The 138,740-nt window shown below is 45.4% G+C and overlaps 8 protein-coding genes, 1 long non-coding RNA gene and 1 pseudogene across 17 annotated transcripts in view; 4 read left to right on the plus strand and 6 right to left on the minus strand.

Annotated features, from left to right (window-relative positions):
- Positions 1 to 18,574: 18,574 nt before the first annotated feature.
- Positions 18,575 to 23,068, minus strand: LOC134362934 (uncharacterized). Its single transcript, XR_010021667.1, has 4 exons — positions 22,739 to 23,068; positions 21,660 to 21,929; positions 20,211 to 20,285; positions 18,575 to 18,884 (listed from the first exon to the last, which is right to left on the minus strand). It is a non-coding gene; the product is annotated as an uncharacterized LOC134362934 (long non-coding RNA).
- MAT2A (methionine adenosyltransferase 2A) lies at positions 22,983 to 29,721 on the plus strand. 2 transcript variants are annotated; one of them, XM_063078363.1, is made up of 9 exons: positions 22,983 to 23,185; positions 25,264 to 25,341; positions 25,430 to 25,552; positions 26,025 to 26,137; positions 26,224 to 26,367; positions 26,554 to 26,772; positions 26,974 to 27,156; positions 27,309 to 27,442; positions 28,106 to 29,721. In XM_063078363.1, exons 1-9 carry the CDS (start codon positions 23,095 to 23,097, stop codon positions 28,206 to 28,208), a joined length of 1,188 nt encoding a protein of 395 aa, XP_062934433.1. In that variant the 5' UTR covers positions 22,983 to 23,094; the 3' UTR covers positions 28,209 to 29,721. The 2 variants fall into 2 exon arrangements, with proteins under 2 accessions (XP_062934433.1, XP_062934434.1); XM_063078364.1 differs by having other exon boundaries at positions 27,991 to 28,197.
- Positions 29,722 to 31,674: 1,953 nt separating this feature from the next.
- GGCX (gamma-glutamyl carboxylase) lies at positions 31,675 to 44,675 on the minus strand. Its single transcript, XM_063077986.1, has 15 exons — positions 44,561 to 44,675; positions 44,018 to 44,188; positions 42,638 to 42,796; positions 41,732 to 41,897; positions 39,931 to 40,009; positions 38,521 to 38,627; positions 37,457 to 37,620; positions 36,854 to 37,119; positions 36,591 to 36,722; positions 36,101 to 36,252; positions 35,245 to 35,414; positions 34,888 to 35,018; positions 34,466 to 34,613; positions 34,102 to 34,297; positions 31,675 to 33,675 (listed from the first exon to the last, which is right to left on the minus strand). Exons 1-15 carry the CDS (start codon positions 44,601 to 44,603, stop codon positions 33,483 to 33,485), a joined length of 2,277 nt encoding a protein of 758 aa, XP_062934056.1. The 5' UTR covers positions 44,604 to 44,675; the 3' UTR covers positions 31,675 to 33,482.
- A 10,357-nt stretch (positions 44,676 to 55,032) lies between these two features.
- On the plus strand, positions 55,033 to 67,574 carry LOC134363024 (vesicle-associated membrane protein 8). 3 transcript variants are annotated; one of them, XM_063078537.1, is made up of 4 exons: positions 55,033 to 55,210; positions 56,540 to 56,698; positions 66,536 to 66,673; positions 67,128 to 67,574. In XM_063078537.1, exons 1-4 carry the CDS (start codon positions 55,208 to 55,210, stop codon positions 67,335 to 67,337), a joined length of 510 nt encoding a protein of 169 aa, XP_062934607.1. In that variant the 5' UTR covers positions 55,033 to 55,207; the 3' UTR covers positions 67,338 to 67,574. The 3 variants fall into 3 exon arrangements, with proteins under 3 accessions (XP_062934607.1, XP_062934609.1, XP_062934608.1); XM_063078539.1 differs by lacking the exons at positions 66,536 to 66,673; positions 67,128 to 67,574 and adding an exon at positions 58,491 to 58,928 and having other exon boundaries at positions 55,051 to 55,210; XM_063078538.1 differs by lacking the exons at positions 55,033 to 55,210; positions 56,540 to 56,698 and adding an exon at positions 60,860 to 60,953.
- Positions 67,575 to 69,887: 2,313 nt separating this feature from the next.
- Positions 69,888 to 71,786, plus strand: RNF181 (ring finger protein 181). Of its 2 annotated transcripts, XM_063078779.1 has the most exons (6): positions 69,890 to 70,021; positions 70,344 to 70,395; positions 70,714 to 70,844; positions 71,025 to 71,134; positions 71,316 to 71,390; positions 71,647 to 71,786. In XM_063078779.1, exons 1-6 carry the CDS (start codon positions 69,952 to 69,954, stop codon positions 71,704 to 71,706), a joined length of 498 nt encoding a protein of 165 aa, XP_062934849.1. In that variant the 5' UTR covers positions 69,890 to 69,951; the 3' UTR covers positions 71,707 to 71,786. The 2 variants fall into 2 exon arrangements, with proteins under 2 accessions (XP_062934850.1, XP_062934849.1); XM_063078780.1 differs by lacking the exon at positions 70,344 to 70,395 and having other exon boundaries at positions 69,888 to 70,021.
- A 697-nt stretch (positions 71,787 to 72,483) lies between these two features.
- Positions 72,484 to 76,601, minus strand: TMEM150A (transmembrane protein 150A). 4 transcript variants are annotated; one of them, XM_063078775.1, is made up of 8 exons: positions 76,520 to 76,601; positions 75,805 to 75,986; positions 75,357 to 75,404; positions 74,941 to 75,027; positions 74,290 to 74,357; positions 73,832 to 73,959; positions 73,490 to 73,667; positions 72,484 to 73,255 (listed from the first exon to the last, which is right to left on the minus strand). In XM_063078775.1, exons 2-8 carry the CDS (start codon positions 75,867 to 75,869, stop codon positions 73,014 to 73,016), a joined length of 816 nt encoding a protein of 271 aa, XP_062934845.1. In that variant the 5' UTR covers positions 75,870 to 75,986; positions 76,520 to 76,601; the 3' UTR covers positions 72,484 to 73,013. The 4 variants fall into 4 exon arrangements, with proteins under 4 accessions (XP_062934845.1, XP_062934846.1, XP_062934847.1 ...); XM_063078776.1 differs by lacking the exon at positions 75,357 to 75,404; XM_063078777.1 differs by lacking the exon at positions 76,520 to 76,601 and having other exon boundaries at positions 73,832 to 73,927; positions 75,805 to 75,887.
- Positions 76,602 to 78,604: 2,003 nt separating this feature from the next.
- On the minus strand, positions 78,605 to 84,220 carry C14H2orf68 (chromosome 14 C2orf68 homolog). Its single transcript, XM_063078713.1, has 4 exons — positions 84,041 to 84,220; positions 83,845 to 83,963; positions 82,896 to 83,047; positions 78,605 to 82,530 (listed from the first exon to the last, which is right to left on the minus strand). Exons 1-4 carry the CDS (start codon positions 84,145 to 84,147, stop codon positions 82,408 to 82,410), a joined length of 501 nt encoding a protein of 166 aa, XP_062934783.1. The 5' UTR covers positions 84,148 to 84,220; the 3' UTR covers positions 78,605 to 82,407.
- Positions 84,221 to 84,771: 551 nt separating this feature from the next.
- USP39 (ubiquitin specific peptidase 39) lies at positions 84,772 to 129,867 on the plus strand. 2 transcript variants are annotated; one of them, XM_063077904.1, is made up of 13 exons: positions 84,772 to 84,871; positions 87,331 to 87,400; positions 88,793 to 88,887; positions 93,088 to 93,224; positions 94,434 to 94,586; positions 99,236 to 99,461; positions 102,145 to 102,222; positions 109,523 to 109,590; positions 110,105 to 110,293; positions 113,593 to 113,735; positions 119,438 to 119,573; positions 121,342 to 121,428; positions 122,469 to 129,867. In XM_063077904.1, exons 1-13 carry the CDS (start codon positions 84,856 to 84,858, stop codon positions 122,514 to 122,516), a joined length of 1,446 nt encoding a protein of 481 aa, XP_062933974.1. In that variant the 5' UTR covers positions 84,772 to 84,855; the 3' UTR covers positions 122,517 to 129,867. The 2 variants fall into 2 exon arrangements, with proteins under 2 accessions (XP_062933974.1, XP_062933973.1); XM_063077903.1 differs by lacking the exon at positions 84,772 to 84,871 and adding an exon at positions 85,709 to 86,028.
- Positions 114,858 to 115,256, minus strand: LOC134363212 (small ribosomal subunit protein eS24-like; annotated as a pseudogene).
- A 4,192-nt stretch (positions 129,868 to 134,059) lies between the features above and the next one.
- Positions 134,060 to 138,740, minus strand: part of SFTPB (surfactant protein B) — a 7,175-nt gene continuing 2,494 nt past the window's right edge. Inside the window, exons 6-10 of the mRNA XM_063078753.1 lie at positions 138,628 to 138,717; positions 135,918 to 136,101; positions 135,609 to 135,769; positions 134,640 to 134,720; positions 134,060 to 134,116 (exon numbers count right to left, since the gene is read on the minus strand). Coding sequence (XP_062934823.1) covers positions 134,060 to 134,116; positions 134,640 to 134,720; positions 135,609 to 135,769; positions 135,918 to 136,101; positions 138,628 to 138,717 — 573 coding nt within the window. The remainder of the gene's footprint in view (positions 134,117 to 134,639; positions 134,721 to 135,608; positions 135,770 to 135,917; positions 136,102 to 138,627; positions 138,718 to 138,740) is intronic.

The raw sequence follows: 138,740 nt of genomic DNA on the forward strand, positions 1-138,740 counted from the left end.
CAAATACAGATGGAGAAAAATGATCTAAGAGCCAGGAGTTTCTCTTCTGTGTAGCATTTGCCTTTTAGCATTTCTTCTTTTTTACATTTCATTTACGATGGCAGTCACAAACATTTGCTGAGTATCTCATAAGCTGGGCAGGTCTAGGTTATGAGAGTTGGACAGTGGAAAACAAGACAGACATGGTTCCTGCCCTTGTGGAGAAGGCATATAATTAAAGAATAAAGATAAATGAGGACAGGTGCTACATAGAAAAAGTACAGGAGGCAAAGGGAGCACAAGGTAGCAACAGGCAACCAAGCCTTGGGAGATATACTTTAGAGTATAATAAAAGCAGAGGCTTATTATGTGCCAGGCCATGTTGTAAACATTTTACATATTCTATATAACATATATTAACTCAGTTGATACTCACCTCACAAGATCCCTAATGTGGTAGGTACTATTATTAGCCCCATTTTACAAAAGAGGAAACTGATAGGCACCGAGAGGTTAAGTGACTAGCCCAACGTCACAAAGTTTGTAAGTGCTGAGCCAGATTTCAAACCCTGGCACACTGCCATTCTTAAGCACCACACTCAGCCTACCCTCTTCCTTCCCCAAGAAAGTGACATTCTGGCTGAGACCAGGGAGATGAACAGCAGTCAGGCAGGAATAGAGGAGGGGGCTGAGAGTTCAGGCAGAGGGCCCATGTATTTATCACCTGAAGGTCATACAAGGAACTAAAATTAATAGCCACAAAAAGTGTGAAAGGTCCTTCCAGCTGAGAGCAGTCCTCCTTCCTTTGTTTTCTTTTAGACCTTGGCTGAGAAGAGGCAGCACAGGGATGAAGCAAGGTCTCAGGGAGGTGGTTGAACTCTGTGGTCATTTTCTCTAGGCAAGCCTCAGACCTTGGTGCCAGGCATCTGAGGGTTTCTAAAGGCCCATAGCAACAACTGCCAGGGCTCCTGGGAAAGTCCCCAGGCATCCAGGACCCGGCATCCTTGCCAGCCCCTTCATCCCCTCTTGGCCTTGTTTCCCAAATGGACCCAACATCAATCAAGGACAAGAACCTTAAGCACGACCTTGCAAACAGCTGGCAAACTATTTTTGAAATCCAGTTTAAAGTTGTATATGTGTAAGCCCCAGTGGATTTCTCTGGGGATTCTATCTTTCAGTGGAAAATTTTTTTTTAAGTCAAATAAGGTAATCTCTATTTCGATTCTCATCAAACCCAAGTGCAGGGCCCTGCCGCCAATGGTAAGTGCTAACCCCCTTTAAGCACAAGCAAGTCAGAGCTTGGGAGTCAGGAAGACTTCAGGACCCAGACAGAAAGGTCAGGACTGCTGATATTTACTGTGGCGATACTGTTAGTGTGTTTGATTCTGTCCAGTACAGAAGAAGAAATATAAGACACGAATTATGCCTTCTGGAGTGGAAGAGTGCGAGGCTTCTGGAATCTTCTAATAAGCTGTCCCGCTTCCTAAACCTTGCGTTTCCTCTAGCTCCCTTCCAAAAAAAAGAGGGCTCAGAAGAAACAAGAGTGAGGAAAGCAGGGTTCTGGGGAAGGGAGTGGAGTGACTGGGAGGTTGAGAGGGGTGGGGAGGCGGCGGCAGTCCCAGCACTCCACAGGCAGCTTGTCTAGCTGATCACGTGCCTTTTTTGTCATTCTGCAACAACCAGGCTTAGTCCTCAGGCGCCAATGGAAAGATAAAGCATCTTGTCCCAGGGCCAGCAGCACAATGTACCCTGCAAGGATGACAATATTTGCTTCTCATAACAAACACCTTTTTTGCATTCAGCAATGCAGGTTTGTTGGGGTTTTTCTTCTTTCCAAGGCCTAAAGTTACAAATTTGACAGATAGATCTACAGAAGGATTTCTCCTGAATTCCCCCCCCCCTGCCCCCACAGGGCACTTTGCAAACTGCCATTTTCCTGACTCACACTTTTTGTCTAAAAACAAACACTTTAGGATGACCCAAAAGGACCCTTAGCTCTAGGGTTCAGATCTCCTTATTGGCCAGCTGCCAAAAACAAAGACAAAAGGACCTTTGGCTACCTGAAGGGTCATACCTGCTGTGGGTCCCGCCAGCCCCCGTCCTGTGTCATCTTCCAAACAGATGAAGGTTTGGAGACATTGGAAGAAGAGAGCAATGCTGGACAGACATCCTGGGGTGGAGAGGAGAGGGTCCCCGAGTGGAGGGAGAGGACTGGAAGGAAACTCCTGAAAGAAATTTGCCTGCTGTGATGTGGCCCACAGAAACACTGCAGGAGACTGCTTTCAGGAAAGAAGGCAGTTCATTAGGAGGGAAGTAGAGCTGGGAGCAAGTTTGGGAGGGCTTTTGTCTGCAACCATGAAGTGATCACGATCTCAACAGGCAGCTCATGTTTAAGTCTCATCATTTAAAAAGTCATTCTTAGGGGGCTGGCTGGTTAGCTCACTTGATTAGAGCACGGTATTGGTAACACCACGGTCAGGGTTTAGATCCCCGTACTGGTCAGCTACCAAAAAAAAAAGTCATTCTTGAACCAATGGATGGCCACCCCCAAGGACAGGCCAGGGCCTGGTGTATGGTAAGTGCTCTATAAATATTATCCAGTGTCATTATTAAGCAGAAAGCTGCCTCTCCCAAATATTTAGCCATTGGCCCAATGTTGTGTTCAAAAGCAAACTGGTCCATGTCTGATCCCTTTTGTTGTCATTTCCATCGTAAATTTCTTCTATGCCTTCTACCATGCCTGATAGTGCATGACTTCCAGACATACCACCATGGTTGCTCTCTATAGACAATTCAAGTTATCTGGGTTTTTTGGCAGCTGGCTTGTGTGGGGATCCAAATCCAAGCTATCAATGTCCCTTTTTAAATGTTTTAAACATGGTACCCAGGAATGAATCTAATACTTCAGGTATTATCTCACTCTCCAAGAACACAGTGGAAAAGTACTCCTTAACCTCTCATCTGTTTACACACAAACCATTATGCTAGGTATGTGTGAAATGCTGGAGATACAAAGATGAATAAAACATAGTGCTTTTGAAAGTAACCTGGTCTATCTCTGATCCCCTTTGTTCTCATTTCCACAATAAACATCTTCATTGCCTCCTACCATATCTGATATTGCAACATCCCCAAATGGGGCTAACTGGTCATTACTCCATAAATGGATCAATCCATTTACCTGGGTACAGTCCTTACAATCTAATCACCTCTTAAAGGCCCACCTTTTCATTACCATAATAGGATTTCTCACCCTCTTAATACTGTTACTGTTACATTGGAAATTAAGTGTCTGATACATGCACTTTGGCTGGCCAGGGCTAAATATATTCAATATAAAACCTTTCCTCTCTTCTGATCCCCATATTGGCCAGCCACCAAAAAGAAAGAAAACAAAAAAAAGAAAAAGAAATTAAGCAAGAAAAAACCATCATGTATAGTATCAAGCTTATTAGAGGAGACAGACAGTGAGATAATTTCAGTTCATCATGGCAAATGCCATGATAGGGAAATATATTATCTGTGTTACGGCAATATAGACAGAAGAAGGAACAAGTGACACAGGCTCAGGATGGAACAAGGTCAGGGAGGTGAGGCCTCCTGGAGCAACACTAGAGGTAACCAGGTTTTAGACACATTGAGGGCTGAGATGTTCAAAGCACTCTCCTCTGAGGGCCTTGTTTGTTCCCTGAAGTAGGAAGTTGAGACTGGCCACAAAGATGAGAGTGGAAGTAACAGATGAGAAATGAAGCATGTTGATCATTTAGAACAATGGGAATGAGAGCCAGAGCCCACCAAGGATAAGTTTAAAAAATTGATGGTGGCATGGAGGTGTAAAACATGAATTTGGAGTGGGGTCATGCTGCTATGGGATGGCAGCTGCAGGTTCTCGATCAAGCCGTGAAGAAAAATCTTTCACGGGACCAAAGAAAGGAAAGGAAAAAGGGCCGAACGAACATAATGGGGCTTTATTACAAAGCCAAAGTGTGGTGCAGAAGTGTGCGTGGGCATCTCTCACAATGAGGAGCGCCCCGGCGGATTCCTAAGGGGAGGGTTTGTATGTTGCTCTGGCAGGGCAGTGTTTCCCTATCCTAACTAAAGGGAGGAATATTCGGCCGTGGGGGAGGATCGGCTTCCTGACCTGTGTCCCTGAGTTTCTGAAGTTTCCGGTCATGTGCAGTGGAGTCGCTTCCCTTTAACTTTGTCCTTTCTGGTCTAATGTCACAGGTGGGAGGTTGCATGGCGGTCATCCGTACTTTTGTTCTTCCTAGTGCGCAGGTGCGGAGGTTTTCAGACTCTGCAAAGTTCTAGGGGTAGCATGCTGATCGGTAGGGTGGTTGAGCTGGGCGATTAACTGCTGGTGCCATCCAGTCTGAATAGTTATGAGTAGCCTCCCTGGGGCGTGTCCCTATTCTATCCTGCCTCAATTCTGATTGGTTGTGTCCTTTTTCAGGAGCATAAACAGAAAATTCAGGATTGGAATTTTATTGGGCAGTTGTGGCAAGGGCAGGAGAATTGGCACTGGTGGGGGAGTGGCTTAATAAAATCAGCCACAGTGTCCAGCCAGGAGGAGAGAACAGTCGTCTGTGACCCCACCGCTCCTGGTTTTCCTCTGAAGGCTCTGATCACTCTTTCCCAGCCTCACTGCCGGGTTCTTCTTCCTTTACCCAACCCTTAAGGGTAGGTGATCTCTAGAGTCTCATCTTGAACCAGGCCTCTTTTTGGTCTGCACAATTTCAACTACCACCTTACTTAATATTTCCATCCTAAAAAGCAACCTGGTCCGTGTCCGATCCCCTTTGTTCCATCTCCAGCCCAGAATTCTCTGAGCTACAGATCCATATACCTACGCAACATGTTCAAACTGAACGTGCTCCTCAACTCATCATGTTCAGAATTGAATTCATTATCTTCTTCCCCACCCTCTTCTGGTCTCTAACCCTCTCCCTCCTTCTGAGTGTTGCCCTGGGCAGCATCAGCATCCATTTGGATGCCCAAGGCAGATGCCTAGACCACCTCTTAATTCCTCCCCCTTTCTCATCTGATCAGGCACCAAGACTCTCAGTTTCCTTTTTTAATAATTCTCCTTTCTGGGGCCACCCCTCCACCCCCACCATCACCTCTTAAATTTGAGCCCTGCCCTGTTACAAAAACCTTCTAACTGGTCCCCTGGACTCTGTCATATCTCTCCTCCATCCTCCAGGCTGCTGCTCTGGTGGTCTTCAGAAAACCCAAACAATCTGATCACAATGCTTTTATTAATGAAGCTAAAATAAGGTTGTCCCATGTCAGGACAAACCATAATTTCCCATCTAAGGGATCCCTCTTCTCCCTCTTTATCTCTCCATGTTCCTTGTCTGCTTTCAAACTACTTATTATTTTTAAATTATCTTATATTCACTTGGTATAAGAAATTCAAGTATTATAGAAAACTGTTAAACAAAAAGCAAAAGTTATCTTCTCCTCTCTCCAGTCCCAAGTGCCACTCTCTGAAAGTTACCATTTGTTTTGAAGCCTTCTTGAAATGAATATACCTGTATACCTATTTATTAATTTAACAAAATGAACTCATATTGCTGTGCACATTGGTTTTATTCCAACATAACATTTAAAAAATATTTTTATATCAGCACATACAGTTCTACCTCATGTTTTAATGCATGCATACTTTTCCATTGCATGGATGTATTTAACCTATCCCCTGCTAATGGATATCCAAGTTCTTTCCAGTTTTTTGTTATTACAATGTTGCAGTAAACATCCTTCTACATGATTTTGGCATAATTTTGCCAGTAAATCCCTAGGGCAAATTCCTAGGGGTAGAATTGTTGAGTCAATGAGCACAAGCAGTCGAAATGTTGACAGACGTTGCTAAATTACCCTCTAGAAGAGTTTAATCTGTTTACACTCCCAGCAGTGATGTATGAGGGTGCCTATTTCTCCATAATCTTGTTAACACTGGGCATTACCGAACTTTTGTTTTCCAATTTGACAGATTAAAAATGGAATCTCATTTTGCTTTGCATTTCTTTATGAGTAAGGTTGAATATCTTTTGTTAATTGGCTATTCAAATTTCTTGGAAACTCTCCATATTCTCTGCTTGTGTGGTGGCTACTTTTCTGGGTGTTAGAACCATTGTCTAGTTTCCTACATTAGTTAATAGATTAATAGAACTCCATGAATTTCACCTTTGCCAAAGCAGGAGCCTCACGCAAAGAGGATTGAGCAGCCCCAGAAAGTTCAAGTAAGGTACCACTCCTGGTGCTTTCTGACCACTGGTGCTTGGCCTACTGGATTACTGCTTCTTATTCCTTTAGCATCCAGAGCTTTCAAGTTGGAGTAGTCACCACTTTCTCCCTTCTCCCATTCTATGCATAAACTCAAGAACAGGTGGCAGACTCAAAGCCACTTGACTTTGGTAAACAACTGCAGCAACACAAATCAATAAGCTTTGACCTAGTTCTTCTTTGACCCATTATTCTACTTTGCGGAATCTTTCTTAAAGGAAGAATTTCAAATATAAAAAAAGGTTATATGCACAAGAAGTTCATTTACAATGTAGTTTAAATAATGGAAAACTGGTCCATATGTCTAAAAATAGGGGAATTGACCAGTAAATCCTCTGTATTTATTATTATGGAGCACTTTATGATTACGAATACAAAGACTGGGTGATGAAATAGAAAATGCTAATGACAAAATGATTTAATATTTGATAAAACTAATATATTTACACTATTTACATATACATATGTTTTAAACTATACTTTTTAAAAAGTGGAAAGGAATACTAACAGTAGTTTTACTAAAGAGCTGGTAGTATAGGTGCGTTTTTCCTTCTTTAATTTTACTTAGCTATTTGTTACGAAAAGTTTTTCTCTTATTTTTCCAAACTTTAAAAAAATGTTTTTATTGAGATACAATTCACATACTGTAAAATTCATCTTTTTAGTGTGTATCAATGATTTTTAGTATATTCACAGAGTTGTGCAACCATCACCACTATCTAATTCCAGAACATTTTCATCACCCCAAAAAGAAATTCCATACCCGTTACAGTCAGTCTCCATTCCCTTTTTCCCTCAGCCCACTAATCCCACTTTCCGTCTCTATGGATTTGTCTATCTTGGACATTTTATATAAAGGGAACTATACAATGTATGGTCTTTCATTGCTGGTTTCTTTCACTTAGCTTAATGTATTCAAGATTCATCCATGTTGGAGCATGTATCAATATATCATTCATTTTTATGGCCAAATAATGTTCCATTGTATGGATACACCACTTTTCTTATTATTATTTTGGGGGGATATACCAGATTTTATTTACCCATTGATCAGTTAATAGACATTTGGTTGTCTCCACCTTCTGACTACTACAAAAACGTTGCTATGAACATTTGTATACAAGTTTGTATAAATATATGTTGCAGCACTCTTGGGTTATATACCTAAAAGTGGAATTGCTGGGTCATATAGTAACTATGTTTAACTTTTTTGAGAAACTACCAAACTGTTTTCCAAAAAGGCTGCACAATTTTACATTCCTACCAGCAGTGTATGAAGGTTCCAATTTCTCCACATCCTTGTCAACACTTGTTATTGTCCATCTTTTTTATTATAGCCATCCTATTTGGTATGAAGTGGTATCTCATTGTGGCTTTGATTTGCATTTCTCTAACAACTAATGATGTTGAGCATCTTTTCATGTACTTATTGGACATTTGTACATCTTCTTTAGATAAATGTCTATTCAAATCTTTTGCCCATTTTTAAGTTGGATTCTTTTCTTTTATTGTTGAGTTTAAGGAGTTCTTTTAAATACTCTGAATACTAGACCCTTGTTGGATACAGGATTTGTATATATTTTCTCCCATTCTGTGGGTTGTCCTTTTACTTTGCTGACAGTGCCATTTAACACAGAAGAGTTTTTAATTTTGATGAAGTCCAAATTATTTTTTCTTTGCTTGCTTGTGCTTTTGGTGTCATATCTAAGAAATCATTGTCTAGTCCAAGATCATGAAGATTTACTCCTATGTTCTAGGAGTTTTGTAGTTTAACTTCTACATTTAGATCTTTCATCCATCTTGAGTTAATTTTTGTATATGGTGTAAGATAAGAGATGAATTTCATTCTTTTGCACTATATGTACCCTTGTCCCAGTGCCGTTTGTTGGAAAGACTCTTCTTTCCTACCATTGAATGGTCTTGGTACCCTTGTCAAAAATCAGTCAACTATAATGTCTAGGGGTTTATTTCTGGACTCTCAATTCTATTCCTCCAAACTTTCTTTAATGTGCTTTAACTTCGTATTAAAAATAAATACACTTAAATAACTAACTATAAAGAGGAAGGGACAGCTGTATTCATCGTTCAGTTCCAAAGAAGAAAACTTACATGAGAATCTACTTATTATTAAAAGTCGTGTTAGGTGATTTAGTTATTTGGAATAAGAGCAAAAACTAGGTGATATACAAGAATCTCCAGCTCCCCTAGCTTCGTGTGCTCCCAAGTGTGTCTAAGGGAACTTCAGGATAGAAGCACGGCAGGAGGCCAAAGGGAGAGGGTCAGAGCCTGGCAGTGTTCTTGGTGGGAGCAATAGGCCTGGCATGTGCAAGAGTCCAAGGAGAGTGCAGAGTCTGTACATACCAAGCCATGCCTGCAGAGGCTACCCACCAGGTAGTTTGGTAGTTTGAGAGATGGTATTCAAGGCCCAGCCCAAGTCTAGACACCATGAAAGTAGTCCAATCTCCAAGTAAGATTCTCAAACTAAAGGAATGCTAGGACAGTATTGCCTCTAGGATAAAGTATCTCAGAACACTGTAGCTTAAGCTGGGATTGTGCCAGTATCCAGGGTGTGTGTGTGTGTGTGTGTGTGTGTGTGTGTGTGTGTGCGCGTGCGTGTGCGCGTGCACAAGAAGGGGAGGGGAGGGAGGGAGAGAGGGAGGGGGGAGAGAGGGAGAGAGAGAGAGAGAGAGAGAGAGAGAGAGTGAGTCAATTTTGTATATTTAAAAAATAAAAAATTCAGTCGTCCCCCCAGGGAACAAAATGACTTTGGAAGAATCAATACAATGGAGCATGGGATGGCTGTCCTTTTTACAGAGGGCTCTGAAGTGTACAGATACCTCAGGAGCAGGTCACCTGGTACTTGGGAGCTTCCCCATGGGAGATGTGCCATAGAAAATGCCTGCTCTTCCAGCACTGGGGGACCTAAATAGGCTGAACTGCTGCCCAGCACTCTCGAGCCTGCTCATTCACCATGCTCCACACTCTAGAGATAACTCATATTTGTTGTTGCTGTTAATCTCTTTCATTTTTTAACTTACAGAAATAATTATTGCAAATTTTTACAATTTCAAATAACAGGACAATACTTTATATTAAATTAACAACATGCTTTTAAAAATATTTTTTAAATTTATTTTTAAGTGACGTAATAATTTTGCATATTTATGGGGTACAATGTGACACTTTGATCAACATGGCAACATGATTTTTTTATACAGCAGAATATCACAGACCTATTTTTAATCTGTACATAGAGTTCTACCTCATTTTCTTTAACAGCTACATGGTATTACATTACTTATGTACCATAAGTTTTAGAGTTCCTTATTAATATCCATTTAAGCTGTTTTCATATTTTTGCTATTGTAAACAACGCTGACAAACACGCAAAGCATACTTACACACTGAATGCTAATATTTCCTTAGAATAGATTGCTAGAGGTAGGACTGCAGGATACTAGAGAATGTGAATAAATTTATGAGAGATACTGGCAAGGATTCTTAACTTGTATATGTTTGAGCTTCAGAAATTACATATAAAATTGTGAGTATGTGACGCACATTTCTAGGGAGAGTTCCATTGCTTTCTTCAGACCTAAAAAACGGTTATGAGTACTGCAGCTCTGGACCACAGGTAATGAATTTGCAGGTCTTGAGCAATGTTATCAACCAGGTATTTGCCCATCAAGGGCCACTTTCTTTCCAGGTCCAAGACCACCTGCAAGAAGGGCAGATGACAGCATTCACCAGTATGTCTTGCCCCTAGAGTAAAAGTGAAGGGCCACACAGACACACAGTCATGGCCACGCACACACTTCCTGTGGTCTTGCATGGTGGTCTCAATTAGACCAGATATGTGTGATGTAATGGTCAGCTGGTGTTCTTGGTTCTCAGGTTGGGAGGCCATCTCCACAATGCCAACCGCTTTGCCTCCAGGCAGTGAGGGCAGTGGCCAGGCTCAAACCTGCTTCATCACCCACTCCTCACTTATATCATTCCCAAGCCAGCCGAATAGGACTACTCCCTGTGAGAGCCAGAGTGTAGGAGTGCACAGACAGGGTCCTTACACTCTCTCTGCAGGGCCATAGGCTTCATCATGTAAAACTTTTAGGGGCCTAAAACTTCATTCCAAAAAGGGGCTGGCCGATTTACTCAGTTGGTGAGAGCGCTGCCTTGTAACACCAGTCCTCAGAGGGAATGAAAGCAAGGCTGCCTTCAGACAGGATACAGGCACTTTGGACCCTGATTAAAGAAGTCTAGCATTAACAACAACCCTGCAAAGTTCCAGTATCTCAGTTGTTCTCAACTGGGGCACATTTTCATTTGTCATAAGTTGTGGGGGAGTGTGCATGGTGCTACTGGCATCTACTGGGTAGAAGCCAGGGATACTACTACACATCCTATTATGCACAGGACACCCCTCCACAACAAAAATTATCCAGCACAAAATGTCAATTGTGCCAAAGGTGGAGAAACCCTGCAAAACATCTACATGATGTTTTAGAACAGAGAGTGATCATATTTTTGATAATACTGCCACATGCTACCTGGACCCGGCTTCATATGGGACACTCTGGGTTGTCTCTCTCTCTTCTTCTTTTTAAAGATGACTGGTAAGGGGATCTTAACCCTTGACTTGGTGTTGTCAGCACCACGCTCTCCCAAGTGAGCTAACCGGCCATCCCTATATAGGGATCCAAACCCTTGGCCTTGGTGTTATCAGCACCACACTCTCCTAAGTGAGCCACGGTACGGCCCTCTGGGTTGTCTCTTTTATAATCACTCTCACACAAACTCAGATAAATCCACTTCTAAACAAATTTAAGGTTGAATTCTTGGAGCACCCTCTCCTCTCAATGGAGGCCTTCAAATTTTTGTGGCTTTTAACTCCAAAATAATCTTTAAAAATTATGTGCTACTACCACATTTTTAACTAGACATCTATGTTTTTCATCATAAATATAGTTGAAAAGGTTGTAATTTTCAGCATATTGTAAATACTGGCATTTCAAATATTATAAACTATTACTCTTTTAAATATATCCAGTGGAATGTAAATACCATAGAGATTTAATAACCACTATCATTTATTTTTAAAATATATGAACAAATTCTTCTTTAACAGTGGGGAATTTTATATTGTTCCTTTTTCTCTGTGAATCCCAATATACATCCCTGACAGAATTTTGTGTTAATGTAATATATTTTAAATTTTGTCTTAGAAGTCTTTTATTGATCACCATATCATCAACGCTGTGACAAAATACGCATGTAAATTTTAATGTATTAGAAAATGTTCTACAGGCCAATATCCTTGATGAATATAGATGCAAAAATCCTCACTAAAATACTAGCAAACAGAATACAGCAACACATACGTAAAATTATTCACCACGATCAAGTGGGATTCATCCCAGGGATGCAAGGTTGGTTCAACATATGCAAATCAATAAATGTGGTACACCATATTAATAAAGTCAAACACAAGGACCATATGATCATCTCTATAGATGCTGAAAAGCATTTGATAAAGTTCAGCACTCATTCATGATAAAGACCCTCTATAAGTTAGGTATAGAGGGAAAGTATCTCAACATAATTAAAGCCATATATGACAAACCCACTGCCAATATCATCCTGAATGGGGAAAAGCTGAAAGCTTTTCCTTTAAGAACAGGAACTAGACAAGGATGCCCACTCTCACCACTCCTATTCAACATAGTCTTGGAAGTACTAGCCAGAGCAATCAGAGAAGAGAAGGAAATAAAGGGCATCCAGATTGGAAAAGATGAAGGCAAACTGTCCCTGTTTGCAGATGACATGATCCTATATATCGAACAGCCTAAAACCTCTACAAAAAAACTCTTGGAACTGATAAATGATTTCAGCACAGTAGCAAGATACAAAATCAACACACAAAAATCAGTAGCATTTCTTTTCTCCAATAGTGAACATGCAGAACGAGAAATCAAGAAAGCCTGCCCATTTACATTAGCCACCAAAAAAATAAAATACTTAGGAATTGAGTTAACCAAGGAGGTGAAAAATCTCTATAATGAGAACTACAAACCACTGTTGAGAGAAATTAGAGAGGATACAAGAAGATGGAAAGATATCCCATGCTCTTGGATTGGAAGAATCAACATAGTGAAAATGTCCATACTACCCAAAGTGATATACAAATTCAATGCAATCCCCATCAAAATCCCAAAGACATTTTTCTCAGAAATGGAAAGAACTATCCAGACATTTATATGGAATAACAAAAGACCACGCATAGCCAAAGCAATGCTGAACAAAAAAAATAAAGCTGGAGGCATAACACTACCTGACTTTAAGCTATACTACAAATCTATAATAATGAAAACAGTATGGTACTGGCATAAAAACAGACACACTGATCAATGGAATAGAATAGAGAATCCAGAAATCAACCCACACACTTACTGCCATCTGATCTTTGACAAAGGCACCAAGCCTATTCACTAGGGAAGGGACTGCCTCTTCAGCAAATGGTGCTGGGATAACTGGATATCCGTACGCAGGAGAATGAAACTAGATCCATACCTCTCACCATATACTAAAATCAACTCAAAATGGATTAAGGATTTAAATATACACCCTGAAACAATAAAACTTCTTAAAGAAAACATAGGAGAAACACTTCAGGAAATAGGACTGGACACAGACTTCATGAATACGACCCCAAAAGCATGGGCAACCAAAGGAAAAATAAACAAATGGGATTATATCAAACTAAAAAGCTTCTGCACAGCAAAAGAAACAATTAACAGAGTTAAAAGACAACCAACAGAGTGGGAGAAAATATTTGCAAAATATACATCTGACAAAGGATTAATATCCAGAATATATAAGGAACTCAAACAACTTTACAAGAAAAAAACAAGCAACCCAATTAAAAAATGGGCAAAAGAGCTAAGTAGGCATTTCTCTAAGGACGATATACAAATGGCCAACAGACATATGAAAAAATGCTCAACATCACTCAGCATCCGGGAAATGCAAATCAAAACCACATTGAGATACCATCTAACCCCAGTTAGGATGGCTAAAATCCAAAAGACTCTGAACGATAAATGCTGGCGAGGTTGCGGAGAAAAAGGAACTCTCATACATTGTTGGTGGGAGTGCAAAATGGTGCAGCCTCTATGGAAAATGGTATGGAGGTTCCTCAAACAATTGCAGATAGATCTATCATATGACCCATCTATCCCACTGCTGGGAATATACCCAGAGGAATGGAAATCATCAAGTCGAAGGTATACCTGTTCCCCAATGTTCATCGCAGCACTCTTTACAATAGCCAAGAGTTGGAACCAGCCCAAATGTCCATCATCAGATGAGTGAATACGGAAAATGTGGTACATCTACACAATGGAATACTACTCAGCTATAAAAATGAATGAAATACTGCCATTTGCAACAACATGGATGGACTTTGAGAGAATTATATTAAGTGAAACAAGTCAGGCACAAAAAGAGAAATACCATATGTTCTCACTTATTGGTGGGAGCTAAAAATTAATATATAAATTCACACACACACACACAAAACCGGGGGGGGGGGGAGAAGATATAACAACCACAATTACTTGAAGTTGACACGACAAGCAAACAGAGGGGACATCGGTGGGGGGAGGGGGGAGGGAGGAGGGAGGGAGGTTTTGGTGATGGGCAACAATAATCAGCCACAATGTATATCAACAAAATAAAATTAAAAAAAAAAAGAAAAAGAAAATGTTCATGATAACCATAAGTCTCTAAGAGCTAACAAAATTTCCTTTGGTTTAAGTTATCAATATAATAATTAGTTACACAATTGATCAAAATGACAAATATATTTTAATTTTTTATAATTATCAACTAAAAAAAGAAAATTATATAAGTGTGTGTGTTTAAGAGGTCAATTGGGTTTATGTTTTTTTTTTTAAAGATGACCGGTAAGGGGATCTTAACTCTTGACTTGGTGTTGTCAGCACCATGCTCTCCCAGTGAGCTAACCGGCCATCTCTACATAGGATCCAAACCCGTGGCCTTGGTGTTATCAGCACCACACTCTCCCAAGTGAGCCACGGGCCAGCCCTCATTGGGCTTTTTATCCCAATTAGTTTATAAATCCAGAGAAGAATATTACTTATTGCTAGAGACAGGGCTCATTATTGATTCTAATCCTATTTTTCACTTTTGTAGTTGCAAGCACTTAAAAATCTTGTTCTTCACATAAATAAGTAGATGGTAATGGAAGTAGTTTTGTTAGAGCAATAACAGTAATTTTTAAAAAGTCCTTCTTAGTTAAATGCCAACAAACAAACAAAACCCACACAGTGATATATTATCCAAAATTGTGTTTAATGATCTATCAACTAACAATGTCATTAAGTCATCCAATTGGGTAGAAAAGAAAGGATTAGACAAGATTTAACTTGCAGAAAGATTTGTTAATTACCAGAACCATTCATTCTCTCAATACCTACATCAATATTTTAGTGTGTTTCTTTGTTTGAGAGTGAGATTCAGCTGGTTGAGAGGTCTTCCTTTCTTTAACACTTTAAGAAAGGGGCCACTGCGAAAGGGGAAATGGGAGAGGAGAATTCAGGATCGTTCCCAGGCAGATCAGTTTTAGAAAATAGTTCATATGGAAGCTAGTGATTTAGAAATTGATTCCCTTAAAACTATACATGTTTGGACAGAACTAGGAAAGCTTTCATGTAGTTCCAGGGGTACTCTATCCTAATTTGCAGACTACTAGTCTAGGTCCATAGTCCAGCAGGATTAGCACCACCTGGGAGCTTGTTGGAAATGCAGAATCTTGCTAAAATGCGTAGTGTAATGGATTGCCAATGATTCATACACACATTAAAGTTTAAGAACCCACTGCTTCCAGCAGAGGTATCCTGAAGGATAACACTTTCATCGTATACATTAAATGGATATACAGGCCTCTTGAAGATGTAAGGTTATTACCACTGATTCAAGCAATAATTGCTAGCCCAAGAGTGTCAAACCCTGGTTGCCCATTAGAAACACCTGGGTTGCTTTTTCAAAACACCTATGCCCAGTTTCAAACCCAGAGATACTGACTTAATACATCTAGGGTGCGGTCCAGGCATCAATTGATTTAAAGTGCTTCAGTTGATCCTAATGTGCAGTCATGGCTGACACCACAAAACTGTTCCTCTGAATTACCTACTTGAGAAAGGTTGCCTGTTACTCTGAATCCTAGCAGTTGCAGCTGTCAGTTCTAATCTTCACATAACCTAATCCAAGAAAGTTGTGTTGATACCTACAACTCGGCTAGAAGCCCACAAGGAGGGTACCAATATAGGAATCTGTCCAGAGGAAAGAATCCTTCCAGTGGGACATAATGGGTGATCACCCTGCCAGGCGACCTTCCTTGTGGTAGGTACTATGTATCCTCTAAGACTGCACACAAAGGGTGACCTCACTCCAGGCCAAGTTTGGGAAAAAGGTTAGAACTCTGCTCCCCAGCAGCTGAGAGGATCTCAACCTCAGTGGACACTGACCAGGGCCATGTACTCTATTCTTCTGCCAGGCCTTTAATCACAGAGTGCAAAATCTCTTTACATTTCTCCTTCATAGATTGAATGGTATGGTAACAACACAAACTACTTAAGCTTCCTGGAGAACTGGGTAGCCTGAGGACTGAAAAGTTATCAAAGTATGCCAATAACCTTGGCAAGCAGGTAAGGTCTCTGTGACCTGTCAAGTCAACACCATTGAGAACAGGGTTACATTCTCCCAACTGCTCCACCAAATCAGCATTCTTTGTCCTTAAGCATTTTCTATCCTGGGGGGGCAGTTATATCCTCCCATACGTAAGAGTTGGCAAGATAAAGAATACAAGAGTTTCCTACTACTTCTATCCCAACAACCTCAGTTACCCAGGGCATGGGGCAGGATCTTCCTTTGGCTGCCTGTGGAGGTGGAGGCACTTTACAGTGGAAGAATCCTGAAGCCAAATCGGGTATCAGTTAGTGGGAGGTGGATCCAAATGCACGGATCCAAAAGAAAGGAGAAAAGAGAGATGAAAAGGTAGGTCAGGGAGGCCCAGGTGTTCCAAGCAAGGAAAGCTGGAAATGGAAACAAAAGCAAATAGATAATTATATTAGAAGGACAAAGCTGGAAATCATCTAGGGACAGCCCTGAGTTCAGGGCAGGTCTAAACCAAGTCCAGTCTTGAGAGTAGGTACACGATCTCCTGAAGGGTTGGGGTGGGGTCTAAAGAGGTAAGTCTCCAAATGATAGTGATTGTTGGAAATGGCACCAGCCTTCAGATGAAAGCTGAGGATGGCAGGTGGTAGGTCTACATGAGAGCAAAAATGATACCACCCTGTCCCGACAAAGATACTGGTAATGTAAGTGAATAGACCCATGGCTCTAGATAATAGACAAGTAGCAGGACTAAGCAGTAATAGAAATGGTGAGAGTAGATCCTTGTGAGAGTCACTGATTGGTGAGCTTTTGGCCACAGGTAGATTTAGCTCAATCCAGAAAACTACATCCATACTTGGTAAGGAGGGAGATTTGAATCCGAGTACTTTGACCCTGTATACCCCATGAAATGCACCATTAGAAATTCTGGAAAGGAGGCTGACCCCGTGGCTCACTCGGGAGAGTGCGGCGCTGGGAGTGCCGAGGCCACGATTCGGATCCTATATAGGGATGGCCGGTGCGCTCGCTGGCTGAGCTTGGTGTGGGCGACACCACGCCCAGGGTTGCGATCCCCTTACCGGTCACAAAAAAAAAAAAAATTCTGGAAAGGATCATCAGCATTATGAAAGCTCCCCCAGAGGCCTACTAATGGGGGAGCTAGAGACATAGCATTCTATTAGATTCCTCTTTCTACGCCCCCCATGCCCCTAATCTTTCCAAAATTCACTATACAAATGAATTAATTTATTTCCCTACTAATGATGTTGAACATCTATTCTTGTGTATATATGCAATTTGCATTTTCTCCTTGGTGAACTACCTGTATTATTTTTCCCAGTTTTCATTGGATTTTTTCTTATAAATTAGTATTTTATATATTTTTTCTCATCAGTTGGTATCAATTTGTCTGTCATATGTGTTGCAAAAGTTTTCTCCTATGTTTGTCTTTGAATTTTATTTATACAGTAATTTTTCATTTTTATGTTGTTAAATCTATCAGTCATTTCCTTTGTGGCTTCTGGATATTCTATCTTGCTTGCAAAGGTCTGCCAAGGTTATAAAAATATTCTCTTAGCATTTTTCATTTGTCATATTGACAAAAATTAAAAAGAGTAATAACACCCAGCACTGGTGAGAGGACATGATACCCTAGTGAGAATGTGACTTTTGACAGCCAATTGGAAAGTAATTTGACTTAGGGCCGGCCCATGGCTCACTTGGGAGAGTGTGGTACTGGTAACACCAAGGCCACAGGTTCGTATCCCTATATAGGGATGACCAGGTTAGCTCACTTTGGAGAGCGTGGTGCTGACAACACCGAGTCAAGGGTTAAGATCCCCTTACCGGTCGTCTTTTAGAAAAAAAAAAAAGAAAGTAATTTGGCTGTAACTAATAACATGTAAAAATGCACATACCTTTTGTTTCATCAATCCCACTTGGGAAATATTTTCAACAAAAATAAAAATATTGGTTCACGGGCCGGCCCGTGGCTCACTCGGGAGAGTGCGGTGCTGAGAACACCAAGGCCCTGGGTTCGGATCCCATATACGGATGGCCGGTTCGCTCACTGGCTGAGCGTGGTGCTCACAACACCAAGTCAAGGGTTAAGATCCCCTTACCGGTCACCTTTTAAAAAAAAAAAAAAAAATTGGTTCACAAAAATACATGTGCAATGATGTTAGGTTCAGCAATGTGTGTAGGGCAAAAATGAGAAACAACTTGAAGGTCAACCAATAAGGAAACAGTTGAATGCATCATGTGGCAGAGTCATATAGAGTATATTTCACTGTTATTAAAAAGAATGAAGGTCCAGGGTTAGGATCCCTATACTGGCCAAAAAGGAAAGATTTTGCATAACAACGTGAATGTATTTTATGTCGCAGCACTGTACACATAAAAAAGTTAGAATGTATGTGTATTGTATATTTTCCCATAATAAAAAAAACAGGAGAAAAAAAGAAGAATGATCTGTATCTCTACATAGTGTCCTGGAGAGATGGTAATGAAAAGTAATAGAAAAATCCACATTTCTCTGGATAGTAAAATGTGTTTGCGTGTGTGTGTTTGTTCATAGAAGACTATGAAAAGATACAAATCAAGCTGTTGTCATTAATTACCTCAGGAGTGTGATGTATTTATTGTTTGGCTATAACAAGGGGCATGAATTTAGAGGTCAGTCCGAGGCTCAAGTCCCAGTTCCACTACTGATTTGATGTGTGACTTGGACAAATTACATGCTAGTTTCTTCATCTGTAAAACAGGAAGAGAAATAGTAACTGCCTCATTAGAGTTGTTGTGAGGAGTAGATATCACAACATTGCCTGTCACAATAATTGTAGCTATTGTCATCACATTATTATGTCCTTCAGTATCTTCTTCACTGTATCTCACGCATTCTTCCATCTCACACTTCTTTATTGGGCCTGTAAAAAGATTTGATTAAGTATCAAGAGAGAAAAACAGAAAAAAATACAATAAGCCTGAGGGCCGGCCCACGGCTCACTTGGGAGAGTGTGGTGCTGATAAGGCCATGGGTTCAGATCCCTATATAGAGATGGCCAGTTAGCTCACTTGGGAGAGCATGGTGCTGACAACACCAAGTCAAGTGTTAAGATCCCCTTACTGGTCATCTTTGAGAGAAAAAGAAAAAAATACAAAAAGCCTGAAAACAAGGGGATACACATAGTTCTTGTTTCTTTTCTTTTTTCGGTGGCTGGCCAGAACAGGGATCTGAACCCATGACCTTGTGTTATAAAGCTGTGCTCTAATCTACTGAGCTAACCAGCCAGCCCCAGCATAGTACTTGTTTCTCATCCCACTACAGCTAGCTTGCTTTTGAGACCATGTAAGATATCCGAGGCTTTGGCCCTAAAGGACTAGCACAATTTTGGTGACATCTGGCCTAGATTTATTTCTTCTTGGCCTGTCTTTGCAAAGAAGGTACCTGTAAGATTCACAGCATAGGAGCTTCCTTCTCAACATTTCCACACCTTCACTACTGCTCTTTGCTATACCTAGTGGCATCTTCCTCCTTTCTCCTCCTAAGTCAACAGCTGCTTGCACCTCAAATGCTTTTACTTACTGGAACTCTCTCCCTGCCTGGCAAACTGATAAGACCCATAGTTGTTATATTTGCTGTCTCAAATGCCAGTTTATTCAATCCCAACTTTGCCTCTTTCATAGGACTACAGCTACACCAATTTTCTCTGGGTTAAGAAATCGGGAGCCTTTAGGTAGTGATTAGATCGTTCTATGTGCTTTACGACATTTCACATTCAACAAATCTCATTAATGCTAAATATGAAATAAACCAATAACTTCTCTTGGTGTATTTTACCCTTAGGGCATGAATCTATTAAATTAGAACTCTCATTCCTCTCAGAACAGGATGGCCTTGTGCTTCCTTGTTAGTGAAGAGCTCTCAATTTTATTAATTACAATGCTTGTGACCAAAACAAAGCAGGACTTCTTTTCATTGATTTCACATGAGCACCAGGGTCTCTAATTTCCCTACTTCCTTCTGCCATCCCTTACACTCATTCACCTTTCCTTTTGCTTCCTTCCCTTCCTCCCTCTCTTCCTTCTCCCTCATAAGCAAATATTCTTAAGCATCTGTGTGTGCCAGGCATTCAGCAACAAAGCTTGAGCAAAATGGACCACCTTCTCATTATCATGGAGCTTATAAGTCTAATTGGGAATTGAAGACATTATCAAATAATCACCAAATCTGTAATTTCAACTGTACTTACTGCCAGGAAGGAAAGCACAAGATCCTGTGAAAAATCTGTGTAGGTGAAGTCTTCACCCAGGAAGTGGCAGCTGAGCTGCAGAGGGAAGGATAAGGAGAAGTTAGCCAGGCATCTCCCCTCATTTAGAGCTCCAGTGGGCAGAGACCAGGGCTGTCATAGAATCAGTCCTTGTGACTGCCTCACAAATAAATATTTGTGGAAGGGAGGAAGGGACAATACAAATAATGTAAACTCAGTGAAAATTTCTCCTGCTTTGTTCTATACTAATCAATTAATAAATCTGTTACTAACTAGAAGAAATCCAAAGTAGAAGACAGAAAGACGGGAATGTTGCACAAGAGGAGGTTGAAGAAGTAGCAGCCAAATTACACTCAGGACTTTAAGAGTATGTAGGGATTTTTAGGGCCAGTCCATGGCTCACTTGAGAGAGTGTGGTGCTGACAACACCAAGTCAAAGGTTAACATCCCCTTACCGGTCATCTTTAAATAAATAAATAAATAAAGAGTATGTAGGGATTTTAGTCTTTATCTTAATAGCTATTGAAAGCCATTGAAAAGATATTCACAAGAAATACAGCTAATTTTCTACAGCTAACATTTTTAAAAAATACGTTATATGCTAGATACTGTGCTAAAGACTTTACTTGTATGATTTTATTTAATCCTTGAAGCAATCCTATGATGATATTATTATCATCCCAGTTTTACAGACTGAGGACACTGAGGTATAGAGGTTAAGTTGTTTGCTCAACACTGCTATGTGGCAGAGGCGTGACTCCAAAACCCCTACTCTTAACCACTATATTACGTGTACTAAGAGCAAGAAAGAGAGGTAGGTAAGCAAGTATGTACAGCTGATTCTAATCTCTTTGGCAGGAATAGCCCTACTGTGGAGTTAGTAGCATAGGGGTATCAGGGTTTAATGAGCTAATCATTAAATTTAACTAATCCCCTTGTTCTGACTCCCTATTAATAAAATAACCTAATTATATTCTGGCTTCACATACAAATTTTTCTTCTGGGAGATAATGCTGACCGGCCTACACATGCATTTTGTTCCAGTTGATAATTTTACTATTCACTGTGAGTTAATAAATTGGCATTCTGCTTTTTTTAAAAAGGTGAAATAACATTAAAACAAAAAAAAAATTATGAAATAGTCTTATAGTTATTTTTCCATGAAGAGTTACATTGAAAAGTAAAACACCAACAAATAAAAATAACATATCTATTGTCTCTTTTGTGATTTAACCTTTTCTTGCTGCCTGCTTTGAGTGACCATAGCTGTGGTCACGAAGGCTGGAGATGAGCCTTCCTCTACCTTCTTTGTGGAAGCCCCTAGCACAGCCGAGGTGCTTCCTTTGTTTCCAAGTGAGCCTGTGGCAAACTCCCACCTTTCCTCCGCATACGCCAGCTGGCCAGCCGAGAGGATTGTTCTTCACAATTTACCTCATTCTCTGAGCAATGGCAGCTGGAGACTGTTACAGGGGGTCTCGTTCAGTTCCCCAGTGCGAAGTCCGTCTCATGCTAGCAGCAGGCCGCTCCCTAATAAGAGCATTAAGCCCGGCGTCCTTGTCACCAGCGCGCGCTCAGGTCACCACACCAGCCCTCACTGTGGGCTCCCTCCAGACGGCGACTCCACGAAATTGGTTCCTTGTTGGCTCAAGTTTTGTTTTGCTCTTTTTCCTTCGCTCTCTATAATTCCTTTAATGGGCAAAACTGGGATAAACGCAGGTGGACATTTTAAAGCGAAAGCTTCATGAAACAGACCATTTCACCTTGTCAAGAGATCTGCTGAAGCACATTCCAGGGCTCTCTATTAGGGCTTTCCCCTCGCCCCCTCCAAAAGAAATATTCGTTCAGTACTCTCCTGAACAGATGATTAAAATGACATTTTCCCTCAAAGACATGAGAAAGCCAGAGGGTGCCAGGACAGCCTTGTGAGCGGCCTTTCTCCCTGAAGAGAAAAGGCCAGAGCCTGGCCTCCGCTTTAGGGTTTAGGGTGAGGGTCCCTCTCAGAAACTTTAACGCTGGAGACAGGGAGAGGATGGCAAGTGTTTGAATCGATGACAGCACATTCATCAATCTGCTTTTCGGCCGTTTCCACCAGAGCCATTAACCAAGAAATTACTAGCAACTGGGCGGGTGCCCCTCAGAATTTCTAGCCTCCAACAGCAAGCAGGAGGGGATGAATAAGGCCGTGCGAAGAATCGTCCGTTGGCCAGCCAAGATGGCCACTTTCTCATGGCTGAGAGCCACTAGCTCCCTGTCACCCGGCTTCTAAAGGCGGAGGGGATGGGGGGGGCGGGCAGTAAAGACCCTCGGCAAGAGCCAGAGCACAAAACCTCTGCGATACCCGCCGCCACCGCTGGGCGGCGCGACCTCGCGGACAGAACCCCAGCCAACGGTCGGAAGGGAAGTGCCATGTCGCATCACAGGGGAGCTGGTCCACAAACCCTTAGCCGCTTTTCCTCCCACGTCGAACACGACAGTGTACAACGACCCGTTCTACTCACGCTTCCACTTACCTCTTGTTGTAACAGCTTTAGATAGGTAAATATTCGCAGGCGGGGCGGTTGCCTCCGCTGGATCCCCCTGCCTCGCAAAGTGGTTCAGCCCGGCCCGGACTCGGCGCACCGCCCGGGCTCCCCTGAACCCGCGCGCGAGTGGTGCATTGGCGCGCGGCACCGAGGGGCGGGGCCCGAGCCGGGCGCGCGCGCGCGTTGCTCTATAAATACCCGGCCGCTCCGCCACTTGCCTCGTTCCCTCCGCGTCGCCTGCCACCCAGAATAGGGCGCCGTCTTCAGCTTGCTCATTTCGCAGTCGCCGCCTCGCAGCCTCTTTCTTCTCAAGGCCACTTTAACTCACGGCCACCGTCACCAACATGAACGGGCAGCTCAACGGCTTCCACGAGGCGTTCATCGAAGAGGGCACATTCCTTTTCACCTCCGAGTCTGTAGGGGAAGGCCACCCAGGTAAGGTGATCCGTCCTGGAGCGAAGCGAGGGGCGGGGCATAGGGCATCGCCGGCCGGACCCGCTGGTGGTGGGACCAGCGCAGGTCGCCCTCGCCTTACCGGCGGTGGGGAGAACGGCGGTCGCACGTCTTCCCCGTGGCGCCACCGCTCCCCTCCCCCTTCCTCTCCTCTCCCATGCGGCCGCGCGCCTCGTAAAGCGGAAGATTCCAGAAAACAAGAAGGGCGGGGGCCCTGACGTTGAGTGTTCTGGCCGGGGAGGGTACTGTTAACTCCTCTAGGTCCTGCAGTCTGAAAATCCTCGAGTGGGCGACCCTCCCCGCGCGCTCGCATCCGGCCCTCGGGAGCGCGCGCCCCGCATTGCAGCGGCAACCACGTGTTTGCCGCATGTGGCATCTGGGTGAGGGGGAGCCGGCGGCCTCCCCTGCTGGTAGAGTGCTGGCTTGGAGGGGTGTGGGGTCCGAGTCTCGGGACATCTTTTATCTCCATTATCCATCTTAATGGTTTCGATCATTACTTCTGAAGAATATGGACATGCCCTTAGGCGAATATGGCCTTGCTTTCAAGGTGACAACCTCCGACTAAATATAGTGCATGTTGTAGAAGGTAGTCCTTATTTGGAAGTTGTGTAAAAAAGGATGAGGAGCGTGGATTAATTGTAAGCTGCCATTGCGTTGAGTTTCCTTTAAAGTCTTGGTAATTACCGTTAGACAAGGTTTACTTCACATTTCCTTTTCAGTGCTTTGTCCACTGAACCGCCATTATGGGAATCAATTTACACGCGAAGGAGTGAAGCTATGTTCCAGGAACTTTTCAATCTCAGCCTATATACATCACCTTGTAATCATTAGTTTGCTGTTTAAGCTGCTTCTGCCCTAAGTGTGACCACAATAACGGAGCTATTTAGTCTGATGGCTTAAGTATCCATTTCTCTCTAGTTTACTGTGCCTATTATGAAAATCCCACAAGCAGCCTAGTGGTAGGAGAGGACAAACCCGAGATCCTGATAAGTGCTGAGGGTCAGGTGTTCTGTAGTTTGGGGGGGGGGGTTTGTTTGTTTGTTTTAGTAAGATCAGCTCTTAGATTAACCTTTGAGTCTCACACTAGGCTGCGCATACATTTTGCTTGGATTTTGTTTTGGATGGTTTCAGAAAATTCAGGAAAGTGGTGATGTGGAGGGTATTTGTGTCCCCCCCAGTAATAGATGACACATACAGATTCAGAGTATATTTGTTTTATTCCTTTTTGCTCATGAAGAGCCCTTCCTTTCATTGGTTAATTCTAATTAATTCCCTTGTTGCTCTAACTGGTGTTCCTTAAGATTGGGGAGACTAGTCTACATGTGGCCTCAGCTCAGTGCACTTGTGGAATTGAGTATTGTGTGATGTAGAACAACTGTTCTTGAAGAAATTGATAAAAGGTAAACAGTTCACCCTTCTGGTTGGTTAGATTTATAATGGAAACTTTAAATTTTAGGAATAAAATGTAAGAACTATTGTCTTTGAAAATAATACCATAAGGCTAAATGTTTCCTAGCTTATGCTTTTGGATTTAAAAATACCACGTTTTAGTTTCACCTGATAAATCCCAGTTATGTGGCTGTTAACAGTGGAAATTGTTTTGCCTGGAAACTTAATTTTTCAAAATGTCTGAAGTACTTTTAGAAATGGGACTTAAGTCCTTCCAGGTGAGGTGTAAAGTGCATATATCATAATGGGTTAAGATGTATTAAATATACTGGGTGTTCTGCTGGCTTATCTGAATTGGTAAGCTTGTGCATCTATATTAAGACCATGGTGTCAAGTTTTCAAGTAACATGCAGCACTGTATTCAGCATTTATTATTCTGGCAAATGGCTCTGGTAAAGCAGTACTTTAATTAGCAGTTAAGATCTCTGTATTTAATGCCACTGAACCGTTCACTTCAGAACGGTTAAATTGGTAAATTTTATGTTTTACCACAATAAAAAAAAGTTTTTAAAACCTCCAAAGATTTTACAGTTAGAATTATAGGAAGGGGCATGACATACTTAAATGAACAGTAAGTTAAAGAAATTGAGACATGCATTTCTCTCTTCCAGATAAGATTTGTGACCAGATCAGTGATGCTGTCCTTGATGCCCACCTTCAGCAGGATCCTGATGCCAAAGTGGCTTGTGGTAGGTTCAGAGCATATGGTTATCAGCTTATGAAAAGGTAACATCATGATGAAAATTATCTTATAAAAGTGATGTTTTCTTTTGTTAGAAACTGTTGCTAAAACTGGAATGATTCTTCTTGCTGGGGAAATTACATCCAGAGCTGCTGTTGACTACCAGAAAGTGGTTCGTGAAGCCATTAAACACATTGGATATGATGATTCTTCCAAAGGTGTGATTTAATGATTTTGCTTTTCTAAGCTCCTCACTTTTCCATATACAGCTAGTGAGGGGTGAAGAAACTGTCTTCTAGAATGTTCCTGCTAATCCTTAACTTCACTTGTGTAGTTCTGCTATACAATCATGCTCCAAAAAACATTTCAGTTAATGACTGCATATACAACAGTGGCTACACCATACAGCCTAGGTGTGTAGTAGGCTACATACCATTTAGGTTTTGTAAGTACGCTTTATGATGTTGGCACAATGACACATTTCTCAGAATACATCCCCATTGTTCAGTGACACATGACTACTTTACTGTCTCAGCCTTCTGTTCTAGCCTTGTTCCATTTTCTAAAAAAGTGTATGGCGTTTTAGGTTTATCTGATTTCATTAGCAGTATTTAAAATTGCAAATAATTGTTGTAAATAGAAGGTATTGCTATGACTTTTTCTCTAAACAAGATTGTTTTTTGTTTGTAGGGTTTGACTACAAGACTTGTAATGTGCTGGTAGCCTTGGAGCAACAGTCACCAGATATTGCTCAAGGTGTTCATCTTGACCGGAATGAGGAAGACATTGGTGCAGGAGATCAGGTATCTTGGTAGAGCATATTTGCATCTCTTCTAATAAAAGATTCTGAAGCTTGGATTGATCACATTGGTGACTTTTACTTTTTTAGGGCTTGATGTTTGGTTATGCCACTGATGAAACTGAGGAGTGTATGCCTTTAACCATTGTTTTAGCACACAAGCTCAATGCCAAGCTGGCTGAACTACGCCGCAATGGCACTTTGCCTTGGTTACGCCCAGATTCTAAAACCCAAGTAAGTGATCGTAAAGCTAGATTGTCTTACATATTATGTTGCTTAGAAAATCTGTAAGGTTGTTTAGTTATAGGTGACTAACTGAAAAAAGAATAGCATTTGTCTTTTGCTGTATTATAACTTATGGTAAAGAATTAGTATGAAGCTATTGTTTGATATAGACTATTATGATGTATTGCCTTCAAGGTGACTGTGCAGTATATGCAGGATCGAGGTGCTGTGATTCCCATCAGAGTCCACACAATTGTTATATCTGTTCAGCATGATGAAGAAGTTTGTCTTGATGAGATGAGGGATGCCCTAAAGGAGAAAGTCATCAAAGCTGTTGTACCTGCAAAATATCTTGATGAGGATACTATCTACCACCTACAACCAAGTGGCAGATTTGTTATTGGTGGGCCTCAGGTAATGTCAATTCAGTGTACTTTTTTGGCTCTTTGATGGTTACTTGCATAGTTTTGTCTACCACCTTTTTTCTAGGCTTTCTGAAGCTTACATGTGAATCTTCTGAGGGTATTTGCTGAATGATGCAGAGAAGGCAACCTAATCTAGAGACACTTATTGGAAAGGATTAAGCACAAAGTGACTTAAATCCTATAATTTCAGGGTGATGCTGGTTTGACTGGCCGGAAAATCATTGTGGACACTTACGGCGGTTGGGGAGCTCATGGAGGAGGTGCCTTTTCAGGAAAGGATTATACCAAGGTGGACCGTTCAGCTGCTTATGCTGCTCGTTGGGTGGCAAAATCCCTTGTTAAAGGAGGTCTGTGCAGGAGGGTTCTTGTTCAGGTATATACTTTCATATAACTGGAGTGGTTAAAGGTGATGTAAGCGGGAGGGTATTTAGTAGTAGTTACCTACTTACTTGTTTTGTACCAGTGTATTACGTAAGTGTGTGGGTCTTCCAATCACTGACTCTTATGACATTTGAATCCTTTTAGGTCTCTTATGCTATTGGAGTTTCTCATCCATTGTCTATCTCCATTTTCCATTATGGTACCTCTCAGAAGAGTGAGAGAGAGCTGTTAGAGATTGTGAAGAAGAATTTTGATCTCCGCCCTGGGGTCATTGTCAGGTAAAGACGGTAAAGCCTATTGCTAGTGAAAAATATTGAGGGGTGTGTGTGCGTGCGCGTGTGTATATATACACACTACTAAAATCAGAGGAAGTGAAGGTATGAAGGACTCCTCAAGTGGAGGAACACATTTTAATTCCTAGGGCATGCTGATGTCTTAAACTGCCTTCTGTGAAGTCTTAAGTCACTTGAGAAATCTAAAATTATAGTGTTCCATGGCTTAGACTAACCACTCTAGAAAGCCCTCCACATTTGATACTGAGCTTTGTGCTCACCTTACCTAAGGGTGTTTGTATTAAGAAATACAGATAAATGGGATGTTCAAGGCTGTTATAAAAATAACCATGGTAGGGTGGGCAGTGGGACCTTGGTAAGTATTGTGTGATCACAGGTGAGCTTTTTACAATTGGAATTTTTCAGAATAATGACAAGTTTTCATATTTGTTGAGCCAGGGATGGAAAAACAAGAACTATAGTTACTAATAAGGACTCTGCAAGGAGTTTGGACACCAGGGAAGTAACATTTTTGCAACAAACTTTTTTCCTAGCATACCCCAGAGAACTGAACTCATTTGCCAGAGGTCTTGAAAATGAGTCTTGCTGATTGTTTTGCTTTATTTTAATTGAATGCTACGTATTAAGTTACGGACTTGTATATTCCAGGGATCTGGATCTGAAGAAGCCAATTTATCAGAGGACTGCAGCCTATGGCCACTTTGGTAGGGACAGCTTCCCATGGGAAGTGCCCAAAAAGCTTAAATATTGAAAGTGTTAGCCTTTTTTCCCCAGACTTGTTGGCGTAGGCTACAGAGAAGCCTTCAAGCTCTGAGGGAAAGGGCCCTTCTTCCTAAATTTTCCTGTCCTCTTTCAGCTCCTGATCAGTTGCAGTCACTCTAGTCAATGACATGAATTTTAGCTTTTGTGGGGGACTGTAAGTTGGGCTTGCTATTCTGTCCCTAGGTGTTTTGTGCACCATTATAATGAATTTAGTGAGCATAGGTGATCCATGTAACTGCCTAGAAACAAACACTGTAGTAAATAATGCTTTGAAATCGAACCTTTGTGCCCTATCGCCCAACTCTCCAAAGTCCTAATTGCATTGACTTTCCCACCAGATACTGAAAATGTCCTTGTAATGTGCACGTAAAGTACTTGTAGTTCCACTATAGCCTCTGTCTGGCAATGCCACAGCCCTGTCAGCATGCATTTGTAATGTTTTGAGCTCTATTATGAATGTGAAGCCTTCCTCTTATCCTCCCTGTAACTCGATCCATTTCTAATTATGTAGCTCTTTGTCAGGGAGTGTTCCCTATCCAATCAATCTTGCATGTAACGCAAGTTCCCAATAGGAGCTCTAGCCTGACAAAAAAAAAAAAAAGGCAGTTACCATTAAACCATCTCCCTGGTGCTTATGCTCTTAATTGACACCTCTTTTAACAGCACCGAATCAAAATCTCTCCACTTTCAGCTGTCTTTTGGAGGACGTACGTAATAAGGTTTTTATTTAGTAAACCAATCCTATGCATGGTTTCAGCACTAGCCAAACCTCACCAACTCCTAGCTCTAGAAAAACAGGCACTTGGCACCCTTGTGATGTCATACAGAGAAGTCACAGGGCAGTACCTGAGGGTCTGTAGGTTGCACACTTTGGTACCAGATAACTTTTTTTTTCTTTATAAGAAAGACTGAGTACTCCACACTGCACAATAACTCCTCCCAGGGTTTTAACTTTGTTTTATTTTCAAAACCAGGTCCAATGAGCTTTCTGAATAGCTGGTGTAGCTACAGAGAAACCAGCTTCCTTTAGAGAGCAGTGCTTTTGGCGGGGAGGAGGAAATCCCTTCATACTTGAACATTTTCTAATTGCTTATTTATTGTATTCTGGGGTATGGCGTAAGTACAGAGAAGCCATCACCTCAGATGGCAGCTTTTAAAAGATTTTTTTTTTTTCTTTTTTTTTCTCAACACCATGATTCCTTGTTTCCAGCATTCCCAGGTAGGCCAAGGTGTCCTACAGAAAAACCTTGGGTTAGACCTACAGGGGGTCTGGCTGGTGTTAACAGAAGGGAGGGCAGAGCTGGTGCAGCTGGCCATGGAGAAAGCTGACTTGGCTGGTGTGGTACAGAGAAACCAGCTTGTTTACATGCTTATTCCATGACTGCTTGCCCTAAGCAGAAAGTGCCTTTCAGGATCTATTTTTGGAGGTTTATTACGTATGTCTGGTTCTCAATTCCAACAGTTTAATGAAGATCTAAATAAAATGCTAGGTTCTACCTTAACTGTGTCCATCATTCTTTAAAAGTGCTTTGGTATGAATATGACCTGAGAACTTTGTTCTTTTAACCTTGAATAACTAATTAATCTTATACATGATTCAGGAAAATCACCTTAACCTTTGGACCCACTATGTAGGCATTCATAGGTTTATAATCCTATCCCTGGCACTGAGAATAAGACTTGATCTCTTTTGTCCAGCATTGCCTTCTTGACAGTGCGTAGGCCAAAATTCATGGGTGGCCTTTTTGTAGCAGGCACTCAATATCAGTAAGTTTTCAACCAGGGCTTAAAACTACTAATAAAGCATTAAAAGTATTACTTGGAAGGAGCGATAATGTTTGGTCTTCGCAATTTAACTTTTTTGACTATATTAAAAACATTTAGGGCTGGCCCGTGGCTCACATGGGAGAGTGCGGTGCTGAGGACACCAAGGCCACGGGTTCAGATCCTTTAAAAAAAACAGCTATACATTTTATCCATATTCGTATACTAATGTAATTATACTAGTACACCTATGTTATAAACAGGTGTTAAAGGCTGTAAGTTTCATATTCAGTACACATTTGATAAGTATTCTAAAACTGAGTTTCTAATACATTTTAAGAGATAGAATTTACAAAGAAAGGCTTATTCTAAATTATACTTGTGTAGAATGTTCATTAGAATGCTTGCTTATAGCTGTTTGCCTAGAGGCTAAAGCATCTGTAGAGCATAGCCTTGTAACACTAAGGTGCAGGGTCTGGAGCCCCATACCAGTCAGCCACCAAAAATGAATCTACTAGGGAGGATAGTCAAGGTTAAGAACTAACTTGCTCAGAAGTGCTCCAGAGTAAGATCAGCCACTTCCAAAGAGGTTTTAGATGCCAGTCTATTGCAAGTAAACAATGCTGGCCAATTTAGAAATGAGGATGGATGGGTGCCTCAACTGGGAAAAGTGCATCAGAAGTTATCTTTTAAAAGTAACTGCTTTAAGGATAGGTTCAATATTTGCTAAGTAAATCACAGTCCTCTAGGAGCTTGCAGACTAAGGAAGGTGTCCTCTGCTCAGTGTGTACAGGGGTAAAGTGTGTTCTAAATGAAGGCAGATATACATTAACCAGGCCAGGGAGAACAGAAGCAAAGCAATGAAGTGAATACTGGGGGAGGGAAAGTCGATGACAAGTCATGCTTAGGTTAAGAGGAAATTTGTACTTAAAAGCTCCAAAGTGGATGATACCCAATCAGGGACAAAGATCCAAATGCTAGGGGTAGACTAAGAATTAGTACTAAAGCCTCTTGCTAAAAGGACATTGATAGTCCAGCTCTATTCCACTAAACAGCTTTTGTTACTAGTATTTAGATAACCACCATTTCTCTCCACCTTACCCCACCCCGCCATTTTCCTTGGGCAACTGGGTCAGCAAGGTGGTACACAAACTGTTGGGGGCAGGCAGCATCCTTGCCTGTATTAACAAAAGTACTTTTGCAAGAGTGCCTTCCTAAAGTGAAGAACTAACTTTTCTTACCAGTCAAGTTTTGCAGGGGGTTGGAGGAACAGAAGGAAATAACTTACTAGCAAAGTTACTGTGAAAAGATTTGAAAAGGATTGAAAAACTGATGTCCCCACCTCTCATCTTACCCCCTTCTCACAAATTGATCAGGGTACCCTGTACCACAGCCATTTGCTAGCTCATACAATGCCTTATATGAATCAGAAAGGGATTTTCCACCAGACTTCACTTGGCCTCAGTGGGTTGCCCTTATTTGGGCCCAAACTGCACAACTAAACATGTTGGCCCTGCCCTCATCTATTCCTAACTTAATTTCAACATAAGGCTGAAAGAATACAGACAGAGATAATAGAAATCAAAGTAGATTCAAGAGGTAAGAAAGGTATGTAGAATCTTGGCAATTATAAGAAATGTAAGGAAATGGGAAGAGTCAAGGCCAATGACTCAAGACATGGCTTGGTCAAAGTATAGAGTTTGTATTAAGGTTCTCCAGAGAGACAGAATCAATAGGATATGTTATAATTATATGAGAGAGGTTTATTAGGGGAATTAGCTCACGTGGCTATGAAGAAAAGTTTCCACGATAGGCTGTCTATAAACCAGATGCTGGTAGCATGGTTCAGTCCGAGTCCAAAGGCCTCAAAACAAGGGAAGCTGATGGTGTCCTTGGTGTAAGTTCTGGAACCCAAAAGCTGAAGAGTCTCAAACTCTGATGTCCACGGACAGGAGAGAAAAATGTATCCCACCTCCAGAGGATCGAGAGAGAAAGCTTCACCTCTTTCCTCTGTCTTTTGTTCTCTCCGTACTCCCGGCAGATTGGATGGTTCCTACCCACACCTAGGGTCAGTCTTTCAGACCCAGGCCACTCAGAATCTCATATTAATCTCTCCTGCAAACACCCTCATGGACACACCTGAAAAGATTGCTTTACCAGGTTTCTCAGCATTCCTTCATTTAACCAAGTTGACATCTAGAATTAACCTTCACAGAGTTGTCATTCACTAATAAAGGAAGCAGGTCTGAGTTGGGGATGAATGTAAATTCTGTTTAAAAAGGACAGTTTAGGGCCAGCCCATGGCTCACTTGGGAGTGTGTGGAGCTGATAACACCAAGACCACGGGTTTGGATCCTACATAGGGATGGCCGGTTAGCTTACTTGGAGAGGATGGTGCTGACAACACGAAGTCAAGGGTTAAGATCCCCTTACCGGTCATCTCAAAAAAAAAAAAAAAAGACTGAGTTTGATAGGCCTGTGGGATATCCAGGTGGAGCTTAGATCTATAGATCTAGGGCACAAAAAAGAGATCTAAGCAACATCGCTGAAAATCATGCAGTAGGCACAACCATCCCAAGTGTGTATGATAAAAAGGCAGTGACTTAAGAAAGAACCCTGGGACCACTGTCCAAGGGGTGGGATAGGGGATGGGAAGAGAAGCCTGCAAAAAGAGATGGAATCCTTTATAGAAGTTACTGAGGCTGCCAATTTACTGCCAGTCTCTGCTACGAGACCATGTGCTCCCAGAAGCAGGAAGTGCATTCTCACTTCCTAGTTCAGTGACAAGCCTTTGATTTTTCACTGAACTGAGGAGCTTCCTGAGTCACCCTTGAACATCCAAACCTACAAAGTATCTAAACATTCTCTAATCCCTCACCAAATTTGGTTCATATTTTACATCACCACCTGCTCACTAAAGGCTAGAATAATACCAAATACTAAGTTTATTTTAGACAAACACTACTGGCAAATATCTAAATTTCCTTATTAGGTTAACTTTGATGATGCTATTCCAGGACCTTAAGTCAAACAAGTTCAAACCATCAATCCGTCTCTTACTAGATATATGTATTTGGGCAAATTATTTTGCCTCTCAGCCTCAGTTTCTCCAACTGTAAAATTGGGCTAATGACTATTAAGGATTAAATGTGATAATGTAGGTACACTGCTTCACACAGTGCCTAACATATAACAAACACTCGTGAAGTTATTACTTTTATCATAGTACGTTAAATCTCTTTCCCCAAAAAGCCAGTCACTTTAAGCCTGAATCTTACCTTTTTATCTTAGGAGGACATTTTCACATTGCTTCTAACCTCTTCCTGGTCCCTCAATCTTGAATTGACAAATCTTACCCTTGCTTTATTTCCTTGGCTCCTCTAAGCTATCATTTCTGAATTAAAAAAGCTTTGGACAACAAAAAAAGTGTAAAAAAAATCTGAGATCATTTCTTCAAATGGGACTGGCTGCTCCCATATATGCACCCATCTGGCTCCCCTCAGAACTCTGAGTGGACAGGATCAGAATTTGATTCAGGAAGTTCAGAATTTGAAGAATCCGTGTTTGAAGGACTCAATTCTCCAACTGGCTCAAAGGGTCGCAAGTTTGCGTACGTCACTTCTTGGGCCAGCTGCTCCAGGGAGGGGCGGCCTAATACCAGATTTCGAAGTGAAATACAAGTCATCAGGAAGCTGAAAAAGAGGGAAAAGGACACCAGTCCAACCTCCTGTTTCAACACAATTCCAGCCAAAGTCCTTAGAGGGTACCTGGTCCTAGCTTCTTTTACCCAGGCATATATGAGAATCTCCCCAGTGACCCTCTACATCCCAGCTGGTAGGGTAACCCCACTCCTTATGCAGTCTGGTAGAGGATTCCAGAGTAGGAATAACCCAGGGGGAGGCTGGAGATAAGCTGAGACGGAACAAGACAGTAGGCCATCAGACTCAGGCTACTTAGTCTTCTGTGAAATCAGGTAGAGAATAGAGAGGGAAGAGATATCTAGAGCTAGACTGTCCTATCCTGGGAGAGAATCTCTAGGGTTACCCTCACCAGAAAAAAGTCACCAAGCTTGCAAACATCGGACGGCAATGACAAGTATTGCTGTGGGTAAAACTTACCTGCGTCGAAAAACATAGAGCTTTCGCAACAAGAAGCGGAAGAGCCGCTCGTGGAAAGGGGTATTGCGCCTGCGTTCAATCTCCTGAAGCCTTTGCTGGCGTCTAAGAAAGGTCCGAACCAGAGGTGTTGGCTCAGGGCCCCCTTTTACTTCCCCTTCCAACAAAGGCTGAAGCTCTGGAGGTAGAGGTTCTGTTTCTGCCCGGAAGACAACAAGAAGAGGAATCACTGAGAGGGATCACTTTCTCCCTTAGAACTCCCACCAGCTAGAGGCTTCAAGTTCAATCTTTAATGGCTAGATCCTCACTCATAACCCTGACTTCTTGAAACCAGGGGCTATCTCAGCACAAACCTCCAAATACTCACCGCTTCCATTCTCCACCTTCTCCTTTAATTCTTGCAGATATGCCAGGTCTTGCTCTAGTGCGAGCTCTGTAGTGTTGACATAGATGTACATGTAGCAGGAAGGACTAGACGATATTGTATACACCTTATGGTACTCACCAGCAGGTAACTGACAAGGGGGAAGAGATGGATATATTTCACTCTCTAACCTTTCCTAGCCAGCCTATCCGCTCTATTCTACCCTGCCTGGCATCTTCCTTCTCATTGTGTTTTGGAGTGCAAAGTAACTGACCTCTAGAATCCTGGATGAGGCTATTCACAGCCCCAGGGGCCGTTCCTTTTTCAGCACCACTGCATTACTGCCATGGTAAAGCATTTTCAGTCTATAATAAATGAACCCTGCTCATCCAAACTTTCTGCCATTGTTATTTCCAATAAAATACCTGCATTTTTTCTCCCTCCCGAAGAGTATGGTTCTTCTGTTCTGCCACCAGCTCCACAGTCACTTCCCCCTGCAGCAGCTGGATGCTAGTGTTGCCCAGGTCTTCACTTACAAAATTTTCCAAGTGTAGCCCTGCCAGGGGCAACAGAGTTCACCATCCTACCTCATGGTAGAGTGAACTCACTCCCAGTCAGAACACAGACATCACACCATCACCTCAACCACCCCCTCAGGTGTCAAAAATATTCCTCCTAGCAGGAGTGCCCCCCCACCCCACCCTAGTCCACCACATGCAATGTCCCTGGCCAAGGAAACCAGGAAGAAAGACAGCAAAGCCTCCCTTTACTTTCCTCCATACCAGGGAAATCTGCAATGAAGACCACCTCAGTGTGGTTGTCCAGGCTGCTCTTGATTTCCTGTAACTTGGCTCTCCAGGGAGACAGGTCAATCAAGAGTGGCTTTAGCCAGGGTGTGCGCTGGAAGGGGGACCAAGTGGCCTGCACGATGTCCACATGAGGGTCAAAAATCCTTAGGAAAGAAAACCACGTTCTAGCCAGCCACCGCCCTCGCCCCACAAAAAGAAAGAAAGCTATGTTCTAAGGAGGCCACAGCCACCCACCCTCCAGAACTTTGGTTCTGTTCCTTTCACCCTTTCTCAGGGAAAGGAAACAGGGCTTCCAGATAGAAGAAACGGCCTTATGTCACCATGTTATTGCCAGTCCAGGGCAGAGAAAAAAGGAGAAAAGAGGTTCCGGAGCACTGGGAAGAATGCAGGTTAGTGGCTGCCTGAGGAGAAGGCATTGTATTAACAATGTCTAAAATAAGTTAGTTTTGGGGCAGGCCCGTGGCTCACTCGGGAGAGTGTGGTGCTGATGACACCAAGGCCATGAGTTCGTATCCCATATAGGGATGGCCAATTGGCTCATTGGGTGAGCGTGGTGCTGACAACACCAAGTCAAGGGTTAAGCTCCCCTTACCGGTCATCTTTTAATAAATAAGTAAGTAAAATAAAATAAAATAAAATTAGTTTGCTTTTCTCCTGCATTATGGTGCCCTCTGCTGGAAGCAACCAGTTATGCCCACAACCAGATCAAGGAGACATGCACTAGAAGGACAGCCTTTTAAGCAAGACAACACCGGGAAGTATGAGCTGTTCATCTTGGTAAAAAGAGCTGCACTTCATTTTTTACCCCTTCTCTGCTCCCCTTGCCCACCTCTGCTGGAAGCGGTCATTGATGGAGACCCAAATATCAAAGTAGATCTGGGGATCAGAGACATTGTACTTGGGAAGCAGGTGGCTCAGGCAAGTGGCATATTGCTTCAGCATGTCTGCGTGATCCTTCCAACGCCGGCTCTGTGTGAATACCTGTCCCAAACCCCCACATTAGTCTCACCTCATCATTATCAACCTCCTGGACAGGTCATGCACTGCCAATGGCATAATCCATTTTGGCCAGAAAAAAAAACAGAACTTGTCTTTGAGGATGAATTTTTCACTGTTGAGCTAAGTCTAATCTCAATTCAAAGAAGTGATTGACATTGCCCTATCTCAACCCACACAAAAGAAGTTTCAATCTGGCTCTTGAGAAAGGGCAGAGTGAACCCAAATTTATTTTACTTTATGGTGTGTGTAGGACCAAACCAGACCCCAAAGCTCAAGGGGGGTCTGAAAGAAGAGCAAATTATCAGCATCAGACGTCTCACCCCAGGGTTAAGGTAGCCCACTTCGCCAGTGCGTCCATCACGGTAGGTGATCTTCACATGCTGATGGGAGCGGGAGTGCACCATCATGTCCCAGGAATAGCCATACAGCCCATTTGTCCAGTTGTTATAACCCTTGGAAGTCAGGGCAGAGGAAGAATCAGCTCCATGCTTCTCACACTGACCCCATCCTCTACCAAGAAAGGGCTACAAAACAAGCCCCATTCTTTCCCAGCCTCTGCTGCACACCCACAGCCCCTACTAACCTGAGTGAGGAAATGGGAATAGGGCAGGAAGAGCTGCTCCAGGAGGTACAGCAAGGTGAAGGCAGTTCCTAGCTTATGGCGCAGCCCTGGCTTCTGACCACCTTTTGCCCGGCTCCTCTTGTACACGCAAGAAGCACTGGGCTGAGGGGCAGCTTTGAGAGGCAGCAGTTCTTGCAGCCTCTTGGGACAGTGGGATACCAGCTTTCGAGGCCACTCAGGGGAGCAGAAGAGAGGGCTGCTGGCCAGCATGACGTAGGAGAACATACCTAGGGAAGCAGGAAAAAAATAAGCATTTCAGGAGTTTGGTTGAACATCCTCAACTCCTTTCCCTTAGGAAGCCTCTCCCAGGTGTTCCACTCAAAATGAAAGAAGTTTTTAACTACGGTACACTTGTTCTTCCCAGAGTTCCTTACTACACAACATACTAACTGAGTCCAGAAGCCCCAATTCCCCCATCCACATTTTTTCCCACTTCATAGTGACTGCACTGGGCTCACTTTAGCTACTGCTCCCCCACCATCTCCCACTCCCACACGATGCCTCTCACTAGTTTCTTCCTGCAAACCAGCAGTTCCTGTTTCCTACCAGGCTAGAGGAACTGACCAATGCTGAAAAGCTGGGAATTCATGCAGTGGAAGTAGGACACGAAGAGAAGGCCAATGGATCTTGAGGCATCAAAGAAGAGCAGGAAACCAGCTGAGAGGTCAAGCAGTAGCCCGCACCAGTGCACCACCAGCAGGCTAGTCAGCTCTTCGGACAACACTAGTCTGCAGACACAGGGACAAAGGTCAAGCCCCAGCCCCCTGGAGAACCCAGCAGTCAGCACATTTGCAACACAACTGTGCGTCTGCTGCCCTGTCCTTGCCATAGGATCTACCCCAGTGGGTGGGTGGAACGCCTGAGGTACCTAATCCACCCACCCAGACACTCTATAGTAGAGTTTTCCAACCCCTTCACATTTTCACATACCTTAGGTGTCTAGTTTTTCCAACATACCCTAAATAATAAGCAAGGGCAGATCTCCTAGGACAAAATTTGACTGAGAAGTGTGTTATGGGGTAGGTTCTTCATGGAGGTCATAAGTGAGAAGAAACCTTAATAGGTGAATGCTTGGCTAACATAACAATGAAATCAAACTTCAGGAACTGGGAAATAAAAGGAAAGAGGAAAAAGAACAAAGCAAGAAGAAAGAAGAAATGGGAGGACGAGAGAAATCACAGAGGTGAACCTTTGTTTTGCAGAGTGGGAAATAATGGTTTCATCAGAGCAAGAACAGCAGTGACTGCCCATCTTCTCGGAACACTGGCTGAGGAACTCTGATGAGAGGCTGGGATGACAAGGCAAGGACACAGGCACCATTTGAGGCAACTGCTGGGGGCATGGCTCATTCACCAAGCCACCTTGTTCTCACTCTTTCCTTTCCTTTTTTAAAATTTCTTTTCTCTTCTTGCCCACCTATACTATAAGTCTCCCAAGAGCAGATAGGCCTCAGTCTTTTGGTGTCATTAACTCTGCCTTCTGCTGAATAGGGAGATGCGTGGACAGAGGAAGGCCATGTGGCAAATTCCAGCAAAGTAGGAACAGCAACATTACTGCAGCTCGAGGGAGATGCTTCACCTACTCTGTACCCATGCCTCAATGAGGCCTCTGCCCTGACGGCCACTCACTTGAATGGACTGAAGAGCCAGTGCCGGGACAGGTATTCCATGGAATAGCCTTCAACCCAGTCTGCATCCAGCTTTTTCACACCGGCAATGAAGTACACAATGAAGATCTGCGAACACAAAATGTAATACGTATGTTTAAACAAACAAAAGAATGTTGTTTTCTACAGATAGTCAGGAATAAAATAAATTCTGATCTCAGTACAGGGCCCAAGGAAGAACAGATCCATTCCTCTACCCATTTCACATATTCACTCATCCACCTGAGGCATGGAGCCAGGGAAAGCAGGACCCAGCTGCAACTAGGCAAGCTGCAACCACTGTCCCAGGTCCCACCGAGGTCCTGAGGCATGGAGTTGGGGGAAGCCAAACCCAGCCACAACCAGGTAAAGAGCACGCCAAATAACCATTTTCATGCAGGTAGCCTACCACAGCTACCACAATTGCCACGGCTGCTGCAAAAGCAGCTAGACTCCATAGCAGCAGTCACAGCCACCATGCAGATGGCATGCCAGACTCTCAACTGCATTGACACAAGGAAAGGCACTGGCAGGGACAAAAAAAAAAAAAAAAAAAAAAGAGGTCCTCTTTCTCCAAGGCACACTCCAGAGTAATAGAAGAATAGAAGCAGCATCTGATTTAAAATAATAGGGGAGGACTTGATCACACCTGTTTCAGTACTGGACAGATGATCTAGGCAACAAACCAACAAAGGATCAGTTAATCTATCAGATGGAGAGAACAAATTCATGGTTATTAGAGGGGGGAGGGGGGAAAAAGAAGGGGAAGGAGGGAGGGGGAAGGGGAAAGGGAGAGATTGGATAAGTGGCATAAAGAATAAGTATGATTTGTAACAATGAATATGCTGGGCTGGCCCGTGGCTCACTCGGGAGAGTGTGGTGCTGCTAACACCAAGGCCATGGGTTCGGATCCCATATAGAGATGGCTGGTTAGCTCACTGGGTGAGCATGGTGCTGACAACACCAAGTCAAGGGTTAAGATCCCCTTACCGGTCATCTTTAAAAAAACAAACAAACAAGCAAACAAAAAAACAATGAATATGCTAATAAAAAAACCAGATATTCACTCATCCAGCCAGCATTTATTGACATCCTATCAATGCCAGGCACAATATTAGGTCAAGGAAGAAGTCAGGAAACATAGACATGATCCTTTCTCTCATGAGGATTCCAATCTAGCAGGGACAAAGGTCTATTCTTCCCATGACAAAGTGAGAGAACTCAGAGATTAGGGGGTTGGAAAAAGTGAAAAAGCCAGCCTAGTTTTCCAGCGAAGGAAAAAAGAGAAGATCCACGGAGGCCAAAGACAGCACAATCTGGCAGTGGTATCCCATGGACATGCTGACCACAATGGCTGTCAAGGAGCACCTTCCTCTGTCCTAAAATCCCATACCTGGCCACGCAGCACTGCATAGTTCCAAAGGGGCACATGAGCATTCCTCCTACGGGCATTCAATAGGCCGTCCACAGACCTAAACCAAAGGAGGTAAGCATTGAGGAGGGCTGCTTAGTCTGGTCACGTCTCCACCTTTCTTTTAAAACATGGTAATTCTATCTATCCCAGGAATATGTCTCATATCTTCCCTGGTCATCTGGGCTATTCTGAGACCCTTCAGAATTATATGAAGAAATTATAACAGTGAATGTTATAAGTCATAAAAGAAATATTACTAGTATAACATGAGTTGTTACAACAAAAAGTCATAGCTACAAAACTTCAGTATTTACTGTTTGCTCACAATTGAGTTTGTCCTAATGGATCAAATCAGGAAAAAAGACTACAATGCTAGAAAATAACTAAAAAAGAAAATAAATTTGAGGGAGTCTTTGAAAAGCTAAAGGTGTATATAAATATATATACAGCGTACTATCATTGTTAAAAAATTCAAAACACTCAACAACAAATAAACATACAGCATAAACTAACATGTCACAGACCTGGATACTAAGATCCAGTTCCAAGAGGGTACTTGCTAATTGCTTTTATCCTGGGAGAGAACTGATAAAGCCAGGCTACTAACACCAGATGTATTCTGGGGAGACAGAAGCAAAGCAGGTCTTCAAGAAGTAGAAACTGAGAGAGGGGCAGCTTACACTTGTAGTCAAGAGCACTGAACTCTGCAGTCAAGGACACCTGGACTCTCACTTCTGCCTCATACCTGCTACACGACCTTAAAATACCTTACTTCTCTAAGACTTAGTTTCTTCATCTATAAAATGGGAACAGCACTATGGACTTCATAGCAGTTTTTTTTGTTTGTTTTTTGGTTTTTGGTGGCCTTGACCTTGGTGTTATCAACACCAAGCTCTAACAAGCTGAGCTAATTGGCCAGCCCCTCCTAAGGTTTTAATGAAGAAAAATCTTAAATGTTTAGGATAGTGCCTGCCATGTAGAAAGCCCTAAGTAAATAATAGGTAATTTTTTCAAAATGTATAAAAGTCATAAAAATGGAACTTTTCAGGGATAGTCTATCAAAACTGCCTCTTAATTCTCTGTGATCAGAGCTGGCCATTTTGAGTGAGTTTAAAGTTTTACAAAAGGGGCATGTGTGTATTAACAAATGATACTTAATGACTATTACTGAATTCAATGTTAGAGATTTTTTTCCCATATTCATCTTATTGACCTCTCATATTTGCTTTTTGCTTAACAATGGGAAAAATCCTTAAGGTCATTTGCCCTGCTACCCTGTCTCCAAATCCCTTCTCCACCAGAAATGGGGGAGGGTTACCTCCTCCCATGACCGCACTGGTGGGCCCTCTTCTGACATGATTTCTGCCTCATGGCCATTTCTATTCTTGACTCTAATTCTGCCCCTCTGGGCTCACACAGACAATGTCTGCTCCCTCTTCCACATAACCACCTTTGAAGTATCTAAAAACAGCTATGTCTGGCTTTAGTCTTCTCTTCTTCTAAGAGGGTTATAGGAAGTAAATAAATCAAGACACCTGGGGAGATATGGAAAGAGGTGGGATGAAACCATTTTGTTTTTGGTCATCCCAAGTGTCCCGACTGGCTGGCCTTTCCCCCTCCGAAATCCATGCAAATGAAAATGTGACCTTGTAACCACAATTTGCAAAGCATGGTTGAAAATATACTGACTGGAGAAAATTCTAGGACTTTACCGGGCCCCCATCTCTGGTAACCATCCTGACCCAGATGACCCCATCCCTAAGCCCCTCCAGACTCATACCAGTAGTGGTTTGCATCCATCAATGTCAGCTGAAAGGCCAACAAACCATACAGATAGGAGTGGTTGTTCCATGACGTCTTGTCCAGAAGAAACACATACCAGTATGGCAGCAGGAATAACACACAGCTTATCCGGTAGCACAGGCCCAGCATCATGCCCAGTGCCCCTGAGATGTGTGGGGAGAGTATTAAGAAGTCAAAGGGTCACCACAGGCCCAGCTTCTCTGGGACAGGCTGTGGTTGGGATTAAGAAAAGTCATCAGACATTTTACAATCAGGTAAAACTAAATAAAAAATAAATGTTATTTTAACATTTTAAAAAAGAGTTATGGGGTCACAGTTCAGATGACACACAAGTCAGCAGCATGAAACTGAATCACAGCAGAAGTGAAATAAGGCACCCAAGACCTTGGTCATTCACCAGCATTGCTGTGGACTGACTGACTTGTGTCCCCCAAAGTCCACATATTAGAAGCTTAATTCCCACTGTAACTACTGAGCGTTGGAAATCCTCTTACAGTATTTGAAAGTGGGGCCTTGAAGAGGTGATTAGATTGTAGGACCATGCCATAGTGAATGAATTAATGGTGATCAAGGGCCTGGTTCTGAGGCCTTTAAAAGAAGAGCACATGAGAGTCTCTCTCTCTTTGCTCTGCCATTTTTTGCCATGTGAAACCCATGCATTATTGTAAAGCCACCACCAAAGAAGACCCTCATCAGATGTATTCCCTGGACTTTGGACTTCCCAGCCTCAGAAACCATAAGCAATAAATTTTGTTTTCTTATAAATCTCCCAGTTTCGGAGACTTTGTTATAAGCAACAGAATAGGACTAAGACAAGCATGCTTCTTATTTCTGTGTTTTGGCAGGCCAATCAATACTCCCATCTCTCCCATAGTTCCCTCACCCAGAAACATGATGGTGTAGACAAGATACATCCAGTCAAGTGGCAGTGGGTGCAGGGCATCCAGCAAGGGGAAACGGCACACCTCCAGCCCATCCAGGTATCTTCGGTCCAGGGAGCTGAGCCCCCGCTCCTGGGGAATGTCCAATACCATCAAGAACCCTGAAAAGCCAAAAGGGGAGGGGACCGATAAGCCTTAGCTCAGGAAGCAGTAAAATACAGTGAAACATAGTTGAGTGTGCCCAGCTCCAAGGTCAGTCTTCTTTTCTAATCTTAACTATTTATTCACCAATAACTACTGAGTACCTACTCTGTGTTAGGCATATGCCAGCCATGCAATCTCAGACAGCTCAGAAAGCCAATTCCCCATTTGTAAAAAGGGGGCTCATAATACTTCACAGGGTTACAGAGAGAATTAAATGATAGAAATGTATAAAATACTATAAGAATTGTTGTTAGGGTTTTGGGATTTTTGGGGGGGGGGTATGGGCAGCTGGCTGGTACGGGGATCCGAACCCTTGATCTTAGTATTATAACACTGTGCTCGAACCAACTGAGCTAACTGGCCAGCCCTTGTCAGGGTTTTGATAGTTGTATTTATAAAGATCTATCCTGCTGGGCTACAGAAAGTGTTCTAGGGGATGCTTTGTGGCACACCCAGAAAACAGTAGTATTTGCCCAACACATGGGAATAAACAGAAGGGGTTACTCAGATAAGGAAGCCAGCTTGTGTTAAGGTAGCGTATCTCAACCACAGGACTAGTTGCATTTTGGGCTGGGTAATTATTTGTTGGGAGGGGCTCCCCTGTGCATTATAGGACATTTAGGAGAATTCCTGGCCCCCATATAGATGCCAGCAGCCACCTATTCCTCCTTCCCCCAGTTGTGACAACTAAACATTTCTCCAGACATTGCCAAATACCCACACGGGGAAGCAAAATTACCCCCAGTTGAGAACTACTGGGCTAAGGAGATTAACATCTTTGCATGTGTGTAACACATTCCAAGTACACATGCTGTGGCCTATGAGTTAGGAAGCTCTGTATTCTGGAGTCACAGTCAAACTGTCTGGTATCTGTTACCCCTGCTCTGTTTCTCTGAAGTCTTTAGCATAGTTTCTGGGCAGCTTCATGCCACGAGCAAAATGATCCTTGTTCCTCTGCCTCTGTATTTCATACAGCCTCAAAACAAAGCATTTCTGGCCTCCAATCCCTAACTGGAGGAGACAAAAGCGGGTTTCATACTAAACTTCACAAAGACCTATTCCATTATATCAATATCTTCAGCTCTAAGGAAAAGGGAGCTAACCAAATAACCAAGAAATGGACGATGGTCATTCTCTCGCCAGCAACCGAACTGTCCCCTCCCGGAAACTGGACTCACCAAAGAGAAAACGAAAGACAGCCAGGCTTGCAGGATCCGTTGGTCGATTTAGCAGGGTCACCAGCCTCCTCCAGCTGGACAAGTCTGTCCATTCAAAACCCAAGAGTTTCCTCATTCGGCTGCCTTGCCTGGGCCCGGAGGTCTGCTCAGCCTTGTCTTTCAGCACTTTATCTGCAACCAATAAATAGAGAAAATGTGTGTGCGGGGGGGTGGGATGGGGTGGGATGGGCTCCTCTCCAAAACACAGAAATCACAGCGCCAACAGTTCCAGGGCTTCCGCACACCTGGGTTCTCCCACTGATCTCTGACTACCGGAAACATCCCTGCAGTGCAGACCCTCCTCAAAGATACCCCAATGTCCCAAAACCCCTCAGACTACAGCCCCCAAACTGCAAAGTACCCCGAATGTCACCATCATCGCAAAGCTTCAGACCGCAGTATCAACACGCCCATTCCCCAGGTCTCACTGGGCGTCCTGCTGCCTCCGCCCCTCTGAGACCAGCGCCCTTTTCTCTCCACCGCAGGGAGAGGTCCTAAGTCTACCTGATCCGGGATTAGCCCGCGCGGACCGAGCGGACACCGCCATGGCTCGCTTCAGACAGATGTGGCTCGCAGCCACACCAGCTGCGTCTTAGCAGGGGGCCCCGGCGACGGTTGGCTCCCATAGGCTCCGCCTCTTGGACACATCAGGACCTGCGCGGCCGGCCGGAAAGCGCCGGCACTGTCGTGAAGGGCCCCGACCGGCAGCGCCGAGTCTCTGCGGCAGGGGGCGGAACGAGAAGTCTTGGGGCGGGGCGGCGCAGGCGCGAAGGTAGATGGGCGGGCATCGCCGTACACGGCGACTGACGAGGGGCGAGGATTCACATAGAGTCGGTTTTTTCCAGTCTTCAGTGTCACTCATGAGGTATTACGAGGCTCCTTCGCTCTTTCAACCCTAGGAAGACTTGGAGCTCCCCATCTTCCTTGGGTCTTTCCCCGACCCCATTAGGCCTTCTCAGGTTGTAGTGTCCTGCAGTGTGTGAGGGTTCGGGCGCAAAGGGCAGACTTTTCTAGAAAGATTGACCGCCGAGTTAAGGGCGCTCCTGGAAGGGCTGCCCCAAGAGCGAGTGGGCGAGTCGCTTCAGTTTCTCTTCCTGTACCTGCGGAGAACCCGAGGTTTGAAAGCAGCAGGGGAAATAGAACAACATATTGAAGAGGGGATGCGGAGCAGGGGCAGTATCAGTGTGGTCCAGTTAAGGAAGGTTCTTAGCGAGTTGAGTCTTGAAAAAGATTTTAGTACCTGATGTTCTCCACTGGGATTAGCCAGCAGGATAAGAAGGGATCCCAGAGTAGCGGTTCCCAAACTTTTTGGTCCCGGGAGCCTTTTACACTGTTAGCAGTTTAGAGGACCCTAGAGAGCTCTAGTTTTGTGGGTTATATCTCTCGATATTTACCTTATTGGAAGTTTTTTGACTGAGAAAAAATTTAAATATATATCGATTCATTAAAAATACCATAATAAACCCATTATATGTTTACATAAATAACATTTTCCTATTAAAAACGAGCATATTGTCCACAAAATATTAGAAGAGTGGTGGTGTTTTACATACAAATCTCTCTAATGTCTGGCTTAGTTGAAGCAGCTGGATTCTCATATCTGATCCTGTATTCGATCTGTTGCGAAATGTTGTTGACTAAGGTGCATGAAGGAAATCTGGCTTCACAAATGTTGAATTGGGGGCTGGCCCGTGGCTCACTCCGGAGAGTGTGGTGCTGCTAACACCAAGGCCATGGGTTCGGATCCCATATAGGGATGGACGGTTAGCTCACTGGGTGAGCGTGGTGCTGATAACACCAAGTCAAGGGTTAAAGATCCCCTTACCGGTCATCTTTAAAAAAAAAAAAAAAAAAAACAAATATTGAATTGGAAAGGGAAAAGCCGGCTGGCTGGTTAGCTCAGTTGGTTATAGAGTACAGTGTTGTAATACCAAGGTCAGTGGTCTGGATCCCCATACCGGCCAACCGCCAGAAAAAGAAAGAATCCTGTGCTTTAAATCTAAGTTCCTACTAGAATGTAAGTTCTGTAAAAAAGGGGAAAACATTTTATTTATGTTTGTTTTGTCTTTTGTGGCAGCTGGCCAACACAAGGATCTGAACTCTTGACCTTGGTGTTACCACACTGTGCTCTAAACAGCTGAGCTAACTGTCCAGCCTTAGGAAATAATAGCTTTTTCAGAAAATTGTGAATATTCTTCTTTGATACCACATCTAAACTTACAAGTGATAGTTTTTTAAAGGTTAGTTGTGTGGAATCCAAAACCATAGCTATGAAATTTAGGCTCTATCACATTAAAATCATTGGTATACCTTTCATTTTGAGTGGACTCTTTATGCATGCATGATTTTGGAAAATCATACCTATGGTCTTTTGGAAGACATTGGTTTACTGAGTTATGCAGATCTTCCAAATGTTGACACATTTCTTTATTCGGTTTAACCACTGATCTTATCAGCAATGTACCTTAAATGTTAGCAAGCTGTTGAGCTCTGATTTCTCTTGAAAGCTCAAATTTTATAATTGGCAACAAATACTGTCTGTTGTTTTCCTTGAAGCCTGAAGAGACAGGATCACTGTGTTCATTTTTTTCTTTTCTTTTTTTTGGCAGCCGACGAGTCCAGGGATCCAAAACCCCAACCCTGGTGTTATCAGCACCTTGCTCTAACCAGACGAGCTAACTGGCCAGTCCTTACCCTGTTCGTTTTTGAGAAAGCATCTGCCAGCTGTGCCAGTTTAAACAACCATAGTTTGTCTTTCAGATATCCTGTCAACTAAAATTGTGCTTTGTTAAGGAAAAAAAAGAAAAAGACAAAAATAAGATGTTTAACATCTTTTTTTTTTTTTTTTTTTTTAAAGATGACCGGTAAGGAGATCTTAACCCTTGAGTTGGTGTTGTCGCACCATGCTCACCCAATGAGCTAACCGGCCATCCCTATATGGGATCCGAACCCGTGGCCTTGGTGTTATCAGCACCACACTCTCCCAAGTGAGCCACAGGCCGGCCCAGATGTTTAACATCTTATATCTTTAGGGAGCGCAAATTAAAACAAAAATAAGATAGCCTACACCTACACACCTATTAGAATGGCTGAAATCCAAAGCATTGACAACACCAAATGCTGGCAAGGATGTAGAGCAACAGGAACTCTTATTCATTGCTAATGGGAATGCAAAATAATACAGCCATTTTGGAAGATAGTTTGTCAGTTTCTTTAAAAACATACTCTCACCATAGGGTCCAGCAGTTGTGTTCTTTGGTATTTACCCAAAAGAATTGAAAACTCTTGTTTTCCAGCCAGATGCCAGAAAAAAGAAAACTATGTCCATGCAAAAATCTGCACATGGAGGGCCAGCCTGTGGCTAACTTGGGAGAGTGTGGTGCTGATATCACCAAGGCTACGGGTTCGAATCCCTATATAGGGATGGCCAGTTCGCTCACTTGGAAGAGCGTGGTGCTGACAACACCAAGTCAAGGGTTAAGATCCCCTTACCAATCATCTTAAAAGAAAAAAAAAATCTGCACATGGGTCTTGTAACGCCAGAGTCAAGGGTTCAGATCTCTGACCTGGCTAGCCACCAAAAAGAAAAGAAAAACCGCACATGAATGTTTATAGCAGCTTTATTCATAATTGCCAAAACTTGAAGCCATGAAGATGTCTTTCAGTAGGTGAATGGATAAATAAACTGTGGCACATCCATATAATGGAATATTATTTAGTTTTAAAAATAAATGAGCTTGGGGCTGGCCCATGGCTCACTTGGGAGAGTGTGGTGCTGATAACACTGAGGCCATGGGTTTGGATCTCTATATAGGGATGGCCGGTTAGCTCACTTGGGAGAGTGTGGTGCTGACAACACCAAGTCAAGGGCTGAGATCCCCTTACCCGTCATCTTTTAAAAAATAAATAAATAAATAAATAAATAAATAAGCTATCAAACCACAAAAAGTCATAAAAGAACCTTAAATTTATATTGCTAAGTGAACGAAACCAATGTGAAAAGGCTACAAACTACGATTCCAACTATATGATGCTATGAAAAAGGCAAAACTATGGAAACAGTAAAAAAAATTAGTAGTTGCTGTGGATTTGAGGTGGGGCGGGAAGGATGAATAGTTGGCACCCAGGAAATTTTTAGAGAAGTGAAACTATTCTATATGAGGTACTGGTGTTATAGTGGATTCGTATCATTATACATTTGTCAAAACCTATAAAATGCACAACACAAAGACTAAACCCTAATGTAAATTATAGACTTTGTTAATAATTTATCAGTATGGACTTTGTTAATAATATGTCAATATTGGCTCACCAATTGTAACAAATATACCATACTAATGCAACATAGGAGAAACTGTGGGAGCATAAAGGTATATATGAGAACTCTCTGTACTCACTGCTCAATTTTTCTTTTTCTTTTCTTTTTTTTTTTTTTTGGTGGCTGGCTGGTATGGGGATCAAACTCTTGACCTTGGTGTTAATAACACGTGCTCTAACCAACTGAGCTAACCATCCAGCCAGCCTCAATTTTTCTGTAAACCTAAAACTGCTCAAAAAAATAAAGTCTATTAATTTAAAAACAAAGGTTAGTTCAGCTTGCGGTTTAATTGCACAGGTGCTTTTTCTTGGAAAACCATAAGACAACTATCATATTCAGAAGTGCTGTATGCATATTTTCCATTTCTGGGCCGAGCCCGTGGCGCACTCGGTAGCGTGCTGCGCTAGCAGCGCGGCGACGCTCCCGCCGCGGGTTCGGATCCTATATAGGAATGGCCGGTGCACTCACTGGCTGAGTGCCGGTCACGAAAAAGACAAAAAAAAAAAAAAAAAAAAAAAAACATATTTTCCATTTCTTCAAATAAAATACTAAAAAGGTGTACTATAGGGTCAAGATTTAATAAAATAGATAATAACGGGTATGTAATTAAACTATGATTCTGAAAGTACTGAGCTACTACATAAACTTCTACATGCAAAAAAAATGATTTAATAAAGTTAATAACTTGTATGGCTTCATCAAGGACATTCTTAATTAAAAATGACATTTTAAAAAATTGCAAGTGCATGGCAAGTGAGGAATACTAGGGTACTTCAAAAGCTAATGGAAGATTAGCATTATCTTTTAATTCTGTTTTTCCATGAACATTTTGACTTACCCTTATACAATGACTACTACTACAATTTGGTGCCTCTGACTTCATTTCTGCTGAGTCCCAGCAGTTTTACCCATCATTGCTTTTGCATCAGTGCAAACAAATGTCAACACAGTTAAAAAGGCAAATATCTCAGTAGTAGTATGGTAGTTTTGTCCTTGAAGATCCCAGGGGTTCACAGACCACACTGAGAACTGCTGTCCTAAAGGAAGAGAATGGCAGGGGTAGATGTAAAAAGGGATTATTGGGGCCAGATGTGTTTGGCAGATGAAATCACCAGGCTAGTGTTCTTGCTGTTGAGGATATGGCCCACTTTTAGGTCATCCTAACAGGCAGGGCAGTCCAAGTCACTTTGGAAGCCACATATCTTCTTAGGAGGTAGATCTCTTACCCAAATGGATTCAGTGTGGCTTGGGAAGTTTGTACTAACTCTTCTACGACTGCTCAAAATGAGATGTTCCCTTAAGTTCAGCATTTATGCTCTGTTATGTTCTAAGGACTGGACAAGTTACAGAGGAGGAAACAAGTGACTAAGTTGTGGCCTCTGTCCTCTAGGAGTTTAAGGGCAAAGAAACAGGTAGTTATAAAAGAATATAGATATAATAGGATAGTAATATAGTAAAAAAATGTAAAAAGTCATTAACATTATTAAGTGAGTGCTATGGGAGCACTAAGAAATGATTTACAACTGGAGAAATCATGAAAAAATTTTTTGAAGTAGTAGTACTTGAGCTGGACTTTGAAGGATGAATAAAATCTTGAGAGGACAGAGGGAAACCAAAAGTTCTTAATAGTCTTGGGTGATCTGAGAGTATTCTGGGCAAGAGAAATACAGCTAATTAATGAGCTATACTAACTCAGCACTCCCCAGCCCATGATTTTCACTTGATTTTGTTCAGTGGCTTTGTCTCCAGTTTATCCTTTCAGGACCAATATACTTGTGGCATTTAGCATTCATTTATCCATAAAATAGTCAAAGTTTAGGAAAGAAATTTCTTCATGGATCTTTTCTAATAAAAATCATCTTTCTGTTTGCACTGTGGAGAAAGAAGCCCTCTTCGGATCTCTCAATTCAATATCGCAGACATTTAGTGAGTTGCCTACTGTGTTCAGGGCATATATTATACACTTCAAGGCATACCACAGTGAGGACAAAGCCACTGCCTACCTTCACAGAACTCAGAGTCTTGGAGGGATCAAACGTGTATACAGTTAATGGCAAAGCATATGATAGATTAAATAAAAGAAAAACAAAATGTGGTGGAGATGAAAAGAAGTAGAAATTAGCTTCAGTAGGGAAATCTGGAAGGATTCATGGATGCTATGTCTTAAATATGAATAGAATTTCCATAGGCTGTGATGAGTAAAGCCTTTAAACAAATATATAAAAGGGGATGGTGTAGAGTGTTCCGGCAAGGACAGGCAATTTGGTGTGCCTGGAGGGCTGGGAGATGAGTCTCATGGGAGATAAGCTTAGAAAAGCAGATTGAGAACAGTTTTGGAATGCCTGGCTAAGAATTTTGGGCTTTAGCCTGGAGTTAGAGTGGAACATACTCAAATATGTAGTTTGGGAAGATAGCTAACAGCCACAAGAGGAATGGCTGGGAAAAGAAAGTCAGTTTGGAGGTCATTAGAATTGTCCAGAGAAGAGATCATGCTGGCATTAACTAGGAAGGAAGGGCTGATATGGAAAGGAGGGGGTGGATTTGAGAGATGTGACCAAGAATAAATGAAGACTTGGTAATGACCCACTGCATATGGAGAATGGCTTGGGGTTTCTAGCCTGAGAAATTGGTAGAATTGGAGTACTATCCAAGAGGAGGAACATGGGGAAAAGATAAAGAGTTTGAGTGTTGGAGGTGTCTGTGGACTGTCCAGGGCATTGGAGAGGTGGCACTGGCAGTTGGGAGAAATGTCCAGGCTGGAGATACAGATTTGGGGATTGTCCACAAATACCTGTTGAAGCTGTGGAAGCATTGGACTTCCCTAGGGAAACCGGGATTTCCCAACCTTGGCACTATTGACATTTTGGTCCAGATAATTCATTGTTGTGAAGGGGCTGTCCTTTGCATTTTAGGATGCTTCAGCAACTTCCTTGGCCCCTACCCACTAGATACCAGTAGCATATTTTGTGATAACTAAAAATGTCTCCAGACATTGTCAGATTTGCTCTGGAGGGGAAAATCATCCCCATTGAGAACTACTGCTCTATGAAAGAGTGCAAAGTCTGAAGAACAGATGGCTGAGGGCAGAATCTTTGGGATTTAAGGGCACAGTCAGAGAGGAAGAGGGTACATTGGGAGAGATGAGCAGTGACTGTGTCAGCAGTGGGGTGGCCAGCAGTGTAACAGGCTACAGAGAGGGGTTTGGAGACAGAAAGAAGCCTTGGCAGTGGTGAGAGCTTTATGATCCCTCAAGGGAGCAAGTTCAGTTGATCCTCCTGAATGAGCTTTTTCCTTGTTCTCCAGCCTTTTCCCTGTTATATACAGGAATAAACTGCCCACCCGGGCCATACATAAGAAGACTAGGACATATGCCAAGGGTCACGTAGCACAAAGATTGCTTGGTTGCCTTTTCAAGCTGTAATATTCCCTTTTCCCTATTTTCTCATTCCATTTTCTATTACTCTTCTTTTTCATTTGTAAACTACTTCAGCAGAAATACATACCTGTATTAATTTCATCCTAAAAATAACTCTGCAAGGCAGCTTTCATTCTATTCCCATTTTGCAGACTAAGAAAGTGAAGCTCCCAGAGGAAAGTGGCTTGCCAAAGACTACACAGCCGGGGGGTAGTAGAGTAGTAGATCAGAAGATATCCGAGTCTTCTGATCACACAGGGACTGTGAGAACATTCTTTATCATCTTACCGTTGCTTTTTTTTAAAAAAAAGATGACCGGTAAGGGGATCTTAACCCTTGACTTGGTGTGGTCAGCACCACGCTCAGCCAGTGAGCGAACCGGCCATCCCTATATGGGATCCGAACCCGGGGCCTTGGTGTTATCAGCACCACACTCTCCCAAGTGAGCCACGGGCCGGCCCATTACTGTTGCTTTTTTGGCAACAACTCCTACCACCTAGCATTTTTTCCTCACAGAGTTACAAAGAAACTCCATTTTATCTGGGGTGGAGCCTTCCTTAATTATAAAGGAATCAATGACATTTGTTTTTTTCTCTCGTACCCCGCCTGCAGTACCATTTTTGCACATAGCACATTGTTCAGTGTCTTACTGATGGTCTCATGTTGTGAGGGTGTTATCAAGGAGGTCTTCTGACAAAGCATAATGTTGTAATGTTTGCACAGGCAAGGCTAAGCTTGCAAGGATTCTGCATGGTGAAGATGAGGGTGAACAGGTCGCAGGCCAAACTGTAGGCACTTTGGACACTCCCTGCTGATGGTTGCTGGGTCTTGGCCGAGGGTCAGCTCCCTCAGTGACACCCATGTATGTCGAAACATTACCAAATTAAGCTCTTGGGTCCCAAAGTCATAGAAATGAACAATGCATTCAGCAGTGAAGCAAGCAACGCTTTATTAAAAGAAGAGATAGACTTATGTGTAAGGAATCGGGGGGTAGCTACAGAAAAGCTAGCCCTCTGAGGGGAGCTGTTCAGGGTCCTTTATAGGGGTTAAGGGGTGCAGGCCAGCATCATCATTCTGTGCCTCTGGAGGTGGTCCATTCTGTTCTTTCTGGTTGCTCAGTTAGGGCTTTGGACCTTGTGCCTGTCCAAGATGTTGGTGGTGTTCATTATCCTCACTCCAGGAAGGTCATTGTAGCAGTCGTCCTGAAGCTTTGTGCCTACGTGGGAACTCCTAAAAGGGTCTTAAAGTTAATCTTTAACTTAATTTTTACAATTACGGGAAACAAGCCTTGGAGAGGGGTTTTGCAACTCAGTGAATATCTGTTCCTCTCTTATCTCAGTTTATTGTATCAGGGAGGGCCATGGGGTAATCATGCACCCTGGGGGTCTCGTGACTCAGGAGTGGAAAATAACAAAGCGTCCTATTCAGGGAAAATGGAGTCAGTTTCATTCACAAGCCTAGCCCTATTCTATCTCACAAGTCTGGCAGTGGCATACTAGACCCCAGTAATTCCTCTCATAACCCTACACCAGGGTCAAGGGTTCAGATCTCTGGACCCGCCGGCTGCAAAAAAGAAAAAAAGGAAACTATGATAACCACTCTGGGGATCCTCCTCCATTTCTTGCTACCCAACTCAGCCTTCTCTGGCCCCTCCATCTCTGGGCACCTCTCTTGTTCCTCACCCCCACCACCACCTTAGTTAGCAGCTGGAATTCTTTTTTTGTGGGGGGGGGAAGGCAGCTGGCCGATATGGGGATCTGAACCCTCAACCTTGGTGTTACAAGGCTGTAGAATTCTTAATCATAATCACAATAGACAACACTTACTGCGTTTTTAAGTGCCACGCTCAGATGATGAGATAACTGAGGTGCAGAGTTGTTATGCAAGTTTGTCCAAGGTCATTAAGGTATAGATCAGCATGTCCAATAGACATATAATTTGAGCCACATTATAATGTGTAATTTAAAAAATTTTACTAGTCATGTTATTTAAAATTTTCTGCTAGTAGAAAAATTTAAATAACATGTGACTAGTATTTAACTCGATATATCTGAAACATTATTTCAACACACCATCAACATAAATTATTGAAAGATTTACATTCTTTTTTTCATACTAAGTCTGTGAAATCTGATGTGTATTTTATGCACACAAAACTTCTCAGTTTAGACAGGCTACGTTTGAAATGTTCAACAGCCACATGTGGTTAGTGGCTACTATATTGGATAGCACAAGTATAGACCAAAGATTCAAGTCATCTCTACCTGGCCATGTTGCAGCCTTTCTAAGGACACTCAGGGGTGAGACAGCCACATTCTCTGTGAAAGCAGTCTGGTACAAACCTAGTTTCCCAGGCTGTTTGTCCTGACCTCCAAAATTCAGGTCTGAATAACCTTATAATCTAATTGGAGATAAGATTTTACTTACTATAAGTTAGAAGGAAAGTGTCTCAAAATGCTACAGGTATCCAAAACTTATTAAGCCTTGTAAAAATGTTTGTTGGAGACGCTGACATTTCCTCCTTAGAGCTGTTATTTCTTCTAGGAGAGGACAAGAATGTTTGTTCCCTTCCGCATATTCCTGTTATTGTTCTTCTGTCTTGATAAACACCATCCGGGAAGAGCAGATTTTCTCTGGGCTGGAGCCAGGTTGGTGGAAAAACCTTTTGTCCTGGGCCCTCCCTCTGGTCCATAGGTGGTCCTCTCGACCACTCACTGGGTTCACCAACCCCCATGTGGCCCCTATTGGTCAGCCAACACTTCCTGATTCCATACTTCATTCCAGACACTGCTGAACTGCTGCACGTGTCTTTTTACTCCTCCTCATCACCCTCTGTGCTCATCATTAGCACCTGCAAAATCCAGAGAGGTGAAGAGGATCACTCAAAGTCATGTAGCTGTAATCCAGAGCCTTCTGACATCAGAGCCCAGGATCATAGTATTCCAGACTTTGGGGGCTATAGTGTTTTCTGCCCACGTAGGGAACGAGGGTTGTCCAGCAAGAAATTTTCATATCTGCATGCTGGCAGGATGCTTATGGTTGATTTCTCGAAACGAGTCAGATATTCAAGACATAAAAAGGAACTGGCTGCCCTTTCTGGATCAGGAGGTCCAGCCTCAGGAAACCTAGGAGGGCTGCTTGCTCTTTCTTTTCTCGTTTCTGGCAAGTTAGAAGACCTGGGGCGCCGGGAGCCCTTTTGCTTTAAGCTTAAGCCCTTGTTTGGGAGAAGACCGGGAAGGCAGTGGAGGTAACCGCCTACCTGGGGAACTCGCGTCAGGTGCGGCTGGAGCAACTCGAGATGCGAGGTGGGCGGGGGCAGGCTGAAAGTTGGGGCAAGCAGGAAGTGAACCGAGGGCTGCCCCGGGAGGAAACAGACTAAGTCAGTTCTACTGCCGTCAGGCCCCAGCCACTCGGAGACATGGTGAGCGAACTGGGAACTAGGAAAGGGCTGATTTAAAGAGGCGCCAGCAGGGGCTCGGGACTGGAGGTTGTCTGTGCGGTGAAGGCAGAGTTGATGGCAGTCAGAAGGCCCGGCCAGCACTGCCTGTGGCCTCTCTTTGACAACTTGGCTGCCGATAGCTCTGAGCCGCCTGTGCGGGGGTTCCTGCTCCTTCCCTTCTGCCTTCCTCCCCTGAGCTCTGTGCTGGCCTGGAGCAGCGCCTCGGTGGGGGTGGGGGTTCGAATTCCAGCAGAGTTGTTGCTCCAGCCTCCCCCTCCTCCTCCGGCTGGGCCTGAGCCCCTAAGCTGGGTGTTTTGACAGTCCCGGCAGCACCTCTGCTGTTCCCAGGCCAGATTCCAGTCGGCAGGAGCTCTCCCCCTCAGCCTTTCACTTCATCCCTACACAGAAACGCCCAGGATTTGTCTGTCCACTGAGTTCAAGCAATCAGCCCTCCTCCATAAACATGAGAAAGAGAGTAGAGGGTTTGTAAAGAACCAGAAGTTGGTTTTCTGTGATAATCTAGTTTTGCCCCACACCCCTGGCCTGTTTCTGGAGCTCCAGTGGGCAGGGAAGGAGTAGCTTAACGCTTTCCCCTCCCTGCTCAAAAAGCTTATGGAGAAGCCTCCGGGTGAGGCCTCTGTCAGGGAGGACCTGTACTCATTTCCCCCAAGGCCCAGGCGGATGTTTTTATTGAATGTCTGCTAAGTGGTGGGAAAAGAAGAAGTGTGTGGCTCAACGACTAGTGGCGCCTCGTGGGGAACGTGGTTGCCCGTTGCTCTGGACCACAGCAGTGGAACTATGGCTAAGCTGCCCAGGAGGCCCAGGAGCTGGAGCAGCACTCCAGCAGCTGAGGGAGATAGGTTAGGCTAGGTGAGGGTGTTCTGCTGGCTAGCACAGACACTTTTAATGAGGACCCAGTGGGATCAAGGAAGGGGGATGGCTCTGGGATCTGGTAAATAACCATCGGCTCTGCACTGGAGGGGAAAATTGTGAGATGGTGGCTCCGCTACCTACTATGACCCTCGCTGAGGAGCAAGGAGGCAGTGGAGAGGGATTTAGTGGTGTGCTGCTGCTTCTTGTCAGGGGCCTGAGAACCCAAAAAGAAGTTTGATCTAGTCTGTCTAGCATCAGATCTCACCTTCCAGGGCTTAAAAATGCATTTATTTTTGATTATGTGAGTAATACAAGAAAACATTCTCTTTGTAAACAATTCAAGCATTACAAAAAGCTAAAAGATCTTACCCTTCCTGGCCTCTGAGCCAATCCAGTCCTCCAGCACTTGGTCTAATTAACCCCTGTGTTGCTGCCCAGGAGGAGGCCAGTGGAGGCGGAGAAAATGATCGCGTGCGGAATCTGCAGAGTGAGGTGGAGGGAGTCAAGAATATCATGACCCAGAATGTGGAGCGGATCCTGGCTCGAGGAGAAAATTTGGATCACCTCCGCAACAAGACAGAGGATCTGGAAGCCACAGTGAGCCACTTGAGGGCTGGAGGAACAGAGGGAGGGAGGATGGCTTGGGGGAAGGGCTTCATTTTGGTGAGGCAAAATGAAGCGTAAAAATGGAAGTCTGCCTAATTTATTGTCTTTCACCTGTTTGGGGAATTTATGTGAGCTGAGTCCCCACTTCTAATTCTGCTCTGCTCTGCTGACTGGTATGGAGTTCAGGGAATGGGTCTAGTGACTGCAGCTTGGGGTGGGGGGCTGGCCATGCAGGCATTTTCTGAGGCAGATAGACAGCTCAGTTAGCCCACACATTCTTAGGCTTCTCTCTATGAGATTGATCTTCCTTTTGACAATCATTTAGACCTGACCTCCACAGAGCAAAAATATTGGCTTTGGGGAAATCCTCCTAGGGCCTTTGGCCTTCTCTAGGAGTTATTAGGCAAGGGGTGGAAAACTGCTAGAGTCTCCTTGAGTCAGCTTTAAAAAGAAGCTGGGAAGAGCAGTGAAATTCTTTGATCCTGGGGTCCTCAGCCAGTTGAAGTTTAGAAAAATATCTCCCACACATCTTGCTAGACCTTATTCTCTCCCTCCAGCCAAGAGCCAAGACCAGCTGCTCAGGGAGGGGGCAACTCCAAAGTTCAGCAAAGGTGGAGCCTCAGATTCTGTATCCACTGGGGAGAGACTGGCTCAGGTTTTCTGAGTCGTGTGTGTGATCTTGGGTGTTGCTCCTTTGTCTCCCTGGGACTTAGTGCCTCTTTCTGCAGCCTAATCTGGGGATCGTGGTCCAGGGAAACTTAGTGTCTGCAACTGGAGTTGGGGGAGGGGGAAGAGGAGTTTCCCTCACTTCCAACCCCCTGTGCTGCCCTGGTCCCTCCTCCAGCGTCAGCCATCCCTGTGGAACAAGGAGTCATGGAACTGGGAGATGTGCCCACCTGGAGCCTGTACCCTTCAGCCTCACGGTCTATCCTCCCAAGGGTGGATTGTGCTGTCAGTGTCACACCCCTGGGTGTGAACCTGTGTAAGACTCCTCAGTGTGCATAACAGTGCTGGGGTGAAGAGAGGGGACCCCCAGCCCCCTGCCACATTCAGATGGGGAACTCCCAGGACCCCAAGAATTCTAGATTTGAACCTAGCCCTCCAGATTGTTACGAAGGCATATTCGTCAAGATAGGAGGATAGAGCATCTTTTTTTTTTTTTTTTTTTTTTAAAGATGACCAGTAAGAGGATCTTAACCCTTAACTTGGTGTTGTCAGCACTGCGCTCTCCCAAATGAGCTAACCGGCCATCCCTATATAGGATCCGAACCCGTGGCCTTGGTGTTATCAGCACCACACTCTCCCAAGTGTACCACGGGCCGGCCCTAGGATAGAGCATCTTTTATCTAACAGTTTGTTAGATCAACTTATAATGTAAGTATTTAGATGTATGGCCCATGGGCCTCTGTTTGTACTTGTGTTCCAGAGGGAGGAGCCACTGGCCCACTCACTCTACCTTATTTTTTTTTATTTTATTTTTTTTAAAAAGATGACCGGTAAGGGGATCTCAACCCTTGAGTTGGTGTTGTCAGCACCACGCTCAGCCAGTGAGCCAACCGGCCATCCCTATATGGGATCCGAACCCGTGGCCTTAGTGTTATCAGCACCACACTCTCCCAAGTGTGCCACTGGCCGGCCCTAGGATAGAGCATCTTTTATCTAACAGTTTGTTAGCTCTACTTATAATATAAGTATTTAGATGTATGGCCCATGGGCCTCTGTTTGTACTTGTGTTCCAGTGGGAGGAGCCACTGGCCCACTCACTCTACCTTGTCCCCAACAGTCCGAGCACTTCAAGACAACATCGCAGAAGGTGGCTCGGAAGTTCTGGTGGAAGAACGTGAAGATGATTGTCCTCATCTGTGTGATTGTTTTTATCATCATCCTCTTCATCATCCTCTTTGCCACTGGAGCCATCCCAACTTAAGGAGCCCCTCCCACCCCACCCTCCTCTTCTGGCGCAGCCCTCCATAATGGGTACCAAGAGGAGCCCTCTCTCCTGTCCTTCACAAGAATGCTGCTCGGTCCTCCTGCCCCTCACTCTGAGGCCCCTCTGCCACATTGTATGCCCCGGGGAGCACCTGGGTACCCAGAAGGAGAGAGCTGGACTGGGGCTGCATTTCATGGGTCCTTACAGTGGGCTGGAAAGACCCGAGGGCCCAGCAGGTGGCTGGGAAACTGTTGATAGCTGGTGGGCAATAAAGACCTTTCAGTATCCCTATGTGTGTGAGGCACTTCCTCCCATTCCATTTTGCCTTTGACCCTTCTATTTCTGTTCTTTTGGAGGACACCCTCTGGCTCAGGTTCTCCCATTTGAGGCCCAAGTTGTTAGAGGGGTGGAGAGAGAATGTTTGGAGTAGAAAGACAGAGCCTCCCTGTCTTTCTTTGTTCCTCCCTGTTCCGTTCATTGTCATAGGTCTCAAGAATAAGAATTGTTTGGGAGTGTTGGCAAATGGAAAATTCAAAACCTTCACAGCATTTTAGGGTGTTATGCAAGATTCTTAAGTGTCCCCCTTGCATCCTGCCATGTCCCTTTATTGCTCTTCTATTGCTCTTCTGGAAATTTAGCTGAGACACGAAACATACCTGGACAGAGCATTTAGGGTCTGGTTTAGGGCCTCCTACTTCTTCCGCCACTGCTGTCTCTCTTCTATTGCCCTGTTGTAGGCTAGAGCCCAAGGTTGGAAGAACTGGACTGCTTTTCCTTTTCTTGTGGTTCTGCATGTTTTTCTGTCCACCCCTGCCCTTCTGGAACTTAGCAGGACCTCTGGGTCTCAGCTGTCCTGAGGGGGCCAGTACCTCTTCCTCGCATCCCATGGCTGGGCACAGTCAGTGTCACAGGCCCGGGGCCTATGGCCCTCTTTCCTCTCCATGCACAAAGAGCCTTTCTGTTTTCAGGCCTCCCTCTTCCCTACCAGGTTCCACTGTCATTGTCACTCTTTCCAGTGCCCAGGATGCCTTGATTTGTGGTTGCCTTCTCTGTCCCCGTTTCTTCCATAGGCTTTCCAAAATTGGAAACAACCTGTTGGGAGGAAGTAGGGCAGGGACAGGGCTGGGAGACAGGATTTGAGACTAGACTGGCAAGTCAGGTTCTGGAATTGTGCTCTGAAATGGAGAATGGAAAAGGACAGAAGAGACCCTCAGAGCAGTCTTTTCCAAGACCATGGCCATCCTCTCCTCAGTCCACTGTTGGACTCTAGGTCCAAGGAACTGAGGTGAAGCCATCCAGGGTAGGAGTGGTGGTCTATAATGCCTTCTTGGTATGGGGCTTCTGTGCTCACAGAGGCTCAGCCCCAGGGAGGGAATCCCTCAACCCCCTTGGTCAAGAGGGGCCTTATTTGAGATGTTAGGGTGGCATGGGGTTGGATGGAGAATAGGTGGCTGGTGATTTCCCTGCAATGAGAGGAGAGGATGGGTAGATTCAGCTCAGGAAGGCTCTGGAGTGGTAGCAGACACACTAGCCTCCTCCATTGTCCACACTAGGGCAGGGTGGCATTTGTCTTTCTGGCGAGGAGAGAAATACAGAAAAGCTAGAGGTGGAACCTCCCCCATGGGGGTCTGCTTTCTTTTTAAATTGAGGTGAAATTCATATAACATACAGTTTACCATTTTAAAGTGTACAATTCAGTGACATGTAGTGTATTCAGAATGTTGTGTGACCATCACCTCTCTTTGGTTTCAAAACTTTTTGGGGGGTCTGTTTTTGGTTATGAGATGCACTCACCTGGGTGGCAAAGCCCCCACCAGGCTTGTTCATGGCATCTCCAGCACCTAGCACAATGCCTGACAATGGTACTCACACAGATGCTTGTTGAATGAATGAATGACGCCTCCCCAGCTAAACCCGATCCACCCGATCTCGGACGCAGCTCCAGAGAGGGCTCCGGGGACCACTCCATCGTGCCAGTTTCAAAGATTGTGCCCCCAACGTGTGGCCAGAGTGCAGACGTGGTGCCGAGCTCAGAGTTAGCCCCCAATTCGCAAGGCTGGGGTGCCATCCGAAGTCGGGAGCCGGCGGCCCGGGAGGAGGCGCCCACGAACCCGGGTGGCTGTCGCCGGCCGCTTTCGATTTAAGTTGGTCTCTACTGAGGCTCGCGGAGGGCGCGCCCCCCGCCCCCGCCGGCCCGCCCCGCCCCTCCGCTTCCTCCAGGGCCGCTGGCACCGCGGCCGCTCGGCCGACAGAGGAGCCAGGAGCCAGGAGCCAGGAGCGGGCGAGGTGGCGTCGGCGTCGGCGGCGGCGGCGATGGTGAGGGCCCGGGCGCGGCCGGTCGGCCCGACGAGGGGCAGAGGGCGAGTGTGGGGGCCGGAGACAGAAGTCCGAAGTCCGAGGGCAGGGGCGTCCTCCGGGACTGCTCCCGCGCAGTTTGGGAGGGAAAGTGAGGCGCGCAGCCCGTCCAGGCTGCCCCGTGCCGAGTGAGCAGGGTCCGGGTTTCCCATTCCCCTGGAACGAAGTGGTTCAGAGCACCGGCTTTGGAGTCAGACTCCAGGCTGGGATCCCAGCTCTGTGGCTCCCGGCAAGGCACTTAACCCCCTTGAGCTTCCTTTTCCGCATCTGTGAAGTGGGGTCAGCAATACCTGCCTCCCTGGGTCCTTGAGGGGTTAAAGGAGATACAGTGGCAGAGACCCGCTTGGCACTCAGAACCCAATGCTAAGTAGTAGGTAATGTGATGACCTCTTCAGCACTTCCTGGAGCTGTGAGGAGCCAAGCCTGGCCCAGGAGTTAGAAACCCGAGTAGATGGGGTGGTAGAGGCCGTTCCAGCCCCATGGTGGGGGTTGGAAGGCAATTTCCTTTCCCCCAGTGAAAGGGAAAGGAGTTTGTATCTTCTAAAAGTTCCACCTACATTATCCGAGTGTGGCATAGGCCTGACTCCCTCCTAACCCCTATCTAGTGACACATTCCTGAGTTGAGTCACCTCTACTCCTGCTGCAGGCTCTGGCCTCTGTACTTACTTGCCATCTCCAAGGCAAAGGTGTCAGGAACAGCTAGTGCCAGTTTCCCCGCCCCAGGGGCTCCTGGGAAGATGGGCTAGGCAGGAAGCAGGCTTGGCACATTATAATTCTGTCTTGGAGAAGCTAGCAGAGTGTGATGGATGTGGTGTAGCTAGGGGTTGTGACGCCTGGATGGGTTTATCTCCAGGGAACTGGTGTCAGGAAGAGGAAGTGGGGCAGGAAGGTAGCAGTGAGCTCTGAGGCCACTCTGGGGCTACGCCAGGAAATCGAAGAGGCCCTGAGAATGGAACAGAGCCCAGAGCCCACTTCCCACATGCGGGGCAAGGGATCAGGCCCGGCTAGGTTTGGGCTTCTAGCTGGCCCTTAGCTCTTGGAAAGAAGAGGAACCTACAAAATGAAGGCTGAGGGCAGAACAGTTTACTGGCAGGTACTGGAAAACCTTGGGCCCTCACAGGTACATGTGAGGCAATAGTGGATGAGAGCCTGGGGAGGGTACATTGATCTCTCTCCTCCACCCACCTATCTCCTAGCTCCATCCTTTTGTCATTTCTACTTCTCTTGCCCCTTTTTCTGTCCCCCAGCTCTTTGCCTTCCTTCTTCCCATCTGCTTTCCCTACCTGGTCCTTCTTCCTTTCCATTCTCTGCTCCTCTTCTCTGTGACTCATTCAGTCAACAAGGATTTCTTGGGTCTTTCCTTTCTGCCAGACAAGGTATAGAGGACAGAGTAGGAACAAAACAGTGATGGGAAAGATGGAAATTGAATGAGTAATGACTTGAATTCATTCATCTTGTACATTGTCCTCTCTCCAAAGACTTTGTGTTTTGAGTCACAGGCCTCACTCATAGGCACACAAGTTAAGTTGACAGCATCAAAAGGTCTGGTGAGGGCCGGCCCGTGGCTCACTCGGTAGAGTGCGGTGCTGATAACACCAAGGCCCCGGGTTCGGTTCCCATATAGGGATGGCCGGTTCGCTCACTGGCTGAGTGTGGTGCTGACAACACCAAGTCAAGGGTTAAGATCCCCTTACCGGTCATCTTTTTAGAAAAGAAAAGAAAAAAAAAAAAAAAAAGGTCTGGTGAGTCTTTAGCCAGCAGCAAAAGCACTGGAGCTCCCTTCGCCTGCATCTAGTTTAGCACAGGGGTTAAGGGTGTGATCCCTGGAGTCTATGTTGGTTCAACTCTCAGATCTTTTACTCACTGGCTCTGTGATCTTGGACAGATGGTTTAACACCTCTAGGCCAAAGTTTTCTGTAAAACTGGGATACTAATACTTTCTTCAATGAGTTGTTTGAGGATTAAACATGATAAAGTGAATGAATAGCTAGTAGCACAGTGCTTAGCTCACAGTATGTGCCCATTGAATGGTGACTATTATTACTACTCAAAATGTGAAGCCTCAACAGCCTGCAGCACCTGATGGAAATAAACTAGATGCTGGTTATCAAAGGCCATGTAAAGTTCTGTATTTAGGTTGAAACAATTAAGTGCATACAATTATCATGCGTCAATTAAAATACAATATTTCCTGAGTCCACACCCAAAAACAGTAAAAGAAAAAAATTTAAAAAAGAGAAACACATGCACAAGTTTGCAATAGAAGACTTTACTTGGCTGTGCATTTTGTAAAACTATCTTAGAGGATATATTTACTTATTTATTTATTGGCAGCTGGCTGGTATGGGGATCTGAACCTTTGACCTGATACCACACTCTAACCAAGTGATAGAGGTTTTATTGACCACAAGTATCGTACAGTTCTTGAGATCTGACTGAAAAAAAAAAAAAAACCCAAAAACAGCTAAGGAAATTTTGGCTACATCAATAATAATAGCTCTTTTTTATTGAGTATTTAGTATGTGTCAGACACTTGCTAAGCTTTTTATTTACAATATGTCACATAATCCTTAACTGATCTTATGAGGTAGGTGTTACTATTATCACCACTTTATGGAGGAAGTGGCAGGTCAGAGAGGTCCCCTCTTTAGTATTAGTCGCTCAGCTGGTGAGTGGCAGAGGCAGGATCTGAACAGAGGGATATACCTCAGAGCCCTCTTTTAGTCTCTGAGTTCCACTGAGTGCTGACCTAGGGAGGAGATGCCACACCAGTACCTGCACTCGTCCATGCATCCCACAACAGCTGGAACTGGGTTTGTTGGATACTAAACAGGCAAGAGGGGAGTCAAGGAGAATCAGGACAGGGAAGTTTTTGAGAGCTGTGTTTCCAGAGTAGGAACCAAGGGCACTAAGCCTAGAAAAACCTGAGAGGAGATTTGAATGTTGCAGGTGGATATTCTATATAGAGGATAATGGTCTGTCAAGAACATTTCCTGTATAACTGCCACCCTCTGTCTGCCAATGACACAACTGCTCCCCCTCCCAGGCTCAAAACCCCAAGCCCTGCAAGCCCCTGGCAGGTCTCAGAAATGCCCCTTGCCCACCCTTCCTCTCTGTACTCTCAGCTACTGGCCTCCCAATTCCACCCACCCCACCCCACCCCAGGCCTGGCAGGCATCTCATCCTCACACCCTTGCACTTCTTCCCTGTCTGGCTGGCCTCTCTGCCTGGACTTTTCTCACTTCAATCCATGCCCTTCTATCACTAATAGGGAAGTTATCCTGAAGCACTTCTCTGTCACCTAGGCTCAAAACCTGCGCTAGTTCCTGTTTTATCATTCCCTGGAAGCTGGTCTCCTCTGCTTGACCCCATCCTTCAAGGAGTCACCCCACCCTTCTAATCTCACCCTCTCTGTGGGTGGCTACACACTTACTATTTGTACCTCACAGTGTTACTTTTTACTCTTCTCTAATTGTATCACGTCTGTCTCTTCCCCAGCAGGACAGTGATCTCCTTAAGAACAGGCACAATTTATTCAGGAAATATTGATCTCGTGATTACCGTCTGCCAGTGAGGGGGAGACTGCTCCAGATTGCAGCTGGAGGCACAGTCAGTGCTCCAGAGAATGTGACCTAATATCACCCCTTGTAGGAAAATAAGATAACAACAGCTGTAGCATTCAGAATAGAAAAAATAACATCCAGCATCCCACCAATGTCTAGTAGTGATTTTCATTTTCGAATCTTTGTCCCAGCTCAAATTTTTGCCTTGAGCTATGTGAATGTGGGGAAGTTCAAAGGGCCGAATAATGAAGGCTTGTTGAATAATGTAGTAGTGATGATAGTGGTGATGATGGCTGACTCAGGAAAAGATAGAAAGAGTACAGCTTCCCTATTGTCTTCATCATTCTTCTGTGGCCCCCGCTTACTACTTCCCCCAGCCTGTGAGTGTATGTCACTCCTCTACCTCCCAGTGGTTTGCCTGCCCCCCTCCCCAAGCAGGTTGCTCTTCTAGCTCATGGGTAAATATTGACCTATTTGGGTTTCACGTGCCTGCCCCTTGAAACTCCTGCTGGGCTAGATAAACACACTGGGAGAACATCTCTTGAGAATAAGAGTTGCTTTTGGATAGGCTATAATGCAACTGACCCACTCACTGAGTCCTTGCAATGGTCAGCACTATGCTGGCCTCCCAGGCCCCTGGGATGATGGCAGATGGAGGTAGGGCACTGGTCCCTGCCCTCCCTGTGGGAGCTTGTGGTCCTGTTGAGGAGATAGTATTCATACAATGGGAATGTTTGGAGGCTGTGTGCAAGGCAGCTGCAAGGATCCTGAAGGAGGATTCTTGCATGAGTAGGAGGTGGTTCTCTGTGACGACCAGATCCCTTCCAACACTTAAGCTCTGTGGTTTTAGGAGGAATTCAGTCAAGTGCCAAGATGTCTGCTGCAGACAATGGGTGATGTGGGCTGGGGGAAAAGGGAGCTTGGCGTCCTCTCTGTGAGGAGCAGATGAGAACAGGGATGGGCTGTGGAGGACTAGGCTGAGAGGAGGGAGTTGCTGTGGTTTGCTTATCCTGTGGTATTTACCTCCCGGAAATATCCCTGGGCATGCTTCTGGTCTCCAGCTCACACCAGGGCCTCCTGCCCTGGTCTCTCTCAGTCCTATGCACCCAAAGCCCAGTGCCCTTCTTGTTTATGACCTAGACTTTCTCTCTCTCCCCTGTCCTCTCAACCTGCCCCAGTTTGGACCCTGCACCTCCCTTCCCAGTTCTCTAAAGTGAGCTGGGTCTTTTTTGTTAGGTGAGGCTTCTGCCCAGGCTGGGAACTCTCAGAGTTGGTCTCATCTCTGTGAGTTGGACCCCAGTAAAGACCCTGGCTAACTGGAAGTCTGGAGGTCAGAGGCCAGGAGGGATGTGGTTCCCAGGCAGGGAGGGATCAGCTGTAGGAAGGAAATGATGTGGGGAGTGGGGTCAGGCCAGAAGGCAGAACTGGTCAAAGGCCCAGTAGGGAGATCTGAGCTTCTCAGTTTGGGAGGGGGGTTAGGCAGAGTCTGTGATGTGATGTATGCTGGTCCAAAATTACCTTTCTAGGCCTGTGGGGTAGATTTCCTCCCTTTCTGGTTTCTAGCCACTCAGCTTGGTTTTCTGTTCTTTGCTACCTCCCTATGCCAGTGGGAAGCCACAGGGCAGGTGTGCATTGGGTAGAGGCCATCCTGGAGCAGGTGAGCAGTGTCTGCTTTGTGGGAGGGTGGGTTCCTGGGAAGGTCCCACCCTGGGGCAGCTTAGAGGAAGCTGAGATACTGGAAGCCAGGGTTGATCTAGGCCCTGCCTTGTTGGGCAAGGGGAAAAGCCTGTGAGACCACAGGTGAGCTGTACCCACCCAGAAGGCCAGCCCTTCACTCTGCACATGCCATACCCTTACATGAGGGATGCTGTTAGTCATACACTGTACCCACACACAGTAGGGGAAGGGGGCTTCTAGGTCTTGGGGCCAGATAGGGCCAGGTGGGGGTCTCATGCCTCCCTGACTGGGCTTGGTGCCCAGGCAGGGAAGGAGTTGGAGCGGTGCCAGCAGCAGGCAGACGAGGTGACGGAAATCATGCTCAACAACTTCGACAAGGTCCTGGAGCGCGATGGGAAGCTGGCAGAGCTGGAGCAGCGTTCAGACCAACTCCTGGATATGGTGTGAGGCTGGGGAGCTGGGAGGGGAGGAGAGAGGCTTGGCGAAGCCTTCAGAGGGAGCTCTTAGGCTGTGCTCTGGGTCTCCAGGCCCTTTGTGGGGGCTGAGGCCAGCTTGAGGGCCAATGCAGGGCCTCTGGTTTTCCTGAGGCACCCCTAGCCTAGATATGCAATGGGTAGACCTCACAAAGTAGGAAGTCCTTGGTTTGAAGCTGTGGACCTTCCTAAAGGTGAGAACTGACATTGTTAACTGGGGATAAGCTATTAGCGCTGAAAGTCAAGGGCTACACCCATGTCTGAGATCAGGAGTCAGGCTGGGAGGGCCCTAGGGCAGATTGTGTGGACAAAGGGGCAGACAGGATAGAGACGAGGCCTTGCTGGGATGGAGTTGGGAGGACCTGATTCTGAGGCCCTAGGGGATCTGCTAACTTCATCCCTGTGTCTGGGGGTATCCACAGAGCTCAGCCTTCAGCAAGACAACCAAGACCTTGGCCCAGAAGAAGCGCTGGGAGAACACCCGTTGTTGGATCTACTTGGGGCTGGTGGTGGGAGGTGGCCTGCTCATCATCCTGATAGTGCTGCTGGCCATCTTTCTCCCACAGAGCAGTGTGGACAGTAGTGCTCCACAGGCCCAGGATGCAGGCACTGCCTCAGGGCCAGGAGACTGACCCAGCTGGGCCTGGGGGAGAGGTCGAATGGCTGCACTGGCCAATTCTGGTCTCCAGAGAACCTTGGCACTTGCTCCTGTCTCAGCCATCACAGTGAGCGTGGAAGAGCAGCCCTGATGTGTGTACCCCTGCATCTCCCATCATGCCACAGACTGGCCTTCGAGGGCAACCTGCTGCACTGGCCATGCCAGGCCAGTCCCACCTGGAGCTCAGTAAAAGCTGCTGTTTGGTTAAAAAGCTGGTGTGTGTGTGTATGTATATATGAGTGTGTCCGAAGTTCCCCAGGTTGGTTAATCCCACTTTACCTCCACTCTTGTGGCTGCTTAGAAAGCCCACCTTTCAAAGGACTCCACTCCCAGGAGGGGGCCCCTTCTGCTCTCTTCCCTACTTGATCCAACCCTACACAGACAGACCTTTTTGAAGTGTGGGTGCAAGGACAAAACAGCCCCTAAAACAGACCCGTGAATCAGTTCTTCCCTTCTGAGCCTGTTTCCCTGACAATGAAATCTATTATTTTTGTAACATCTTGAAGGTGCTCAGAAGACCAATAGGACTCTAGATGGGAAGGCAAAGAGGTGAGCACTTCAAAGATTTTTTTTTCTTCTTTTTGGTGGCTGGTACGGAGATCGAACCCTGGACTGTGGTGTTATTTTTTTATTTTTTAAAAAGATGACCAGTAAGGGGATCTTAACCCTTGACTTGGTGTTGTCAGCACTACGCTTTCCCAAGTGAGCCAACCGGCCATCCCTATATAGGGATCCGAACCCATGGCCTTGGTGCTATGAGCACCGCACTATTCTGAGTGAGCCACGGGCTGGCCCTGACTGTGGTGTTATCATGACTCTCTAGCCAACTGAGCTAACCGGCCAGCCCCAAAGATTTTTTTTAATGAGGCTCTGACCTTCAGATAGACTTTTCCCCCTCTGAACACTTCCTCTTTTCCAAATTCCCTGCCCATGTTTTTCCTCAGGCTTTACACCAGATCACAGATGGGGCAAGAGGCAGTGCAAATGGGGAGGGCTTCGATGATGCTGTAATGCAGGGTCACAATGGGTGGCCTGGAGTTTGCCTTGCAGGAAAGAATGCTGGCTTTTCAAAGCTCCAGGGCCACTCAGGGCCAGGCAAGCAGTGTCTTCAGGGCCACAGCAAAGATCACTGTGCAAAGGCAAGGAAGAAGGAAAGAAGCCCTTACCAAGACTGTGGAAGCAGGGCAGCCTCTGGCTGGGCTACTTAACTGCAGCTGAAAGTCAAGTGCGAGTGGCAAGAGGAATCCAGGGTCAAGTGTGTAAAATAAGCAGTTTCTTTCTAGGTAGAGCATGGGCTATTGACAGGAACAAGAACAAGCCCTGAGAGTTGTGTAGAGCTTTACTCCTTATAGACCTTGTTACTTTCACTTCGCTGATTACCATCTTCCTGTCCTGGGAGAGAGGGAGGAAAGCACTCCTCCCTGCAGTGTGGTCAGCAACACCACTTACAGGCTGTGTGAATTTGTGTAAGCCACTTTTGAGACTCAGGTTTCACATATATAAAAAGGGCATAATCATGTTTAGCTCCCAGGACTATTGTGAGGATTATTGATATTGTGTGTAAAATATCCATTAATGTAACATTTCTAGATGCCAAATAGTAGCTATCATCCAAATCACTGAGTGTAGTGGATCCCAAGCCTGGCTTACATTAGAATCACCTGCAGAACTTATGCAAATGCCATTGCCCAGGCCCCACCGTAGATGACTTACATCAGAGTCTTCCAGGGTAAGTATCAGACATAGGGGTTATTTTCTAAAGCTACCAGTAGCCCCTCCCCCACGTCAGGGGATTTATTTGTAACCAGGGATGCAAACTTATAGTATTTAGTTCAAGCCACTAGTTTTACAGAAGCTAGGGATGAGGTTGAGCAATAGGCTAAGGGTCACACAGTTCCAAGAGCAGGTGAGGCCACAGGTTCCCCAGCAGAGACCTTCCCTCTCTCGGTTAGGGAGGTTTTAGCCCCACTCTTTATTATTATGCCTAACACATAAGAAATACACAGGAATTTTTTTTCCGGGGGTGGGGGGTGGGATCAAGCACGAACTCATGAACCATCTAGAGGGCAGCGGGGCAAAGTGCCTGGCGGGGACGCAGGCAGAGCAGCGGGAAGCCTCCTAACACCCAGGCTCGTAGAACCCTGAGCCCCAGGGCCAGCGCCTCCTTCTCTCGGAGAGGCCTCAAGAATCTGCACTACCGACACCCTCTGAGCTTCAGGGCAGATCAAGGACCCTCACCGCCCAGACACTTGGCTTCTCAGGGCACTACCGACGCGACCAGGGCAGAAATTCTCGGGAATCAACTTCAGCCTCTGACTTCAACACAAACGTTTCCACACCAGCTCCGGCCTCTGCCATTGGCTTTAGTCTTTGGTCACCTGGCTTACCCAAGCCAATGAGAGGCGGCCGAATTAGTACTTCCGCTTGTGTGCGTTGAACTAGCCTCCCCACCCCATGCCCGCCCCTCGGATACTCTGATTGGCCATCCTCTCTCAACTCGCTAGTTCATTGGCTAGCGCCTCGAGGACGCATAGGGCTGGGTGCAAAAGCTGTGTCAGACTGTGGGGCAGCCATGGCGTCCTATTTCGATGAACACGATTGCGAGCCTTTGGACCCCCAGCAGGAGACCCGAACCAACATGCTGCTGGAGCTCGCAAGGTCGGTGCGCGTGGTTCGGTGGTGGGGTCCAGGTTTCCGGGCTGAGGCTGGCTGGAGAAGGAGATTATGTGGGACAGTGGATTCTGGGGAGGATAGATGAATAATCTGGAATGTTAGTCCGGGTGGCGAGATTGGGGAGAGGGGATTGTGTGTGTCAATAATTTGCGCCATCCGTGGGCAGGCGCGGACAACTGGATTGTGGAAAAGACTGGAGCTGGAGAGTTATGGGATTGGGGGCAGGGGAGCTGCCAGCCCTGGGTAAAGGTGGGTCATGCGGGCCGGTTAGGGGCCCGCATGTTGAGTAGGTGTGTATATTCTCTAGGAACAGCAAGCACGGAAGCCCACACTGCCGACGTGGAATCTGGCTCTACCAGGTTATTCCTGCGTGGCCTGAGTAACTAACCCGAGACTGTTGCCTCGTGTGTAAAATGGGAATAAACAGTCTGTGTGCCCGGGTTGTCTGAGAACAGCTATAAACCATTTCCCACCGTGCTTTTTATCTCCTGAGCATCTACTAACTACTAAGGGTAGCTATTATTACTATACAAGAAGGGAATCAGTACCTTGCTTAGCCAGGGCAGAATGCAACTGGAATGGAATAGGTGATGGGTGGGGTATTTATGTGTTAATGCCCAGGGGCAGAGAGAAAGTATGGTTTTTCCTTGGTTCTGACCTTGCATCCTCTTTCCCAGGTCACTTTTCAATAGGATGGACTTTGAAGACTTGGGGTTGGTAGTAGATTGGGATCACCACCTGCCTCCACCAGCTGCCAAGACTGTGGTTGAGAACCTCCCCAGGACAGTCATCAGGGGTTCTCAGGCTGGTGAGGACACTAATTCCTTTTGCTGTTTGGGGCAGGTCTGCAAGACCCACCCCCTCTCCAAGCCAGACTGTGGTCTGCCCCTTCAGTTTTCTAGCAGGTTGGGGCAAGGGTATCCTTCAGGAGTGGGAGCTGGGAGGTGGGGCCTGTAGCAGCTCTTCTGATCAGCACTCCCTCCTAAAGAGATCAAGTGCCCCGTGTGTCTTTTGGAATTTGAGGAGGAGGAGACCGTCATTGAGATGCCTTGCCATCACCTATTCCATTCCAGTTGCATTCTGCCCTGGCTAAGCAAGGTACTGATTCCCTTCTTCCAGCCCTCACCTTGCCTTGGGCTCAGTTCTCAAGCTTCTTTCTGTTTATGGACTGTTGAGTGATCAAAGAAGGGTGGGAGTAAGGATGGGAATTGGGAGCAGGGGAGGGTTATTAACTTGTGATGACCAGATCTGGGCTGGAACACTGCCCTACTTTTCCCAGACAAATTCCTGCCCCTTGTGCCGCCATGAACTGCCCACTGATGACGACACTTATGAGGAGCACAGACGAGATAAGGTAGGGGCTGGTGGTTAAGTAGAGGGGCTCATGATGGTCTCCCTCAGCTCGTCCTCACTGCTCTCATTCCCCGCCACAGCAGGCCTGGGTAGGCGTCAGAATCCCTGGTTCTGTCTGCCTTCCCAGTGACTTTGGTGAGGGGAAAGAGTCGCAGCGATGCAGGTGCTAGGGGCCTGAAAACAGTGAGAGCCACCCCATGATAGCTGCCCTATCCCTCACCCGCAGGCCCCTGCCCACTGTACCCTCTTCTCTCCAGGCTCGAAAGCAGCAGCAGCAGCACCGACTGGAGAACCTCCATGGAGCCATGTACACGTGAGGCAGCTGGGGCTGAGTGCTGGCCCTCTACAATGTCTTCCTCTTGCACTCTGAATCCTCATTAAAGGTTTCTTTACCCACCCTGCGGCTGCATTGCTCACAGACCTGGGCAGAGGCTCTGCATCCTCCACCAGGTCCCTAATGCTATTGGGGAAGGTGGTTCTAAACCACAGAATGCATCGGGATGCATTTCTCTCCCTGCTGGCCCATCTGGACCAGTATTAGTGAACCAGTATCTGGACCAGGGCAGTGGAGCCTAGGTAAGGAACTTGGCCACCAGGGTTTGAGTCCATGTGTTCACGGTTGGAAAGCAAGAATGTGTCAGGGTCTGGCACCCAGTAGCTACTTAAAGCTGATAAACTAGCCTGTATCCCCTTCTCCCCGTATTAGGGAGAAGTTGCTATCTGTATTAGCCCCCTACTCCCCACAACCAAGGAAAAAAAGTGGGGACTGGACTCCAAGTTGGGGAAGGAAGTGTGAAATTATCAGACCAGTTTCTTTAGACTGTTTAGACGTTTAGGTTGAAACCCCAAAAGGGTTTCAAGCCCTGAAGGGTATTTGTTTTGTTTTGTTTTAGAGATGACCGGTAAGGGGGTCTTAATCCTTGAGTTGGTGTTGTTAGCACCACGCCTTGAGGGGTACTTGGATAGCACCTGGCATCCTTTTAAAGAGCTGGGGTCGCTGAGGTTCTGCCAGGGGGCAGGGGCTTCCTCCTATCCTTTGCTAAGGGAAAGTGTGGATCAGACCCTTGCTGACTCTCCAAAGCAGACTACAAACATGCAAATTAGAATTCTTTTAATAGATATAAAAAAAAAGTACTAAAATACCCATGTGGTTCTGCTGTGTTATTTGTCCTAAAGGAAGTGAGGGGCAGAGTGAAGAATCCCAGTGCAGCTCAGTGGGCCCAGAGGGGGGCAATCCCTTAGACTAAGGCGTACTTACCCCACTCCCAAGACCTCTATCCCCCCTGCTGGTCCCAGCCCCCAATTCCTGCAGCAGGAAACCCCAGTGGTCTGGCTCGGGCACTGGGAGTAGAAGGCACCTGAAGGGCTGGCTGGGCAAGTGAGGACAGGTGACTGTTAACACAAAACACCACCACAGGTTAGGGGAGCAGGTCGTTCAGCCAAGGCAGCTGGCAGGGCCTGCCCCTCTATGGCACAGGGGGATGTTGGATGGCTACTTCTCCAAGAGCGAGGAAGCCCAGATCCCCACAGAATACTTTCTCAAAATCATTTTTGATACAAAATAAATGCAAAGAAGATATGGAGTGGGTGCTGTGAAAGCGGGGCCAGCCACCCTCCCCAGACCTCAGATCATGGCGATACTCTCAGGGGCACAGCTGAGGTGGGTGCAGGTGCTGCTGCTTCCAGAGGACTTGCAGGCCCGTCCAGGGGCAGGCTGCAGGGCAGATACCAGTGTGTCTGAGGAGATTGCCCCAAACTCATAGCTGAAGGTACCATAGAAAATGAGGATGTCGATGACAAACACCCACTCGAACAGGGCTGCCCCGTGCTGCAGCTGAGAACTCTCATGGAAAAAGCAGACAGCACCTGGAATGGAGCTAAGGAAATGTTCAGAAGGATGTGTGGGAACCTGGCAACACGCCTTCTGCAGTCCCAGACATATAACTAGTCTGGGCTAAAGGCTCAGGCCTTACCTATCCAGAGGGAGCAGAAGACGACAGGGGCAGTGTTAGCTGGCATCTAAGCCCCCACCCCCATCTTGGGTGAGAGAAGCGTTGAGCTAGAGGATAAGTTTCTGGTTGCCCTGTCTTGGAAGGATACTGAGGATCAGGGTGACAAAGGCGATGACAACCAACACACTTCGCAGATAGGCCACAGCCAGGTCCAGGGGGGCAATGGCTCCGTGGAAGGAGAGGACACAGTGCAGGCATACAAAGAGCAGCCCCGCAAGGAAGGTCACACCAGTTCCAACATAGTGCAGAGACTTGGCATGATCCACCTGGGCTCAGAGACAGGGGCTAATTGGTGAGTGGCTTTGCCACTCCCTTATCACGCCTCTCTCCCTCTTTGCCTCTCAGTCCCTCCTTCCTCAACTCCCCATTGAGATGCTGCCCGTGTAGGCAGCGAGGCCCTGTTAGGGAAAGTTCAAGAGGCAGGGGGCACCTGAAAGTTGCCGACCATCATGAGGCTCACGGCGTTGGTGCAGCCTGTGATGAGCGCTGTGGTGTTAACCCGGGAGTTCCGGTTCCGCTCCAGGAGCTGCCCGTAGCGCAGAAAGCAGATCAGGGCCACTGGGGGAGGAGAGCACGACTGGGGCCAGCCCGGCGCCTTCCTCTGGCCTGGCCCCACCCAGCCAGCTCACTGGCCTCCCCCAGGCACTCTGGTGCTCCTGCCCGTTCTGAGAGCCAGAAGGGAATGGTGAACTAGCTTTCCTCAGACTCTGATGTGCAGGGCGCTGTGTGCGAGTCAGCCTCTGGCCTTGAAGGAACAAGAGAGACTTTGCTCCCCTTGCCTTAGCCCTTTGATTGGGCTGTGCTGAGCAAGGGCTTCCTGGGCCTTTCTGGGGGGAGGGTAGGGGGGCTGGATTGGGCTGGTGAGGCAGGGCTAAGGGTACAACTCACCCATGAAAGCACCCACATTGCCAATGAGGCTGAAGAGACAGCTCTCTGGGGGATGTGTGCCGCACTTGCTGAGAGGAGGGGGCAAGGACAGAATGAGAGAAGGCAGGTGCACAGTGCGCCCCCACTCTGGCCCACTGGCTCTCCCCTGCTTTATCTGCACCTGTTCCTTAGCAGGCAAGCATCTGATTTATGAGAACGGCCAGCGTCCCTCACGTAAGGCTGGCTCCAGGCTGAGTCCCCCCAAAGCAGAGCTCGTGTGTGAGAGAGAAGGGAGTGCCCCAAGACTCCTTGCAGAGGCCTGCGGCTGGTCTGGCTATCCTTGAGCCAGAACTTGGGCAGGGCAATCAGTGGGCTTGAGCTTAAATCCAGCTGTGTGACCTGGACAGCAACAACTCTGAGCCTCAGTTTCCTCACCTGTAAAATGGTGAAAACAATAGCTGCCTCACTGCTGAGAGGGATGAAAGAGATTACGCATATAAAGCGCTCAGCAGAGTGCCTGGCACATAGTAATTGGCAAGCAGTATTGCTATTAAGTGGCTCATAGTGAAGTTATTATTCCTGAGACTCAAGGACAGTCCTTTGCATGAGGGGCTTTCTGGGAGTTTGGGAGGGTTGTAGGTCTCCCTGACCTGCCTTATTTTCAGGACTTACCTGATGAAGGGGATATCGTCCAGGGTACAGCAGGTATTGGGGCCCCCTTGCTCAGCAGGGTCAGAAGAGCAGGACTCGTTGTAGGACCTGGCAGGCAGGACAGGGAGTAGACTGGGGGAAGGAGATGGCCCCAGGCCCTTGGCCCGTAGCCTAAGGCCTAGAAGAGGACCTTGTCCCAGACCTCCCCAGCAGGGGTGGAACAGCCCACTCCCCAGGGCCAGCCTGAAATAGAAGTCAGAGTGGTGAAGAGATGGTGGGAAGTGGGTATATGTGCACAAAGCCATGCCTGGGAACCAATGTCAGAGAAGAGCAGTGAAGGCCCAGGGTCTCTGTCTGGCTCATGGCAGCCATGTGCCCAAGAGGGGACAGAGATGGAGGGAGCTTTAGAGTGAGGCTGTCTGCAGAGTGCTCCATACCAGTTCTCCAAGGGGCACACATGGTGGTTCATCATGGCCATGGCATACCTGTAGGAGCAGAACTGTCACCCTGCCCCCATGCCCCTCCCAGCCAAGGTACCCCCCACTGACTCTTCTCTTCTCCCTTGATTTCTGGCCCCATTCAGCCTTGTCCTTGCTGGGGATTCAGGTTGGGGTGGCCCTGAGCAGGCTTGATGCCATACCAGAGCCTGCAGCCTGGTCCCCAACTAGGGGCCCTCTGGAAGTTGCCCTAGCTAGGAGTATGTTGTCAGGGCTACCCTTCTGGACAGTAGTGGTGCCAGCTTGTCCTAAGGGGTAGTGTGCCCAGGCCTCAGGCCAAGCTTTGGAGATAGCCAGAGTGACCCTGGGTACCACCCTGGATCCTACAGGGGACTTTGTGTGTGCCATCAAGCTCTTGTTGGGTCCTTCCCCCATCCCCTTTACTCACACAGTCCATATGCCAGTGATGGAGAAGGCTGACAGGCTGACAGGAAGGAGGATCCAGGCCGTCATGAGGGAAGGGAGCCAGGGTGGTGGTGGTGTGGGGGGGAGGACAAGATGTAGGTGGGGAAGAGGGGACTCGCCCAGCTACCTTGAGATATTTCCTATACCACCATCAGCGGCCCTGACCTGGAGGAGAGAGACAGATCAAAGTCCAGGGTCCGGTGACTGACCAAAGCAGGCGGAGGGGAATGTGGTCAACACCTCATCCAGAGCTCCCTTTGGGCCTCTGAGCGTCTAAACTTCCGGCTGCCCCCAGGCCACAACGTGGACACACTCTGGCATCCACTGGGGGCCACCGGCATGCTGAGACTCGGGCCCGGCAGTAACATCTGGAAAGGGAGTTACCCATTCTTGCCTAAGGGACCCGGGCTGGGAGAAGGGCTGGAGCTAGGGCAGCCAAGGGGCCACGCCAAGGAAAGCCTTGGGAGGGCGTATGGGGCGCGGCGGAGAGGCGGCGGCGCAGGCAACTACCTGACCACCGGCGCCCAGGCAAGGGGCGGGATCACGCGGGAAGCCCGGCCCGGTACCCGCTCGCGTGGGCGCGGGGACCCCGGCTTGGGCTGGAGCTGGCGGCCGGCGACCCCCTGGGGACCCGGGTCCGGATCCTCCCCCAGGGGATCAAGGGAAACCTCTGGGAAAGGAAGGAGTTCGGTACGTACCTCGCCAGAGCGCCCGCCGCCACCGCGCCCTGCTCGGCCCCCTCGTGGCGCCGTCTCCGGCTGCGGCCCTCGGAGCAGCCCTGAAAGCTTTAAAGGGCCCAGCGGCCCCGCCCCTGGTGGCCCCAGGCTGGGCCGCGCCGCCCGCCGGGACGTGCAGTCCGCGCAGCCCCGGCCCCTGCGCCCGCGCGCTGCCCAAGACTACAACTCCCGAGACCCCGCGTCCGCGTCACGGGGAAACGTGGGCGGCGCCCCAACTTGGGGGGACCCGGGCGCCCGAAGCTGTGGCCTGGACACCTCTGACTCCAAGATGCCATGAGGGCTGTTCTACCTTGTTCCTGGGGTGGAAGTGCCAGGAAGCGGGGATCTCCGGGGACCTGCCAGCTTTCCAGCTTCACGTGTGATTGTCATCGTGCACATGGCTGCAGGCCCCCTGCTGCTGCCACCGCCGCGGCGGCGCACATTTTGCAGCCTGGACTGGCTGACAGTGAGTGAGGTTTCGGGGAAGCGCTCACTCAACGTGGCACCCCGTGCCTGCCTCTGTCCAAGGCTGAGGCGGGTCCGCAGAGAAGCGAGCACAAAGCCTTGGCTGTTCCTTAAGAAACCCAAGCGCCCTGAATTTGGCTTATGTTTCCCGCGGCTCAGCAAACTCTGGAGGAGGGCTGCTTTCATTAGATACTTTATTTTAGGGCTTACAAGTACACAGAGTACTGGCCAGAAGTCACCGTGTACAAGATGTATTTCCCAACTGATCAACACTTCCTTGAAATAAGGCAGCAGAGACCAAAGGATATCCATCCTAAACAGACAATTATAGGTGTCAATTAATTAAGGGTAGGGTAGGTAAGGATTAATATGGCCAGGTGTTGGTAAACAAAGAAGAGAGGAAGGTGAGAGACCCAGAAGAATCTGGGAAAAGAAGACAGGATAGTGTGAGGATAAACTACCCACCAGTTTCACCAAAACTCACAAGCCAAGAATGCACTCCTGGACATACTTTTCATGATTGAAAGGGTGCGAATACTTCCATTCACACACTAGAAGTGTGCCTGGCACGCTGTCTAAAAGGCAACTCTAGCGACTGTTGGAGCCATTGTGAGAGGACACTGGGGCAGATCATTACCTAAAGCGTGCATTGGCCCAGGCGCCAGAAGCCAGGAGCCAGGGGAACTGAAGCTTCACAACATTGGCGAGGCAAAGGTTATGTGCAGAAACAGGGCCTTGTACTATAGAGAAATAAAGTAGACTAAACTGCACAATGGTATGAAGAGGGAGAAACCTTTTTGGACCCAATGGAAGGTAGAAATGGAAACAGGAAAGCTGTTGGAGAGCCCTTTTCCAAATCACATTGGGACAAGTAGTTAAAGCAGGGCCAAGAAAGAAGTATGGCTGTGCAGGGTGATCACTGTACAAGAAAACCCAGCTGAATGGAACAGTATGGGGTAAAATGCAGCCTACCTTCTCTGCTGGCCATGCTCTGTGCACCAGACAAAGGAGTACCTCTTTCAAATTTATGCAGAGGCACCATCTTCCTGCCTGACTGCATTCCTATTGGAGCAGGTACCTTTTTCTCATCTGTCCAATGGGCCATGAACCCTCATTGGAAGCTTTGCGAATCTTAAACAATATATCCTCTTGAGCTGGGTTTGAGTCCCTGTCCAATCATTATCATGGTGAAGGCCTTGGAGGACTACTCGAATTCTAAATTGGCTGTTCTAGCATGATGTGGGGTAAGGCATAAGCACTCCAGAGCTGTGACGTGGAGGCACCTTTTGGCTTAATATAGAAATCTGGATAGTTCCTAAAAGAGAATTACACCAAGATAGAACTCCTTGACAAAAGGCTCTTCATGGATAGTTGGTAGGGGGGGAGTATCAGGTAAGAAGTAGGACCAGATGTCTTTAAAAATCCCTTCCAACTCTAATTCTGTATTAGTTGTTATGCTCCAATGAGGACAGCTCTTAAAATAGGCAGAGCAAGAGATGAGATTTCCAGTGCTGATAATGTGGTGGAATGACTTTAGGGCAGGCATTTAAACCTCCATGTCCCCACGTACACAAGTGATTTCACAACTCTTGGCAAAAACAGTGCTGTAGAAATAGTTTATTGGTTAAATACTGTATTTGGATATTACCTTCCTTCTGGGATTTTCAAATAATTTGTACACTTCATTTTATTCATCTGTGTTACACAACAGAAACATAAGAAATGAGAAAATGGAAGAACGTATGGCTTTTTATACATTTACTCCACAGCACAACCAGTCCACTCAGTCTCTCATTCTGTTGGCTTTGAGAAGGCAGAGGAGTTTACTTGGTAGGTTTTCATTCTAGCTTCACTGTAACTCCTGGAGAAATTTGGGGTGGGTGCCTATGGCTTCTTGTTGGCCATCACGTTCTTCTGGGAAAGGACAGGAATTCAAGGAGGGAGTTTAAAATATTTCAAATAATTGTTAACATTCCATGGTGATTTTCCCAAAAGAAGGCTCAGAGGTAGGAAGGTAATCTGTCCCTATTCCTTTCTCTATACACAAAGGCCTCATTTAAATTTGTGAGCCAGTTGGGGATCCACTACCCTATCACTCACTATCCTGCCAAAAACACAGCAGGTTGGATAGTCACCACCCCAAAAGGGCTTCCTTCCCACCTGCATGGGCTAATATCTAATTGGCATTGACCCTCAGAGTGGACCATGGAGATAGAATGTCTCTTTCAGAGGCTCTTCCATGGGGAAAACACTTGTTATTGCCCATGTTGGGCCCACTGACTGGTCGGGCTCCAGAGGCTCCTACTCTCGCTTGGTACAAAGAGCTTTACATTCTTCTTTTCCCTTCTGGCATTATATTCTTCAAAGACTTTCATGCTTGCCAACTGGCTACAACTCAAGCTTTACTGTTTACTCTTGCATAGCCCAAAGCCCCTGCAAACCCAGCTTCCTTCCCTCAGTAACATTACACACAATGGCCCAAGAAACACAAAGCCTTAAAATCCAGGCTTAAGTTCAGTGAGGGAAGAACACTCCATATTAAATGGGCATGATATGCCTATCAAGAGGTATCAGATGTTATTAAAGATAGCCAAGAACATACCTAGTCAAATGAATATTATTGGTTCTGAAGCAGCCTGCTGGAAAGTTCCACTTAGTCCAATGCAGTAGCCACTGAACCACACAGCATGGGACAGTCCTTTTTGGGAAATCTCTAGAGCCTGTGGGAAATGCTCTGAAACATGTTCCTTGATGGTAAAGTACCGATTTTCCAAACAGGTGAAAAATGTCTAGAGGCAGGTCTAGTGAATAAACTGATAGTACCATCTTGGACCCCAATGCGGGGTGGGCAGTAAGCAAGAGGCTGAGCTACAAGGGCGTTAACTGGCTGAGGGCCATCCTCAGAGAGGGTTTTCAGGCATACCTAAAGAAACGGGAGCATCACCGCCAATAGGCCAGCTATGAAGGACAACTTTTCATTTAAGTACAAGGCTTAGTGATTTATACAGTCATACTGCATAAATTAGTAATTTTTCCTGGGTGGAAAATATATGCACTTGAAGCAAAGTGCCTCAATGAAAAAAAGTTTAAAAGCAAGGTATTTCCATCAGTCTCCTACCTGAGAGGACCTTTGTGAGGATTACAAGACAAACACATAGAAGAACACAACAGTTGCATACTAAACGCTTTCCTTCACACAAAACCAGAATGGAATCCGGTGCCATGCCCCTACACTCCTCTTCAGGTGTTCTTCCTAAGTTCTGTAATAAAACCAGGAAACAGGTGACCCAGCTGTAAGACAGACTCAAAAAGTATTTCCAGACTAAGAAGCCAAAGAGTTCCAGTGACATCCTATGTTGCAAGTCATAAGATCAGTCAGAGAGCTGGAAGATTAAAATCACTGGTCCTCTGACCTGCAAGAAGAATGGGTGGGGGTGGGGGTGGGGGCAGGTAGTTGGCAGATCCTCCCTGACTCAGAAGGCTTTGGAGAGTAGTTAACATTATAAGTTAAAGGCACTTCTAGTTCAGTTGCATAAGTAGAGGGCAAAGATGTTCTCCTTTGAAGGAACTGAGCCAGAACTGGCAAATTGGATCAGCTCCGTGGGTTTGGAGCACTCTGGTCCTTGGTCACCATCACAACTAAACCCTTCTAACTTACCCACCTCCTTCACTGTCCCAGCATCCTTCTGCACTGCAAGCTGTGGCTTGCTGTGTTTTAATGGCATAGTTGTAGTAGTTGCTGCACTCCATTTCTGAGGGGGCACAAACTAACAATACCTGTAAGAGAAAAGCTGCTGAGATGAAATAGCAGACTGATCTTGTGACCCTGAGGTGGAGAAAGCTCTGGGGCAGGCGGTTTTGGTTTTAGGAAGTCTCACTGATCATAGGCTCACTTAAACCCTATATTTCAAAGCACTGAGGTTAGGCTGATTTGCAGTGCCTCGAAAGTTCAATGTGCAGAATGTCTTGTGGACTTCAGACCTTAGCCTAACCCTGCATTAGAAAAAGTGTTTACTAGGGCCGGCCCTGTGGCGCACTTGGGCGAGTGCAGTGCTTGGGAGCGCAGCGGTGCTCCCGCCGTGGGTTTGGATCCTATATAGGAATGGCCTGTGCGCTCACTGGCTGAGCACAGTGCGGGCGACACCACGCCAAGGGTTGCGATCCCCTTACTGGTCACAAAAAGACAAAAAAAAAAAGAAAAAGTGTTTACTAGGTGATGGCAATGCTGTTCCTGGGGATTTTTGCTGTAAAGATCGGAGTTACATACTCTTGGGAGGTAGGAAGGAGAAAGCACAGGGCAGGGGAGGGGGCATAAGGCAGGCAAGAAGGGCTCATTTCACTCCCTCTGGGGTGTAGTTCAGGACTTTTCTTTTTTGCAGCTAAGGCTCCAATCAGGCAATTATTGCTAATGTTGAATTTCTCTTTGTATGTGTGTTTAAGACTGTTTAGTCACAACTTCAGTCAGTTCCAACCTTGTTTTGATAATTCCCTTTTAGTCTGGGCAGAGGACAGTCTGTTCACAGGTAAAAATGAGGTTAAAAGCTGGAATTCCACAGCCCTAGCCAAGGCAGGTTTTGCTACAAGAAATCCTTGCAGTTTAGCTCTGACATCGTCCTAGTTCTCCCACCTAGACAGTGCAAAACTGTGGAGCATGCTGGAAGCTTGAAAAAGGCATGGAAGGGGAGGGTGATATACTTGCAAGCAGGCTTCAAAAACTAAGCTCTCAGGGCTGGCTGGTTAGCTCAGTTGGTTACAGAGTGGTGTTATAACACCAAGGTCAAGGCCAGCTGCCAAAGAAACCAAAAAACCCCTGAAGGTCTCCCATTTTACTGGTATCGGAATTACTTGGAGAGCTGGTTAGAAAGGTAAATCCCCACAACCTCCTACCTCCAAAGTGTAGGACAGTTTGAGGTGCAGTCATGTTGGGGGAGAAGAACTGATGGATTACACCTGAGGCAAAAAGATTAGGGAAAGGCAAGAATAGAGAAACAGAGCTGAAATACAGGTCTAGGAAAACATAGAAGCACGAAAGAAAAGAACCATAAAATGACAAGCATGGCTCATGAAACTCAGTGAACAGCAGCAGCTAAGCATGTGATCTCAGTGAGAAAGCAGCTTCATAAACCCTTGCCCTCCCTGAAGTCTCTGCTTCCAGTACACCAGGTTAGCCAAATGAAAGTCTCAAAATGTTCCAGAATATTAGATTGGGAAAATGAGCTGACATACAAGAATGTCTGCAAGGTGGGCCAAGTATAGCCCGGTAAACACCCTTGTGGAAGCACCAGCTCTGGGGGGCTCAAGATCAGACAGACTGCTCCTGGCATCCCTAAAAGAGGGGTAAATTCCCCGGGCAGAAATCTTCTGAATACAGTGAATCCAGCCTGGAGGGAGCACCTTCAGCTTGGTCAGTGTCGGCTCTGGCGCTTTGCCATCTCCTCCTGGATGCGCAACTTGAGGGCCTCTCTCATGGGAGGATCCAGAGGCGTGTGTGCTGACACCTCCTCAATCACCCTTCTTGGGTCATCGTCCTACGTGGAGGAAGAGTCAGGAAGCTCAGGACCTGGCCTCTTCTGGAAAAGTGACCTGCCCTGTCCCTAAACACTCTCACTGAACTCCATTTGGTTCAAGGCTTCTTGCCAGTAGTTGTCATTTTCCAGATGTCCCCTGTAATAGTGCTTCTCAACTGGGCACCACAAGCCCTCCCTGTTCCCCCACTGAGAATTACTGTGTGATGGGAGTGAGTTGTGCTTGAAAACATCACCCAGCAGTCCTAGGCTCCCATGTAGAGCAGACACTTCCCACTGGCCCTGAGGAAAACAGTGGTTCAGGGTCTGGCAGTGATTTCTACCACAGCCCAGGACCTTCAGGCTGCAGCTGTTTCCACAAGGCGTACCTGATACACGATAACTGATGTGACCTCTCCACTGTCCGCCTCGTACTCTAAGCAGAAGAGCTGATGGCCAGAGGGCTCCAGCTCGGAGCCACCACTACTGCTACTTTCACCGGACTCCTTATAGTCTGGGTTGACTTGGCGGGTAGAGCCATCTGGAAGGATGAACCACAGTGAGAGGGAAGAGAAGGACGCCGCTGAAGCCCCTGCCCAGAGATGATGCAGGAAAACATACCGTAAAGGAAGCCCCAATCCTCTTATGGGTAGTGTGTGTGTGTGTGTGTGTGTGTGTGTAGTGTGCCATCAATCAGTTTTATGTACTTTTGTATCCCTGCTCTGGGGCCAGCATAGTGCTGTCACAAAGTAGGTACCCAACAGCACATTTGTTTAGCAAAAGCTAGTGAAAGGGTGGATAGAGCTCCGCATGGGTTCAAATCCAGGCTCTGCCATTTACTAAGATCTTAGGCAAGTTATTTAATGCTTCTGTGCGTTTCCCGACTGTGAGACAGAAATAATCATTCTCATCTTATAGATCTCTGTGAAGACTCAGTGAATACATAACATCTAAAAGCTCTTAGCTAGGACAAAGACCATTTACTGGATTCATTCCACACTATGTTCCGGTGGCTTATAGCTGTGCCAAGCTTTCTCCCTGCTAGGTAGCCGGAATAGTAAAATACGGTATGGTGGGGCAAACCGACAAACAACTTCTTGCCGGCTCCCGAGTCCCTTCTGTAACAGTGATGCTTAATGGGGGCCATGAGCCCTCCCAGTTCTCCGAGAGAATCACTGAGCGGATTTGGAAGCGTTGAGGTGGAGGCTCCGGGAAGGGACGAGGTAAGCTGAGCCTTGGGGGGTAAGAAAAGTTTTCTTCCACTACAGAGAAGGGGAGCGCGTTGCAGAAAGGAAGAGCGCGCGGGTTTGAGGAGGCAGGCTGGGCGGGCGGCCTCACCTCGGCGTCGCGGCAGGTAAACCTGCAGGTCGGGCTTGCGGGGCCGCGTCGGCGCGGGCGTGTGCCGCCTCCTCGCCTTCTCCTTGGCCGCCTGCTTCACCTTCTTGTCGTAGTCGTCCCTGCGGGGAGCCGAGCGGGAGTCAGGGACGGCCGGGCCAGGCCTGGACAGGGGTGACGGCGCGGGGCGGGGCGGTACCGGTCTATCTGGTTCCGACGGATATGGTGCACGAAGCCGTGGCTCATGTCCAGCCGACCACCAGGCTTGCAGCAGAGCCTCGGCCCGGGGTCCGGCGCCGCCTCCATCCGGAGCCCCACGTGCAGAGCCGCCGCCTCTCAACGGCCCCAACTGCCGTCCACCAGCCCGTAGTGGACCGGCGCCACCCCTCACTTGGCTTCCGGCCCCGCGTTCTGACTTCCGGCCCGAGAGAGCTAGGCCAGGCCGACCGTAGCCGCGCGCGGAGTTCATGGAAAGGGTGGGGAGGGTGTGGGGCTTCCACCTCCCGGGCGGGGCTTTTGTTTTTCTTTCTAACATCGTCAATAGGAAACAAGGATTTCGCCTTACAGCTGAGACATCAGAAAATCCAGAAAAATGCCAGTCACCCATTAACACCACTCAGCGCTGGGTGTGGAGGCTTCCTGTCTTTTGTGAGGGGGGGGAGATAGGATGCTGGGAAACCATCACCAGCCGCGTGACCTGGGCTGACTCTGTGGCGGCCGCCCCCGGCCGCACGGCTCCGCGAAGGGTCTCCCGGCCCAGCGCCCCAGCCCCGCCGGGGCCCGCGCTGCCCTTGGCCGGCCCGCCTCGGCGCCCACGGCAGCGAGGTCTTAGCTGTCTCTGCTGGAGCACCCAGAGTGATGGAGGGGTCTGAGCGTGCGTAATTTTCGAGTCATTAAAAAAAAAGGCAACTTTAGGAATTCATAATTAGAAGAGAAACACACCGTGGCACAACCACACTGCTGAGCAATCCAAAGGAACGAGCTGTCCATTCGCTCAACCGCAGGGATGATCGTATGAGTGAGAGGCCAGGTGAGAAAGTACACACCGTGTGATCTCATTTATGTAAAATCCTCAGTTGTACAGAAAGGGATTCCCTGAGGGCACGAGGACACTGAGGGCTGAACAGGTTTCTTCTCGTGATTGTGGTGATGGCTTGATGGATGTATAATACGTCAGAATTAAGCAAATGGCACACTTTAAACGTGCAGCTTATTGTATGTCAATTATACCACAATACGGCTATTCAAACAAACAAACAAGTTCGAGGCTGGCCCTGAAGTTAGAGCTTGCTTAGCTTCATGGTAAATCCGCCTCTGCAGGGCGTTTGCATTTTCCTGATACCAAGGACTTTCTTCTAAACGTGGGCTTCGGCTGGCCGGTTAGCTTAGTCGGTTAGAGTGTGGTATCGGTAACTTCAAAGTCCAGAGTTCAATCCAGGTACCGGCCAACTGCGAAAAAAAAAAAAAAAAGTGGCCTTAGATATTGCTGTATGATGGGATGATTTGGGGATGTCACCTAGTTTTTCTGTGGAGGGTCGTCCGTCACCGAAGCAAGAAGACTAGGGGAGGCGCCCTCCCGAATGTGGTTGCCGAGCACAAAGTATTGTGAAGAGATCTGGGCCCAAATGACAACTTCTTTTATTCAGATATTCAGAAAACTCCGTAGCCAGCAAAATGTGCCTGTCTCTTTAAGCTGGAAATGCTGGATACTGTGGCAGTAGGCCCAGAGAACGTTCTCAGGGTGCGCACGCAGCGGCGAGGGAACTACTAGACCATAAGTTTGCAATAGCGTGGTTTGTCCCCATTGGTGACTCGTAGACAGCCTCGGGCTCGATACCAGCTCCGCTCCTGATTGGCCGCGATAGTGCGCGCTTGAGCGTGCCTGGCGCCTGCGCTGGGCGACTCGGCCGGTGGTGGAGATGTCTGGCCGGTCCAAGCGAGAGTCTCGTGGTTCCACCCGCGGGAAGCGTGAGTCCGAGTCGCGAGGCAGCTCGGGTCGCGTTAAGCGGGAGCGAGATCGGGAGCGGGAGCCCGAGGCGGCGAGCTCCCGGAGCAGCCCAGTGCGCGTAAAGCGGGAGGTGGAGCCGGCGAGTGTGCGCGCGGCCCCGGCGCCAGTAGTCCCGGCGGTGCGGGTGAAGCGGGAGCGTGAGGCCGATGAGGACTCGGAGCCTGAGCGGGAGGTGCGAGGTGCGCGGGGCCGGGCCGGGTGCGATCTCCACCTTAGCTTGCCCCTTTTTTCTCTTTCTAACCTTCCGTGGCTTGCCTGCTTGCGAGTAGGGGGGAATCCAGACTCGACTGCTTTCTAATAAAGATAATGCTAGTCTTATTAATCGTAGTTGTGATATTCCTAACAACAACGATAGTAGTAATAGCAGCACTTTTCCTTTATCCAATGCCTAACGTGGGGCAGACTGTGCTAATTATTTTGCAGGTGTTAACCTCCTTCAGTTTTTACCAAACGACTTAAGTGTGGAATCATGCCGTAATTTTTGGAATTAATCTATTGAGTCGAGAGCTTAAGCTCTAGGCACTTGCACCAAAGCAGTGTGGTTATGTACCACTTCTTAAGGTGAATAGTGTTAGGAGACAATTCTCCATGGGTCTCTCGAGTTTCTGCACATACTGCAACCAGAGACTGACTGCCTTTACTACAGACTGTTTTGTCAAGGATGTTCGCATAGTGAACAGCCTTGGAAGACAGATGGTGTCCTCCTACAGAGCAAAGGAGAGGCAAGCTCACAACCCGTCATAAAAGATTCCGGTTCTCTAAGCTCAGGGTTTCTCTCGTGTGAAGCAACCCACTGTGAGCATGGGTTTTCTTCATGTTGCCTTGTGGGACTTGACATGGGGAACTGACATCAATGCTATACATTCTGGCTGCTGCTATTGCTGTAATAAACAGTCCTTTGTTTCAGACCCAGTAGTCGCGAGTCTTCTATCAGCATCCATGAAACTGTGGCAGGCTAACTTGTTAGTTTGCAAATAGGGTAAAATCTCAGACCCTTCACAGTCCTTGGCAAGTTGTAGATTGAAGAATGTACAAGCACACTCTCCTTAACTGTATTTGTGCATTACATTCAGTTTGTCTTAGTACCTGTGATATAATTCATGATATGCGATTTTTTTTTTTAATGGCTGGCTGGTACAGGGATTGAACCCTGGACCTTGGTGTTATCAGCACCATGCTCTAACCAACTGAGCTAACAGGCCAGTCTATCTCATGATATCTCTCATGCTTCATGAGATTTCTTTATGTAATGTGCAAATGAATCTTTTGTTGATTATGTGTGTACAAAATATATTCTCCTAGTTTGTGGCTTGTTCCATTATTGGACGTTTTTGGATGTGCCACCTGAAAAATAAGAGCTCATCTTATGTAGGAGCTCATTTTATGATTAGTTTTTCCCATTTTGATGTTTCTTTATTTGTACTGGTAGTTGGCCCTGAGTACAGGTTTCCCATTTTCAAATCATGTGATTTTCCTTTCAGCAAAGAATGGCCGTGTGGATTCTGAGGACCGGAGGAGCCGCCACTGCCCATACCTGGATACCATTAACAGGTCAGTAGGATAGAGATGCCAAGCATAGCAAAAGAACAGTGGAATCTATACAGAAAGTTCTTTGTTTGGTCGGTATAGTGAATAACACATTCACAAATTTTGCTCCTTTTAAAGTTTTCTGCCCAGAGAAGTGTGCTTCTTGCCAAATTTATTAGTCTTTGTCCTTCAGTTTCAAGTGGCAGAGTGCATGTTGTTGAAGTGTCAGAGCACATGTTGTTTAAGGATGGGTACATGCATAAAGAGCTTTTAGCTCATTTTGAATTTTTGTGTTGGAATAATGGGATACGTACTGTCTTTAAAATAACAGTGGCAAATTTAAGTATTTGTTGAGCACACACTATATACTAAGTACTATTCTAGGTGCCTGGGATTTAGCAGGAAAAAAAAACATAAAAATTGGTTTGAAAGCAGAGGTATTTACCTCATCATGGTATTTTCTGCTTCCCACATGGCATGTTAGAATGCTTTTCAGCATATATTTGAGGATATCCCTGTCTAATAGAACTTTCAGTAATAAAGGAATTGCTCTTTATAAGGGCTGTGCATTGTGGTAGGCACAAGCTACATGTGACTATTGAGCACTTTAAATGTAGCTTGTGCAACTGAGGAGTTGAATTTTAAATTTTATTTAATTTTTGTTATTATTATTTTTGGTGGCTGGCCAGTACCGGGATCTGAACTCTTGACCTTGGTGTTATCAGCACCACGCTGTCCCAAGTGAGCTAACTTTAATTATTTTAAACTCGATCATCTATAGCCATGTGTGGCTAGTGGCCCCTTTGTTAGACAGTGCAGCTCTATGGATCATTACCAATAATTAGAGTTAATATTTGAGAAGAAATCCTTTTACCACCTGTGGATTCAGCAGAAGTAAAGTTTTTTGTCCCTTACTTCCCATTACTCACCAGTACTCATCATTACTTTGTACTTGAATAAATAGATGTATTTGTAGGTATTCCCCAAAATTCTTTAGATTTCTCATTTATTTTTATGGACAAAAACACATTTTTCTTTTATAAAAGGATTTATTCACTCTTTATGTCTTCTTACCCCCAGAATGCTGTTGGGGCCCTGTTACTTTAGTCTTACTTGTAGCTTTCACTCCAGATATAGTGACTGCACTGGAAGATCCTCAAGGGGTTACAAATACTGTACTAACAAGAGAGAGGATCATTGGCATTGTTGGAGACACCTTGGCATTGCTCTGGGGCATGTTGGGTAAAGGTGAGGAATAATTAATGTTCTCCATGGTTAATATATGATTGTTGAATCATTCTCTGAAGGATGCTGTGTGACATTGTGCAACAGGAAGCCAACACACTGCTTCATTTGGGTGTCCTCCTGGACATCCATTCCTATTAATTGTTTTCTTTTTCTGTTTTCTCCTCTTAGGAGTGTGCTGGACTTTGACTTTGAGAAACTCTGTTCTATTTCCCTCTCACATATCAATGCATATGCCTGTCTGGTGTGTGGCAAGTACTTCCAGGGTAAGTAAATGATATGAATCATAAACTTGTTTTCGGAGATAGTCACAAGTCTCCTCCTGAGAGACTTTTTTTTTTTTAATTTAAAGGAAGTAAGCTGTCACCTCTAGCAGAGTGACAGAGACGCAAAAGATTATTTACAGCCCATGTATTCAGAGCAATGCGAAGCCCTAAGGGACTGTACCGAGGAAAACTCCTTCAAGAGAGGAGAGCCCAGGCACAGCTCTGAGTTAGGTTTTGCTTCAGTTTTTATTGTAAAGACAAGAAAGTTACAGAAGAAACACAGGTGGTTAATTAGTCATAGTGAAAACATAAACTGGCTACATGACAAATCTTCATTAAAGCATGTATAACTTAAAATAGTTCAAGAAATTTACCATCAAAAGGAGTCATAAAACTAAGTATGTTATGTGCAAAAAGAAACAATGAGATAATCAGCATAGCAGTGCTTAACTCCGCAAGAAACTCAAAGAAACAACTTAGGGCAAGACGTGGAACATCCCCCAAGCACTAACTAGCAGAATATCTGTGAAGATTTTAGCTTACATACTTTCCCAGCATCTACGTTTAGCTGCAGCAAGGGCAACTGCCCCCAGAGCAATCACTTTTTGCTGTGCTTTAATTCTCTTATCTACATGAAAGGCTTTAGTCCTGTGAAAGTTTTCTGGTCTTTCTTAATCTTAGCAATACTATGTGTTTTCCTAAAGGGTTGGGCTTTGGCCCCCTAAGCTAGAGGCTCTGGCCTCCTAGACTAAGGACTTTGGTCCTCTACACTACAGGACTTTGGTCCTTCTATGCTATAGGCTTTGGCCCTGTGAAATACATGTGTTTTATTTTTATCTCATTAATGTCAATATCCTCCACAGTAAGCTGTTCTCAAGAATCATGTCTAATATTTCCTGTCTTTGTTCCCAGGAAACTGGAATACTCTTAGAAAACAAATAGGTTCTCTGATTGGTCAGAACCTGAATACATGTGAAGGGGAGAAAGAATTAGTCTTGTGAAAGACTGTGATCTCAAAGACTCTAGGTTTCTGATGTTTTCTATCTTTATTTGAGAATTTTTTGCTCTAAGGACTTTTTTATTTTTTTCTGAAAATTTATTTCAATTTATTTATTTATTTATTTATTTATATTGTTATTTTTATTTATTGAATCAAAATTGATTATACATATTTTTGGGGTTGAATATTGAGATATGTTGATTAAATCAATATTACTAGCATATATATTGTTACAAATCGTAATTATTCTTTATGCCCCTTGTCCAACCTCTCCCCTCCCCCGTCTAATTGCCCTAGATTTCTTCTCTCCTGAAAGAATAACAGTTACTCTGTTAACTTGTTGCCTAGCTGATCTGTCCAATACTGAGAGATGTGATCAGGTCCCCCAATATTATCATAGAGTAGATGCTGCTTCTGTCACTCTGAAATGGGTTTTGTGGAAAGAGACATCCTCTTCTTTTCTTTGTCTCTGCTGGTGACTCTTCTTGTGTGAATGCACTCCAGTGGTTGGCATACCATCTGCGTGGTGGCTGTGGCATCTAGCCGCTTTTGCAGCAGCCATGGTTATTGTGGCTGTGGTGGGCCACCCACGTGGAGGTGCTGTTTTTGGCATGCTCCTTGGCACTGGCAGTATGCCTGGTTGTGGGGTGTGTTTGGTCCCCTTCTCCATGCCTCTGGTCCCTGGGCAGGCCCCAAGGCACTGGCGCCATGTGCCTGGTTGTGGGAGAGGGGTCCAGTCCCCTTCTCCATGTCCTGGGTCCCTGGGTGGGCCCCGAGGTACTGGTGCAGTGTGCCTGGTTGTGGAAGGAGGGTCTGGTCCCCTTCTCCATGCCTCGGGTACCCAGGTGGGCCCCGAGGTGCTGGCGTTTTGTGCTGGGAGGAGGGTCCAGGCCCTTTCTGCATGCCTCTGGGCCGGGCAGGCCCCGAGGTACTGGCACGGTGTCCCTGGTTGTGGGAAAGAGGTCCAGTCCCCTTCTCCTTGCCTCGGGTCCCTGGGCAGGCCCTGAGGTACTGGTGCAGTGTGCCTGGTTATGGGAGAGAGGTCCAGTCCCCCTCTCTATGCCCCAGGTCCCTGGGTGGGCCCCAAGGTGCTGGCATGGTGTGCCTGGTTGTGGGAGAGAGTTCCAGTCCCCTTCTCCATGCCTCGGTTCCCCAGGCAGGCCCTGAAGCACTGGCTCAGTGTGCCTGGTTGTGGGAGAGAGGTCCATTCCCCTTCTCCTTGCCTTGGGTCCCCAGGCAGGCCCCAACGTGCTGGCGTGGTGTGCCTAGTTGTGGGAGGGGGGTCCAGTCCCCTTCTCCATGTCTTGGGTCCCTGTGCGGGCCCTGAAGGTCTGGCGCGGTGTGCCTGGTTGTGGGAGAGGACCATTCCCCTTCTCCTTGCCCCAGGTCTCTGGGTGGGCTCTGAGGTGCTGGCGTGTTGTGCCTGGTTGTGGGAGAGAGGTCCAGTCCCCTTCTCCATACCCTGGGTCCCTGGGTGGGCACCGAGGTGCTGGCATGTTGTGCCTGGTTGTGGGAGGGTGGTCTGGTCCCCAACTCCATACCCTGGGTTCCTGGGTGAGCCCCAAGGCACTGGCTCAGTGTGCCTGGTTGTGGGAGAGAGGTCCGGTCCCCTTCTCCTTGCCTCAGGTCCCTGGGCAGGCCCCAAGGTGCTGGCGTGGTGTGCCTGGTTGTAGGAGGGGGGTCCAGTCCCCTTCTCCATGCTTCAGGTCCCCAGGCTGGCCCCGAGGTACTGGTGCAGTTTGCCTGGAAGTGGGAGTGGGGTCCAGTCCCCAGAATCAAGCCTCCAGTTCCCAGGCAGGCCCCAAGGTGCTGGTGGTGTGCCTGGGCCAGAACTGATTTTTTGTCCTTTGCTTCTAACAGGGGAGAACTTCCCGTGGGACCAGTACTTGAGCTGTGTGGTTGTTTAAATAGCTACTTTGCTGCTGTTTCCCTAGGAAAGGCTTTTTGTGCAGCTCGGGGTTTAATGGTTGACCTTATAGGTACTTCCGGCTCTCCAGAGACCCGGTGGATCTATGTTCTGTAGAATCTCTGATCTGGGCCTGAGGTTTTTCATCGAACTGCACCCCATGCAGTTCTGCATTCCTGGCCAGTCTCCTCTGAGTGGTCCTGTGCTGGTTGGGGGGAAGATCAGCTGTCCTTGCTGTGTCCCAGTGTTCCCCTGGTGGGCCTTTCTCCCCCACCGCCCATGCACCAAACACTTCCCATGGGACGGGCTCTGCGCTGGTCCCTTGCGATGACTCGCCAGCCTCTGAGTGGCTCCCTTTTTTCAGCTGTTCTGGCTCCTCGCTCCTGCCTGGGTCCATGGGAATCCTATTAGTGGTTTTGCTGTCCTGGCGGCCGCCAAGGCCCTCTTCTCTCCTGCTGTCTCCAAGTAACTCCATCTGAAGGGCACAGCTGCGGCTTCTGCCGGCTCCTGCTCCATGCGCTCAGCAGCTCGAGCCTTAAAGCAGCTGTGGCCCAAAATGCTGAGAGCAGCTTTTTCTTTCTCTCGTCATAGTTTCTCCCGCCTTCATGAACTCCGTAGGTCTCTCCTCTTCCCTTGAGCTCCAGCGGCCCTGGCTTGGTTGATGTTACATTTTTAAAGTTGTAAATTTGGTTTATTTGTGGGAGAGAGTGGTGCTGAGGTCTGTCTATTCCCGATAGTCCTAATTTCTGATACAAGGGTACTTCAAAAAGTTTGTGGAGGGCTGGCCCATGGCTCACTCGGGAGAGTGCGGTGCTGATAACACCAAGGCTACGGGTTTAGATACTGTATAGGGATGGCCGGTTAGCTCACTGGGTAAGCGTTGTGCTGACAACACCAAGCCAAGTATTAAGATCCCCTTACTGGTCATCTTCAAAAAAAAAAAAAAGTTTGTGGAAAAATAGAATTGAAAGGTAATATGAATGTTTCCATGAACTTTTTGGAGTACCTTCATATATATGAAACTAGCATATATATATATATAAAAAATATTGAAACTAGTTTTCCCAACCAATGTCTTATGCCATCTAGGGAATGAAGTAACTAATGTGCTATTCTTTCTTGCTAATTTTTGTGATGAGAGAAGTTCATGTGGGAGATTCATTTTATGGATGTCGTAATACTTTGTTTTGCTGATACAACATGTTCCAGTACAAAGTAATGGAAGCAAAGCAAACCTAATGTGTGCCTTTCTAGGATCTGCCCTTCTCTTATAGCCTTTCACCATTCCCTGCAGGCCGAGGTTTGAAGTCTCATGCCTACATTCATAGTGTCCAGTTTAGCCATCATGTCTTCCTCAACCTCCACACCCTCAAGTTTTACTGCCTTCCAGACAACTATGAGATCATCGATTCCTCGCTGGAGGATATCACGGTTTGTGTCTGGGAGGGCTTGTTTGGGGCTAATGCTTTTGTGAGTCATCCTAGGGCTCCCAGGAACTGTCCCTTTGGGCTTAGAGAGGCTTCTTTCCCTTTGGGAGGAACCAGGGAAATTGGCTAAGGAGGTCAGAATTCATAATTGCAGCCTGTGATCTGCAATATAGCTATAATTTCTCTTTTACCATCAAGGGCTAGGACTGAAGAAATATTGCTCCTTTCTAATAGGAGTTAAAGTGCATTTGTGAAATAAATCATCCCTCCACACTTTGGAGTAGGGATGTGAATTGGGCCTGGCATGGGAGAGTGGATTCCAAGCTCCATAACAGCTCCTGGCTACTTTTGACATGTGATGTAGCCAGAATGGCCAGCATGTCCCATCCTGTGGGCTCCAGTTTGTGCCTTGTGCCAAGAGACACTCACTGTATTTACATGGAAAGCATGGGAAGTCCTTTTGGGCTTTATTAGTGCTGGACTGTTTATTATTTTCCTTTTCAGCAAGTGGTGCATATTTATGGTGCTGAGTGCTCTGTTTATTTTTTAAGGAAAGCTTGGTGTTCAGAGTCTTTGAAATATTGCTTATGCTATTTTTAAAGCTTTTACAGGCCTATTAATAATTGAGGTTAAAATAGTTATGGACAGTATTTACTGAGTGAGAAACTGGAATAAATCCAAAGTTTCAAAGTGAGTTCATGATGACCTCTGTCCAGACAGTGACATAATGACTTTTGCAATTCTGTGACTGGGAAGATTCTGATCCTGCCCCTCCAGTCCCAGGGAGTTATGGAGATCCTCAGTCCCACCCAGAGGGGAGGAGGCTCTCCTGCTCCTGAGCTAGGTACATGTGCTGCTCTAGCTGAAGTAGCTTCTGACACTCAGACTCCTGCTCCCTTCAGAGACTTGAGTATCCTACAGTTTCTGGTAGTCATTCATCATGGAGCTGACCAGACCTGAGGTCTGAAGAAGGATCTGAAGTTCATTGATTTTGGATTAAACACAGAGATCCTCTTGTAAATTAGCAGTGTGGCCCAAGATCTGCCCCACGTTACTTTGGTCTTTATACCTATTGATAGGGGGTGTTTTGGGGTGTGTGGTGGGATGTTGACTGAAGTGTTTTTGGTTTTTGGCAGAAATTGCTGTTCCAGACATATCTTATGAGCTCTGTTTATAACTCTAAAGCACCTTAGAATTTTCTTTTACTTTGCAGTATGTGTTGAAGCCCACTTTCACAAAGCAGCAAATTGGAAACTTGGACAAGCAAGCTAAATTGTCACGGGCATATGATGGTACTACTTACCTGCCGGGTATCGTGGGACTGAATAACATAAAGGCCAATGACTATGCCAACGCTGTCCTTCAGGTAGGATCAAGACAGGAACACTGGGGAGCAGAGGATAGCCTGCAAACAAGTGTTAGCCAAGAAATTACTGCCATTCCCCAACTGGTAGATAAAATTTAAAGAAAGAGTATAGTCATATGGTCCCCATACACTGAGTCCTGCTGAGGAGTGTACTTGAGTATTCTGCAGCAAGCAGAACATTCTTATGTCTGCTCAAGGAGCTACTGTCAAATGGTGAGACTTTTTCCAGCCTCTGGGCTTATGGCCTCTGGAGCTTCCAGAGAATGATGGATAGAGTCTGTGTTGCCTGGCAATATCGAATAAGAAACATGGTAGATACATTTTCTTTTTTAATGGCATAGCTATTCCTTGTGCTAGCTATCTGCTGTCTTATTCCTCTCCCTGTGCTTATATCCTGAATGGGAAAGGCAGAAAGCCTAAGTTGTCTTATACTTAATTAAAAGCTTTTTAAAAAAAATTACATCAGTAATATGTGCACATTATAGAAATGTTAGTAAGAAATTAGAAAATGTTGGTAAGCATAAGTAAGAAAACAGTAATTCCACTTGACCAAGAAGAAAATTGATTTAAAAAAATTACAAACATGGGGTCCGGCCTGTGGCTCACTCAGGAGAATGTGGTGCTGATAACACCAAGGCCATGGGTTCGGATCCCGTATAGGGATGGCCAGTTCGCTCACTGGGTGAGTGTGGTGCTGACAACACCAAGTCAAGGGTTAAGATCCCTTTACCCGTCATCTTTAAAAAAAAAAAAAAAAAAATTACAAACATAAATACAGGCTTATTGGAGGGAAATATATAAATTATAAAATGGAGAATTTATTCCTTTCCTTCCCTAATATGCTGTCCTGGGGTAGTTAACAGTATATATTTAGTGTTCAGACCTTTTTTCTAAATTTTTACACACACATACATAATATTCTATGGCAACATCATGATTTAGTTTGCCATTCCCCAATTGATAGATAAAATTTAACTAATCTCATATTTTTTTCCCCTATTACCAGTGCTGTAGTGTGTCTTTCCATATATAGTCTTTCATTTCTATGACACGGTTATATTTTGTTGTATTTATTTCCTGTGCTTTTAAAATATATGTAGTTATTTTAAAGTAACCTAGTATATATATGTATTTCTATATGTGGTTAACTTAAAGGTATATTATGAAATCAATAAATATTCTGCAGCATTCTTAATGATTGCATATTATTCCATTTTACTGATGAATTATAATTTATGTAGCCATCAATCATTCTAGTATTAATGCATCTGAAGCCTATATTCTAGGCTGTAGGGTTTGTAGCAACTGACAAACCCACCAGCAACATAAAAGAGTGTTTTTTCATCTTGCATTGTCACTGTTAACATTGAAAAAAATTTTTTTTGATCTTGATAGGTATCTCCATTTTAACTTACATTTTTTGGATCACTTCTAAAGTTGATTATTTATATTTTTTTCCGTGAGTCGTTGGGCCTTATGTGCTCATTTTCCTATCAGTAGTTCATCTCATTGACCTTTAAGAAATATGAATGAAGATATTATTAGTTGTATATGTTGCAGAAGTTTTCTCCCACCTCTAAATTGGCTTTTAAACATTTAAAAATGATATTTTTGCCATAAAAAAGTGGGTAAAACATTGTAAAGGCATATTTATTATTTTTTTTTGTTAATATTATTCTTTTGCATTCTAGGATGTTGCTGAGTAGTTGGGAGAGACGGGGAGAGGGGAAAGGGGAAGGAAATGGGATGGAAGGAGGAGGGGCAGGATTGAGACCTGTGGCACCCCCCTCATTCCTACAAGGGAGACTGGGGGGCTTCCAGTGGTGGCTTGGTTATTGCCAGGCTTGGTACAGATGTCAGGGGGGTGTGGCAAAAGCCCTCACCACCCATCATCCCAGCTCAGGAACCCAGGGCCCTTATTGCTGCGGCTTGGTGGTCATCATTGGGCTAGCGGCATGTGTCGGGGGAACGTGGCCGAGGCCCTTGTCCCCCACCTTTGGGACTGGTTGCAGGTGCCAGGTGCCATGGCTGAGGCCACCAGCCCTTCCCCCTTTCGGGCTTGGTGGCGCAGGGGACTTCTGCTCCTTCTAGGTGTTATAGGTGTTCTTTGGTGAAATGTGACCTTTACTAACTTTATTTCTGGTTGTGGGTACTTTGTTTTTTCTTTCAGTTCTGTGTTGGGTTATTTGCTGTTCCCACCACTGAAACTCTGCGCTGGAACTAATTTGTTGTCCTTTGCTTATTTCTAAAATGGGAGAACTTCTTGTGGGGACCAGTACTTGAGCTGTGTGGTTGAGCTATATTGCTGCTTTGTTGCTGATTTCGTAGGGAAGGCTTTTTGTGCAGTTCAGGTTTTAATGGTTGACTTTATAGGTATTTCTGGGTCTGGTGAGATCCGGTGCACCTGGGTTGTGTAGAAACTCTGGTCTGGACCTGAGTCTTTTCATTAAACTGCACCTCATGCAATTCTATATTCCTGAACCAGTCTCCCATGAGTGGTTCTGCGCTGGTTGGGGTGCAGATCAGCTGTCCTTGCTGTGCCCCAGTGCTTTCCCGGTGGGCTCATCTCCCCCACCACCTGTGCTGCAAACACTTCCCATGGGACGGGCTGTGCTTTGGTCCCTTGTGATGACTCACTGGCCTCTGAGTGGCTCCTTTTTTTCAGTTGTTGTGGTTCCTCATTCCTATGTGGGTCCACAGGAACTCTATTAGTGGTCTTGCTGGCCTGGGGCCCACCAAGGCCTTTTTCTCCCCTGCTGCCTCCAAGCAACTCCATTCAAAGGGCACAGCTATGGCTTTTGCCAGCTCCTGCTCTGTGTGCTCAGCAGCTCCAGCCTGGAAGCGGCTGGGGCTTGAAATGGTGAGAGCGGTTTTTTCTTTCTTTCATTGTGGCTTCTCCTGCCTTCATGCACTCCATAGGTCTCTCCTCTTCCCCTGAGCTCTAGTGGCCCCAGCTTGGCTGTCGTTGCTTTTTTAATAGTTGTAAATTGGTTGATTTGTGGGAGAGAGTGATTCTGGGGACCATCTATTCCACCATCTTGACTGGAAGTAGGTCCCATATCTGTTAGATTTGATGTCTGCTCTTGCTGTTATGCCTAGTCCCTGGAAAGGTCAAATTCTTAGGTGCAGAGAGACTTGAGACTTTTCCTCTTATAGCCTCTCATGGCTTTGTGAAAACTATTATAGGATGGACAGACAGGATTTGGACATGGTCAGGGTAGTTAATGTTGGCGGTCTGATGAATTTTAGTTCTCTTTATAGGAAGGTTTCTTTTATATGTATATATATATATATTTTTTTTTTTTTAAAAGATGACTAGTAAGGGGATCTTAACCCTTGACTTGGTGTTGTCAGTACCACGCTCAGCCATTGAGCTAACCAGCCATCCCTATATGGGATCTGAACCCGTGGCCTTGGTGTTATCAGCACCACACTCTCCCGAGTGAGCCACGGGCTGGCCCCAAGGTCTCTTATTTATAAAAGTAAATTGATGAGCAAACCCTGTCTGATGATGTTTCCACTGAAATAGGGTTGAATGGACTAGGTAGTCTCTCTGGACGCTGGGTAATTCCTCTCAAGATGCCTACTGTTATTTGTATTGTTGCTGAAGCCAGAGAACAACCTCTCTCGACAGATGGATAACAGATAACAGATGGATAATCTTTATCAGTATTCTTCTCTTTTTGAGAGTAACTCTCTTTTTTAGTAATTATTCTCCAAGTAGGAAGTCCATGTTTCTTTAGCTGAAATAAGCTTGTAGGGGCTTTCCTAATTATGGTTATGGTGCTCTCTGTGTCTTGAGTTGTCTTCTCCTGAGATGCCTGGACTTCTTGTATTTAACAGAAACCCTTCTATCTTAACTTTCTAAATGGATTAGCTTGCCAAAGAAATGTGTTCATGGTAAGCACTGTATTGGTGAGGATTCATGAACCCATTAGGAAGAATCTGTAGGAACACTGTACTTTTATTTAGGATCTGTTGCATGGCACCCATCCCAGTTTTATAGCTCAGAATAATGGGAATATGTTTCTTCCTGAAGCTGATATGGCTAGTTTTTATCTTTTTGCTTAATGAAGTCAAATTTATTTTTTGTTCCCCTGGACTTTTGATCATTTTGCATCATAACAGAGTACATTTACTTTTATATGCAATTTTATGGTTTTACTATAAGAAAACACCAAATTTTATTAAGGTGATTTTTATATTATTTTAGTTGGAGTTGAGAGATGGGGGAACTATGTTCCTCACGTAGTTATCTCAGCCCCAACTAAAATGGATGATGAAGAAACAGTATTTGGGTTTCTAGCCTTCATTACTTTATGAATTTAAATATTATCACAGGCGTAATTAGAGTAAAAAAGGAGATTACTAAATATGTTGGTCAGTGGATAGGGATTTGAATTCTTTTTTTAAAAACTCCTTTGTGATATATATATCAGCAAAGTGTCTCCAGAATTGTACTTCATATGAAACTCAATATGAAGGATATTTCTATAATGTGAGCTATGGTAAGATTCTCCTAGGGTCCATTTACTTCTGACTCTGTAAGGCCATCACAGGCGGGTTCAATTAGAACTACAGTTGGAAGAGCTTGTCTCTAAGTAGTCCTGCAAAGGACTTTTGGATTAACTGAAGTGTTTGATTTCCAGGCTCTGTCTAATGTTCCTCCTCTCCGGAACTACTTCTTGGAAGAAGACAATTATAAGAACATCAAGCGTCCCCCGGGGGATATCATGTTTTTGTTGGTCCAGCGTTTTGGAGAGCTGATGAGAAAACTCTGGAACCCTCGTAATTTCAAGGCACATGTCTCTCCCCATGAGATGCTTCAGGCAGTTGTCCTTTGCAGCAAGAAGACTTTTCAGATCACCAAACAAGGTAAGGAACAAATCATTTGTGTTTCTCTGACTAGAGGACAACAAAACTAGTTTGACGAACAAGTTTATTTCTACTTTGCAGTGAATCTTGATAGTAGCCAGAAGTGAGTGTCCAGTAAGTAGCATGGTGAAGTTCCTCACTTCTCTGTGGTCAGTCTGCCTTGTTCAGAGTCCCAAGAAATTCCAGCTGAGTAGAAAGTCTGTCTTATTTGGTGAACTAAACTGTATGGCTTAAGGGAAAACTAGGAGGCTGGGAAAGGCACCAGCCCTTATGAAGTATCCACCACCTGTGCTTCTCATTTTGCCATGTCCCACACACACCAGCGTATTCTGAACTGTTTTGGCCATTTTCATCTCTCCAAACCAATGTGTTATTGCCTTGTGAGTAAAGTGGACACTGTAACTCTTCGTACCTGGATCTCACATGGTATCCTCTAGCATCCACTTCAGTCTATTCAGCATTCATTCATGGTGCTAGGGTTTGGAGCTGTGGGGATAAAAAACATGACTTTTCTCTTTCAGGAGCTCCCAGTGCAGTGGGGAAGATAGTTATGTAAAAAGGTAATCACAGGGTCTTATGTGCTGTGATAGAGGATGCAGGGTATGCGATGGGAGGGAGCACGGAGCAAGGACCCCTAGTTGAACATGTGGGAGGTAGGTCAGAGGTCAGAATGGAGGAAGAGATCCCTGAGTTTTAGGTAGAGGAGGAGGAGCAAGGTTGGAGGTGGATATTCCAGTTAGAGAGGACACTGGGCAGAAGCATGGAGGTGCCTGGCACAGATGGAGGCTGCAGGTAGCTGGACCCTTGGATTCCAGGGATCAGTAGAGAGCTGAGGTTGAGGTGGGAGGGAGGAACTAGACTGCCCAGTTTATATGCCACTGTTAGGAGCCTGGATTGTATCCTGATGACAGTGGGAGTCATGAAGGCTTTTAAGCAAAGGTGTAACGTCAGATTTATGTTTTAAAAACATTATTCTGGCTGAGGAGTGACTTAGAGGGGAAGTTCAGTAGTAGCTTTAAGAGTGGCTTTTAAGAGTTTTTTGAGGAAAGGAGAAGTAAAGGAGAATCAAAGTAGGTAAGGGACTCTTGGGGTTTTAGGGTAGTAGGAAATAAATACTTTGGGATGGATAATATATATTAACCTGAAGCCCCATGTTTTATCCCCAAATAAGTAGCAGCTATTAAGATATTTGAACATGGCTTTTGATGGTGTTTGGTAGTTTGCAACATAGTCAGTAAAATTTTAATCTGAGTACCACAACCTTCTGAACAGGTGACAGCCAAGTTGTGTGCTGTGTAGGACCACTGAATTCCCAACCATTAGGATGGCTAGTGTGTTTTTTGTTTATAGGGACATTTTTGTTTCCGGCCAACTCTCTTGAGGTCCCAAGTTCTTATGTTAAGGCTGCATCAAAGTATGAAAGATTTGCAAGAATGATTGTTTTGTGAGCCGTGAGTGGATGGGTCAGTGTCAGCATTCACAGTGCTCCAGAGATGACTCCTGGCCTGAAGGTGGATATTGGGGCCTCTCCACTTTTGACAGCATTGGGAAGATAAGGCATAATTGGTGGTAGAGTTGCAGAAAAATCAGAGTACCCTAATAATTAACTTACTCAGTTTCTCTTGTTATAGCCACTGGTGGGTATAGGAGTTATGTTGTCACGTAAACACAGTTTCCTCACAGTTTATTCGTTGCCTAGTATTTTTTTTTTATTATTATTTATTTATTTATTTTTATTTTTAAAAAAGATGACTGGTAAGGGGATCTTAACCCTTGGCTTGGTGTTGTCAGCACCACGCTCAGCCAGGGAGTGAACCGGCCATCCCTATATAGGATCGGAACCCGTGGCCTTGGTGTTATGAGCACCACACTCTCCCAAGTGAGCCACGGGCTGGTCCTTGTTGCCTAGTGTTTAGACCTGTGAAGAGGTTCTTACTGGGATAGTTCTTTGTTGTCACATAAAAGCATTCTGTGTGAAGGGAATTAAAGGAAAGTCAATCTATGGAGTTGTCCGAGGTCTTTGGGATTAGGGAAATGAAGTTAAGGAAGACACATTACAGTCTTTGAGATTATAACTGGATAAGCAAGCAAAGAGGAAGTAAATAGAAACAAATCTCATTTGGTGAGGAAGTAGCCATTGTCCCAGAAATATCTGGGTGGCAGGCTCCTTAGACACCTTAAGAGCACTCTTTAAGACACTCCTTATTCCTCATGGATCAGGAATATTACCCATGTGCTCATTCCAAGAACGCCTGTTCTAGGTGCCTCTAGATGTCTTGTCAGTCCTGGTGCTAAGAAAAGTTGCCTTCCTGCAGGACAGGAATCTTTGTAAGCTGGAGAAGGGAAGAAGGAAGTCTGAGTTTACTCTGGAGTAGTGGATATTCAAATGTCATTATTTTTGTTTTGATTGTCACTGGATGATGAGATACCAGTTTGGGTTAGAGATGATAATTGAAGGCCCTGATATGGGTCAGAGGGTCTAGGGAAAGGAGAAAGATTGGAAGAGTAAGAGCTTGATCTTGAGGAGTCAATAGCCAGATAGAGCAGGATGCACTGGGGAGGGGACGTGTGGTCAGAGGGAAAGGAAGAAAAGCAGTAATGTGGAGTCAAGCCGGCCAGTGCACGGTTCCGGTTACTCCAGTGCCTCCCAGCTTCAATGTGTTTCATCCTTCCTTTTTTCCAGGGGATGGAGTCGACTTTCTGTCTTGGTTTCTGAATGCTCTGCACTCAGCTCTGGGGGGCACAAAGAAGAAGAAAAAGAGTAAGTCATGTTACTTGTGAAAAGGAACTCTTTTTTGTTTGTTCTCTTTAAAAACTTTGCAACTTTCCATCCTTTTGTTCTTAACTGTTTATCTTTTTATGGGGGAGGGAGGTAGTATCTATTGCGTAGATAAGCTAAATTTTTTTCCTGAATAGGCCTCCTCCATATTTTCATGTTGTTAGATGGTTATAGTCCCAATGGTATTTTTAATAAGCTGGAATGGATACAATTGGCCCCTTGAAATCCTGACCCAGTTTCAAACCGAGGGGCTGGGTAGCATGTTGTAGACTCCTACTCTCCTGCTAATGCAAGAGTTTATGTGAGGAGGACTCACTGGGTGGTTTGCCTGGCTTGTAAGTTGAAGGTTAATGCAGACAAAGCTAGTTCCTCACCCCGAGTCTATACTTGGAGGAGTGAGGCTGGCCTCCTACACAGTCTCAGACTTGTAGTCCCTCTGTCCCTCAGCAACCATATTGCTTAACAATATTTAGATGTTTTTCATGAGGGCCAATTGTAACTATTAGCTTATAGGCTGCAGAGCTAGGTCAGTCATTTTGGAGACCTAATGGAGTTTTCTTGTCTTCTTTCTGTGTTCTGATGGCCTTGATGTGAGGTTGTGGCCTGGTGCTCTTCCCACTAGATAGCCTTGACCCCTCTACTAGGTGTCTTCAGCCTGTGATCACCTTCTGACTTCTCTAACTTATGTCCTAGCAGGATTTTATTATTTATTTATTTTTTTTTTAAATTTTATTTTGTCGATATACAATGTGGTTGATTATTGTGGTCCATTACTGAAACCTCCCTCCCTCTTCCCTCTCCTCCCTCCTCCCTCTCCTCCCTCCCACCCAACGACGTCCTTTCTGTATGCTTGTCGTGTCAACTTCAAGGAATTGTAATTGTTGTGTCTTCTCCCCCCCAGTTTTGTGTGTGTGTGTGTGAATTTATTTATTTATTTTTAGCTCCCACCAATAAGTGAGAACATGTGGTATTTCTCTTTCTGTGCCTGACTCGTTTCACTTAATATAATTCTCTCAAGGTCCATCCATGTTGTTGCAAATGGCAGTATTTCATTCATTTTTATAGCTGAGTAGTATTCCATTGTGTAGATGTACCACATTTTCCGTATCCACTCATCTGATGATGGACATTTGGGCTGGTTCCAACTCTTGGCTATTGTAAAGTGTACTGCGATGAACATGGGGGAACAGGTATACCTTTGACTTGATGATTTCCATTCCTCTGGGTATATTCCCAACAGTGGGATAGCTGGGTCATATGGTAGATCTATCTGCAATTGTTTGAGGAACCTCCATACCATTTTCCATAGAGGCTGCACCATTTTGCACTCCCACCAACAATGTATGAGAGTTCCTTTTTCTCCGCAACCTCGCCAGCATTTATCGTTCAGAGTCTTTTGGGTTTTAGCCATCCTAACTGGGGTTAGATGGTATCTCAGTGTAGTTTTAATTTGCATTTCCCGGATGCTGAGTGATGTTGAGCATTTTTTCATATGTCTGTTGGCCATTTGTATATCTTCCTTAGAGAAATGCCTACTTAGCTCTTTTGCCCATTTTTTAATTGGGTTGCTTGTTTTCTTCTTGTAAAGTTGTTTGAGTTCCTTGTATATTCTGGATATTAATCCTTTGTCAGATGTATATTTTGCAAATATTTTCTCCCACTCTGTTGGTTGTCTTTTAACTCTGTTAATTGTTTCTTCTGCTGTGCAAAAGCTCTTTAGTTTGATATAATCCTGTTTATTTTTCCTTTGGTTGCCCATGCTTTTGGGGTTGTATTCATGGAGTTTGTGTCCAGTCCTACTTCCTGAAGTGTTTCTCCTATGTTTTCTTTAAGAAGTTTTATTGTTTCAGGGTGTATATTTAATTCTTTAATCCACTTTGCGTTGACTTTAGTGTACGGTGAAAGGTATGGGTCTAGTTTCATTCTCCTGCATATTGATATCCAGTTCTCCCAGCACCATGTGGTAAAGAGGCAGTCTCTTCCCCAGTGTATAGGCTTGGCACCTTTGTCAAAGATCAGATGGCTGTAGGTGTGTGGGTTGATTTCTGGATTCTCTATTCTATTCCATTGATCAGTGTGTCTGTTTTTATGCCAGTACCATACTGTTTTGGTTATTATAGCTTTGTAGTATAGCTTAAAGTCAGGTAGAGTTATGCCTCCGGCTTTATTTTTTTTGCTCAGCATTGCTTTGGCTATGCGTGGTCTTTTGTTATTCCATATAAATGTCTGGATAGTTCTTTCCATTTCTGAGAAAAATGTCTTTGGAATTTTGATGGGGATTGCATTGAATTTGTATATCACTTTGGGTAGTATGGACATTTTCACTATGTTGATTCTTCCAATCCAAGAGCATGGGATATCTTTCCATCTTCTTGTATCCTCTCTAATTTCTCTCAGCAGTGGTTTGTAGTTCTCATTATAGAGATTTTTCACCTCCTTGGTTAACTCAATTCCTAAGTATTTTATTTTTTTGGTGGCTATTGTAAATGGGCAAGCTTTCTTGATTTCTCATTCTGCATGTTCACTATTGGAGAAAAGAAATGCTACTGATTTTTGTGTGTTGATTTTGTATCCTGCTACTGTGCTGAAATCATTTATCAACTCCAAGAGTTTCTTTGTAGAGGCTTTAGGCTGTTCAATATATAGGATCATGTCATCTGCAAACAGGGACAGTTTGACTTCATCTTTTCCAATCTGGATGCCCTTTATTTCCTTCTCTGATTGCTCAGGCTAGTACTTCCAACACTATGTTGAATAGGAGTGTTGAGAGTGGGCATCCTTGTCTAGTTCCTGTTTTTAAAGGAAAAGCTTTCAGCTTTTCCCCATTCAGGATGATATTGGCAGTGGGTTTGGCATATATGGCTTTAATTATGTTGAGATACTTTCCCTCTATACCTAATTTATAGAGGGTCTTTGTCATGAATGAATGTTGAATTTTATCAAATGCTTTTTCAGCATCTATAGAGATGATCATATGGTCCTTGTGTTTGATTTTATTAATATGGTGTATCACATTTATTGATTTGCGTATGTTGAACCAACCTTGCATCCCTGGGATGAATCCCACTTGATCGTGGTGAATAATTTTACGTATGTGTTGCTGTATTCTGTTTGCTAGTATTTTAGTGAGGATTTTTGCATCTATATTCATCAAGGATTTCGGCCTGTAATTTTCTTTTTTGTTTATGTCTTTACCTGATTTTGGTATCAGGATGATGTTTGCTTCATAGAATGAGTTTGGGAGATTTGTTTCTGTTTCAATCTTTTGGAATAGTTTGTAAAGAATCGGTGTCAATTCCTCTTTGAATGTTTGGTCAAATTCTGCTGTGAATCCATCTGGTCCTGGGCTTTTCTTTGTTGGGAGCCTTCTGATAACAGCTTCAATATTGTTATTGGTCTGTTCAGATTTTCTGCTTCTTCATGGCTCAGTTTTGGGAGCTTGTGTGTGTCCAGAAATTTATCCATTTCCTCCAGATTTTCAAATTTGTTGGTGTATAGTTGTTTATAGTAGTCTCGAATGATTCCTTGTATTTCAGATGAATCAGTTGTAATATCGCCTTTTTCATTTCTAATTTTTGTTATTTGAATCTTCTCTCTTCTTTTTTTTGTGAGCCATGCTAATGGTTTGTCAATTTTATTTATCTTTTCAAAAAACCAACTTTTTGATTCATTGATCTTTTGTATTGTTGTTTGGGTTTCAATTTCATTAAGTTCTGCTCTGATCTTAATGATTTCTTTTCATCTGCTAACTTTAGGTTTGGATTGTTCTTGTTTTTCTAGTTCTTTAAGGTAAAGTGTTAGGTTGTTCACTTGCCATCTTTCCATTCTTCTGAGGTGAGCATTGAATGCAATAAATTTCCCCCTTAATACTGCTTTTGCAGTATCCCACAGGTTTTGGTATGATGTATCATTATTTTCATTAGTTTCAATAAATGTTTTGATTTCCTGCTTGATTACTTCTTGGACCCATATGTCATTAAGTAGAATGCTGTTTAATTTCCATGTGTTTGTATAGTTTCCAGAATTTCGTTTGTTATTGATTTCTAATTTTAATCCATTGTGGTCTGAGAAAATACATGGGATAATTCCAATTTTTTGAATTTGTTGAGACTTGATTTGTGACCTAATATGTGATCTACCCTGGAGAATGATCCATGTGCTGATGAGAAGAATGAATATTCTGAGGTTGTTGGATGGAATGTTCTGTAGATATCTGCCAAGTCCAATTGGTCTAGAGTATTGTTTAGATCCTGTGTTTCTCTGCTGATTCTTTGCCTAGATGATCTGTGCAATATTGACAGTGGGGTGTTCAGGTCCCCTGCTATTATGGTATTAGTGTCTATTTCCTTCTTTAGGTCTAATAGAGTTTGTTTTATAAATCTGGCTGCTCCAACATTGGGTGCGTATGTATTTATGATTGTTATTTCTTCTTGATGGATCAATCCTTTTATCATTACGTAGTGTCCCTCATTGTCTCTTTTTATGGTTTTTAGTTTAAAGTCTATTTTATCAGATATAAGAACAGCTACTCCAGCTCGTTTTTCTTTTCTGTCTGCATGGTAAATCTTTTTCATCCTTTCACTCTTAATCTATGTGAGTCTTTATGGGTGAGGTGGGTCTCCTGAAGGCAGCATATAGTTAGGTCCTCCTTTTTAATCCAGTCAGCTAGTCTGTGTCTTTTGATTGGGGAATTTAAGCCTTTTACATTAAGAGTTGTTATTGAAAAGTGTTGATTTATTCCTAGCATTTTATTGATTATTGTTTGGTTGTCTTAGGTGTCTTTTGTTCCTTGCTTTCTGATTTACTGTTTGTTTTCTGTGTTTGTTGGTTCCTTGGGTTGTAGATAGCCTTTCTGTTAGTTTGTTTTCTCTTCATGAATGCCATTTTTATTATACTAGTGGGTTTTGATTTTTCTTGGGTTTTTATGGCAGTGGTAGTTATTTTTCAGGAACCAAACCCAGTACTCCCTTGAGAATTCCTTGTAAATGTGGTTGTGTGGTGGTGAACTCCCGCAGTTTTTGTTTGTCTGAGAAATATACTATTTGCCTTTCTTTTCGGAAGGATAGCCTTGCAGGGTAGAGTATTCTTGGCTGACAATCTCTGTCTTTCAGTATTTTGAATATATCATCCCATTCCTTTCTCGCTTTTAGGGTTTGTGATGAAACGTCTGATGTTAGTCTGATTGGGGCTCCCTTATAGGTGATTTGACGCTTCTCTCTTGCAGCTTTTAAGATTCTCTCTTTGTCTTTGAGTTTTGCCAATTTGACTGTAACATGTCTAGGAAAAGACCTTTTTGGGTTGAACACGTTTGGAGATCGTTGAGCTTCCTGGATCTGAAGATCTGTGATTTTTCCTATACCTGGGAAGTTCTCTGCCACTATTTTGTTGAATATGTTTTCAATGCAATCTCTTTTTTCCTCCCCTTCTGGAATACCCATGACTCGGATATTTGAGTGCTTAAGGTTGTCTGATACCTCTCTCAGATTTTCTTCAATGCCTTTGATTCTTTTTTCTTTTTTTTTGTCTGCTTGTGTTATTTCAAACAGCCCATCTTCAAGTTCAGAGGTTTTCTGTTCAACTTCCCCAAGCCTGCTGGTTAAACTCTCCGTTGTGTTTTTTATTTCGCTGAATAACTTCTTCAGTTTGGCAAGTTCTGCTACATTTTTTTTTTCAGGGCATTGATTTCCTTGTACATTTCTTTTTTCAGGTCTTGTATACTTTTCCTCATTTCATCATGATATCTAGCTGAGTTTTCTTGTATCTCATTCAGTTTCCTTAGAATTATCACTCGAAATTCCTTGTCAGTCATTTCAAGGGCTTCTTGTTCTATAGGATCTAGAGCTTGAGAGTTATTATCCTTTGGTGGTTTACTTTCTTGATTTTTCGTATTTCTGGTATCTTTTCTTTGATGTTTATTCATTGTGGCAGGGGGTTTCACAGTCTACAGGTTTGACACTATTGACTGACTGAGATGTTGCTGTGGTTGCCAATTTGGTATGGCTACCTCAGTGACTGCTCAGTTGGCCACTAGTGCCTTGCGTGTTTGGTTGCCTCGGGTCTTGGGCCTCTCCGGGGAGCCACCTCTCTGGTCAGCTTGGACTCCGCCGGGCTGCTGTATCACAGGGCGGTACCGCAGGGTGTGTGGTCTCTGCTGAGCTTCCACCTCCCGTGCTGGACTTCTCCCTGCTCTGTGTGTGCTAGGCCGGGCTTGGGATGGAGCCGGGTGGTGGCGGTGAAGCCTACCTGCTGCTAGATCGCGTGGCAGCGGCCCCCCCCACAGGGTGTGTGGACTCTATGGAGCTTCTGTCTCCCTGCTGGACGTCTCTGTGCTCCATACGCATTGGGCCGGGCTGCTGGATTGCACAGCAGCTGTGTGGTCCCCGTGGAGTTCCTGCCTCCCCTGCCAGACTTCTCCCTGCTCCGAGCGCACTAGGCCGGGCTGGGAATGGAGCCGGGTGCCTGCAGTGAAGCCTACGTGCTGGATCACGCAGTTGCGGCCCCACAGGGTGTGAGGTTTCTGCGGAGCCTCCGCCTCCCCTGCCGGACGTCTCCCCACTCTGTGCACACTGGGCTGGGCTGGGAATGGAGCGGGTGGCGGCGGTGAAGCCTATCTGCTGGATCGTGCGACGGCGGCCCCGCAGGGCATGTGGTCTCTGTGGAGCTTCTGCCTTGCCCGCTGGACGTTTCCCCGTTGTGTATGCACTTGATGTTATGTTTTTATAGTTTAAATCAGTTGATTTGTGGGAGAGAGTGATGCTAGGGACCGTCTATTCCGCCATCTTCTGGAGGGAGCCCTAGCAGGATTTTAGAACCTGGTTGTGCTTTGTCTCTCATTGCTTTGGTTCTGTTCTGGTCCATCTCTTACCCTATCATTTTCATTTTGTGTTGAATTCAGGCTGGACATTGTCTTCCTTTGCAGGCACCATATGGTTATGGAAAGTCTTGGCTGTGCCCTGTTTTGCTGGTGAATTTTTTGTGATTCATGTATCTCCACGCTCTGTAAATCATTCATTCATTTCAAACACACTTCTTCTTTATGGGCCAGGCCCTGTGTTGGAATGTCAAACGGTGTCTTATGGAGAAGACATAAAATAATTATTTAAACAAATAATTATAAAGGTACCATGGTGTTATCTATACAAAGGGAAACTTCTGTGTTTAGTGAGAGCTTTGGGTCTTAAGCTAGAAGATTCTGGTTTACTTCAGAAATTCAGAATTTGGAAATAAATTTTGGACATGTTTTCCAACCTCACAGTTTGTATTTTGCTTTCTGTTTGTGCAGCTATTGTGACTGATGTTTTCCAGGGGTCCATGAGGATCTTCACTAAAAAGCTTCCCCATCCTGATCTGGTGAGTGAATTGAGCCTGGGTCTTAGACTGATTTATGTTGCCTGAGGAGGTGTAGGGGAGACACAATGCTTAGAGAACTGAAAAGGCCGCCTGCCCTGTAAGGGGGTTGTACGCAGCACCTGCTGAGTGGCAGTTCCCTCAGGTCACCGTCTTGCCCAGTGCACTGTTTAAGTTTGGGAGTTAGTAGTCGGATGTAGTCTGTTGATTTAAGTGGTCTGGCCACTGGGTGGTGCTGGTTTGTTTTTCCAGAAAGCTCAGGTGAGCTTTCTAGACAGTTTAAGAGCTTTTTAGTTTGATATAGAAGCAAAATCTCTGAAGGAAACCCATCGTTTCTTGAATTTAATCTACCAGGTGGTGCTGCTGCATGCGAGACTACCCAGTCTCTCAGGCACCTCTTTTCATTCCCTTCCAGTGAAGGAAATGTGGGTGTGACAGAAACATTGTTTCTCGCTATCTGTGTTGTCCTCCTGTTGCTCACACTCTTTACCTCCTTTTTCTTCTCACTCACTTCTAGCCAGCGGAAGAAAAAGAACAGTTGCTCCATAATGATGAATATCAGGAGACGATGGTGGAGTCCACTTTCATGTACCTGACGCTGGACCTCCCTACCGCCCCCCTCTACAAGGATGAGAAGGAGCAGCTCATTATCCCCCAGGTGCCGCTCTTCAACATCCTGGCCAAGTTCAATGGCATCACTGAGAAGGTAGCGTTTTTGCACACCTGTTCTTCTAATACTTACCCTTGCTCTCTTGACTTTATTTTTGTTTTATACTTGAGAATCACTACATGTATGTGATGTATTTGTTATAAAGTTTATTGTCTTTATTGAGCCTCTGAGACTCCCTGGTATTTCTAGCCAGTCATCCCTGACTCTTAACTTACAGTTAGTTCCCCCTCTTGTACTTCTTGTACATTCCTTTTAAGCTTTTTGCCTGCATCTAGGTAGCACAGAGAAAGGAGATTAGGACAGCAGAAACTCACAAAAGTAGGGGAAAAAACTCCCATCTTTTAGAAAATATTTTGTTTTGTTTTCTTTTGTTTTTGACTGGCAAATACGGGGATCTGAGCCTGTGACCTTCGTATTATAAGGCTGCACAAAAAAAATGTTACAATGTCAGTATTAAAGTGAGAATATTGCAGAACTTAAATATAAGTGAATAAAATGAAGTAATTTATTTTTACTGTAATTATTACCCTTTGTCAAGTTAAAGTTTCTTTTTATCTGCTCAGTTAACTGTTTCTTGGTTTCTTAGTTTAATTCCCTCTTTTATCCTAGATAGAATTAACCCTTTTTTATTCTTTACTGGGATAATTAAAAAAAATTCCCAACTCTCTCTGCTCTTTTACTCTTTAATAATTGAGGTTCTTTTGTTTTCAAATATTAAATACCAAAAAAAGTAAAAGAGGGACTTCGTTGGAGGTGTCTTTTAGGTTCTCAGGAAGACCTGAATCAACCAGAACTTGGGAAGTGAGTTGGGAAGTGTTCTCTCCTCTGCAATATTTTGGAAGAGTTTGTGAAGAATTGGTGTTGATTCTTCTTCAAATGTTTGTTAGAAATTACCAGTGAAGCCATCTGGTCTTAGGCTTTTCTTTATAAGTAGTCTTTTGATTCAATCCTTTACTTGTTGTAGGTCTGTCCAGATTGTCTGTTTCTTTTTAAGTTTCAACAGAAACTTTCTGTCTAGAAAGATTGTGTATTTCTAGGAATTTGTTCATTTGATCTAAGTTAACTAATTTATTGGCGTACAGTTGTTCATAGTATTCCTTTATAATCCTTTTTATTTCTGTAAAGGCAGTGGTAATGTCCCCTCTTTATTTTCTGATTTAGTAATTTGAATGTTCTCTCTGTTTTTCTTGGTCAATCTAGCTAAATGCTTGTCTTTTCAAAGAGCCAACTTTTGGTTGTTGTTTTCCTCAAATATTGTTTGCTATTCTCTTTTTCATTCATTTCCACTTTAATCTTTTTAATTTCCTTTCTTCTGCTTGCTTTATTTTTATTTACTTTTATTTTTTCATGTCTCAAGGTAGGAGGTTAGGTTATTTATTTGAGATCTTTCTTTTTTCTTTTTTGGGGGGTGGGATGGGGAATCTTTCTTAATATAGGCATTAGTAGCTATAAATTTCCCTCCAAGGACCAGTTTGGCTTCATCCCGTAAGTTTTTTTATATTTTGCACTCATTTTTATTCATCTCAGAGTCTTTTCTAATTTCCCTTTTGATTTCTTCTTTGACCCATTGGTTTAGATGTCTGCTGTTTAATGTCTGTATATTTGTAAGTTTTATAGATTTCTTTCTGTACTGATTTCTACTTTCATTCTATTGTGGTCAGAGAACACACTTTGTATTATTTCTATCCTTTTAAATTTATTGAAATTGGTTTTGTAGTCTGTCCTGGAGAATGACACACGTGCAGTTGAGAAGAATGTACATTCTGCTGTTGTTGGTGGGGTGTTTCATGTATGTCTCTTGTGTCTAGTTGTTTATGTGTTGTTCAAGTCTTCTGCTGCTTTGTTGATCATCTGCATTGTTGCTCTATCCATTATTGAAAGTAGGGTATTGGTTTCTCCAAACATTACTTTTAATTTGCCTATTTTCCTCTCATTTTTGCCAGTTTTTACTTTATGTACTTGTATTTTGGGCACTTACCCTTAATTTAGCCTCAGCAGCAGGTAGCTGGGGGCAGGATGAGAACTGTGGGCAGGCTGAGAAATGCGGACATCCTATTCCTCATGGGAAGATGTTCCTCTGGGAGCTGGGGGAAGAGGGAGCCCTGTGTTCTTGGCTGCATCTCTGCTTATCTTCTTTTCTTTCGGCAGCTGTTCAGTATGGGGAACCGAACCCTTGACCTTGGTGTTACAAGGCCATGTACTAACCAGCTGAGCTAACCAGCCAGCCCTTGGCTACATCTCTGAAATGGAATTTCTGTCTCATTGAGCTGGAAGGGAGAGGCTTTGATTCAGACACCACAGACTCTTGCTTTTCTTACCAACTTACTAGATTTTATTTTAGTAGCATTTTATTTATTTTTTAGTAGCATTTTAAAGAAAAATTTAAAAAAATTAAAATTAAAAACATTTTCTTTAGTAAATGTTTCTTCATTTGCTCTCTGCCTCTTAATAATTTTCACCAGTTTTACTAGGGAGCAGGTCTGTGGGGTTCCTCATGCTGTAATGCTGGAAGTGAAACTCTTACTTGATATTTTATAGGGTCATCATCAAGATGGTTTTGAACTATGCGTATTTGATTTTCAAATTAAAATATTGGGAAACTGGAGGATCCCTGGAGTGATCTATCATTTCTTCCAGAAGTCACCCACTCTAGAAAAAGATGTTTTCACTGGTATTTTCTGATTATGGTTAGTCTTAGACTCCTATGTCCCAGTTTTTACCAAAGATAAGAATTTATGCTAAGGAAAAACACAAATTCATGTTCACTAGCTTTTAAGCCCCTGGGGCTGGGTGGATGCCCTGTGTTCTACACCACTTCATCTCCTCGTGCATACTGAGTGAGCCCTCAGTAAATGTACCTACCAGACAGCACTTGACCCATGAGTCTTGGGACCTTTGAGGAAGAAGAAATGTGAGAAGTCAGTTACCAGCTCTGTTGGAATACTCTCAATGGTGAGGGACTCCTCAATGTGGCAAAAGTTCTTCCTTATTTTGAATTAAGTGGACTTGCATGGTTTTAATTCTGCAGCTTTTAACAAATCTTTTTTGTTTGACAGTTTTGTTTTCTTCATAGAAGCAGGTACAAGCTGCTACTCACATTATATGGTTAGAATTCAACAATATGATCACATCCTGGCTGAAACACAGCCCACAGTTGAGATATTTTAATCAGCCTTAACCAAATTGCTAATCCTAAACCTCATACATAGCTTCATGGTGTCTTCTGAATTCTAGGTGTGAGGCAAAATTATGTTTAAAAAAAAAAAGCTCATGCCCCTGCTTCAGTACCTACTAAACTCAAGCACTAATTTGATAATTTTCTTTTCTCTCTCTAGGAATATAAGACATACAAGGAGAACTTTCTGAAGCGCTTCCAACTCACCAAGCTGCCTCCATATCTAATCTTTTGTATTAAGAGATTCACTAAGAATAACTTCTTCGTGGAGAAGAATCCAACTATCGTCAACTTCCCTATTACGTGGGTATCGTCCTGCTTCATGCTTCACTTCCTCTTAGGGGGAGTGAGCCTGGATTTCTTTACATATTTTTGTACCACTATTAATTTTGTACTGTTTTAGTTGGAGATTGCAAGGAACAGAGTCTACATACACTACATAATTTAAAGGTTTTTACTGGAAGAATACATATAATTCAGGGACTACACAGAGAGATGTTTACCTGGAGGAATCTTCCTTTATTTTCTCTCCAGTTGCTGGCTGGGACTTGTAGTCTTGATGTAGAGAAGAAGAGTTGATGAAAGTGGGGTGGGGCAGGTGGGATTCTGCCTGGCTTTGAAGGTCATTCTGAGCAGGTAGGGTCTGCCTGTCCGTTTTCTGGTCATCACACCTCCTTGCATACTAGAGCTAATCACAGACAGTGGGGATGGTTTCAGATTTGTCCTGTCATCTTGGGGTCCATCTCTTCAATTTTTTTCTCATAGGTTAAAGTCTAGAATGTGCTCAATTTCTTCCTATTGATGGGGAAATTGTAAACTTTGATTTATGGTCTTATTTTTAATTTGTCATGCTGTTGTCTTTTTATGAACATTTGTGTGTATTTTAATGGGAAATTGGAAAGAGTTGTAACAGTAACAGATGCTTTTGGTTGGCTACCTTCTAGCTCAGAAATCTCCTGTAAGACCCCTTTGGGGGTAGACTGTTGGTTTTCAGTTTTTAGGAGACAAGATTTTTCACATTCTAAAGAAGCTGTCTCTGGGAACATGGAGAAACCTGGTGGTAGGGCTGGCAGGAAGAAATGTGGGTCTCAGTGTGCTGGTGTTTAGATAAGGTAAGGGTAGAGTCCAGGATTTGGATGGGTATATGATGTTTAGGCCAGTCTTTATTTTTTTATTTTTTAGTCTTTGTTTTTTTTAAACATTTGCAAAGTAGTTTGGGAGAAGTAATCGGCAGATGCTCATCTTGTTTCTCCCTCCCTCTATCCTCTTCCATTTCCCAGTTCCCCAAACTATACCAGGACTGTCAATTTTTTCCTTTGAAAATAGTTTCAGTTTTTTGGGTTTTTTTTTTAGGATTTTAACAATTTACGAATCCTCTTGTGAAAAATTTGCATAATCACTGCAGATAAAGTCATCGCAGAATCTTTACCCCTGCTTTTTGCCAGCACCAACACTGTCCTTTGCAGTCCCCCTGACTTTCTTCATTCCGTTCTTGTGTTCCTTTTGCTGTCTTCTTGAGGTCTTTTTCTTCTCATACAAGGCCATGTCTTATGAGTCTAGGTTGGGTTCATTTGTCTTTGCATAATCCAAGGAATCATAAATCATGCCAAAGCCAGTTGTCTTGCCACCACCAAAATGGGTTCTGAATCCATATACAGAGATGACATCCAGCATGGTCTTGTACCTTTTGGCTAGTTTTTCCCGAATTTCTGTCTTAGGTACTATTGTCTTCCAGGGGTGAAGAACGTCAGTGACCATTTGTTTCCTCTAAAGTAGTCAGTTGGTCATGAACTTCCTGGTCTGGATAGTTAGTGTGTCATTCATGATAGCGGCCTATCCTCAGGAAGCCAGAGAGGAAAAGAGCAGTTCCAGTTCTTAATTCTGTAGTGTTTAAGAGGGCAGTGTCTAAAATTAAGAGGCCTAAGTCCTGGGCTGTCCTAGTGGTGGGACCTTGGACAAGTTATTTGCGTATTTTCTGGATGTAGTCTCTTTTGGATAAAACAAGAGGCTTGGATTGGATGAGCCCTAAGGGTCCTTCCAGGTATAACATTTTATTGTTTCTGGATTCCATGATCACTGAGAATCTGAGAACTGTATGGGGTGGGGGTGGGGTGAGGAGAGAGAATTTTTGCAAAAAGGAATATAGGAGAATTTTTTTTCTCCTTTGCCACATTTTTCTTCTTTTCCTTCACTGGCATCTTGTTTACTCCTAACAGAGGAGCTGCTGAGGTGCCGTCCCTTCAGGCTTCTCATTGCATCCATGCTGCTTTGAGTAATCTTTTTTTCATCTCCGTTGCACAGCGAGAAGTGTAACAGTTTATGTCACCTGTAGAAGAGAATAGAGGGTCATGGTGGCCAGCTCTCTGCTACCTTGCAAAGTATCACAGAGGCCCTTTCTTTGAAAGTCCATGAATCAAGGTTTTATTTCAGAACTGGCTTTTTGTGAATTGCCACAGTCAGTGGCCTGTTCTGGTGGGAAGGAGCAGTCTTGACTCCAAGGGCAGCTCCAGCAGGAGGAAGACTATTTTGATGGCGGTTTCTGCTCAGTTGCTACAGAAATTTTCTTACCCTAATTGGTTTCTTTTACACTGGACCTGGGGTATGTTTATTTTCCTACCAGTTGCATTTGGATTTTTGTAACTGTGACTTCAGTAGTTTGTCCTTCAGAAAACTTCCTTCAGAGAAGTTAAGAAAAAGGTTAACTTCGTAACTAGTCAGCATTTTAGAGAACATCAGACTGTGTGACTCCTTCTGGAAAACTGCGCTTTAATTACTTTATTTGTTGTTATTACTTTCAGGTAATTTGGTTCTAGATTATTTAAATGTCCCTACTTCTTGAAAAAGACTCTTTTCTACCTAAGTCTTCTCTTGTATTTTATTCTTAACATATCCTCTTTTCATCAGAGTTATCAGACTTGCGGTAGTTAGATGCCCTCTGCTTGTTAGGAGACAGGGATTTTTCTTTCTTTTTTTTTATCTTCAGTTTTCTTTTTCTTTATTTGCCTACATTTAGCTTAATTTAGATATACTGCCTGAAAATGATCCAGACATACCAAAAATACCCCACTCTGTCCCACTGGTTTTTAAAATAAAATCTTCACTTATAAAAATGAAACACTAAAGCATTAAATTACAGAAAGCTCATTTAACTCTCACTTCACAAAAGCATGACCAGATGACCTCTCCCTTCTGTCACTATTTAAAGAGAAACTGAGTTGACTCTAACACCCATTGTCAATAGACAGAAGGATACTGAACTTCAAGAACTTAAAAAAAACTCTACCTAAAGTTGTAATGGCAACTAACAAACCATTGAAGACACAGAGTGCCAAACGCAGCTAAATATGGGTCACAGGATGGGTCATGGGAGTGACTCGCTGCACCTCACAACTTGGCAACAGGGCAGGGGCCTAGAGGGGCCTGCTGACATGTTAACTGTGATGTGGGAACTGAATTTTCCAATGGGGAGGAGTAAGTAAGAAGGTTCAAGTCTCCCCCCACCCCTGTGGGGGCTTTCTCTGTACTGATAGTTCATACTCTGTTCTGTGTTTTGGCTGTAGCTGCTCTGTGAGGACTGACAGGAGCTGGGAGGGCCACTGTCATTTTGGCCAGACCCGGGGGAGTTGTTGTTGGACCGTGAGGAATAGCCTCCTTGTTTGCCTTGATGTGAGGAGCCGCCCCCAGAATCCCCGTGTGACCTGGGTTGTAGGATGACCCGCCCACGCCATAGCTCCTGTAGTTGAATTTGCTCTCATAGTTGTAGTTGTAGCTGCCCTCGCTGTAGGAGTTGCAGTAGGAAGAGGAGTCGCCTTTTTCATGGTTACAGCCTTTCTTTTCGCCCTGTGGGGAGCCGTAGTTGCTGCACTGGCTCTGGTTGTCGGACTGCTGTTGGCTGTGGAGGAACCGGTTGTCCGAGCCATAGGAGGTCTTCTGCTGGCCTCCATGTGGCTGCTGCTTCCCAGCATGTTTTGGGGGCACCAGCAGTTGTTGCTTTGACAGTAGGAGCCATAGCCAGAGGAGCCTCCACCCCTGCTGCCACCAGCATTCCCAAGAAAGCCCTCCATTGCTATAGAACTGACTGTAGCCTGCTGTCGCCCAGTTGGAGATATGGTTTTTTGAGGACAGGTTAAAGCTTTACTTTCATTTAATTAGTTCTCGAAACTGGACTGTTGGTCAGATTGGGAGATGAGTATGATTTGATTTGCTCCTTTGCCTATTTTCTTTTTTTTTTGGTGGCTAGCCAGTACAGGGATCTGAACCCTTGACCTTGGTATTAGCTCTTTGACCTATTTTCTAAAACAAAATAATTAAACATGAATTCATTCTTTTTGACACTTGAGTAGTTTTGGTTCAGTCATGAAATCTTGAGTATAAACACTCCTGAAGCCTTCCCTAGGACTCATTCAGACGAGTCTGGACAGCTGTTGTTCAAGCTGAAGGGAAAATTACAGAAGTTAGCTTTTAGCAGCTGGCAGGCAGGATGACCATCGAGAGCTCGTGTGGATTTCTTAGGACTCATATCTAAATTATATTTAGCAGTGAATATTTATCATAATCTGACTGTATTATATATGGGACACTGTCAGTCAGTAGAAACAAATAGCTATCACCAACACATGGAGAGCTGCATAAAATAATTAGAACAAAGTTGTATGTTTGTTTATTACTACATGGTTTACATTTAAAACTGTTTGTATATTTGAACAACTAATATATTTACATAGTCTAAATTCAAAGGGAGATATGTATTATTTAAATTTTTGTAAATATTCATAGGTTCCTACAAATTAAGTAGTTAATATATTCTCTTAATATTCATTTTAGTTGTTGATCTGTTTCCCTATTTAACTATTTGAATGTTCCTCATAATTGTCTTTGTACAATCTTCACAATAAGCATTTATCATATACCACTTTACTTTGCAATACCCGATGTACATTTATACTTTAACTGTTGGATAAAATTCAACACATAAAACAAAGGAGAAGATTTTATTCCAGTACATCAAGAATACTTCTCCACATTTAGAAGTGAATATTCAGATATTAAAAATAAATCTAATGTTTCTAAGTCCCAGTTGAAGGAACCTAGTCGGTAGTCTCTTTGGCAAACAGAACTGAGAAATTTGGAACCTGTGGGGTAGCCAAGGTGTGGGTCATATAAAAAAGAGAAAGCTGGGCTCCAAAGTAAAGGAGAGGAATAAAGCTGATGTCCAAAGGAAGCAGAAAAGAGGGAATATTGCTCTCTTGGATCCTGTTTCTTTTCTAGTACCTGGTTCCAGTGCATTTCCTAGTCTGAAAACCTTGAATAGAGTCCCCTTTTGTGCTTAAGCTAGCTTGGGTAGGTTTTTGCTACTTGTATCTGGTCTGCCACTTACTTGAATAAAAGAAAAAAACAATCAAGTAAAGAAGCAAGGTCTCAGAAAATAAAAGAAAAATAAATCTGAATGACCTGCCTGGTTTGTCATGTTGAGGTTGTTACAATGGTGACGTCCAGTGGCACGATAATCACATAGTCAGGCCTCCCATAGCCTAAGGCCAGAGATCAAGTGTTGACTGAATACCATGCAGCCGCAGCTGAATTCCCAGATAGGACAGTGAGTAGGATGATTTCCACCAGTTATCTCACTTACTCGTCACCATCCTGCAGGAGATAGTGACTCTCAGTCTTGTATCATAGAAGAGGCTTCGGTTGTGTAACCTGCTTCAACTCATGCACACCTCTAAAGAGGCAGAGCCAGGATTCCAGTTCAAGTTGGAATGAGTCTAGGCCCTGTACTTTTAGCTCCTAGACATGCTTTAAAAGGCACTTTTCCCAGAGAGACCATCATTCTTGTTGGCAAATTTTGGAGTCCAACAAATCTGTACTTCCCTGGCTCTGCAAGCCTACCCAGAGCTAGGGTCCTAAAATAGGATTCAAGTGCTATGTGATCCATTTCTGTAGTACAGTTTCCCTAATCTCGTAGCCCTTGTTTCATATTCTGGCTTTATTTTCATCATCACCAGTAATGTGGATCTGAGGGAATACTTGTCTGAAGAAGTACAAGCAGTACACAAGAACACCACCTATGACCTCATTGCGAACATCGTACATGACGGCAAGCCTTCTGAGGGCTCCTACCGGATCCATGTGCTTCATCACGTGAGTGGCTACTGACTGTCTCATGGCACAGAGTGGCAGAAACAAGTGGTGTTCCTTTGACATTTCAGAGGGCAGCTCCCTTCAGTTTGCCCTTGCTTGGCCTTGGCTTTGGGACTCTGCAAGTAATAGAGCTGTCAGTGTTTAGTTTAAGGCAGGGGTTCTCAATTTTGGCTGCACATTGGACTCACCTGGGGAGCTTTTTAAAATCCTGTTGCCTTGTCACCATCCCAGGCCAGTTAAATTAGAACAGTGGTTTTCAACTGGGGTAGAGGCAAGGGATACTGCTACACCCTGCAGCAAAGAATTACCTGGCCTAAAATGTCAGTCAGTGTCAAGATTAAGAGACTCTGCATTAGATTATCTGGAGGTGGGACCAGGCATTGTGGTGTTTTAACAGTCCCCGGGAGATTCCAATGTGCAGCCAAGGTGAGAACCTCCGTCCCAGACTAGAGCCTTACCACCCAAACTGGGGTCCTCGGACCAGCAGCAAGCAGCATCACCTGAGAGCTGGCTAGAATTGCAGAATCCCAAGCCTCTCCAAACCTCCTGAATCAGAGTCTGCATTTTAACGAGACCCTCTGATTTGTACGAAATTAAAGTTTGTGAAGAAGCAGTAGTTCAGAGGCTCCCTTTCTGCTCAAAAATTTTGTGACTTTGTCTCAAGCTGAAAACAGATAAAGCATGTACTTGAGATATATTTGGTATCACACAGATTAATATAATAGATCTTCTAATTTGATTAGTCTCTTTAGCAACTGAGGGTTTAATAACTAGTTTTTGTTGATGAAGTGCTTTACTGTGTGCTAGAAAGTAATGCCAAATACTTAATGTATGATAATCTCATTTCTGTCCTTAAAACACACCTCCAGGACAGCTGTCAGTATTTTTTTTTTAACATACAAGGAAACCCAGGCTCAGAGTTTGAGTGATTTATCTGAAGTCAGAAGAATTGGGATATGAACCCAGAAACTTGGCTTCAAAGCCCATGTTCTTAGTCAGTCCTTGAACCAGGAATGGGGACTTGTTGATGTGATCCGGAGCTTTCTTTATGTTTCCTATATTCTGAACTATTGGGATGTTCAGAATATCTGGAATATCTATATTCTATACTATAGAATTGCCCTTTGGCATTTCTTAGAAATTTGGATGGGTGAGGCAGGCAGGTTTCCAAAAGTGCTTTTGCCTTAGTTCAGAAACCTCTTTCCTCCTTGTTTATGGAAGCAAGAAGTGAGGGGGGTTTTGCTGTATTTGCAGTACTAGTTTCGCAGGCTGAAGGAGATAGCTTACTCTGATGGAAAGTGTTCACCAAGGACAATTTTTCTTGACTGTTTATTGCTTCTGTTCTTGGCATGAGGGTATGCAGGGTGGGAATGTCCACTTTTAGGTTCTCCCAGTAGTTGGCACTGTGCACCTGTAGGAGATGAGTATGTGAGTATGTTTAGTCTGTTATTTCTGAGCAGGAAAGACACATCTTAGGTGAGTAGAGGGCTTCCTCTTTCTCTTTAGTGTCTACCTAAATTCTTAAAAGGTATTCAGAAGCATTTGAGACTCCATTTTACTTCGAGGAGTTGAGTTTGCCATGATTGACACACCAAAAGCTTTGTTAATTGACCCACCTGAGGTCATGCACCCTCTTCTTTATGACTCTTGCTGTGTGATGTCTAATGGCTGTTCTTCTGATTTTTCTAACTCTTAACTGCAGTCCCTTCCTTCTACATCCTTTTGGTTTTAGGGAGTAGGCTAACCTAGCCCTTCATACTTTATACAGGGGACCGGCAAATGGTATGAATTGCAAGACCTTCAGGTGACGGACATTCTTCCCCAGATGATCACACTGTCAGAGGCTTACATTCAGGTGGGTTGGCCACAGATTGGGTGAGCACCGAGTAGGTGGGGTGTGGGGCCAGTGAAAGAAGTGATGTAGGCCACAGCAGGAAGCGGGATTGGGTAAGAACCTTGGTTGGACTGGCTGCTTAGCTCAGTTGGTTAGCATGTAGCCTTACAGCTCCAAGGTCATGGGTTCAGATCCCTGTACCGGCCAGCTGCCAAAAAAAAAAAAAAAACCAACCAAAAAACTGCACACAAAGAACCACAGTTGGAGGCCCAGGTGTCTACTGGGATGTACTGAGGAGTGAGGTGGGGCCAGATTACGTGACCCTGAAAGCTAAGCAGAGATTTTCAGAAAAGAATAGGGAAGCATGGAAGATTTATGAGTGAGCAAGGAAGGCCAGGTTAGTTTTTTTATGGCCAGGCTAGTTTTGCAGAGGTGTGTGGTCAAGGAGGAAGAGCCTAGACTCATCTGGGAGGCCAGCTAGAAGTCATCCCAGCAACTTTCCCCAGGGCCACAGGCAGAATCAGCATTCTTCTTGGTGACCCTACAGCACTTTCTACATGTTTTTTTGGTGTGTCCACCATATTATTTGGACTGTCTTCTCCATCGGATTGAGAGCCTTTGGAGCAGAGTATCTGTCTTCTCTTTTTGTAACTATCCTAGTACCTGGCAGGAGAAGATGTAGACTAAAAAAAGCCATAGCTTTGCAAAAGAGAAGAGAGCTACTTGTAATTCTAGAGATAACTCTTTTTTCTTCTCTGTGGCTTCATCTAAGGTGGAAGAACTCTGTGGCTTCATCTAAGGTGGAAGAAAGACCTGGCCGTGCATCCTTTTTTAGAAAGGCAGTTTAGAATGGGAAGTAAGAAAAGGAGAGGGTGGGTGGACAAAGGAAAACTGAATGAGAGAGAAGTTTCTGAAAGGTTAGTTTCAGGGGATGAAGTAGATATGTAAATAGGGTGCTGGATTGTTCCTTTCCTGACATAGGATAGGAACTTGATAAATATCTGTTGACTGAATTCCTCCTAAACCAGCTCTTCAGTGTCTGTTGTTTTCATCTCTTACAGATTTGGAAAAGGCGAGATAACGATGAAACCAACCAGCAGGGGGCTTGATGGAGGTGTCTGGGGCTTTGTTCCTGAGGGCTTTGGCTGAAAACAGTAAATAAGAATACTGAAGCTGTAGCTGAACATAGACTGACTGGCAACTTCCCTGGGCCAGCCCTGTTTAAGGCTATACCAGAGCCTCAGAGGAGCCCACCAGCCTGGGATGGCTCTGCGCTGTCAACCAGCTGTTCTTTGATCAATTTATTGTTGATGGATGCTCCTTTCTCCTTCTTGTCTAGCTTAGCTTACTTCTAGCTTCAATAGGGAAGAACTCTTACAGATGTGTGTAATTTATTTCTGAGTAGCTAGGAGTACCTGAGGGACAGATAGTTTCTTCTAAACATCAAAGCCTTGGAATTTCAGGAATAAGCACGAAGCCCATAGCATCCTCTGTCTATTGTAGGTAGATAATTTTCCTATGGTTCCCTTCATTTCCTTATGTGATTTTTGGAATGGATTAAATATTTTCTTTTTCTTAAACCAGCTGCTTATTTTATATCCTTCCCTTAGGCAGCTGGCTAAGGGAAGATTTATTTTCCTTTTTAGTCTTCATAGACTGACTACTCTGCAGTCTGTCGTCTGTGGACATCATGCTTGTCTCTTCCTGTCAGCTTATGGGTTGTATGTCAGGGTGCATTTGTCGCTAAGTAACAAAATATCTGACTAAGGGCCAACCCATGGCTCACTTGGGAGAGTGCAGTGCTGATAACACCAAGGCCATGTGTTCGGATCCTATATAGGGATGGCCGGTTCGCTAACTGGCTGAGCGTAGTACTGACAACACCAAGCCAAGGGTTAAGATCCCCTTACCGGTCATCTTTAAAAAAAAAAAAAAATCTGACTAAAAGTGATAAATTCTTATTGTGCTTAACTAGAAGGCTGGAGGTGGGCAGGTTCAGACTGCAGTGCAGATCTGTGTAAGGGAAGAGGGAAGAAAGGAAATAGAGCTTCTCATTGCAGTGCAATTCTGAGAAAGTGTCAGCCAGGCCAGTAGGGAGCTCCAGAGCAATGATTGCCTGTCAGAAGAATCGGGCAGAAATGGCTTCTAGCAAGCTCAGTCATTGACCCTGAGCAGCCTGGAGGAAGTGTGGCCCCTGGCATGAGCACTTGTGGCAGCTCCAGAGATGTGGGATGTCTGAAGGTACAGCAGCTGGAGGCAGCCAGTCAACCACAGCCAGCAATCTCTTGAGGAAACAGGAGCTGGGCACTTCTAGGACTGCCAACCATTACTTCTTGGACACAGCACTGTCCCTATTTTTCTCTACCTCTTTGGCAGCGCCAGCATTTCCTTTTTAGTCTTATCTATGCTGTCCACCAATTAAAAGTTGGGATTCCTTAAGATTCAGTCCTAGGCCCTCCTTTCTCACTATTTACTTTTTCCCTAGGCCATTTCAGTTATGCTTGTGGCTTCACTTACTGCTTTTAGGGGAATGATTCATAAACAAATCTTAATTGTGACTTCTCTTAATTTTTGACCTTTTGAGCCAACTGCCTACTTGAGTGTCTTAAAGTCAACCCAAACTCAGCATTGTTCAAAATTGAGTTTGTTAGTTTTCCTCTCAAACTTGTCCCTTTTCCAGTATCTTCTAGGTGAAAGATTACGCCATCCATCCAGTTACGTAAGACAGAAATTTATCCAGGAGTCATCATTTATCATCTTTTATCCTGCCCCTCCCATTTCCCTTGTCTACTCTCTTACCAAGTCCTATCAGTTTTACTTTGTGTCTCTTGAACAACCTATCCACTTCTTGTTTTCTGCCATCATCTAGTCTAAACTTGTGCTGGCTTAGGCCAGGTCCAATCAGTCTGGGCCCAATCAGGAGACAGAAACCACATAATAATTTGATCAAGAAAAGTTTAATTTCAATAATTATTAATTATAGCAGAGGTTTGGAGTAATGAGGAATTGGCTAGTAATAAGTAAAGAGAACTCTAAAGAATGTGGGAATAACATACAAGGAGCAGCCATTACCTCCAGGGCTGATGTAGAGTATCCAAGACCAAGTTCCAGACTATACTGAAAATCTGCCCTCTGGAACTCATTAAAAATCTGCTTTGTAGTGCATTGGGGAAAACCATTCATGGGAGGTGTCTCACTGAAGGTACTCTGCTACAAAACTGTCTGGGGAGGAGAGAGTGCCAAGTGAAGCTTCTGGATGCCAGATGTTGCTGGCTGATGTGTACTGCAGGAGCCTGGAGCTGGAGAAAGCTGCACATGCTATTTTCAAGTGAGCATAACGGAACCAGGAAGCAAAGCCCTTTCTTCTTGCAGTGTCTCTTTAGTGCCCACTTCTGATAAAACCTCAGTGCCAACTGGCAAGGGAAAATCTAAAGGGCCCAGATCCGTTTTCAGAGAAAAGGCAAAAAGGATGAATTTGGAGCTGAGAGGCAGTAAATTGATAACTGGCACAGTCCACCCCTTTGACAACTCAGCTTCCATGTATACTCTTCTACATAAATTTTAAATCCTATGAAAGGACAACAAAGAAAACAATTCTTTATTTCTGCCTAACAAAATCAGCCACCCTTCTTACAAGTGAACAGGTTTTTCTATCCTTTCCCAAAATGAGATACAGTTGCTACAGTCATTGACTACTCAAATCCAGTCACTGTCCTACTGAATATTGTTACCTAAACACTAACTTGTAAAGTTAACTTCTAACAGCCTGTATATAAAATAAAAATGGGAAGTAGAGAGAAAACAGTTAGCATATACAAATCATCATGTATGTAGAAAATAAGCAAAGCTACTACAGTCTTCATTTCTGTAGTTGGTCACAAGGCTGTAACTGGTATCTCTGCTTTCTTTGCTTCTTCCACTACCCATTCCTATTTCTTCTACCCTCAATCTGAACCTTAGCTAGTCAGGATTCTTTACCTGGTAGAGTGACCTGAACCTTCAGTCCCTAAGGACCCCTAAGTCATCCTGCCCCCCCCTCTTTTTTGGATGATGTCGTTTTCCATTAACCTTTACTGTTAGACATCGTCCATTTTGCCTCCATTGTGTAGAAGGAACTCAGTTTCTTCTTTGTAATTGGGATCAAACACTCTGACAAGTAGATTACCCGCCCCCCGTCCTCAACCATTTCCTTGGGCTTGTTGGTTCAGCAGCATAAGGAGCCCAAAATGTCCAGGTGTCTCATCTTCTAATTTAGTGGAACCATTCTTGTGTCCTCTGGTAGAAGCAATTCTCTTCTGAAGAGAGGAGACTAAGGTGAGTCTCCAAACCAATGGACCTCAAAGTTGCTGGGACAGGAAGCAAGAATTCTGCAAGAAGATTATAATGTGTAGTAGAAGAGTCAATCTGACAGGTATCCATTTTCTAGACCGATGTATTTGGCTATGGGAAAGATAGCACCATAGAATGGTCTCTAATTCAAAGCATATACTGCATCTTGTAAAACAAAATACCAACTGGTGCTGTAACTGAGCTTTCAGTAAGCCATTCTACCTTTCGGTTAGCCTGGCTGCTTCCAGATGGTGGAGTATATGCTAAGACGAGTGAATTTTATGGGTATAAGCCCATTGCTGTACTTAGTTGCTTTGAAAAGAGTTTCTTGATCAAAGGCAATGCAGTGTTGAATACCATAATAGCCGATAAGACATTCTGTGAATCCATGGATGAAGGTGCTGGCAGGGAAGGCAAATCCATATCAAGAGTGTTCCTGTTCCTCCGAGGATGAATCTCTGCCTCCTCCATGATGGAATAATGGAATAATCACCCAGCCATCTGGTACCAGGCTGATCCCCAGGAGAAATGGTGCCATATCAGGAACTCAATGTTAATTTCTGCTGTTGGTAAATCAGGCACTCAGCAGAAGTACTACTCAGATTACGGGAAGGGAAGTCTGTGTTGTTGAACCCATGCTGTCCATCTCTGCCACAGTGGCTCATGGGCTCATTGAGCAAGCACTGGGAGTGACTGGAGAAAGAGGCTGCTGACTGACATACACAGATCATGTCAGTTGTGTACACCTGATTGTTGAGTTCCTCTGCAGTGGATGCCTTTTGGTGGGCATTCATATGGGACACATTTTCATGGTGTACACTCACTTAAGGGGGTGGATCCATGTACGTCTTCCCCAGACTTCTTTTCACCAGTCTTACAATCCTGTTCCTTTTTTTTTTGTGGCTGGTTGGTACGGGGAACAGAACCCTTGACCTTGATGTTATAAGGCCATGAGATAACTGGGAGGACACTACTATCCTTTGGTGTCACCCTTGAGTGGGGATGAAGTTCTGCACCTGTCCACTTGTGAGTTGTACCAGCACGTTGTACAAGCCCGTCTATATGCCAGGCTTGAGTTTTGTCTTCCTTGGTCAGCTGGTCTTAAGGAACACCCAGGAGGCAATAGGCATGGGCTGAGGGAGAGGAGGCAATGCAGTGAGAGTTGATGTCAAAGGAATCAAAGCCATCAGCTCATGTAACCTACTGGGACCTTTTGGACCTGCCGGAGCTTGGTTTCATATATTAGTTCCATTTAATGATAGATTGCAGCTGCATACACCCCGTAGGTGAGTCAGACAACAGCCAGTTCATGAGCGGAGGCTCAGGATGCACCATCCGCTGATGTACCATGGTTAGCTGCTCAGTCTCTACTGCAACCCAAAAGCAAGCCAGTAGCTGTTTCTCAAAAGAGAATAGAGAGCTGCAGAAGAGGGCATAGACTTGCTCCAAAATCCTGGACTTCGGCCCTGTGCTTATCCTTGGGGCTTGCCAGAGGTTCCATACAGCTTTTCTATTTGCCTTGGACACTTCAAAATAGCATTTTACAATCCAGAATCTTCTTTTGTTCTGGTTCCTCCACTGAAACGAGTGGCTGTAGGTCAAAGTAACACACTCAAATGTGGTATATATTGTCTCCAAAAGCCAAAACCTACCAAACGTTGTGCTTTTTTAAAAATGTGTGTGGCAGATGGTATGAGGTGTGGCAACTTGTCTGTTTCCTCGGAGAGGATAGTTTGACATGCTTTATACCACTGATCCCCAGAAACTTCATTAGGCGGCAGCCTCTTAATTGTTTGGGGGTTTAATTCCAACTTTTTGTTTGCTTATGTCTTACTAAGGCATCGAAAGCACTTGGTACTTCCTGCTCATCAGATCCAATCAGCATAGTATCATCAGTGTAGTGGACGAGTGTGATATTTTATTGAAGGTCAAGACAATTAAGATCTCTGTGGACTATACTCATGTTATATGGTAGAGAGCTGAGAAACTGACATAGTTCTAAAGCAGCACCGAAACAACAATGTTGGCTCTGCCGGATAGAAAGCACACTACTTCTGATCCTTATAAATTGGTATGGAGAAATACCAATTTGATACCAACTTGATAGGTGCATACCAAGTGCCAGGGGCTGATTGTATTAGTAAAAATGCTGTCATCTGGGACAGCAGCTTCAATTGGAGTCACCATCTGATCATGATAGTCCAGTTATTCTCCAAGATTCACCTGACTTCTGCATAGCCCTCTGTTACTATCATTCTAGTTTAAGCTATTGCCAGTTTCTGTTTGCATTGGTCTCTCAACATGTCTCTCCACATTTTCTTGCCTCCTATCACCAGTTCATCACCATTTTAGCTGGAAAGAATCTTTTGAAACACAAATCTAACCAAGTCATTTCTCCCCCACACTCTGATCTCCTGCTTAAAGACACTTCATTGGCTCTTAGGTTAAAGACTAAAATCCTTAGCTGCTAGCCTCATTTCTCAGGAAGTTTCTGCTTGTTCTTGATCCCAGGCTCACTGATCTTTATTCTGTTGCTCAGATGTGCCAGATGACACAAGGCCTTTGTGCCATCTGTGTCCTCTGTGAGGGATGCTCCTTTCCCTTTTAACTCTTGCTCTTCTGTCTCCTCTGTGACCTCTCATACCCACTAATACAATGTATATCTCTAATTCATAGCCCTTATTACACCTGAAGAATTCCTTTTTTTCTCTGTGATCCTTTGATTAATGCTTGTTTTCTTAACCAGACTCTTAAGTTCCAAACGACATACAAGAATTGTGTCTTTTGTACCCAGCCACAGGGAAATGCTTGGCACTTAGGAGTCAATCACCTGTGCTGAGCAAATGCTTTAGTACTAAGTATGTATGCTCTGTGTTGTCCTTTTGCACACGATTTTGTTTTTTTTTTACTCTTCAAGATGGTGATAATAGATACTGTCACCTAAAAGCTGAAGATCAGAGAAGACCACTTCTCAGTGCTGACTGTCATATCCTGAGTGCAATAGCTTAAGATCCTTTGTGGGGGACATGTGACTTGCTTTCACCACTGCTGTCTGACCCACGGGCTTGCCCTCCATGTTTTCACATCCATAATCCAAGCATGCACTTCTCTTTTGGAGACTTTGAGCTCTGGCCAGAATCTGAACCACAGATGAAGTGGCAAAATTCATGCTTTCTTAAGATGACCCCAAAGCCAGAAGTTACAAAGGAAAAGATAGATATATGGAAAACAGACCCTAAATTTAAGACAGAGAAAAATTTGCAGCAGATAGGACCATAAATAAGTATACCTAATATATTTTTACTGCTAAAACAATAAGAAAAAGAACACCCCGATGAAAAATTGGGCAAGAAACCTAAATAGGCATTTCACTAAAGATGATGTATAAATGTCCAATAAACATGTAAAAAGATGTTTATTCGATAACCAAAGAAATACAAATTAGAACAACCGTGAGAGGTCATTTTTTCATAGTTTGTATTAGCAAAGATTTGAAAGATTGCTAATGCCCAAGGTTGGTGAAAATGGAAAATGGTCACATGTTGGTGTGGCATGTACTGAGGGCCAGTGTGTAATGCAGCCTATATTAAAAGTAAAAATTCCTAAGCCCTGTAAATAAATAAAGGCACTTCTTTGGAAAGTTAAAAAGATTCTAAGGAAATAATGATACTAGGAAAGATGTAAGTGTAAAGATTTTTATTCTTCACAACATTGTTAATAGTTTAAAAAAGAGGGCCAGCCCATGGCTCACTTGAGAGAGTGTGGTGCTGATAACACCAAGGCCACGGGTTCGGATCCCTATATAGGGATGGCTGGTTGGCTCACTTGGGAGAGCATGGTGCTGACAACACCAAGTCAAGGGTTAAGATCCCCTTACTGCTCATCACTAAAAAAAAAAAAAAAAAAAAGTTTAAAAAAGGAAAGAGTTTGCTAACAAGAAAAAAAAAATGATGATTAGCAATGATGGTAGATGCCTGTATTTATCGACCTGGAAAGGTTATTGTTAAATGAACAATCAGGCTACAAAGCAGCATGTGTGGGATGTTCCCATTTTTGCAAAGCTGCTGTATCTATTTTTGTATATGTGCACAGAAAGGTTTGGTATGATAGCTAATAAAGTATTAATAGTGATTGTGTTGTGGATTTAAAATTTCAGTCATCAGGGGACATAAATGTAACTGTCTTTATTTGTAACAACTCATTTTGGAAGACAGAATAACAAATGTTGCCAAGGATATGGAGAAAAGGGAACCTTCCTACACTTGCTGGGATTGTAAATTAGCAGTTATTATGGAAAACAGTAGGTTCCCCAAACAACTGCAGATAGGTCTGCCATATAATCCAGCAATCCCACTGCTGGGTGTATACCCAGAGGAATGGAAATCATCATGTTAAAGGGATAGATATCTGTACTCCCATGTTTATTGTAGCACTATTTACAATAGCCAAGAGTTGGAACCAGCCTAAATGCCCATCAACAAATGTCTGAATAAGAAAAATGTATATATACACAATGGAATATTACTACACCATAAAAAGAATGAAATTCTGTCATTTGCAGCAACATGGATGAGCTTAGAGAAAATTAAGTGAAATAAGCCAGGCACAGAAAGAAATACTGCATGTCCTCATAAGTGGGAGCAAAAAAAAAAGGAAGAAAGAAAAATAACAGCAATCACAATAATTCATTGAACTTTCAAAAGGAGAGAATGTAACTGAGGTCACCAGAGGTGGGAAAGGGGGAGGGGGAGACGGTTAGTCAGAAATTGATAAAGGGCCACAAAAAATGATTATATTGTGTAATGCTAAATGTACTAAATATCCTGATTTGAGCATCACATATTGCACACAGGTATCGATATTCAACGCTGTACCCCACAGATATGAACAATCAATGTTTCAATAAAAAACCACAAAACTTATTTTGGCTCATGAGCCCTCAAACTGTACTATTTCTATTTGAAAGTAACTCAGCCCTTCTTGTTGAATATTCAGCCTCCCTTGGGAATCCTTCCCTTTTCCCTGGGAATGATTTACAGATTGCCCTGTGAGGAGAGGTGTCAGAGACTGTGCTCTCCCTGGTCCTCCAGGTCTCCACTGACACATCACTTGTCTTGCCTGATCACTACTTTCCTGCACCAGCATTGGTACACATGTCTGATTTCTGCCCATCTCAAGATGGTGAAATCTGTCACTGCTTTGTCCCCAACCTTGGGCTCTTGTAGGCCTGCCATCTTGTCCAGAGCCAATTCTGACTGCTTCTTGGGCTATGGGATATCATCCTGTCTGCTGAGCCCCCTGCTGAAGGCCATGCTCCTCGCCCTTTCTGATGTCATGTTGGAGGCAGGCTTCCCTTAGAAGCCTGCACCCTGGAAAGTGAAAGAACAAATCCCCTCCTCTTGGGCCCGGCTTTCTCCTGGAGCTCCTCTTCCCCCACCTTCCTCTGGGGGGCGCAGGGTGCGGGGCACTTCTCAGGGACCCTCTGAGTCTCAGGTGTAGCCACTTCCTGCCAATTCTCTCCTCCTACCAGCTTGTCAACTCTTGATCTCTTTTTGAGTGACGCCTTCTCTGCCATTATCAGGCACTCATTCCCACTCTCGTCTGGGGGATAAACTGTCAATGCCTCCCCTTTTTCAAGCTTTGGCTCTTCATCTTCCCAAGCAAGCTTTTTATTTTTATTTTTATTTTTTAATTAAAACACTCTTTTCTCGTAGAGACCTGGGTTTTGTCATTGAAACAATAGCTTTCAAGACAGTAGTCTGCTATAGACTTAGAAAAGTCTATTTAAGAGCTCAAATTTCAGAGGCCAAGGTTTTGTTTTTCTCATCCCCAGCTCAAGAGCAGGTTGCACAGGAAGCTTTTCCTGGTGCCTGAATGGTGGAGGTGTGGAGCCAGAGGGTGGCGAGAAGGACTGAAAACGTCCCAAGCTCAGTGTCAATGCATACATCCTGCTATAGCTGTCTCCTGCGATGGGTGGGGTTGTGGATGATTTCTACTCTTTTTTTGTCTGTAGTTTCTGAGTTTTCTACAGTGACATGTATTTCTTTTATAATAAGAAATATGATGACAAAGTTCTTTTATTAAGGGACACTTCCAGGCATTCGGGTCTTTAATGCTAAAGGTTTATTTGTTTCTGTTTATTTTGATTTTTTGGCACACTAATGACATCGCCTTATCTCAGCAAATGGACTCTTTGGGCAGGGGAGGCTTCCAGGTGGGGGGCCAGGCTGGAAGCAGTCATGACAGGAGAGGAGACACGGACATCTTCCCTGTCAAAGGAAAGAGTGAGGGAGGCCCCCAGCCCAGCTGACTTCAAGGTGAGGCTGTGGCTCCTGCAACACCATAAAGGACAGTGTCTTGCTTTTTGTGTGAGAGAAAGGACTTTATTAGGATTGTTATAGGCGCTGCATTATGTGGGAACTGATTTTTAGCATGCACAGCCCTAACTGAGGTGTCAGCAGATAAATGAGAGCAGAAATAGAATCATTCTTTGAATTTCGAATGGAAGTTGGAAGTTCACCTTACAAAAAGATAAAATGAAAACTCCTCTTCGTATCTTAACAAAGTGACAGCTCTCAAGCGGCCAAACATTTCAGATATGAAAATCTGCCCAGTCACCTTGCTATCCTGCTGGAGCACACAGTGTCCACACTTGACCATGCCAGGGATTTCCTGATTTTTGGAAAAAGCTTAATTTCAAAATTTCATGTATCTGTCTTTTAGAGTGCTTTACGTTCCCATCTTTTATTCTTTCATAGGAGTGTTAGCAAATAACTATAAAAGGCAGTCTCTTGAGCACATGGGGGTCGGTGAGGTGGTCCAGCTTGTGTCGTGCTGTCCTCTTGGAGCCATGGTCCTCAGTTCAGCCCGTGGGAGGCTGTGCGAGCTGGGGGTGATGGCTGCCCGCCCCTCTGCAGGTCTCCTCTGCAGGATGCCGCCCTGGGTGCGCCTCACACCCGAGAGGACCAAAGTGGCTCTGGTGCCGCGCAGTGGTTACATCTGTGTCTGTGGGACAGACAAGCCTGGCACAGGACTGAGAGCACAGCCTGGGGCTTGTGGCCATCAGTGTAAGGTTCTTTTGGGGAAAGGAGTGTAGAGAGCAAGTGTGGGCAGCTGGCAGGGTCAGGGGGCCTGAGAGCAGCCTCAAGAGCTCGAGTTCCCATCCCATTCGGCTCCTCCTCTGCAGCTGAGGAAAAAGAGCCAGAGAGGGGCTGCGTAGCTTGCCTGGGGACCCACAGCCATTTGATGGCAGAGCTGGGACGGGAGCCAGGCCTCCCAAGCCAACCCACTGCTCTTCCTGTTTCAACAGGGAAGGAAGGGAGCCCTGGGAGCTGGGGAAAGATGACTGCCCAGGCCTGCATGGCTCTCCCATCCCGGGTCCCCAGCTGTCATCTGTTGGGGACAGACACATTAAACTCATCCCTGGGGGATAGGTCTGAGTTGGGGCAAACAGCCCCTCCCTACCACCCCCCACAGGGGTTTCAGGAGCGGGGCTGAAGAGGTGGACCTGGGTGTGAGCTGTTGGAGGGCAGGGGTCCCACATTTTACTCTCAGCTGCACTCTTGCCTCTAGAATGTGGCCTGGCCTCAGGCACTCATTACATTTTTTAAAAATGAGTGAACACATGAATAAATGACCATCAATCATGTTAGGGGCTGGCTCTGAACAGAATTGTAAAGTGAGCCAAGTTTGCTCTCAAAATCACTTCTAAGCACACTGTTGCTGTGTCTTTCCCTTTCAGGGTCATTTCCTGTCCCCCAGGCACCTGGTCACAGGCTGCATCTGACCCACCCTCCATCGTAAGGTGCTACCTCTGACTTAGAAAATGACAGTCAGAGAGAGAGAAATGTGTCAGATGACAGCGGAGTTCCTGGCTGAGGGGGTGATAGCTTCGGGCAGCAAGTGTGATTTCCCCTGAGTTCCAGGAAAGCTTGGCCGTGGTCTGAACACACCAAGTACTGAAGGTCAGCGAGGGCGAGCTGTGAGGGGAGGCCTCAGGCAGGCACTTAGTCTCACCCGGGGGCTGGCACAAGGCGAGGGGAGCTGGAAGTTGGGCCTGGCACTGAGGGTGACAGAGATTCTGAGGGGAGGGGAGTGACCGGAGTCTGAGAAGGGGTGTTTTCCTGATAGTGCTGCTAGAGGCCCTCAGGAGCCCCGAGCTGTGAATGTGAGAGGGGGACGGAGCAGCCAGCAGGAGTGGCCGCCTCTTCCTACGTGGGGAACGGAAGGGCCTCCCGCCCTGATGGGCCAGGACCTGCTCCCTCCCATCCTCTCCCCTCCCCCTAGTTGAGGGCCTGGACTCACCTGGACAGCTGAGTTCTCATCAGAAGTGGGGGATACACTGGAGCGGGCTGACGGTGGTTGCACATGCCCCCAGGGCCTGCCACAGGGACAATGTTAGGGCCCGGGACCCCCTCTCCACTCCCAGCTCTGAGAGGGCGTGGAGGCTCCTCTGGGAAGGGGCAGCTGTCACTCCACCTGCCGCCTAGTGGGTACTCTTGGTGAACTTGTAGACTCCTCAGGCCACTGAGCCATGGGCCTTTGGGGTTTAGAACCTGAGGAGGTGGCTACTCGCCCTGAACACCCACATTTTACCCCCACCCGCCAGACACACACTGTCAGTGAGCACAGCTTCATCCCTGATGGGCATCAGACCACACTTCTTAAGTCTGTCTCTCCCTTTCCATGCTCCCCCTTTTCCATTCTATTGTGGCTTTTCCTGTAGTCCTCTGAGATGGCCTTTTCTATATGAAAACAGCAGGGGCATCTCCCAGTCCTGGGCCTGTGCACCTGAACTACCCTAGACTCAGGGGAATGCGGCCTCTGAGGATCATGGGCCAGACAGAGTGGGGGCTCTAGGAGCTGAGGGAAGTCCTAGGACCCGCTGGGAGGGGTGGGTATACCTGGCAGGTGGTAGGGGCATCCCAGCCCCTGGACACCAGGGTCAGTAGCTGGAGCATGTGCTGCGCCACAAATTGCTCACACTGAGGAAAGAGACAGACAGGGCTGTGGATAGACCCAGGCCCGTCGCAGGACCCTCCTGCCTTGCAGCCCTGGCCCTCTCCACATCTCTGGATCCCTCCATGGCTTCCTACTGACTCGGGGTCTAGGTCCAGCCATCAGCCCCCACTGAACAGCTCTGGCTGCAAGTAAAACCCTGAACAAGCCAGAGTGGGCTGAAACAGATGGTTTCTGTCAGGAAAGCCAATGACATTGGAGATGGGGGGACTTAAAACTCAGGCAGAGAGGTAGAATCTTAGCCACCAACTCCTCCTCCTCCTAAGTTTCAGTTTCAGAAGGAATCTTTAAGTTCATCTGGTGTTTGGGACCTGATGTGATGTGCAGGGAAGAGCCCTGAAAGTTACTGAGCAGGGAGCACCGTGGGAGGAGAGGCCCGCTTGCCTCAGCACGCCATCCTGCTTTAAGGAGGAAATTTACTATCATTGACTGAGTATTGGCAGGGGCTCCAGGACCTTCAAGCCCAGCCCTCTCCTTCTGCAGAGGGGCTTGTCCTGAGTCACACCTCAAGGCGGACAGTAGCAGCAGCAGGACCAGGACCCTCGGGAGAAGGCTGGGCCCTTGCCCTGCTAGAACTGGCCCTCGCGTTACTCAGCTCCTGGGAGATAGCCAGGCCCAAGAGGACTCGCCTCGCGCATGCTTGACCCATGAGGGAGGCCTGCTGCTCCTCCAGAGCCTGCAGCCTTTGTCCAGCCAGAGGCAACACCCAACTCTTAGCAGGTTTTGCCCTCAGTCACAGCCCCACTATCAGCTGGCCCGCACCCTGTGTGTCTCTGGCTGTGAAGCCTTTCCTGGGCCCGACCCTCAACGGTGGGCAGGCCTGGGTCCTGAGTCCCCCGTGTGCCCGCCCGCACCTTCTGCCTGTCCAGCCAGGAGCCGAGGCAGGCTTGACGCATGGCCTGTGCCGTAGCCTTTTCGCTGCTATTCCCGGCCTGCGTGGCCATAGACATGCAGAGGCGACACTCCTTGTCTTGGGGCAGCCAATCTCCTGGCAGCGACTGCAGGGCAGTAAGGGCTAGAGAGAAAACAGTGGGAGCTGCTTGCAGAGGTGCTGGTTCCTGACCTCCCTGGGGCATGGCAGGGGACCACAGAGGAGAGAGTGGTGCGCAGCCAGGTGGGGGAGGAGGAGAGCACGCAGTGAGTGGGGTGGGCAGCAGGCTCACCTGGGACGGCACCGTCCTGGCTGGAGCAGCGCAGGATGAGGCCGCACACCAGCTGGGGCACCACGCGGCCCAGCAGCGCGTCTAGCAGGATGACGGTGTAGCGCTCGGCCAGGCACTGGCAGATGCCACCCACCACCAGGGGTACCACGTGGCACACCTGGGCCACAGCCACGGCCAGCACACCCTGGGGCAGGCGGAGAGAGGGCAGCGTGGGACCTCCCTTGGCAAGGCAGGGCACTTGGTACACATGCCCTTGTCCCCTCCAGGAGGGAGAGATACATCGTTTACAGACGAGGACACTGAGGATCAAAGAGTGCAGGGGACTCGGAGGATCACCCTGAATCTCTCAGTGAGTGCAGAAGCGGCAGCAGATCCAGGTCTGACTCCAGAGGCTCTAGACCTGCTGAAAGGGGTGAGGCCAGCCCAGAGAGGTGGGCCTCACCAGGGCCACACAGTAGCCGGGGCCAGAGCTGGACCCTCTGCTGTGTCTTCTTCCTCCTGACCCAGGGCGTGCCCTACTTTCCCACAGGGGGATTAGCTCCTCTCTCTGGCTCATGTCTTTGTTTTTAAGAGCCCCTGGGGGAAGCCATCACTTTCCCCACCCCACCCTGATTCCAAACACAACCCTGAGCTGGAGGGCAAGGACAGAGGGAGCCAGGCTGTGGCTCATTCCCTCACTGTGCCGTTCATTCACATGTGACAGGCTGGCCTCGCCCTGCTCCTCCTGCAGCTGCCGGTAGGGGTGGGGAAGTGGACTTCTCTGGGGTGTGCTCCTTCCTGCTGGGTACGTTTCACCGCACCACGTACCCACCTGCGTGCACTGGAGCCCTCACTCAGCCTCCCCTCCTGCTGTGATGAGAGGTGAGTGGTCGTCGCACTGTCAGAGGCCAGTCAGCTCACTGTGTGTAGGGTCCCAGCCCCAGCCCCACCTTCGAAGCGCTTCCCCCTGCACGGTCCTCTCTCCTGCCTCGTTACCTGCCCCTCTGCTGACCAATCCCTTGGACATGTGAACACGTTCAAATAACTGCCATCCTCCAAAACCCTCCCCCTCTCCCCCCTCCCCTGGAACCCTTCTCGAAGGAGTTGGCGATGCTCACCTCCCCACCCCTTCTCCCCGGAACCAGCTGTGTTTGTATTCTGTCCCCACCACTCCTCCAAAACAGCTCTCAAGGTCACCAATAACCTCCCTCTTGCCAACCCCCCTGGTCCAGTCTTACCTTGCTTGATCTCTCAGCAGCTTTCAGCCCAGGTGAACGCCCCCTTCTTGAAATGCCTCCTCCTCCCAGCCTCTGTGACACCACGCCATGGCTTCCCCCCCGTGGCTTCCCAGGCTGCTCCTGCTCCTGCTCTTAGGCTGCTGTTTCCCATTGCTTGCCTGGGCCTCCTTCCCCACCCTGTCCACACTCCGTTCTGGCTGTCTCACCCATTCCCTGGGTTTCAATCTAGTCCATAGCCAGTGATTCTCAGATTGGTAACTGCCACCCGACCTTCCCCCAGGCTTGGTACTCAGCTCCCTGCTCAACACCCCTCTCCCCTGCACTGGCTCTGCTCTTCTGCTCAAACCTGTTTCTTCTTAAGTTTCATCATCTCAGCTGGAGGGGTTACTGGAGAGCCTGTGGCCCAAGCCGAGGTCCTCTCCTGTCCTCACCCGCCAAGCCCATGCGTCATCAACTGAGCCCACCTCCCTGACATGTCTCCACTCCTCCGTCTTAGCTCCATTCCCTGCCCCGTTGTCTCTGTTGTGATTTTTGCTCTGCCGTAATCTCCTAATTAACCTCCTTGCTTTGCTTCTTGTCCCCCACATCCTTTGTTAAAACAGCAGGAGGGTGATCTTCCCTGCTTGAAACTCGGCTGTAGCTGTAAAGGGCATGCAGAATAAAGCCCAGCGCTCCTTAACCTGGCTTAGAAATATCCCCATGGCCCTCTGGTCTCTTCGCCAACCACTCTCCTGCTGGCCCGCCGCACAGGCTCTCTGTTCCTCAGGCTTGCCAAGCTGGCTCTTGACCGAAGCCTCTGCCCATCAGGCCTTGTTGGCCTTTAGGACTCAGTGTGATGGTCACCTCCTCCGAGGTTCTCCCTGACCCCAGCCTACCTCACCACTGTGCATCGCCTCATCCATTTGAGTCCTCGGCTCTGCACAGGACACTCCCTGAAAACTCTCCTGCCACCGTCAGCCAGGGAGAGCAGGGCCCTCGCCCACGCCACCATGGGCCCTCAGTGACCAGAAGGACGTGGACCCCGTCTGGGAAGGCTTGATGGGGTGGGGCCTTTCTTAGTCTGGCACAGGGCAGCCTGGGCTGGCAGGACCACTGGCAATGGCCACTACAGATCTGGGAGACTCCAAGTTGGACGTGGGCAGGGATGGGGAGTCCCTCCGTGGAAATTCTTTTGAAAAATGAAGCAACTTTTCTGCAGAGATAACTGGGGGTTCTCCTTCGTCAGCTGGTGAGCTGCTGGAGAACAAGGCCAGTTCTTGTCCATGTTTGTACTTTGGCCCCTGGCATAGGGCAAGGGCTTAGTGTTTGTTGAATGAACACTACGCCTGGCACCTACCAGGCCTGAGTCTCAGGGTGTCTTGGGTGGTGGCAATGCTCAGTGGCTCCCCTCCTAGCTTCTGGCAGCCAGCTAGGCCCTGACAGGTGTGTGAGTTGGTGGGGGTAAAGGTGCACATGGGGGGCCTCCCAAGCTCCTGTGGCCCTGGATGCCTCACCTTGGGAATCATGGTTTGGACGCGCTGGATCAGGGTCCTACAGAGCCAGCAGAAGGGCAGGGGGATAGGGAACAGCTGCTCGGAAAGATCCTGGGAGAGAGGGTGGGGCGGAG

The sequence above is a fragment of the Cynocephalus volans genome, chromosome 14 (assembly GCF_027409185.1).
Source record: "Cynocephalus volans isolate mCynVol1 chromosome 14, mCynVol1.pri, whole genome shotgun sequence".
NCBI lineage: Eukaryota > Metazoa > Chordata > Mammalia > Dermoptera > Cynocephalidae > Cynocephalus > Cynocephalus volans.

Coding starts and splice junctions, on each gene's coding strand:
- MAT2A (XM_063078363.1), top strand. CDS start 23,095: ATGAACGGGCAGCTCAACGGCTTCCACGAGGCGTTCATCGAAGAGGGC. Junction 26,368..26,553: donor GCCCAGATTCTAAAACCCAA/GTAAGTGATCGT, acceptor ATTGCCTTCAAG/GTGACTGTGCAGTATATGCA. Junction 26,773..26,973: donor TTGTTATTGGTGGGCCTCAG/GTAATGTCAATT, acceptor CTATAATTTCAG/GGTGATGCTGGTTTGACTGG.
- GGCX (XM_063077986.1), bottom strand. CDS start 44,603: ATGGCGGTGTCCGCTCGGTCCGCGCGGGCTAATCCCGGATCAG. Junction 44,189..44,560: donor GCGGGCTAATCCCGGATCAG/GTAGACTTAGGA, acceptor TATTGGTTGCAG/ATAAAGTGCTGAAAGACAAG. Junction 37,120..37,456: donor TTCCCAGCTTTTCAGCATTG/GTCAGTTCCTCT, acceptor CTGCTTCCCTAG/GTATGTTCTCCTACGTCATG.
- LOC134363024 (XM_063078537.1), top strand. Junction 56,699..66,535: donor CAGAGGATCTGGAAGCCACA/GTGAGCCACTTG, acceptor CTTGGTGCCCAG/GCAGGGAAGGAGTTGGAGCG. Junction 66,674..67,127: donor CAGACCAACTCCTGGATATG/GTGTGAGGCTGG, acceptor GGGTATCCACAG/AGCTCAGCCTTCAGCAAGAC.
- RNF181 (XM_063078779.1), top strand. CDS start 69,952: ATGAACACGATTGCGAGCCTTTGGACCCCCAGCAGGAGACCCGAACCA. Junction 70,845..71,024: donor CATCAGGGGTTCTCAGGCTG/GTGAGGACACTA, acceptor TCCCTCCTAAAG/AGATCAAGTGCCCCGTGTGT. Junction 71,391..71,646: donor AGGAGCACAGACGAGATAAG/GTAGGGGCTGGT, acceptor TCTTCTCTCCAG/GCTCGAAAGCAGCAGCAGCA.
- TMEM150A (XM_063078775.1), bottom strand. CDS start 75,869: ATGACGGCCTGGATCCTCCTTCCTGTCAGCCTGTCAGCCTTCTCCATC. Junction 75,028..75,356: donor GTGTGCCCCTTGGAGAACTG/GTATGGAGCACT, acceptor CCTGCCTGCCAG/GTCCTACAACGAGTCCTGCT. Junction 73,960..74,289: donor CAATGTGGGTGCTTTCATGG/GTGAGTTGTACC, acceptor CTCCTCCCCCAG/TGGCCCTGATCTGCTTTCTG.
- C14H2orf68 (XM_063078713.1), bottom strand. CDS start 84,147: ATGGAGGCGGCGCCGGACCCCGGGCCGAGGCTCTGCTGCAAGCCTGGT. Junction 83,964..84,040: donor CGTCGGAACCAGATAGACCG/GTACCGCCCCGC, acceptor GGCTCCCCGCAG/GGACGACTACGACAAGAAGG. Junction 82,531..82,895: donor CATCAGTTATCGTGTATCAG/GTACGCCTTGTG, acceptor TCCTCCACGTAG/GACGATGACCCAAGAAGGGT.
- USP39 (XM_063077903.1), top strand. CDS start 85,761: ATGTCTGGCCGGTCCAAGCGAGAGTCTCGTGGTTCCACCCGCGGGAAG. Junction 94,587..99,235: donor ATGCCAACGCTGTCCTTCAG/GTAGGATCAAGA, acceptor TTTGATTTCCAG/GCTCTGTCTAATGTTCCTCC. Junction 110,294..113,592: donor TCAATGGCATCACTGAGAAG/GTAGCGTTTTTG, acceptor TTCTCTCTCTAG/GAATATAAGACATACAAGGA.